This window comes from Furipterus horrens, unplaced genomic scaffold, assembly GCF_987537825.1.
Source record: "Furipterus horrens unplaced genomic scaffold, mFurHor1.1.pri manual_scaffold_6, whole genome shotgun sequence".
In the NCBI taxonomy this organism is placed as follows: Eukaryota; Metazoa; Chordata; class Mammalia; order Chiroptera; family Furipteridae; genus Furipterus; species Furipterus horrens.
Genome location: NW_028327176.1, coordinates 69977939 through 70122117, shown reverse-complemented (window position 1 = coordinate 70122117; position 144179 = coordinate 69977939). Strand labels below are relative to the sequence as shown.

General features: G+C 40.4%; 1 protein-coding gene across 4 annotated transcripts; it reads right to left on the bottom strand.

The window, feature by feature from the left end:
* Positions 1-35360: 35360 nt before the first annotated feature.
* ANAPC1 (anaphase promoting complex subunit 1) lies at positions 35361-134307 on the bottom strand. Of its 4 annotated transcripts, none has more exons than XM_090281740.1 (48): positions 134077-134307; positions 131201-131466; positions 128022-128180; positions 123664-123715; positions 123369-123469; positions 122703-122785; positions 121490-121563; positions 119458-119603; positions 118794-119014; positions 117655-117864; positions 114886-114981; positions 112441-112531; positions 112285-112350; positions 105766-105900; positions 102809-102949; positions 102201-102261; positions 100718-100905; positions 96339-96413; positions 95320-95588; positions 93936-94027; positions 92517-92665; positions 90508-90586; positions 90087-90123; positions 89923-89993; positions 84807-84985; positions 82399-82625; positions 78666-78784; positions 74192-74463; positions 71609-71843; positions 70401-70492; positions 69069-69203; positions 68843-68925; positions 67865-67943; positions 67094-67168; positions 61609-61685; positions 60981-61071; positions 60824-60877; positions 59489-59682; positions 55701-55787; positions 52633-52750; positions 49974-50051; positions 48794-48861; positions 47662-47800; positions 45701-45787; positions 44242-44337; positions 42677-42875; positions 36312-36446; positions 35361-35726 (listed from the first exon to the last, which is right to left on the bottom strand). In XM_090281740.1, exons 2-48 carry the CDS (start codon positions 131411-131413, stop codon positions 35611-35613), a joined length of 5844 nt encoding a protein of 1947 aa, XP_090137866.1. In that variant the 5' UTR covers positions 131414-131466; positions 134077-134307; the 3' UTR covers positions 35361-35610. The 4 variants fall into 4 exon arrangements, with proteins under 4 accessions (XP_090137866.1, XP_090137865.1, XP_090137868.1 ...); XM_090281739.1 differs by having other exon boundaries at positions 131201-131437; XM_090281742.1 differs by having other exon boundaries at positions 82399-82613; positions 131201-131437.
* Positions 134308-144179: the final 9872 nt, after the last annotated feature.

The following is a 144179-nucleotide window of genomic DNA, read 5'->3' as shown; positions in this document are numbered from 1 at the left end:
TCACAATGGTGTTTGGTGGCAATACGCCTGCCTCCTGCAAGGTCACCTAGCACTCCACCTTCAGTGCTGGAGGAGAGGGATACAGTCCATTTCCAGATGGCTCACTGATAGCCTGTGAGTCACACTTCGTCCAGATGGAGGCGCAGGGTCTTCTTCACTTTCTTCCATACCATATATTCCAACCCTCAAAGAATCCAGAGAGAGAGCGGCTTGGAACCAGTCACCGCACCTGAAGCCAGGCTCCTGTGCCCTCCCCCTGCAGTAAGGAGGAAAGCTCTTCTTTTTGAGCCCTTCAGCCCCCTTCCCTGACTTTGGTGTGGTCAGTGGGGAAGGGGAGGCCTCTCTGTGGTCTGGCCTCAGGGTAGAGTAACCATAAGACAACCAAGCTGCTGAGATTCATCTTGCCAGAGAAGAGTTCCTGTGTGCTCTTATGCTAAAAGGACCTCTTGACCTGACTGGTGTGGCTCAGTAGGTTGGACAGCATCCTGCAAAGTGAAAGGTCATGGGTTCAATTCCCAGTCAGGACACATGCCTGGGTTTTAGGCCAGGTACTCCATTGGGGACATGGAAGAGGCAACTGATCGATGTTGCTCTCACGTGTCAATGTTTCTCTCCCTCTTTTTCTCCCTCCCCCACCCCACCCCAAAAAATAAAATCTTAAAAAAAAAACTTTATAAAATAAAAGTAAAAATAAATAAAAGGGCCTCTTCATGGTGTTGCCTATTTCAAAAACACATTCACAATAGATAGACACATGTGTCAGCTCCAGGAAGGAGTGTGGAAGGGGAGATAAACTGGTTCCCTTTCATTTATCCCATTACCTATAAGTTTTCAAAACCCAGCTGTGGTTAATATGAGACGCTGTGTTCTACCTGAACAAGTAGACCCACATACTTATTTCAAAATGGCAGCCCCTCCCGTCCCCACCAGGGCAATATTTCCCACTAAGCTGAGCCAATGATATAGAGCAAGCCCACTTTTCCACGAAGTAGAAAACACAACAGGTGAGGAACACAGCACCCATGGAGACTGCTCCCAGGAGAGGAGCATTTTAAATGAGACCCAGGAGACAAGACCTTCCGGAGTTGCAACACTGAGAGAGAGAAGGCAGGTGCACAAAGCGGCATGCTCCTGATTCAGGCCAGCCTGCTCCCGGGTCAGTGCTCCTGTGAATCCACAGAGCAGCCCGGTCCCTAGCCTGGTCCAGCTCCGTCTGGTCCAGCTGCTGCCTCCCCTTCAGGAACCCACTCACTCCTCCTTGAACAACCTTTTCTTGGGGGCAGAGCTTCTGCTCCAGCGCCACACCATCCTCGGGCCCAGCCGCACACATTAGAGCCACAGAAACTGGGGGCCCAGTGCCCTCAGTTCAATTTTTTTTTTTACAGGTGATTTTTTTAAATGTTTGGTTAAGTTTTAGAAAAACAAGACCCTCTTCCAAAGTTTCTTAGTACAGAAAGCTGTTTCAATTTTGGACCCGAGGAAATGCCAACAAGGCGGTTTCTGCAATGCTGCAGCCCCAGGCCCCCGGCCACACCCAGGATGGAGCCCACTCTACAGCACCATCCAGAGTGATGGCGCTGCACAAAGCAGGGTCTTCCTATAGGACCCCGAAAGGACATGGAGTCATTCTTTATCTTCATATCTGAGTCTTGGATCTTTTTCTTAACATCTCCTAGGCTCCCTACTGGCAGTTTCAGCAACTTCAGTCAGTCAGAGGGTGATGCCTCAGTTACAGCTTCGTGACCAAACCACAGGTTAGCAGACAACAGCACACCTGCATGGAAATTAACCACATAGTGAAGACTAAACATAATATTCAATTGCCAATTTCAAATGGCCATATATGACTGAGAGGAAATTTTAAAGAAATCCAAATGCCCAGGTGCCACTCAATACCTTTACACATCTTTATATTTTATCATATCCCAGGTCATTTTAGTTGGTCTTTCCCACTTGGCTTTAAAGAGATTCTAACTTCTCCTCTAAAGGTCAGTCTGCAACCTCAGGCTCAGCCACTTGGGCTAAGGTTACAGAGAACTGAGGAATCAGGGTTTGGATCACGGGCCAAGGGAGTGGACCAGGTACCAGCTGACATGGGAAAACCAATGATTAAATCATATTTTATATCTGAAATACAACCTGTATAGAGTCATCCTCAGTTTGGCAAACACCCTGCCCCCGAAATCTAACCCTCACACATATTCATCCTCTCCTTCATATACCGTAGACACCCCCAGTTCCATGCCTTTATCATGCTTGCCTAGATTACCACAACAGTACTCCGTGTCTGCCCAATCCAGACCCCCATACCACTGACAGATTAATTCATTCACTTCATTCAGCAAATACTTACCAAAGAGCTTCCAAATGCCAGCACTGTTCTAGGTAGATCCTGGTGATAATCAGAAAATAAGATACAGTTCTTTGCTCTCATATGTTTCTTTAAGAGCAAGGAAGCAGACAACTAACAAAAGGAACTTCATATGATGATAAGTAGCAAACAGGCAGGATTAGTTAAGGGATAACAGAAGGACAGAGGGTTAATTTATTGCAAAAGTTCACCAAAGTTCTTGGGTAATGGCTGGTCCTTTGGCATCCCCAGTGAATCTGCAATGAAATTCTTCCATAAAATCAAGTGAACTAGAAATTTTTTGAAATGCATGGGCAAGTCTCTGAAATAGAAATGTTATGTTAAAAGTTTTCCTGTGTTTTAGTATTTTAATGAAGACCACATAATATGAGGCTTATTTCTTGGTTATTTTTTTTAAAAAAGAAGAATGGAGGGAGAAACTACTATTTTACACAGAACTCCCAGCAAAGTCTGTTTGGTAAGGGACCTGAAAGGAATGAAAGGGCTAGTTATGCAGCTATCAGGAGGAAAGTGCTCCAGGTAGAGAAAGCAGCAGGTGCAAAGGTCCCGGGGCAGGTGCGTGCTTGCCTTGAAGGAATGTCATGGAGTCAGATAAACGGGGAGAGTGTGGATGGAGTGGACTGAGTCAGAGGTGAAGACCCAGGGGCACCACAGACCAGACCGTGAAGAGCCTTGTGCTGTGGAAAGACTTGAAATGTTATTCTGCGGGAAACAGGGAACCATTTAAATATTTTGAGCAGGGGAGTGAAATAAACTGACTTGTTTTTAGAGGATGCACAGAATAGCCTGCATGGGAAGAAGCAGGGAGTGGAGTGGTCCAGACAGGGTGGGTGTGATGGTGGCTCTGAGTGCTGGAGGGGGAAGTGGGTGGGTTCTGGGTATGTCAAAGGGAGCCCCAATCTGAGGGACCCAGCTGTCAGGTGTGAGAGAAAAAGAAGTCAAAGGTGATGCCAGGAAGATGGAATGGCCTCTTCCTGAGTTGGGAGGGTGGGACCGGGAGGAAGAAAGGCTGGAAGGGAGCGTGAATAAAGGGTTCAGAGCAGGACGCATTGAATTCAAGATGCCTACGAGAGGTCCAGGTGGAGGTGTGCAGCAGGCGGCTAGCAGTCCGCATCTGAAGCTGGAGCAGATTCCAGACTGGAGGCTTCACTGAATGAGGGAGAGCACACAGCTGGTGTCTCCATGTTTGCATGTGAGCAGCACACACATGCACACACACACTCCTGCTAGCAGCATACATGTTTGCCATTCAGAGAGCTGGCACAGGACATGGGTATCTGTTGGCAGCTGAGCGGATGCTGACAGCACTCGGAGGCATCTACAGTCAGACGCAGCTCCTGGCTCACAGGAAGCAGAGCGAGCAAGAGAAAGGCTTCAAGTGCGCCTGGGCTCTCCAGTCTGTCGGTCTAAGACAAGCCTTCACCCATGAAGCCTCCAGAATCACTCAAGATGCTGTGTCCCAACACTTTGGGCTGACGTCCATGGGGTGAAGTCAGGTCATTTTCCTGTCACCCCCGCCTACATGTCCCTACTCTTCCAGAGCCTTCAGCAGGGCCACACCACACTGAGCGCCTGGGTCACACCGCTTGCCTCTGTAGGGGGTGTCCCAGCTCTCCGTTTGCTGGACCCATTCCTGCTGTGCTGCCCGAGGCTGTCTGAGCCCCCTCCATCCAGGAAGTGGTACTGTGACCATGCTCCCTGGAGCCCCCGTGACATCCCCCCTCAGCTCAGCCAGGGCTCCTACCCTGGACCACAACCAGGCACATCACAAGTTGTCCTGTAATGTGGGCTCCGCTCTCTCCTGCAAATCTGCATCCTAGCTTCCCCTGTGGTCAGCACCATGCCCGGCAGGCAGTGGGCATTTGGAAGACATCTGCCCACAGTATTGATGAGAGTGTGAGCAGAGAAGGGCCACCAACATGGTGCCTGAAGTGACCAGTGCCTCGTGTAGCCTTGCAAAGCCCACCAGCAGCCCTTCATCGGGAGGCAGCTGCCACTGAGTCATAGGCAGAGAAAAATTTCTCCCATTAGTTCTCTTGTACCCTGTGCTCAGCCCAGCTTCCTCCTGCTTCTTGTGAGAGGAAAAAATAGCACCTTTCCTTCCACACAGTGACTCTCCCATCTGTTTGTCTGCATGGACGTTGGGAGAGGACAAGATAGGGATCCCCAGGTCACCTCATAAGCCCGGGACCACCTTTCAACCAGGAGAATGCCCGCACCCCATCCTGATAAAAGAGCCTCCTCTAACTGTAAATTATTCCAAATTGTGTACCCTGTGTGATCATCTTCAGAATGGAAAGAAAATGCATCTTCCACAATTATAGCCATTTTGTAACTAAACCCCAGAGTTCCCCAGTTCCTTCCAAACCTACTTATTTTGAAACAGAAAAATCCTGCTGTTTGCCACGTGTTCTCTGTTGACAGCCAGGGTGTGGGCAGGAAGCTGCCTTCGTCCCTGGGATCACCCAGGACTACTGGATTCAAGATAAATTAGGTGACATTGCACCCTGCTCCCTTTTAGGAAGATTTTAAAAGTGGGTTTGAAAGGAGGTGGGGCACACCAGAGCAACACCAAGGTGGGGGCGCCTTACAACTGAGACCCACACAGGTGACAGGGGAAGCTGACGTCCAGCGAAGATGTGGTGCCTGCCGGTCAGAGGGCTATGGGCTGGAAACGGCCTCCCACCACCTGCCCACTGGTTGCAGGGGGGCTCACAGGTCCTCCAGCACTGGGACAGGATCCCCACACCTTTGCAAAGATGGAGCTGTTGTCCAGACATCCCTAGCGTCTAGTCACTGTTCTCAGTAAAAATATAGACACCCCCCAGGTGTCAGATGGGGTGACCTCACCTACTCAGGGTCACCTGACCTGGGGTCTTATCCTCCAGGTGTGTCCCCAGCCGAGGCCTGGATTCCTACTGCTAAGCCATAAATAAACTGGGGGTCCCATAGCCACCTCAGCCTCAGAAACTGGTGGAAACCAATGAGGCAGCACCTAAGAATTTAGGACAGCATGAGAGAGCCAAATTTTGCCTAGTGGTAAATACGCAACACAGTCTAAGTGCCACAAAGCATGACCTGAGGATACCACAAGGCCCACAGACACAGTGCATGCCCACCATGACATACACAAGCTCACACTGACAAACTGTCCCCTAGGAAGAAGGGTGAAGGACTCCAGGAGAAGCACCCAGGTCTCCCTTGGAAAGGTGCAGAGGCTTGGTGAGCAGTGAGCAAGAATCTTCCCAGGTAACCCACAGTGACTCAGAGGCCACAACCTCCAAAGGTCGTCGGTTCTGAAAACCTTGTAGAAAGTTCTAGTCCAAAGCCAGGGCTTCCACCCCCATAATTCTTCTTTTAATTGGGAGTCAGTGTCATCAGGTATGAGACACAGAGCCATGGGCCCCAAGCCAAACATTCAACAGCAACCTTCCTTGACCCAGACATTCGTCATCTGGGATTTAAGCTTGGCCCTGCCAGCCCCTGCCGCACGCGGGATAAAGAGCAAGACACAACACAGGTCAGCATGCCACAAAGTCTCCATGAGTAGTTACTTCCCCTGATTTGACAGCCACAGACATTTCTGTATCACTTTCAGGCATTATCTCAACACAGGATGAACCCGAAACACATTTTGAGGCACACATGCAAAGCTAACACATGAGGGCTGCAGGGACGCTCGGGGGACTTGACTCATGTTGGCTGTGGCGGGATGTGTTTGGTCTCCTCAGGAGAACAACATGAACCTTGCGCAGCACCCAGAGTTCAAAACTGGGGTCATCTCACCCATAGACAGGTAATCGCCTTCTGCCTAAGAGCCACATACCTGATTCCACGTGGGATCCAATAAAAATTCTCGAAAACGATTAAACGGAGAGATGCCTGTGGATGTCAGGAAATCCAGTTACATGTCCTGGACTAAAAGTGCCCATTTTGGAAACAAATTGCTACAGCAACCTTGGAAAACAGTTGGACAGTATCTTACAAAGTTAACATACATCTACCCTATGACCCTAGGTATTTGCCTAAGAGAAACGAAGACAGACGTCCACACAAAGACCTGTCCATGACAGCAGCTTCATTCATCATCACCGGACACTAGAAACAGCTCGAATGTCCACCAGCAGGTGAACAGGAGGTCAAACGGTGGTGCGTCCCTGTGGTGCAAACCACTCAGCAAGGGAAAGGTCTGACCGCTGACAGACAGTGACATGGACAAGTCTACATACTGCTCCATTCCATTTATATGAAATTCTAGAAAAGGCAATACTAGGGATAGAAAACAGGTCACTGGCTGCTGGGCCAAAGGTGAGGGGTGACTCCAAAACTTAAAGGGAACTTCTTGGGGGCAATGAGTGTCTGTGTCTTGAGTGTAGTGATGGTTACTTACATGGCTATCTGTAAATATCAGAATATATTCAGAGTATGCTTGAAATGGGTTGGTTGTATTTTATGTTCACTATATCCAATATTTTTTAAGAGTCCCACCTTTATCCTCCCCCACCTCCAGAAAAAATTATTCTGCAAACTTTGTGCCTCTGCCCCTTTAATGTTCTCGCTGCGGCAGGTCAGTCCCTGCAGAAAGCATGGTTCCATGGAATGAAAGGCTGGGAGGGAATCTTGGTGACCTGTCCCTTCTAGAACAGGGTGATCTACCCCAGGACAATGATGCACCTTCAGAAAGCCAGATCAGAATCCACAGCCTGGCCACTGAAGAAGCACGCTGCCCGCCCCCCCCCCCCCCAACAGAAGAGAGGCACGTTCTGGGAGGCTACATGGTCAGCACCAGCATCAGCGGCAGCGTGGTGGAGACAGAGCAGGTGTTCCAGGTTCCCAGAGGGGAGCACTATCCTCATCGATCAACCCCATGAGCTCCTGGGACACAAGAGAAAGGCCAGACCAATCCTTATAAGTCCGCTGGAACTAACATGAAGGACACCGAGGAGTATGAGCCATGAACGTCTGTAATTCAAAAGAATAGGACAAAGTCTGTGGAAGTCAAGAGGTACAGGAACACAGCAAATATAAGGACTGAGACATGCCACCCTTAGACGTTCCAGCCAGGTATTAGAGGACCAGAACCTCTTTCTTCTTCTCCAGAAAACAAACCATGAAGTTTCTTATTTAGGGAACCAAGGATGAAAGCTGACTGTATTGTTTCTGCAAAAGTACACAAGCCCCAAACCTGGGAAAATTCTTGAGCAAGAACATGAGGTGCCCATGGTTGGTGTTTGCAGGTCAGCAAAGTGACCACACTCCCTTCCCACTGCCTCGCCCTCCTGGAAAGCTGTTGGGCAAACACAGCAGAACCAATGCTACCACATTATATGCCAACCACTGGTACCGATTTCTGTGAAATCACAAAGGAATCATCACAGACTTTTCTGACACCAAACCCCCAAATGACACCAACAATACCACAATAGTTCCCAAATTAAAGGTTGCTACTGCCAGGCAGGGAGGACTGTGCCCCTACCCCAAACCGTGGCCCCTAGTCTCTGCTGAACGCCACCCACATTCCCAATTTCAAAAGCCACAGGAAGGGCCTGGGACTGCTGCAACCAAACTCCAGTGAATCTGCAAAAAATGTCCTACTCAGCAAAGAACATCCAACCTTCTTACTTCCCAGGGCTCCTTGTCAAGTGATCTGGCCTTGCTTTCTGCGTTTCTTCCTCCCCTGGGCCTCGCGTTCCTTAGCCCTTGGTTAGCTAGCAGAAGAGAGCTGTGAGAGGGGAAAAGATCTAAACCATGGAGTAGAATGTGAGGATCATGTAGCAGGACCTGCATTTGGTTGGCCCTCTTCCTGTGTTCCACCCTGCAGATAGAAGGAGGTTGTATTTTCAATCTCTTGCCTCAAAGCTGAGATACAAACTCTGCTTCTCCTGGAAAGAGAGCTTCTCACATTCCAGCAAGTGCATCTCAGAAACACAGCCAAAGACAGAGGTCAAGCAACCGAGTTGGGGACGGTGTGCTGTGGAGGCTGTGCCCAGATGAACACGTCCTTTAGACCCAGGCCTGTCCCAACAGCCCTTTGAGCCTTCCTGCATCCATAGTCTCAGCCTCAGTTTCCCCATCTGTAAAACAGGGTGCTCTGCTGTCACATGGGTATGTCATAGAGAATGAGATGACACCAGGGAGGGAAATCAAGACTGTTACTGAAACAACCTTACTAACTTCCATTTAATAAAGCCATTAACGCAAATAGCCCAATATTACTAGCCAATTAACATCTCAATGCTTACAATGTTCAACAAATTATGTAATTATTTTAATAAAACAGTATTCCCTCACTTATCGCGGGTATTATGTTCTAGATACCACCACCCCCTGTGAAGTAGGAACCTTATATTTATTCTACACTCTTAAACCTACGTAACTTTAACAACATACATATACAGTACCGCAAAATCCCGCGATACAGCGAAAAATCTGCATACAACTGGAATTCTCCTGCCCTTGAATGAGTTCTAACTGCCCTGGGCAACTGATCCATTGGCCAATCTCAGGAATAGAGTCAGGGTGGGATCTTCACTGCGAAAGCTGAATCCTTCCCAAGTCCAAATCCCAGGGTAGCCTGGAAGTAGCAGCTCCTATGTAGGGACTTCCCCTCCCCCGGGAGGGGGTCAGGGGCAGAGTCTCCACCTGAGCTGGAGCCCAGGGCTCATTGCCTCCCTCTCCCACTGCGGGGAGCACATCCACCTGTCCACCTGCCAGTAGTGGTCACGTTGGCTCTCACCCGAATACACGTAGGTGAACAAGACTAAGTTTTACAACCCACCTCCCTCCTCTCTCAGCCCAGCAGGTTCAACAGCACTCTGTGCCCATCTTGGGCCGAGCACATGCTTGGAGGACAAAGAGAGGACACTAACAGCACCTGTGATGTTGCAGACATGTCCACATCAGCTCACTTAAACCTCTTGATGTCTCTGACAGTCACCATTACCCCTCACGGTAGATGGGGGAGCTGAGACACAGAGAAGGGGAGGAACTTGCCAAAGACCCAGAACAGGGCCCAGGGGAAGGCCTGCCAAGGGACCTCCACCAGCTGTCCCCCAACAACCCGGCATCTGGCCATTCCCTGAGGAACTTGACAGCAAGCCTGTGTCCACCTCCTCCCTCTGCCTTGGCTGACTTGCATCTACCACAGGGTGTCTCCTCTTGGAGATGCTCAAGAACATTTTTAAATAAATGAATCTAGAGATAAGAGGCAAACCCACAACAATAATGGCAGGTGACTCAAAGAGATTTGGGAGCTACCACACTCCAGGGAGGCGGCTCCCGGGACCCACATCAGCCTGACTTCTCTCCTCAAAGGATCTGAAGCCACATTCTCTTCAAAGCAGTCGCCTGGTGAATTCTCAGGAAATGCCAGTGACCTAAGATTGTTCCAAATGAAGCCGCCCTAAAGTGTGTCTGGGTGGAGGAGCCAGATGTGCCCCATACAAGGGCTCTGTGTGAGGAGGTTCTGAGGAGAGGGCGGGAGGGAGGCAACGTCTTCTGTACCGGCACAACACCGCCATAGAAACATCAGGGAGCCTAGCCCACTCAAGAGAAAGTCCTAGAAAAAACAAACTTAGTGCCCTCACACCATCACACACCCCTGAGGGTGACTACGATAAAATAAAACAAAACAGAAAATAGCCGTTGGTGAGGATGTACAGAAATCAGAACACCTGTGCGCTGTTTGTAGGAATGTAAAATGGTGCAACTGCTATGAAAACAATATGGCAGTTCCTTAAAAAAAATAAAATAGAATTAGCACAAGATCCAGCAATCCCACTTCTAGGTATACACCCAGAGCTGAAGGCAAGACCGCAAAGAGATATTTGTACACCCGTGTCCATAGCAACACTATTCACCAGAACTAAAACATGACAGCAACCCAAGTGTCCATGGACAGATGAATGGATAAACAAAACGTGGCATATACATGCAATGGAACATTATTCAGGCTTAAGAAGGAAGGAAACTCTGACATGTGCTACAACATGGGTAAACCTTAAGGACATTGTGCTTAGTGAAATAAGCCAGTCACAAAAAGACGAATTCTATATGGTTCCACTTACATGAAGTATTTAAAATAGTCAAATTCACACAGACAGGAAGTGGAATGGTGGTGCCAGGGGCTGAAGGGCTGAAGGGCGGCAAATAGGAAGTTTATGTTTAGCGGGCACAGAGTTTGAGTTTTACAAGAAGAAAAGTTCTGGAGACGGACGGTATAATGGTTGCACAACAATGTGAATGTACCTAATGCCACTGAACTGCACACTTAAAGATGGTTAAGGTGTTCAGTCTCATGTTATGTGCACTCACCACAAGTTTTTAGCATCCATACATATTAAAAATACAAGCAGCCTGTCCTCACTGCTCCACTTTTGTTTGCCCTGGCACATCTCCCCTTCAGCTTCCTGTCCATCTGGCAACAATTCAATTAATGGCAGAATGAGATTCAAGAACACTTTTCTCCCGAGAAAGGGCAAATCCCAGAAGCAAGCAACTTGCCAGGAGCAAAGATAGGAAAATAAGCTGAGGCCAGTTCAGAAGGTACAGCCAGACGCAGGGCTGGGATGCGGGCACCCTGCCCTAATGAGGAAATCTCATCGCCCCTGAAACTTGCCATTAGGGGGAGGTGGAGGGGAGGGCAGACTGAGGACCAGGCTACAACCCACAACATGCATTATCATTGTCCTTCCAGGTTCTGAATGTTTCCGTGGATGAATCACAAAGGTTAACTGCAGGCTCTTAAATTAAAAAGCCACAGGGTGTTCCTTTTATAGCCTGTCCTCAGGAGACCTCTCACTGTGTTCCCTCTGTCCTCATCCCCACTGGCAGCTGCTCCTAGCACGCATGTTTACAGGAATACCAGTAGTTATTGCATGTTCCTTCCATGTGATTAAGCATTGCCAGAGCGCACCCGGTTAGAATAGACCTTCCCTCTGAGAAAGCCTGAAGGCAGCACAGCGGGTGTGTGACTTGTGCCACCTACTGGCCAGTGTCAGGATCACACACCCGGTGCCAAAGGGCTTAAATGCTTGGAACCACGATCCCTTCAGCCCTGCAGGGCAGGGGTTTACTAGGAAATGACCCCAACCAACTGCCCCACACTAAACCAGGTCTCCATACCCGTGCTCCAGTCACCTGAGCTATTACCCAAGTAAACAGCCTCTTGGGTCTCCTGCTCTCAGGAGAAGGGCACTCCAGGACAAGGAGACCTTGCATCGCGGCATTATTCTTCTACATGTGTTCTGACTTGGCGATGAGGGGAGTGCACCCCACTATGGTCTGTAACTGTAACATTGGCCACGTGGCACTTGACAAATACTATCCAAACCTGGGTGTGACAACATAAGGAACTGCACCAGTAGCCCCTAAGGGTCAGGGTTCTGAGGGGCCTCCACCAAAGCTGGAAAACACCGCACATGACCAAGTAGAAACAAGGAAAGTGCTGTCAAGCCCCCAATGACAGAGACCTGCAAAGCAGGCCACAGAGATGACAGCAAAAGCAGCCTCTGAGCCGTGGCCAGTGCAAGGATGAGGAAGAGGGTTGGGCTTCTTGCAGCCTAAGCAGGAGTATTGGCATGAAACAGAAAAGGAGAAACCCCTCCGATTCTAATTCTCCTTCTGGTTGTTTTTCGTGGCTGTGAAAAATCCACTTCCAAGAACTGTGGCACCTGTGGCTGGACACGTGTCTCCAGGCCAACACCAGAGGCGCCCTCTTGGACCTGTTGGGCACCACAGGGGTAAGGTGAGATGTCAGACTGGGGATGAACTGGACTTCAAGGCTGCAAAAGGGAAGAAGGTGTAGAATAAGGAGTGACAGAAGGAATTGGCTTCTTCCTGATGTTGAACTGCTGAGTCCAGCCCTGGGCCACTTCCTCAGGGTCTCTGCTTCAGCAGCTCAGGCCTGAGTTAGAGCTAAGAGCTAAAAGCCTATGCACTGCTCACTGTTCCTGGTTCTACACACCAATCCCCTCTGGCTGGTTTAAGCAGTAAACTGCTTATTACAGGATAAAGATAGCATAGCAAATCACTGAGTGCTGGAGAAAGAGGCCAGCCAGGGCCACCCTGTGGAACCGACGCGACAGGACCAGCCATCTGACCCTGTCCTGAATCAGAAGACCACCACCAGAGCGGGTGGCCCAGCCCTTGCCCCTCCACCACGGGCCACACCAGCAATGCTGCCTGCTCGGATGCATCACCTTGAGTAGGCACACATGACCACTGGCCCCTATATCATGTCTGCACCTTAAAAGCAAGGAAGGCTGTGAATGTGTTCTTTTCGGATTCCACACTGGAAGGCAGGATTTACACTGCGGGGAGCTATCAGACTGTGAAGAGCCATATTGAAAAGATTGGGCGCGGGGGGCTACCAACACCAGAGGTGCACCACCGCCCACCCATTCACCAGCCCAACACATCACAGAAGGAAAGGGGAGACAGCTACACTGTCTGAGCTTATTCCAGAAGAATGGAGCTCAGAATCCCTGCCACCTTTTGGATGATGGAGGAAAACGGTGCTTGACTTCAGAAAAATCAGGAAGAATATTGCTGTTCAGCAATCAAGTCTTTTCCACGAAGGGACTCCACATCAGCAGCCACATCTCTGATCACTGTCCAGGCAGTAATCTGGGTGATGTTGGGGCTCACCTCATTTGCCCCCTTCTCAGGGGCCACTGTTCTGCATAGCCAATGAGCAATGCCTTGAAAACTGGTTTTATTTCATTTTTCTGTATACTTTGTTCTCTGTTTAGTTATTTCAGTGGGAGAGTAAATTCAATCCCTATCACTCCATCTTTCGTGGACGCAGAGTGCAGAGCGATGTTTCTTGAGGTTTGAGAATTGAATAAACATTGTAGACTATCTGTCAGCCCCAGAGGAGGTGACTCCCAGTCAGGTGAACTTGCAAGCCCTCCAATACATCGTTTTTGTTTTTTCGGTTGTTTTTTTAGAGAGGGGGGAGGGAGAGAGCAAGATAGAGAAACATCAATTTGTTGTTCCACTTATTTATGCATTCATTGGTTGATTCTTGTATATGCCCTGACCAGGTATCAAACCCAAATCTTGGCTTATTGGGATGATGCTCTAACCACCTGAGTTACCCAGCCAGGGCCCAACACATGGTTTGTTTTTAAGATTTTATTTTAGAGAGAGGGGAAGGGAGGGAGAAAGAAAGGGACAGAATTATCACTGTGTGGTTGCCCCTCATGCACCCCCAACTGGGGACCTGACCTGACTGGGAATTAACTGGCGACCCTTTGGTTCGCAGGCCTGCGGGCCGGCACTCAATTCCCTGAGCTACACCAGCCAGGGCTGGTTATTTTTAATATGTGTGATAGATTGTATGATAGTTTATTTCTTCAGACACAGGAGTTACATATCCACATTCTTGTCGTGGCCTCACAGTGGACAAAGAATATAGTTAACCGTTGAACAACGTAGGGGTTAGGGGGACTGACCTATGTATGCACTATTGAAAATCTGGGTATAACTTCTAATTCCCCCAAAACATAACTACAGTTGTGCCTTTGTATCCACAGGGGACTGGTTCCAGGATCCCCAGTGGATACCAAAATCTGAGTGAGTGTGTGTGTGTGTGTGTGTATACACACACGCACATATATATATATGCCCTTACATAAATCGGCATAGATCAATGCAGAGTCAACCTTCTGCATCCATAGAGTCCCAACTGTGGATCAAAAGCACTGTTTTCTACCTGCAGTGAGTTGAATCCATAAATGTGAAACCTAGGGATATGGAGGGCTTATTGGAAAAAATCTATATATAAGTGGACCCTTGCCTTTCAATCCCAGTGCTGTTCCAGGGTCACCTGTATTTCAGTAGTTCCCACTGGGGAAGTGGTACACTGATGTGTTGCTATATGGTCCATGAAGGCATCTCCATGTTTATTATTTTACCACACCATCAGGATCAGAGGCATTACTTACTTTGCCCAAAGTGACTCAGACTGGTCAGAATGACTTGACCCAGGACACGTGATTTACGGTCTAACGCTCATGGGTTCTGCCATGCTGCCCCTCAGTGCAGGACAGTGCAGAATTCACTCTGGGGAAACAGCAAGTCCTGTGGGACTGGCGCCCGCTCATCCTCTGCTGTGCCTATGCGAGGTCTTTGTTCTTTTCCTGCTGTGAGTGGTGTAACTGTGACAAGGCCTTCACCTTCCCTAATTTCAGTAACCAAACATGACCTGGTCAGCAGAGAGCAGAGGGAAGTCTTCATGACCCCGATCAGAGAGGTGTTCCAGGCAATTTGATTGCCTTCTCCACATGCAACCGGAGCAGCAGTGGCAGCTACCTCACATGCATGCAGGCATGCATCTCTCCCTCCATTCTGTAACAGCTGTACAGTCCCCACTGAGGTCTTCAAAGGGCCATGCAACAGTCACCCTCCTTACCCCTTCTGGACTCACAGCAGCAACCTCCCAACAGAAAGAATGGGGTATGGAAGTCACCATCCTACCACCAGCACCCACACAGGCAGACAGTACATGGGGTAGCAGCAGATACCAAGTGCAGATAGAACTGGATGCGGAGGAACATGGGGACAGAGGGCACACTTATCAGCTCCCACACACCCTATCAAGATAGAAGTCAGCCAAAAACAGAGCCCAGCTACACCCTGCCACCAGCAAAGTCACAAAGAAGAGGGATGCAGAGCCCCACACCAGGGCTACCATGACTGACTGTTACCACCACTACCCCTACCACAGGCAAAGAACTGAGCTCAGCCACGCCACCTTCACAGAGTGGAAATGGAGCTGAGAGCTGAAGTGATGGACCAGACACCCTCCTGCCCTTCTTGCAGAGGAGGGCCTGGTGCAGAGGAGAAACCAGGGAGAGCACGATTCGCCCAAGTCCCCCAGCACATGCTGCCCTCGGCTCCCCTGCAGTGGTTCTCAGAGCCCCAACTGGGCTCCATGGAGGATGTGTCCTCCGCGTGCTCCATAGAGCACTCCTCCATTTTTTAAAAATTGTTGCTATTGTTTAAAGTTTGGAGATTTCACCTAGAAGCTGGGATTTCTGGCTTCTTTAGGAGTATCATGAGGCCCTGACCCCCTAGAGTATGGACTCCGCCACCTAAGCCAGCATGCAGAACTGGGGCAGGGGGTGGCAACAGAAATTCCCCTGGACTCAGCTGCCCCTTGTCCAGCCCTCCAGCCTCCAGCTCTGTGCTGGGCTCCCTACGGGTGGTGTAGTCCAAGTAGTGGTGATGCCAAGCTGTCGTCTCTCCCCCCATTTATGCAAGAGATTTCAAGGAAATAAAAATTTCCAGAATATAGAGACTCCATCAAGAAGCCCCTGCTCCCCTTCTATTCCCTCATCACAAAAAAAAAAATTAAAAAATAAACAATAATTGCCATCCGACGGTCATACATATCTCACTAGGAGAAACATATATGGTGTGAAATCCAAAGAATACAGGAGGCAGGCATCTAGCCATCATGCTGAAGGGCAGCCTGGCTCCAGATAACCTCTCAGTGGGTGGAAATGGGGGTGAACACCACAGACCCAAGCAGGATCAGGAACAGTATTGGGAAGAGAAGAGGGCTGTGCCCATCTCCCTCAGCCTTGGACCCCACAGGGCAGTTCTCATAGGGCACCATTTAAAGGAAACCATGGCAGAACCTGTGGCTCGCTCCACACCAAAGATTGGCACCCAGGTCCAAGGGGCTCTTCAAAGGACCTGGCTCTTGCATGTCATGCTTGTGTGTGGTCTTGGGCTGAACCCTGGTACTCTCAGGACCACTGGTTTTTGTTTTGTTTTGTTTTTCCATTTTTTATTGTTGGTCTATTACAGTTGTCCTATCTTTCCCCCATTGCTGTCCCCCGCCCCGCCCACTTTCCCCCTCTCCCACAGTCAATCCTCACCCTGCTGTCCATGTCCATGGGTCATTTACATTAGTTCCTTGACTAGACCCTTCCACTTCTTTTCCTCCTTCTCCCCCTCCCCCTTCCCCTCTGGTCACTGTTGGTTCCTTGTTTCCAGGCCTCATTCTATTTTGTTCATTTGTTTTGTTCATTAGGTTCCTGTACTAGGTGAGATCATACGGTATTTTTCTTCCACCACCTGACATTTCATTATGCATAATACTCTCCAGTTCCAACCATGTTGTCACGAAAGGCAGGAGTTACTTCTTTCTTTCTGCTGCATAGAATTCCATCATGTAATTGTACCACAGTTTTTTGATCCATTCATCCACTGATAGGCACTTAGGCTGTTTCCAGCACTCGGCTATTGTAAATAGTGCTATGAACATATGGATGCATAGGTTCTTCTGAACTGGTGTTTCAGAATTCTTTGGGTATAATCCTGCAGTGGAACCACTGGATCAAAAGGCAGTTCCATTTTTAGTTTTTTGAGGAAATTCCATACTGTTTTCCACAGTGGCTGCACCAGTCTGCACTCCCACCAACAATGCACTAGGGTTCCCTTTTCTCCATATCCTTACCAACATTTGTTGTTTGCTGATTTGTTGATAATGGCTATTCTGACTGGTGTGAGGTGGTATCTCATTGTGGTTTTTATTTGCATCTCTCTGATGGCTAGTGATGTTGAGCATACTTTCATATGCCTATGGGCCCTCTCTATGTCCTCCTTGGAAAAGTGTCTGTTCAGGTCCTCTGCCCATTTTTTAATTGGATTGTCTGTCTTCTTGATGTTGAATCGTATAAGTTCTTTATATGTTTTGGAGGTCAAACCCTTGTCCAAGGTATCATTGCCAAATATGTTTTTCCATACGATTGGTTCCCTTTTCATTTTGCTGATTTTTTTTTTTTTTTTTTTTTTTTTTTAGCAGAGCAGAAACTCTTTAGTTTGATGTAGACCCACTGGTTTATTCTTTCCTTTATTTCCCTTACCCTGCGAGATATATCAGCAAAAATATTGCTGCATGGAATATCTAAAATTTTCCTGCCTATGTTTTCCTCTATGACTTTTATGGTGTCACAGCTTAGATTTAAGTCTTTCATCCATCATGAGTTTATGCTGGTGTATGATGTAAGTTGGTGGTCTAGTTTCATATTTTTCCATGTCCCTGTCCAGTTCATCCAACACTATTTGTTGAAGAGGCTATTTTCACTCCATTTTATGCTCCTTCCCCCTTTGTCAAATATTAATTGACCATAGAGACCTGGGTTTATTTTGGGGCTCTCTATTCTGTCCCATTGATCTATATGTCTGTTCTTATGCCAGTACCATACTGTTTTGATTACCATGGCCTTGTAATATAATTTGATATCAAGTATTGTGAGTCCTCCTACTTTGTTCCTCTTTCTCAAGATTGCTGAGGCTATTCAGGGTTGTTTTTGGTTCCATATAAATTTTTGAAGTATTTGTTCTATGTCTGTGAAATATGTAATAGGTATTTTAATAGGGATTGCATTGAATCTATAAATTGTTTTGCGTAGTACAGACATTTTAATGATATTGATTCTTCCCATCCAAGAACATGATATATGCTTCCATTTATTTGTATCTTCCTTAATTTTTTTCTTCAGTGTTCTGCAGTTTTCCGAGTATACGTCTTTTACCTCCTTGGTTACCTTTATTCATAAGTACTTTATTTTTCTTGTTGCTATAGCAAACGGGATTTTTTTCCAGTTTCTATCCCCAATATTTCATTGTTAGTGTACAGAAATGCTTTCAATTTCTGAATATTGACTTTGTATCTGGCTACTTTGCCAAATTCACTAATTAGGTTGAGTAGTTTTTTTGGTGGAGTCTATAGGGTTTTCTGCGTACACTATCATGTCATCTGCAACTAACAACAGTTTTACTTTCTCCGTTCCAATTTGGATGCCTTTTATTTCTTTTTCTTGTCTCATCGCTGTGGCTAGAACTCCCAAAAGTATGTTGAATAGAAATGAAGAGAGTGGAAATCCTTGTCTTGTTCCTGATCTTAGGTGGAAAGCTTTTAGTTTTTGCCCATTGATGTTGGTGGCAGGTTTCTCGTATATGGCTTTTTTTGTTGTTGTTGAGGTATGCTCCCTCTATTCCAAGTTTGCTGAGCATTTTTATCACAAATGGGTGCTGAACTTTATCAAATGCTTTTTCAGCATTTATTGATATGGTCATGTGATTTTTGTCTTTCATTTTGTTTATGTGGTGTATTATGTTTATTGATTTGCAAATATTAAACCATCACTGCATCCCTGGGATGAATCCCACTTGATCCTGCTGTATGGACTTTTAACGTACTGCTGGATCCGGTTTGCCAATATTTTGTTGAGGATTTTAGCATCTATGTTCATCAGTGATATTGGCCTGTAGTTTTCTTTCTTTGTTGTGTCTTGACCTAGTTTTGGGATTAGGGTAATACTGGCTTCATAGAAAGAGTTGGGGAGTCTTCCCTCCTCTTGGATTTTTTGGAATAGTTTGAGAAAGATAGGAGTTAGTTCTTCCCTAAATGTTTGGTAAAATTCACCTGTGAAGCCATACAGTCCAGGGCTTTTGTGTGCCGGAAGTTTTTTGATTACTGCTTCAATTTCACTAGTTGTTATCGGTTTATTCAGGTTTTCTGCCTCTTCTTGATTCAGTTTTGGAAGATTATATGTTTCCAGAAATTTGTCCATTTCACCAAGGTTGTCAAATTTCTTGTCATATAGTTGTTTGTAGTAATTTCTTAAAATCTTTTGTATTTCTGTGGTATCAGTTGTGATTTCTTTTTTGTTTCTGGTTTTATTTATTTGGATCTTCTCTTTTTTTCTTGATGAATCTGGTTAAAAGCTTGTCGATTTTATCTTTTCAAAGAACCAGATCCTGGTTTTATCGATCCTTTGAATTGTTCTTTTAGTATCTATGTCATTTAATTCTGCTCTGATCTTGATTATTTCCTTCCTTGTACTTGCTCTGGGCTATTTTGTTGTTGTCCTTCTAGTTCTTGTAGATGTAGGTTTAAGCTGTTTATGTGAGATTCTTCTATCCTTTTTAGGTAGGCCTGTATTGCCATTAACTTCCCTCTTGGACTGCTTTTGCTGTGCCCACAGGTTTGGGGCTATTGTGTGTTTGTTTTCATTTGTTTCCAGAAACTTGATTTCTTCCTTGATGTCATTGTTAACCCATTCATTATTTAATAGCATGTTATTCAGTCTCCATGAATTTGAATGTTTGAGTATTTTTTCTTGAGGTTGGTTTCTAGTTTCAAGCCATTGTGATCTGAGAAGATGTTTGATATAATTTCAATTTTCTTGAATTTCTTTAGGCTTGTTTTGTGTCCTACCAAGTGCTCTATCTTTGAAAATGTTCCATGTGCATTTGAAAAGAATGTATATTTTGCTTCTTTGGGGTGAAAGGTTCTGTATATATCAATTAAGTCCACTTAATCTAGAGTGTTGTTCAGTGCCACAATATCCTTGGTGTTCCTTTGCTTGGAACATCTGTCCATTGTTGACAATGGGGTGTTAAAGGTCCCTACTATGAGTGTGTTGCTGTCAATATCCTTCCTGAAGTCTTCCAAGATTTTCCTTATATATTTGGGTGCTCCTATGTTGGGTGTATATATGTTTACAAGGGTTATATCTTCTTGATGGATTGTTCCCTTAAGTGTTATGAAATGTCCTTCTTTGTCTCTTTTTATGGCCTTTGTTGTGAAATCTGTTTTGCCTGACATAAGTATCGCTACTCTAGCTTTCTTTTTCTTTCATGTCCATTTGCTTGGAATTTTTTTCCATCCCTTCACTTTTAGCCTGCGTAGCTCTCTTATTCTGAGGTGGGTCTCTTGTATACAGCATATATGTGGGTCATGCTTTCTAATCCATTCACCTACCCTATGTCTTTTGATTGGTACATTTAATCCATTTCCATTTAAGGTTATTATTGATAGGTACTTATTCATTGTCATACTTCCCCTTTGTACCTGTGTTCCTCTCTTGTCTCTCTCTGTTTCTTCATCTTCTTAAAGCGGACCCTTTAGCATCTCTTGCAATGCTGGTTTGGTGAAGATGTATTCTTTTAACCTTCTTTTGTCTGGGAAAATCCTTATTTCACCTTTCATATTGAATAAGAGCCTTCCTGGATAGAGTAGTCTTGGTTATAGGCCTTTGTTTTTCATTGCTTGGAATATTTTTTGCCATTCCCTTCTGGCTTGTAGTGTTTCTGTTGAGAAATCTGATGATAGCCTTATCAGAACTCCCTTGTATGTGATTAGCTGTTTCTCTCTTGCTGTTTTTAAAATTTTCTCTTTGTCTTTTGAGTTTTGCCATATTAATTATGACATGCCTTGGAGTGGGCCTGTTTGGGTTCATCTTCATTGGGACCCTCTGTGCTTCCTGGACTTGCATGACTTTTCTCTCATCAAGTTAGGGAAGTTATCTGTCATTACTTTTTCAAACAGGTTTTCTATCCCTTGTTCCACTTCTTCTCCTGGTATTCCTGTGATAGGGATATTATGTTTCATGTTGTCTTGCAGCTCTCTTAAAACCTCTTCATTCTTTTTCAGTCTTTTTTCATTTTTTGCACTGTCTGGGAATTTTTTTCTACATTGTCCTCCAGCTCAGTGATATGATCTTCTAATTCCTCTAGCCTGCTTTTGATTCCTTCTACCATGTTCTTCAATTCATAAATTGTATTCTTCATTTCCTCCTGGATCTTATTGATAGTTTCTATGTCCTTTTTAATGCTGATGTGTAGTTTTCAGTAAGTTCCTTTTAGCTTCCCTGGAGTTCTACATAGTTCCCCTGGAGTTCTTTATAGTTTTCTTTGAGCTGCTGAGCTGATTGAACTTCCCTATAATCATTATTTTGAATTGCATGTCTGATAGTTTGCTTACCTCTATTCCATTTAGCTCTCTTTCTGGGGATTCCTCCTTTCCTTTGGATGGGGGGCTGTTTCTTTATCTCCCCATTTTTTGACTCTTCTTGTTTTTTTCTGATTCTTAGATTGATCTGCTTTGACTTCCTGTCTTCGCGTTGTGACCTACTGTGGTAGGAGACCTGTGGGATTCAGTGGTGTAACTCCTTGATCTCCTGAACTTGGTGCTCTTGGGATGCTCTTTATGCTGTTTATTTGGGCTGTCTGGTTGTACCTGGGTTTTGGTTGTTGTTGTGTTGTTCTTTGGTGGGTCCTTCCCTCCAGCTAGCCAACTGAAAATCACTCTTCCCACCAGGTCTTGTTTACTGTTACAGAGGTGCTCTTTCTTTACTTCCTAGATCTGCCCCTGGTGGTGTCAGATTAGGTCCCAGTTTGGGCCTAGGCAGCCTGTTCCATATTTCCAGGGATCCACTATCTTTGTCTCCTTTAATTGTTAATCTATTCAATCTATGATCAGCTGTCAGGCTTAAGCACTGAGGGCAGGGCAGATTAATTCCTGTGGGCAGGACTACTGCTTCCCCTCAGGCTGATACCACTTGGAGGGGAATGGTCTGCCTGCAGTATGGGGAATGAGGCAGAAACTGCCAGTCTCTCAGCAGAGTCTGCTTGTTTAAAGGGCCCCTACGGTCCTAGAATGTCTGCAGACCCACCCACACTGGGAATGACAGCAAGGGCAACAACTAGAGGGGTGCCAGTCCCATACGGAAGTGGGAGAAGTGCCTGGGAAAGGGGAAAGTGCTGGGCAAGCGGCATTGTTCCCTCTCAGACCCCTCCCCAACATACAGCGCCACAACGTGGTGAAAGAGGTCACCCTCCACTGACAAGAAAACCTAAGGTTCCACTTCTTACAATGTAACAGGAGTGACAGCTCTACTTAAGACACAGAGGCAAATAAACACAGGAGCATGTCAAACTGAGGAGACACAGAAGTATGGTTCAAAAAAGGGAACAGATCAGGGTTCCAGTGGGAGAACTAAGTGACGAGAAGATAGCCAACCTAACAGACACAGAATTCCAAACACTGGTAATACAGATGCTCACAGGCTTGACAGATATGCTTGAGTACAGCAAACACATAAGAGAAGTGAAGACTATGCTGAGTGAAATGAAGGAAAATCTACACAAAACCAATGGTGAAAGGAAGGAAACCAGGGTTCAAATCAATGATTTGGAACATAAGGAAGAAAAAAACAGACAACCAATACAGAATGAGGAAACAAGAGTTGAAAAAAAATGAGAAGTTTGGGAACCTCTGGGACAACCTTACACATGCCAACATCCGAATCATGGGGGTGCCAGAATGAAAAGAGGAAGAGCAAGATATTGAAAACTTATGTGAAAAAATAATGAAGAAAAACTTCCAATTTTAAAAAGGAAATAGACATATACGTCCAGGAAGCATGGAAAGTCCCGGGCGAGCTGGACCCAGAGGGGACCACACCAAGACACATCATAATTAAAATGCCAAAGGTGAAAGATAAAGAGAGAGTCCTAAAAGCAGCAAGAGAGAAGTGGAGAGTTGCCTACAACGCGGTGCCTATAAGATTATCAGTTGATTTCTCAAAAGACACTTTGCAGGCAAGAAGGGACTGGCAAGCAGTATTCAATGTGATGAAAAGCAAGGACCTACAACCAAGATTACTCTATCCAGCAAAGCTATCATTTGGAATGGAAGGGCAGAGGAAGTGCTTCCCAGACAAGGTAAAGCTAAAAGAGTTCATCATCACCAAACCGTTATTATATGAAATGTCAAAGGGATTTACTTAAGAAAAAGATCAAAACTATGAACACTAAAATGAAAACAAAGTCACAACTATCAACAACTGAATCTAAAAAATAAAAACAAAACCCAACTAAGCAAACCAGAATAGGAAAAGAATCATAGGTATGGGGATCATTTGGTGGGTTATCAGCTGGGAGGGGGAAGGGGAAGAAATGGGGAAATGGTGCAGGTATTAAGCATAATTGGTTGGTACAAAATAGGCAGGGGGAAGTTAAGAATAATATAGGAAAGGGTGAAGCCAAATAACTTATATGCATGACCCATGGACATGAACTAAGGGGGATGGGATTGCTGGAGGGAAGTGGGGTACTGGGCAGAGGGGAGCAAAGGGGAAAAAAAATTGGTACTACTATAATATAATAAAATACACTTTAAAAAAAAAGGCATTGCCCCAAATTCTCCTTAAGCATCTCTAGTCCACTCTGCCGTCCCTCTGCTGGAGCCCAGGGTAAGTGAGTGCCAATATATTTTTGTATGTGGTCCCTTTAAGATCTCTTTGTCTCCAGCTATTTCTCCCAGGCCAGCAAAAAACGCCATGGCTTTTTGCTTTTCATAGCTGGATGCTATTTTACTTTCTGCTCTGTTGCTGTTGGCTGGGAAGCCCAGCTGGGGACTTAGATCTCACCCTTCTCAGGGGAAACCCCCAGCTGCTGAGATTTTTCTCCATCCCTGCAGCTGCCACCCATCGGAGCCCAGCCAGCCCTTCCGCATCTCTGCATTTCCTACCAGTCACGTTGTGATGTAGCGGCCTTTTCTGTCTGCCTGTGGTTATAAGGCTTCCCTCCAGCTAGTGTTCAGTTGGTTATTCCAGATGATTTCTCCACATTTAAGTTGTAATTCCAGATTGATCCTAGGAAGAGGTTAGTGTAGCTTCCACTTACTCCTCCACCATCTTGGATTCTAGGATCTCTGTTTTCTTATTCATCAATAATAAATAAGTTTCAAATGACTTTCAATAATGAAATGTAATTTTTCAAATTAATCTTTCAAACTAATTTCCCCCACTGATTTCCAGGAAACAAAACAGACACAAATGAAACTAGGCTTACTTAAAGAAACCAGACCCAAAAGAACATAATTGCATGATTACATTTACATGAAATTTCCAAAGGCAAATCTGTAGAGAAATAAAGTAGATTAATGGTTGCCTGAGGCTGGAGGTGGGAATGGGGAGTGATTACAAGTGAGTGGAAGGGGTCTCTGGGAGTGACAGAAATGTTCTAAAATTAGGTGTAAATAACACTAACATTTGTTGAATAGTATACTTAAAATTAGTGCATTTTATGATATACAAGTTACATATCAATAAAGTTGTTTAAAAATCAGTGGGTTGAAGAATGAAGAGGAATAGAAAGATATGTGTGAGAAAGCATTTATAGTAAAGTGTTCATTGTAGAGTCTAGGTCATATGTATGCAGGTGCTTATTGTACAATTATTTCAATTTTGCTGGATATTTGTAAGTTCTTATAATACAATAGAAAAAAATTTTTAATGTCTCTACCAAGCTACAAAATCAGATCCTCATACCACCCTCCCACCAAGTTTGATTTCTTCTCCATGTGACTGATCTTCAAATATTTCATAAAGTACTTCTTTAATCTCCCCAAAATCTTGTCTTTACCAGGCTAAATATATTTCATTAGCATAAATGACCACACTCCCCAAATTAATCTAAAGACTTAACGAAATTTCTTTCAGAATCCAAGAAAATATTTTTATATACAGAGATAAATTTATTGTTAAATTTATAAGGAAAGACATTGGACCTAGAATAGCTTAAGCAATTCTGAAAGAAGAAAGTAAGAGAAATAGCCTACCCCATTTTAAGGCTTACTCTATAGCTGCAGTCATTGGACACCGTGGTCGTGGTGGACGGGTAAACATGTAGATCAATGGCACATAGTAGAAAACCTAGAAATAGAATATGACTTCTGACAAAGATGCAGAAACAAGTCAACAGAGAAAAGACTACCTTTTCAACAAATGGTGCTGAAGCAATAGAACATCCAAGTCAAATTTGAACCTTGAGCTAAACCTCACACCCTGAACATTTAGAAAACAAACACAGAACAAAACTTTGGAACCTAGGGGTTAAGTGAAGTGCTCTTAGACTGACACCAAAAACACAGGCTAAAGAAAAAATGATAAATGTCTGCTCTGTGATAGACCCTGTTAAGAGGATGAAAGACTAACTACAGAGGTAGAAAATATTTGCAATCACATATCTCCAAAAGCACTTGTATTTAAATATGTAAAAAACTCTCAAAACCCAAAAATAAAAAAGGAAACAATTCAATTAGAAAACGCATGAACAGACACCAAAGAGGATATATAAACACATATAAAAGTGTTCAACATCATTATCTATTAGGGAAATGCCAATTAGAACCACAATAGCACATGGTTAAAATAAAAACTAGTGAGAACACAAATGCTGGTAATGATGTGGAGAAACTGAATAGCTCATTATCGCTGGTAGAAATGTAAAAGAATAGGGTCACTCTAGAAGAGTATGATGGATTCTTACAAAACTAAAAATGCATTTTGCCATAGGGCCATTGAGTATTACAAAGCAATAAGAATGATGTTAATTTCTACAACAACTGAGTGATTCTCAAGAGAATTATGCTACGTATGAAAAGCCAACTTCAGAAGACTATATACTATCTGATTCTGTTTATACAATATATTTTTTAAATCTTCACCTGAGGATATGCTTATTGATTTGACAGAGAGAGAAAGAGAGAAAGAGAGACAGAGAGACAGAAATGGGGGGGAGGGGATGATGTGAGAGAAACATCAATCAGTTGCCTTCTGTACTGACCCTGACCAGGGATCAAACCCACCACCTAGGTATGTATCCTCAGCAGGGATTGAACCCACAAACTTTGGTGTATGTGATGACTCACCAACCAACCAAGCCAACAGGCCAGGACTATATAATTTTTGAAATTACAGAATGATAGAGATGGAGAAGAGATTAGTGGTTCCCAGGGGTTGAGGGGAAACTATGAAAGAGTAGCATGGAGGATGCTTGTTCTGCATCTTGGTGCTGGTCACATGGGTGGTACACATGTAATACAATCACACAGAACTAAGTACACACATATGCAAGTGAATATAAAACTGGTAATACCTGAATAAAGTCAATGGATTGTACAGGGTCAATTTCCTGTGGTGACATTGTGCTATAGTTACGCAAATTAATACCATTGGGGGAAATTTGGTGTAAATCATAGGTGATCTCTCTGTATTATTTCTTAAAACTGCATGTGAATCTCCAATTGTCTCAAAATATAAAAGTTAAAAATGTTTTAATCTTAATATGCTCATAGCTAAACACAAATAAGACACTAAAACCATCTTAGTAATTTATTATGAAGAATTAATCAACTTTTATTTTTGTATTTTCTCCATTTTTGGTCCATGGATATATCACTTTCATTTAGAGTCACTGATTAATTTGATTTAACACAAGATGAGTTTCAAAGTGGAGGTAATACTGGGATAATAGGAGGTGACCCAGGTGTTCAGGCCCACGGCCTTTTCCTTAAGTGACTTACATTCCAGAGCACTTCCTAGTGGAATGATCTGAGGTCATCATGACTTCAAACAAGGCTCCGGAATCTTGGGAGTCAGTTAATCCTGAAGACTTGACTACGGCCAGCACTCTTTCTACAATGTTCTGAGGCTATGTTCTGGGTAAGTGTGAGGGCCTAGATCTTGAGAGAGCCACACAGTGTTCACACAAGTTGGGCAGCATTCATTCCTGTTCAAGACGGAGTGTGGATGCTCAACTAACTCCTCCAAGGAATCCCAAGAGAGGTGGGTGGGATTACCTGTGAGCCTCTAGCTGAGTGACTGAGGAGTGCAGTAGGAATAACAATAGGTCTCAGATTTCGGGGGAGAGAGTAGGAGGGGAGGTAGGCAAAAGGGAGAAGGAAGAGAAAATGGGAGCGAGCAAAGTGGACACTCCCAGAACACTCAGTAGCCAAGGCTGCCTTAAGAGCCTCAGGAGCCAGGACAGTGGGAGGAGTGAAAAGAGGAAGCCCTCTACCAGTCAGGGGGAGCATTGTCCTCAGGTAGGGTAAGTGGCACTGGCCTTCTTGAGGGGGTCAGGAGGCACTGCCTCAATCACCTCAAGGGTCGTTCAGACAGGCATGACCACTCTGTCTTCTTTTAGCCAAGCTTGATTGCCCATGATTTTATAGTGGTTCACAGTGATATTTAGGCAGAACTGATGACAGAAATATAAGTAAGGAAGGCCATCCAGCTCGACCCTAATGGAAATGTGACTGAAACTCAGCTGTCCCTGCCACAGCCATTTTTCCCTTGAGCACTGGTCAGACACAAGTTCTAATCCCAAATTCAAAGTGCTCTCGCCACAGTGAAGGAGCAATCCTAGCCAAGTCATGGTTCCTCATCTGTAAATCAGGTAAGTCACATATCTTACTTCACAGCTCGTTACAAGGAACAAATGAGGTAATTCTTTGTACACTTATCAATATCTGAATCTAGTAAGCAATCAGTAACTTAGCTACTTGTATTGCCATTTTAATTATTATTAGGTTTCACAAGGAGCAGGATAAGCAGAAAGAAACAGCCTGGTCAGAAACAGACTGAGAACCTTCCATTTTTTCTGTAACAGAGAAGACAGGATCCCTCCAAGCTCCACATTCACTGTCACATAGACTCTCCAAGCCAAGAAGAGTCAGAAGAAAGGGGTGTGGATGGAAGGGCAGGCAGGTGTGTGGTCATCTGCCTGCCCTGAACCCTAGTCTCTGAATGAAGGTGTAGGAACATCATCCCTGACTCCGATGAGGATCGGTCTGCCGGGTGAGACAGGGAGGTCACAGTTTTGTTCACTTGGGTCACTATTAAAGACATTTATGAGTTAGAGAATCTCACATTCACCTCCACAGAGGTGTCCTCTGAACAGATGGATCCATGGAAAGAGGCAGAGGACAGCAGCTGTTCCTTGGCAGAGAAAGGTAAACAATAACTCAATTCCCATGCTCCCCTAAAGACACTGCAAAGGAAAGGATGGTTATTCTCACCCTTTTAGATGTCAAAGGCAGTCCTCAAAATGAGTGGGAAGGAAAGAGCCCAGTTTCCCAGCTGGGTCCCTTCTCTCTCCCTGCAGCTCTGGAGAATAGGAGCCCTTGGGCCTCCAGTTCTGCCTCTCCAGAGGCCGTCCCTGAGCACAGAATCAGGGGGATGAGGGGCCAGATGAGGGGGAGGATACTGGAGGTCAAGGCAGGTATGCATCCTTAGGTGTCCCTCTGCTTCTTCAGCCTTGCATGGATCATCAGTTACTGCTGAGTGACCTCATCATATGTCCTCCACAGGTTGGGTCCAGTCTTCAGGATGAGCTGCAACAGGGCACAGGACCTCAGGTGGGTCAGGTCCATGCTCACAGGGAGTCTTTTGTTCCTGCAGCTGCCCAGGAGAGCAGCGGTTCAGCCTCCAATTCAACCTCCTCAGAAACCATCTCCAAGTTGATGTCCTGGGAAAAGAGGGGGCATCAGAGGACCATATGGACTGTTGATCACATAGAGGGAACAAAACTCAGGATGAACAGGAGGAGAAAACCCAGTTACCGTCCTGAGGACCTAGAAGCATTCTATCGACTTCTGGGTGTGTACTCGGAGCTGTAGAGCACTCAGGGCCCTTCTACACTGACTATGGGGGGACAGTAACTCTGGGTCACGCTCAATACCCCCCACCCACCCACCCACCAGGCTCTCAGCTGTGCAGCTCAAGGTGGCGCCAAAGTGGAGCAACCCTGGTTTTCCTACGGTGCTGACAGGTTTCCTCTGAGACACATTCTTAGAGGGAGGGGTAAGAGGCTCCCAGCTGAGTGTTCAACCATCAAGACATTTCAGGACAAACCGCACTGCCCACTGAGACATCTATCCCCCTAGTTAAGATTTCAGACTAGTGATGAAAGGACAAACTAGGACTTCTTGGCTTTATGCTCAAAGAGGGCAAAGACAAAAGACAAACCACAAGGGCAGAAATAAGACGCTCTCAGCCAGTGACACACAAGAGCAGGACATTTGTGAAAGGCAATGACGCCTGGAGATGGGGCAGATGGGAGAGCTTTGTGAACGGCATACTCACCTCAGAAGGCCTGTCTGAAGGTGACATCAGGACCAGCGGCATGGCCTAAGAGACTTACTGAGCACACTGTTCAATACAACATCCAAGAACCACAGGTAGCTATTTCAGTGAAATTTTATATGAATTAAGTAAACTTTTAAAGTTCAGTCCCCCAATCTCACTTGCCACACACAGCAAATGGCTGCCATAATGGACCGCAGAGAGAGAACATTTGTACCTCTACAGGAAGAGCTATGAGACAGTGCTCTTCTGAGGCCAGGCTGAACTGGAGAAGGGATAGGGAGGGCAAATGACCAATTACCCGCCCATCCTCCCTGCTGTGCATATGTCCTAGTCCTGGGCAAGGAGTGAAGGACAGCTATGATCTACCTTGCTCAGGTCTACACTGGAAAATAGCTCCTCCAGGAAACACGTCTAATCCCAGGTGAGCCTGCTGGGCGAGGGCAGGTCAGGTCATTGCCCACAGTGGGTGAGGGAGACTAGGAAAGGGTGGGTGGTGCCTTGAACTCGCCACCACCACATGGGTGCTCTGGTATCAGACAGGGCAGGGAGACCTTACAGTCGCAGCATGATGTGTAACAAGGGTGTGGTGTCACAGGGGCCCAAAGCCACAACCAAACTTTGGACTTCAGGCAAATTTGTTAACTTTGGGATCTGGGCCACATATCTGCAGCAAACACCTCCCATGTGTTGAAGATTGAATACCAATGGCAAAACCCATGCCCCACAGTTATACGCACGCTGCATGTGTCCATGGAAGGAATAGCAGCTGTTTCTTCTGTTAAGGCTCACAGCCCTCCACTGCCCAGAGGACCCAGAGAAGGTTCTGGTTCTCCTTCCCTCTGAAATGTCCCAGAGCCCCAGGTTCACTGCTACCAGAAGGGTGCTCCAAGCCCTCATCCCTCTACCTTCCTTTGCAGAGGATCCTGTTATTCAGAACTTCCTGGAAGCTGACACCTTCCTCAAAGTGTCTGATAAGGTATCTGCAGCACAAAATGATGTGGGACTGAGGGGTCTGCAGGTACCAGCCAATGGGGGGCAGGTACAGAGTAAGATCCCTCCCTGGGCAGGTGCATCCCTGGGAAGACTTGCTTCTGGTGCCATATCCCCACTCCATCGGCCGCTGCCATCCCTAGCTCATCCCCACTCACCCAAGGGCCCAAGACTCTCAGGCAGTCCCACCCACAGCATTCTCTGGGCTCTCCCTTACCACATTGTGCCTCAGTACCTGCTGTCCATGGTGGTGGAATACTTCGGCCGCGTCAGGCTGCCTGGACATCTCTACAACAGGATCCACTTCTTCCTGGCCCTGTGAGTGCCTCCTTGGAACCTACTCCCAGTTCTGCCCAATACCCCCACCCCAGAGCCTCCACCAGTCCCACTGCCCAGACCCCAAGGATCTCAAGTCGGGGTTCCCCTTGGCCACAGAGAGAGGACAAGGCTGGCAGGAGCCACATGGTCATGGGCAGGCCATGAGTAAGATCCTGAGATAAGGAAAGTAGCCATGAAACCCCCCTAGCTGCCCAGAGGGGAGTGACAGGAAGGTCAGCAGGGAAACTGGGAGCCAGCAGCCTGGTCTGGGCTATGCACAGCACAGCCCCAGCAGGCTCAGCACTGAGGACAGTCCCACTGCCCCCGGACCCGAGTCCCCTGCGGATACGGCTTCCCCAGATCCTTTCTCCTGGACATGCTGCCCCTGGCACCGCATGTGCCCGAGGCTGGGAGTCATCACTGGGCCTAGACAGGCTCCCCTCTTTTCCTGAGGCAGCTACATCGCCTCTGACATGGAGGAGGACAACCCCACATCCAAACGCAGCATATTTCAGTTCCTGCTGGGTGAGGAGCACTGGCCACAGCTCTACAAGGAGTTCCTGAAGCTGAAAATGGAGTTCTTCGAAGCGATGGAATACCAAGCCTGGGTCACCCAAGAGCTGTGCGAGGAGGTGTGTCAGGACAAGGCCAGGGCCACCCAGGGGTGGTGGGCCGGGCCCTTCCTCCAAGTGCTCACTCCCTTTGCTTGCCTTTCAGATCCAGGCCCAGAACCCACATCACTGGGCCTGGAATCGGGAGCGCCAGTGCGCTCCCTAGGCTCCCAGGAAGAGAGCTGGGCTGCAGGTGGTCCAGGTGAGTGCAGGTATGGGGCAGGGGCTCTGCAGAGTCAGACAGCTCCACCTCTGGGCCCCATAGTCACCTCAGCTGGGCTGGCAGCTTGAGGAGGAAGCTACTGCAGCCCAGGGTGCAGGTTAGCACAGCAAGGGCTCTGAGAACTCCTGTGACAGGGAAAGTATCTATGTTTAGTTCAAAATTCTCCCAATTAATTTGACTATGGAATCATGTGCTATGCAACACAAGTCCCAATTAATATATCCATTTTTTTTCTTTTAGGAAGTGTCATACAAATGCTGATCTAAGTAATGAAAACCTCTGCAGGGTTTTGGTCTGAGTTGAAAACTTTAAACATAAAAACATGAAAAACACTGAGGTCATTCTTTGTTGAAAAGGGACTGTGACCATAAAGGCTCTTGGGAGGAAAGAGGAAGGCAGACTCCCACCTCATCACATCTGTGTGCTCCTCCCACATGAAGCGAGCCACACTGAGCAGGGCTCTTGAAGGGTGTGTCAGGGGCAGAGAGCTCCCAGGGTTCTCTGGTCCCTGGGAAAAATAAGATCGCTAGGGGGAAAGGAAGCAAGTGCATAACAGAACTGTGAAGGTGTACACAAGACGATACATTCACAGAGAAAGACCACCTCTCTAGACTCACACCCTTTAGAGTGTGTCTTTTCCTTGGTTTAAATTTGGGTTTTATATTTGGATTTACTTGAAGTGGCGGAGACTGTAGGTGAAATGCACAGAAACCCTTTCCCTGGGCAGAGGTCTTGCTAGAATAATCCTGTGCGTGGAGCAGCCCACCACACTATATATATGGTGTGCTGGAGCCTCACTGGCCCTGGGAGAGGAAGGCAGGCCAGGTGCACTCTCACCTAAACCATGAAGTTTAATTCATTCTGAGGACCAAGAACTACTGTATGTTATCAGATATCTCAAAATCTCAAGAAAACAGCTTTTTTAGCACCATTTTAAAAATATTGCAGGGGGTCTGGTCACTTATAAGAGCATGAAGGTGACAACTGATTTTCTCTGAGCTCCTTTCCAATGTGCACCATGTGGCAGGGTTTGCCTTCCCCTCTGCTCTGATCCCATTGTCTTGCTTTCTTGTAGCTCCAGCCCCCCCCGCCACACACACACCTCCCCCTCCCAGACATGGAAGCTGCTGCCTCCTTCCCAGGCTCCAGGCAGCACCAGCACAGGGCATCCAGCTTCCTCAGACCTGCAGGTTGGACAATGCAGGGACTCCCCAAACCACAACAGCCCCCAATCTTCCAGTAGTCAGCCAACAAAGACCTCTGACCCCTGGATATCCTGGAGAGTCCAGCAGAAATGTGGAGAGGCACCCAAGGGAACCAAGAGACGGAAGCAGGAGCCTCTGTGAGACTAAGCACAGGCAGAGCAAGAAGGGGTCGACAGTCTGGGAAAAGCAAAGGAGAAGGAAGCCAAAGGGAAAGGCAGAAAAATGACTGGAAGATGGCAAGGAAAAAAAGAAGTCAGAAGGGGAGAAACACAGAAAGAGAGCGGAAGAAACCTGCCTGTTCTAGACAGTCAGCATCTGGGGACAACTGTGCTTGGAGTGCCTCCTGAAGAACAGGCTTATCCAATGGAGAGACAGTGGGAATTTCAACCACAGGACTAACGGAGGCTGGAACCTACCGGTGTGTCCATCTGAGGCTGATGAAAGGGTGGGAATAAAAGAGAAATTGTGCACCATTGTATGCTCTAAGACATTGTAGAAATAGCCCAATTTTCAAAGACAGAGAAAAAAGGAGGGACTCATGAATGGGTGATGAGGAGATGTGGGGTGGTCCCAGGGAGCCATCAACCCAGAAACAAGATTAAAGGTTAAAAAGGTTAACCTTTTAGCCAAGGTTAAAAAAAAAAAAAAAAGTCTCGAGGGGTTCTATAAAGATATTAGTGTTAAATGTATTCAAAAAACACAAACCATCCTAAATGCTGAGTAATGAATTCAACAAGTGTTTAAAAGCAAAGAAAACAGACCACATAAAGACACAGTAAATATAGAAAATACACAAAATAGCATATAAAAACTGATAGACTAACAAAGCACAACCCAGCTCTATGTGGTTTGTCAGAGATTATCCTTAAATCATCCAGAGGTGCTAACAAAAGGGGAGTGGGGGAGCTGGGCCACACAAAGAAGAGGCCTCAAATAGAAGTAGGAATTGTGATCTTGACACAATTCAGGCTTAAAGTCCTTCAGGGAGACTGGAAAGGACACCGGGTGGGGTGGGTGGGCAGTCCACTGCAGCTCGATTTGCTCATTTGTGTATAGGTTTGATACATACAGGAACTGGGACATGGCCCTCACCATAAGCTATGAAGTCAGGGGTTTCTACACAAAGGGTAGAAAGCGGCCTATTCAAGTAAGATCAGGCAGTACCAAGGGAAGTTCTGTGGGCTGAACCCAATGGTCTCCTGCTGAGGCCTGGCCTCTAAGCCTCAGAGTTGCCACAAGTTCATGTCTTCACACAGATGTCAGCATCCACAGGAAAATAATAATCTCTCTGAGTGTATGAGTGTGTAACTGTGCTGCATCATTAGTTACGTTCATCTACGGAGGCAATTATGTGCATTTCTATCTGTGTAAGCAGCAAAAATGGATGTGAGGAATTATTAAGTTAGGAGCCATACTGTGACAGACCAGCATCTGATCCTCCTCCCTTTTGCAGACAAGGGGAAGAATAGTCACATGAGGTGGAGCAACGTTACTACTTCCTGCCAACAGGCTGTGACTGGAAGTGACATGTCCACTTCTGCGCCAAAACACTTGAGAGCCAGGGGTGTTCCCCATTCTTCCCTTGCATAGCTCCGAAAAGGCTGGGATGGTGAGAGCTACACTCAAGATTTTCTGAGAACCCATAAGTAGCTGAAATTGATTCTGATGATCCTAACATGCCTGCCCAAGAGCACACTGCCCAGAATATTCTCTTTGCTCCTTGCCAACTAATCACTCAGCCCAACATACAAAGACAAGGCTGTCTCCAGACTGTGTGCAATGTTTTACTTTGCTCCCTCTTATAAAGCCCGATTTTTGCTTTTGATTGACAATATTCTAATGGCCGTTCTCCTCCACACATTAAAGTTCATATGTGTTCAAGTAACTGTCTCTCAGTCATTCCTCAATCAGAGCATACAAATTTTGAACAACTAAGAGTGAAAGCAGAGTAACAGCTGCCAAAATACTGAGTTCTTTAAATCTAGATTCAAATGGAGTATCTATAATCTACCATTTTAACTTTGATTTTTAGTTACAGAAGGAAAACCATGTAAGTGTGGAGGGAAGCACATTTCCCGTCCTGACCAGCCACCTCTCACCCATGCTCCCCACGCAGGAGCAAGGCCTTGGGGCAGTTGAGCCAATGGAACACTGAGAATCTAAAGGACCAGAACCACTCTGCCGGCCTCCAGATGCGTGTCTCAGAAATGCCAACCCTGCTGCAAAAGCAAAAGCCATATGGGTTTTTGCCAAAATCTCTATGGAAAGGTTTATATTTGCTCTAATTTTTACTTTTAAAGCTAAGCATCACAATTCGGGATGAGAACATGTGAAATGACTGCAGCTTCTACCAGTTTGTGGTCGAGGGGCCGTTGGGAACGCATAGAACACAAGTCACGGTCTGCACAGCAGGGAGCTTTCTTCTTCTGCATTGTAAACCTGCAGCTGGGGATGCCTTCATGAGTACTTTTCATCATCATCATCTGGTCCAGGGACCCCCTGATACAGATGTACACTCTCTACATTTTGGGCAGAAATAGACAATTTCTGAAGCCCTGTCTGTAGTGGAATTTTCTCATTTTCTCTATTTAGAGCAGGCTTCACGTTAGGTAATTCTTCCTTAGGTTATGAGTCTCCCAGTTAAGGTAATCAATCATATCCTGAGGATGCCTGGCACTGGCACAGGAAGTACAAACTAATTTTAAACAGGACAACTGTGACATTTTAGAAAATGCTGAAGGCCTTTTGTTGATACAGAAAATTTTAAGAGCTTCTTTTAAAATTGTATTTTTGAGCATAAAGCCACTTCACTGGAACCACCACAGGTGAAAGACTTTAAAAACCAATGTCCACCCCAGCCCCTTGGGCTCTATTCTATGGAATCCCAAACTAAATCATCAAGAGTTCTGAAAACAAACCAAAAGACTTTATTTAAAAAAGTAAAATTTAACTCACTTTTATAGATCATGTCTTAGTGCTGATAGCAATAGTCTGGAACATTTAAAATGCTCCAATTTTAAAATACATTGAGGTCTGTGCAGCTCCTTTCCCCCTAATTCTGTTATAAAACTTACAAATGTTTCTTTAGCTTTGTTGTTTGCTCATGTTTTTATGCAGAAGTCACATTTCAGGGCAGGTTTTCCACCAGACATGATCACATAACCATTGGCTGTGGGTTTCCAAGAAGCAAAGGAGCTAATCGCAGCAAAGCTCGAACTGGCATTTTCAGCTGTTTAAATTTGAAGAGGAGTTCCGCAAAGCTTGTGCTCCCTAAAGAAATGCAAATGATAGGAACAGTCACCACTAAATAGATTCAGCCCCACACCCTCTTGCAAGGGAACTTCAGCCACAATCAGATTAAAGCTGGCATTCTTCCCTTTAAAAACAATTAGTCAAACACAAAATTTAAATTATGAATTTCCTTAGAGCACTGTAAAATATAATTTGATATAAAAATTTAAATTCACCGACTCTGTACTTCAGAAAGTGATTTATAACTATATGTGAAACTACTCTTAATGATATATATTATTTAAATATAAATAATACAAAAACTAGAAATTACATTAAAAAAATCAATTAAGAGAGAAGAATAATATAACCACTTAGTTTACTAGTATATATAGGTGTGTGGGCTCTGCGAAGAAGAATCCATCTTTTCCTGAATGTAAAAATAAGTTTATACATGTATAAAGTTCAGAGCTTTTTTCAGAAAAGATTCCAAAAAAGTAACAACCACACATGAAGACAAAAATACCCTAGAGAAAATAACCCACTAGAAATGTCTCCTACTAAGAAACTAAAAAAATAAGTGCTACTACCATGTACTGAAAAGAAACGGTTGGTCTGCAATACCTTCCAGTCCTACAGAGGGCAGGTGTCGTGGAGCCGGGACGGAGTGGTAGACGAGGAAGCAGGCCAGCATGCCCAGCTGAGACTCCTCGCAGGGTTGCCCACTGAGATAGGCATGCACACACACATCACCCCCAGCTGTGGGAGAAACACATGAAATTACATACTTACCATATCCTGGGCAGGTAGTAGGCTGAGCATTAAGGCTACTGTGGTCAGCCAGACAGAGTGCCTGTCACTACAGTTTACAGTTGGGGGAACAGAGAGACTAATTACACAAACAAATGCATAACTGCAAATTGTGATGAGTGCTGTAAAAGTACACTGGCATGCTGTGGCTGTCTCCCCAAACACCCTCTTTACCACCTTTCCCTCCACTGGAGGGGACTGACTTCAGCTCCCAGACTAGATTCTGATTAGTCTTGGCGAGAGGTTCTCAAACTTGAACCTGGAGGGCCGATTAAAACAAACCCAGAATTTCCTGAATGGGGCCGGAAAACTTGCATTTGAACAAGTTCCCAGGAGATGCTACTGCTGCTCCAGGGACCACACTTACAGAACCAGTGGTCTGGAATATCAGACAATCCTATTCTCCCAACAGTGACTATCTCAGGGCCAGGTAAACCTGAGCCACTCAGAGAAGGACATTCGCTGCCATGGGGACTGGCTGTGGATCGCCCAGGAGCTCCAATTCAAGTGCAAGATGGGAGGAGATGCCAGGCAAGTCGTTTGCTGGAGGCTCCAGGGGAAAAAATGTCCTGATAAGGTATCAGGACATAGCTCAAAAAAGCCATTCTGTTCTTCCTCTGGGCAAAATGCTAAGCTTGAGGCAAGAACCTGTTACAGTCACTAATCTAAGTTCTTGCTGAAGAAACTAGAAAAAGAAAAGCTTGCTTTCGGTTTATTTTGCTTTTCTTTTTCCAGTTTCTTGAAGCAAGAACTTAAAGATTACTGACTTGAGACCGTTCCTCTTTCATCTTGTAAGCATTTGGTTCTATAAATTTTCTTCTCAACACAATGACTCCCACTACCAGATTTCAGAATTTACTCTGAACCTGCAGTAATTAAGACAGTGTAGTCCTGGCATAAAGGCAGACAGACTGACCAATGATACAGAACTGAGTCCAGAAACAGATTCACACTTATTCAGGCAACTGCTTTCAACAATGCCCCAAAACAATTCTATTACAAAGGAAAGTCTTTACCACAAATGGTCCCAGAAAAACTGGACATCTGTATTTTTTAAAAAATAACAAACATCAACCCCTACCTCATACTACATAAAAAAGTATTTTGAGATGAATCATAGACCTAAATATAAAAGATGAAACTGTAATGCTTACAGTAGAAAACTTTTTAAAAATTTATGACCTGCAAGAGGAAAGAGTTCTAGGACAACACGCAGAAAGCAATAACACTAAAATAAATTGATAAACTGAACTTCATCAAAACTTAAAACTTCTGTTCATCAAAAATCACCCTTAAGATAAAAAAAAAGCAGGACTTCCAGTCAAGATGGAGGTGTAGGTAGACATGCTTCACCTCCTTGCACTACCGTAAGAAGCACCACAGCTAACCTCAAAACAAAAAACATCCAGAACTGCCAGAAAATCAAACTGTATGGAAATCTGACAACCAAGGATTTAAAGAAGCCACTTACATACAGATGGGTAGGAGGGGCAGAGATAAGGAGCCAGGGCAGAGAGGATGCGTTGGGGTGGAGGCAGGCAGAACAGGCAGCCCCACATTCACATATGATGGCTAAAAACTAGAAGAGATACCTTGGGAGCAAGCGATCCCAGCCCCAGGCCAGACCACACAGCCCAGGGTTCCAGCCCTGGGAAGATAGATCCCCTTCACCTCTGGCTGTAAAAACCAGTAGGCGTTGAGACAGCAAAATAAACTGCCAGTCTTTCAGGAAAGTCCATTTAAAGGGCCCGCATGGTCCTAGATTGTAAACAAATCCACCCACTCTGGGAACCATCACCAGGGCAACAGCTAGAAGGGTGCCAGACGCATACGGGAAGGAAGTGAAATGACTGGAAACTGAGTGCCTAGAAAGCCTCCAGCAGCCAGGCAGCTGCACTGTCCCCACTTCAACCTCTTCCCCACATAGAGCCACAATGTGGTGAAGCGAGCTGCCCTGCCCTGGCGAAAACCTAAGACTCCACCTCATACAACTTAACAGGTATGCTAAGGCTGGGAGTCAAAGCACCTCTACCTACTACACAGAAACAAACACAGGGAGGCTGCCAAATTGGATAGAAAGAAGTATGGCCCAAATGAAAGAACAGAACAAAACCCCAGAAAAAGAACTAAGCTAAGTGGAGTTACCCATCCTATGAGATGCAGAATTTAAAACACTGGTGATCAGGATGCTCAGAGAACTCACTGAGTATGGCAAAAGCATAAAGGAAGAATGAAGGCTACACAAAGTAAAATAAAGAAAAATCCACAGGGAACCAATAGTGAAGGGAAGGAAGCCAGGATTGAAATCAATGATTTGGAACATAAGGAAGAAATAAATATTCAACCAGAACAGAATGAAAAAAACAAGAATTCAAAAAAAATGAGGAGATTAAGAAGACTCTGGGACATCTCCAAAAGTGCCAACATATGAATCACAGGGGTGCCAGGAAGAAAAGAGGAAGAGTAAGAAATAGAAAACTTGTCTGAAAAAAGAATTAAAGAAAACTTCCCTAATTTGGCAAAGGAAATAGACATGCAAGTCCAGGAAGCACAGAGAGTCCCAAACAAGTTGGATCCAAGATACATCATAATTAAAATGTCAAAGGTTAAAGACAAAGAGAGAATCTTAAAAGCAGCAAGAGAAAAGAAGAGCGTTACCTACAAGGAGTTCCCATAAGACTATCAGCTTATTTCTGAAAAGAAACTTTGCAGGGTACTGGCAAGAAGTATTTAAAGTGATGAAAAACAAGGACCCACAACCAAGATTATTCTATCCAGCAAAGCTATCATTTAGAATGGAAGGGCAGATAAAGTGCTTTCCCAGACAAGGTAAAGCTAAAGGAGTTCATCATCACCAAGCCATTATTACTGTATATGACATGTTAAAGGGACTTTTTTAAGAAAAAAGATCAAAACTATGAACATTAAAATGACAACAAACACAACTATCAACAACTGAATCTAAAAAACAAAAACTAAGCAAACAACTAGAACAGGAACAGAATCATAGATGTGGAGATCATTTGGAGGGTTATCAGCTGGGAGGGGAAAGGGGGAGAAATGGGGAAAAAGTACAGGGATCAAGAAGCATAATTGGTAGGTACAAAATAGGGGGATGTTAAGAACAGCATAGGAAATGGAGAAGCCAAAGAACTTATATGCATGACCCATGGATATGAACTAAGGGGCGGGGGGTGACTGCTGGAGGGAAGAGGGGTACCAGGTAGAGGGGGACAAAGGGAGAAAAACTGGGACAACTGTAATAGCATAATCAATAAAATACTTAAACAAAACAAAACAGGATGCCCTGACCAGTGTGGCTTGGTTGGTCGAATGTTGTCCCACAAACCAGTAAGTCACCAGTTCGATTCCTGGGTCAGGGCACATGCCTGGATTGTGCATTCAGTCCCCAATCTGGGCGTATTTCTCTCTCACATTGATGTGTCTTTCCCTCTCTTTTGCCCTCCCTTCCCCTCTCTCTAAAAAATAAATAAAAATCTTTTAAAAAATAGGGAAAAAGTAGGAGAAATTATCTACAAACCATCTCACAAAAAACTTGTAGCCAGAATTTGTAGAAGTTCCTACAACTCAATAATCAAAAGACAGCTCATTTAAAATAGGTAAAGGTTAAATAAGTATTTCACAAAGGGTATATGAATAACAAAAAAAAAAGCACATGAAAAAGTATTTAACACCATGAGTCACCAGGGAGATGCAAATGAAAACTAAATGAGATACCGCTAAATATTCACCAGCCTGTCTAAAATTAAACTGACAACGCCAAAAACAATACTGCAGGCCACTGTGGTGGGGACAGAAAATGGCACAATTTGAAAAATAACTGAACGTGGCAATGGGTGCAGGTACAGATGACAGAAGGATGGCCAAAGGCTGGTAACGGCTGAGACCGGTGATGGGGCTTATTAAACCATTCTGCTTACTTTGTATTATGCTTTAACTTTTCTATAATAAGATATTTAAAACTTAATAAAACTTAAGTTCTTAACTTAAAACCCCTTTTACTGTGCTCAAGATTAAAGTCTAACTGAGGAGAAATACACACAGAACATATAGACAATGTGATAAATCCAATGCATTTTGGGATGAATGACTGGTCTGGATTATTACTGAGTGACCCTAAAAGTCCACATATGCATTTGTGATTTTAAGGCACAAACATAAATGACATTTACGTGCTGAGGCATACACAGATTCTACATCTTTACTGAACTTATTGTTCTCCATCCTGTGGAAGTAAAGCAGCCACATGCAAAACCTGACAAGCTCAGGGAAGCCCTGTGTGGCATCTTACAGACTCAGCCCTAAAGTAGCCACATAGTTTATAGCAGTAGTCATGTCCTAGGTCAGTATTTTTCCCTAACAAAAGTCAGTCTTCAACTTAACTGAGGCTGGCTGTTGTCTTTTCACATCTATGATAACATACCTTTGGCATGTCAGATTTCCTTTCTCCGGACCCCTCAAAGCATGGGCACCACACCAGGGGGAGATGACAGATCCCCTCATTGTTATTGTTATTGTGTTAATTGTTGCCTGTTAACCCTCACGTATTCATCCGTGTAGAAGTGTCTATCATTTTACTTTCTAGCCAATCGCAAGTTTCCCCACTTTGCTTTCTTCCACCTCCCTAATCTATCACCAATGGATTTCATGTGATCTTCTTAGGGCTCCTCCTTTGATTCTAATGTATAAAATAAGGCGCTAAACTGCTATGCTCTGGAGCATTTCTCAATCTGTTGAGATTTTGCTTCCCCATAATTGTCATCAGTTTGGCTCAAACAAACTCAAAATTCTCTACAGATTTGAATGTTTCTTAAGATGACAATCCCAAAGCCAAGAGCTAGTTCTTCTGAGTGGAGACTATTATTTAAAAGTATTAAAAAGTGATGGTGCCTCACTGGAAAATAAATACCCATTTTTGGTAATCAGGGCAGTAAATCTGGTGGAGGCTCAAAGCAATGCTGTAACCACCAAATGCCCTAAAGAGCAACAGAAAGAAAGCAATTCAGCATTGTTTTAGAGAATGCTCTAGCCACTGCCAGTTTCATTGTGTTTTATGAAATCTGCAAATCAGAGATTTAAGGATGTATTTCCTAACAATAGCAAAGGTCTGCTGTAGGTCATCAGATGCTAAATTGAACAGAAACAAAACAGAGAATCTATAAAATAACACATTTTTCCCCAAAGTGAGAACAAAAATTATACTTAAAAAAAAAATTAAGTTGCACGAGCTTTAGAATCCCAAGAGGAAATGATAGATGGGATACACGTGTTAAATATAAACACTGGAAGTTTGAAATTGCTGTTTTCTAGGCATATCCCTCAAATCTAGTTTATAATTTAATTTTTCCCAGAAATGTATTTCACAGTACTATAGGTAGACAATTTTTAACTTACTTAACTCTTAGGTGCTTGATTACTAGTACGTTAAAGAACCAAGAATTGTTACTGCCAGTGTCACTAGAGTTAGTGTTTACCCACAGCAGGTTGCTGTCAGGTATGTATCAGAAACATCTGAATGAACTGAAAAGAATAAAATCAAGGAGTTGACTACCAAAAACCAATTTCAGCCATATGTCACAGATCAGACAGCTTTCCATAAATCAAAAGTACCCATCATTTGTCTCAGGTGAAGAAGACCCACTTCAACACTGTTATGAGTAATGTCACAATTTCCCTGAGATCACAAGTCAGTACTCCCACGGACAGAAAGCCACCGTTACATGATGTCCCAGGTTCCCGTGAACTCAGAGCTGGTAAAACAAATATTCGTTCGATAAGCACACAGGTAGGGGGAGTACAGAAAAGGGAAGAAGATGGCCGCAGGTCTCAGGGAGGTGAAACACCCCTCAGAAACACAAGATAGAAGCCAGAGAGGAGACATGATCTGAAGCTAGAGGAAGTAGAACAGGTTCTTAAGTACCGAGTGGTATTTAAAATGCTATGTATATGCTCTCCATGGTTTACAAAATAGAGTTAAATATATTTATAATGAAGGTGAAGTAGATGATCAGTCTAATTCAACTAACTGGAGACATTAAATCCACAGGCATTCTAGTTTATCCTCAGATTTGTCTTGCTTTCCAATGAGAACATGTTAGAACATTAAAGCTGAGTCACAGCATTACTTTTAAAGCACAAGGGGCACAGGCTCTTATTACCTTGTAGCCACTGATCCAGGGTGTTATCAACAGAGCATTTTACGACAGGGAGGAACTCAGAGTTCATAAAGAGCCCCCGCTTTGGGTGGTTCTGCAGGCGCTCCTGATGGCTTCTGGAGCTGAAAAACTCTAACACCAACTTGATCTGCCAAAGTTCAGATGTCTCAGACATTTCTCTTCTTCCCAGTCTTCTTACAGCCTTGAGGAGAGAAAAGGACAGCTCTTAGGTAAAAGCCACAAGAGCAAATGAGGTCACTCTTGGTTCAATGGCTCTGAAAAGATGAAAACCCAGCAGTTCTAAAGCCAGTCGCCTCTGAGAACCCCTGGTGGGTATCATGACATGGCTGGGGTAAGGCCAGGGATCCCAGGATCAGAAGGCTAAAGCAATACTTCTGATAATACTGCTCTTGGGACCCATCTGCAAAGCCACCATGGTAACCAGACAGGATATTCTTCCAGAGACACCTGCCCGTGACGGCAACAGGGTGAAGTTTCAAGAGTGTAAGAGGAAAATGCACTCCCAGCCAGCAATGGGAAACAGCTTGTGGGATGGCTACTGCAGAGAGAGGCACTGTGGAAAGCAGTGCCATTGTGAATGTCACACATTGACACTTTATAATCAATATTTTTGGACACCAGCCAGTGATGGCATTCTGGGCCTATGTGATTATACTGGACATTGGAATGTTACTTAGCATGGTGTGATTGTCAGGTATAGGGGATTGTCCCCTGCCTAAATGTATTTCCCACTCAGCTTGTTAGTAAGTATGGATAACTGTGCCATTAGATAATTTCCCTTCCCTTTAGATACCGAACTCACTGTATCATCTTCACCTGAAGATCCATTTAAATCTATAGATTCTAGACCTCATCCCAGAAATTCTGATCCAGTACCTACGGAATGAGCTTTGAGGATCTGTATTTTTAAGATTTCCCAGGTAAATTTTAGCCAAGTTAGAAACTAATTAGCTTAACTGCAAATTTGGGTCTGAAAGAGATACTATTAAATAGCCTTATGTGTTGCTAATAACCCAGAGTGAATAAACTGACCTGATTCTTTAGGAAAGCTATCAAGCATCATTTCCTGCATTGTTAGGCTCTTTTAAAACAGCAATAACACACACACACACAAATCAAAAACTAATTCCAGCTCCCTATACTACAAACTGGTCCTGTACCCTCTTGTAAGCTGCACCACACAGGTGTGCACTGGACTGCCATCAGCAGGATGCACTCTGTCCGCCCCCTACTCATCTGTGCAGTCTCCTCCATGGAGAGGCTCTCCAGTGGGAGGCCAGAGGCCACACAAAGTGGAGAAAGGGAAAAAATGTTCTCTCCCTGGCCAGGGAGAGTGGGAACCCTAGTGTAAGGATGCCCACAAAGGGCACTGCTGTCATCATCAATGCTAAGCTTCTTTGATATGCATAGAGCTTTCCACTTTGATAAAGCTTCCTTTTGAAAATGTCTAAATGCAGAGGAGAAACTAAAAAGATGAACACCTGGGAACCTTATCTTACTGTTCAGGATAAGTCTCAACAGAGCTGAAATAGGTTTCTGTACCATACCTGATCCATTGCTATGTATGCAGGCAACATCTCCGGGGTCTCCTGAGTAACACATTCATAGAGTACTGAAGAAAAGAGATCCAGAATTTCCTGTTTCTGTGAAAAATCAGAAGCTGTTTGTAGCATATCAGTGTACATTCCAAAATCAATTCAAGAAACAACTGTATAGCAACTACATGGCCCATTCTTAAGCTCTGCTGTGATTAACAGAAAAGGGTAAAACAACTGACTCTTTATAAAATCACAGTGCATGCAAAATGAAACCAATAAAATACAACCAAAATTAAGTCCCAAGGTACAGGTAAGGACGTAAATGCCATGGAGGAGAAAACTGGATCAATCAAGCACTGGGTTGTGCTGTCAGGGGCAGGATCCAGCAAGGAGACCCAGCTCCCACAGATACAGTAGAAACACTGAGCAGAACAAGTCTGGGGGAGGCAGGAACGCCAGGTCCCACTGGGGTGAAGGGCAGGCACAAAACTTTATCAGAGACCCATGGCTTTGGACGCAGTGCCCAGTCTTTTAACAACTGTGATCTTGGGCACATGACATCTCTGAGTGGCAGTTTCCTCATCTGTAAACCCTCAATGATATCGAGTATCTACCCTCAGGGCACAAATTAAATGAGGAAGTTACATAAAGTACTGAGCAGAGTGTCTAATACAGGCATCCCTCATTTTACTGCATTTCACTTTATTGCTCTTCACAGGTGTTGCATTTTTATGAACTGAAGATAAGACCCTCCTCCAGCAAAAATACGACGACTCCTGTCACCACAAGACCCATGTTACCATGGTGGTCTGGAACCCAACCCACAAAACCTCTGAGGTATGCCTGTACATAGTAAAGTGTCAATAAATAGGAAGAGACAGGTTATTCCACTTTACCCTCTAAACAAGAACATATGGTAGTTTGTTATAATCCCACTTCTAAAAATGAGGAAACTGCCTCTTGGAGAGGTTAAAATTTTCACAAGGCCACACACACTTGTAGGCAACAAGCTATCAATCCCAGATCATCTGATTCCTACATCCAGGCTTTGCCATCTGCAATGATGGATTAAATCAGAGATCTGGGAAACCCCTGAATCCTGAAGAAAAAGAATTTTATAACCAAAACAGAAAGAAGGGTTACAAAATACAGAGGAAACAAAATTAATAAAATTACATAAAAACGAGAGAAGGGAGGTAAACACTGAAAACATAAATCAGTACAAGAATGGATATAAGAAAGTTATTACCTATTAAAATTAGTGTCTCAGAAATTTTAAATTGCTTCTTCTACCAAGGTAGGAAGTTCCTGAGTTTAATAGTTTTAGACTATGGAAAAATCTATTATTTGCCATGCAAAAATCATCTAATGTGCCTGAGGCATGTCAACAATGTCAAAGATAGATGGGGTACTGTAGACATAATAACAAATTCTACTCTTGGAGCTGAGCAAACCATATAATATATACCTGACCCATGTTCACAGCTGGTTTGCAGAAATACTCAGCAAATGACAGAAGTGCTGGATCAGAAGTGAATGCTGAAATCGTTTCAGGCTAAAAAATAAACAAACAAACAAAAAACAAATATAAGATATAAGGGTTATTTTCTTTACACTTCAAAGAGTAATGTATGCAGTTGTAAGAAATCTACCTTATTTTCCTCACACAATGATCCCACAAAACTCAAGGTGGAACACACTTGCTAGAGACTCATTAACCTGTTCTCAGAAGTGTAAGAAGCTTTTTGCACAAGCTAATATGAACTAATAGCAAAAGGCCAAAAACAGACAGGTCTTTCTTACACAGCTCACACCCCACTCCCTGCCGCCACAAAAGGCTTTCCCCCTCATTCACTGACTGACTAAAAAGCAAACCAGAATGTTACTAAAAAGGTAAGGAAAAAAGAATGCCACTCAAATAAACCACCGCAAAAAGACAAATACTGGATGATTCAACTTACATGAGACACCTGAGTCATCAAAATCACAGAGACAGAAAGTAGAACGGAGCTTGCCAAGGGTTGGGGAAGGGGTGGAGAGTGGGGAGTTATTGTTTAATGGAGACAAAGTTTCCGTTTTGCAAGATGAAAAGAGTTTTAGAGATGATGGCAGTGATACCTACACAATATGAATGTACTTACACCACTGACCTGTACAATTAAAAAGGGTTTTAACATAATAAATTTTATGATTTTACCACAATTAAAAAAAATTAGGGGGAAAAAATAAAAGACTGTCACCCAAGGTTCAATACTGAAAACAGAATACGAATATATATTACCATTTTCCACTAAGGTTTACATTTTACTTCTGAACTCCCAGCAGGCAGAAAACTGAGATATCTTTTAATTTTTATGAAAAAAATAATATATTTTCCCCATTCCAACTCAAGTCTAAACTTGCCTATTTTCTTTACAAACTGGGGTCTTTGAGATGGGCTCTAATTTATATAAGAAGCAACACTGCTAATATAAATTAAACTTTGTCGAAAAATCCTGCAGAAGTATTTCTTAGCCTATCGAATACTGCCAAACAACATTCACTGATGTTAAATAATTACATCTCTTTAAACCCTGGGAACATAAGTGACTGACCTAAAATGAAATGTGAGTTGAATTAAAATAAACTGTTGTCCCCTTACTTGGAAAAACAAACTGTCACTTTGTCCTCTGCTGCCACTGAGCTAGTCCATGTGCCATGTTTTGGCTCTATGTAATTATCTTTAGGGATCTGCGTACTGTACACTGTTTCTAATGAATGTCCAGTAGGAATACTTTTGCTCATGAAATTAGTAAAAACAAGGGCTAAGTTCTGACATTCTGATGGTAGATCATGGAATACATTTCTAGTGTTGGAAGCTTATTTGAGTTCTGGAATGTAGAGCAAAATACATACTGGACCCCTGGGAATGAGATTCCTTCATACACTCTTCAACTATTTATTCATTCCAAATACTCCTGTTATTAGCATTCAGCTACTTGGGCGGATAAAGCCAATAAAACCTGTCGTCACTTTTATCTTCACCAAGATTTAAGCAACAAATGGAAGTTTAAAAATGAAATTAACTGCTACCTTGCAAAAATGTTTTTCTATTTTGCCATGAATTAAGTACATCTTGACAGAGTTGAGGATTAATAACTAAAATTATTAAACTAAATATTTTATAGCACTTAAGATATATTGTGACTATCCCTGTTGTTAGATATGAATTATCCTTAAGAGCCCTGGCAGATGGCCCATATTTTATTATGACTGCCACTTAAAGCAACAAACAGACCCAGCGTTACTCAGTCTTTACAGCTGCAGTGATGAGAAGGAGCGAAGTCATCTAAACCACACCATAAACACTACCACAGAAGTATGTCTTTAGGTGGGTGAATGGGATGTGGAGCTCTTCCCTCTTCTCCAGTTTTTACCAATCCACGCTACCTTGAAAGCCCGAGCTTCTGAGTTCCTGTTAGCAACAGTCTGGGCCAACAAACTCTGCCATCCCATCGGATCTTCCTTGTAGGAGAGCTGGCCTGCTCTAAGCTTAACATATAAAACCCCATCCTTGGAAAGGATTGACCTGAAAGAAAACAAGAATGAATTTAATATGAGAGATATTATTGGCAGTTCTTGGTCAGAAATATCATGTTTCCCTACACCGTGTTCTTATGAGATAAAGTCTTAACCATTTTCCACTAAAGTATATGATTATTTACTGTGTCTATTAAATTGACCCTACAAGAAAGCCCAAATAAAGTTCTGTTTTTCTTTGGTGTCTAGATTCATGGAACTTGTTAAATAAGAAGGCATTCTGACTGTCTACTCGTGTGAGCTTCAAAGGCACTATTTTATCTGACACAGCTTCATGTTCCCTGTATCCCTGAGTGCTATGCGTGGGTCCCAGATGTACCAAGGGCTGTGATTGGTGTGCAGAAGAAAGAAAATTATGCTGCAAGTCTAAAGACAGAACAATACAGAATACAGCCATTATATAGATAGTTTGGAGGAAAAGGAAAGTGGAACTAAACTATAAAAACTTTTGTAAGCTTGTTAAATTGTCTGGAAATTTAAAGATTTAATTTACATATTACCTCAGGTATAAAATTATTAACATTCTCTGTCCATTAAAGAAATTACTTACATATGACGATTTCTATCCAAAACCAATCTACCATAATATTAATTTTATGACAACAGTCTAACAAGAGAATGGTAAAGGGACACAACTGAAGATGTCATCCCACAAACATCAACTCGATTGTCATAAAGTTTCCTTTGTGGGCATATACATCACTCTTATTTTCTTAAGCTAAATTGTTCATCATTGCTCCAACATACAATTCCACTACAGCCCCAACTTAAGTCACTTCAAGTTTCTCAATGAATAAACAAATATTTAGGGTTTTATTTCTAAATTAAAATTTTCATTTTCTAACACAACTGTTTCAAAGATATTGTCCTGGATAAGATCTAAGGGCGATAAGAACCATTCTAGATAATAATCTGCAATTTATGCCTTCGCATATACTTCTATTCACTTCACAGATACATCTGAGAAATTCAATATACTTACTTCAAGTGCTGCGTTCCCTTGCTTAAGTCTATGAGCAGTTCCCAGTATCGTGGGCCTTTAACTTTAATCTGCCAAGATAAACGTAAATACAGTCAACCCAATGCTGAAAAAGAGCTAGTCTGACAAAGTGAAACCCTATGCTTCACAGAGGAAATTAAAACTGGGCTAGAAAGGGATATCAAGAGGTTAACAAGCTCCATTTCCAGGCAAAGATGCATGTGAGTCATGTTCTGAGGCCATCTAAGCTATCAGGAAAGAACTTCCCTACTCCCCATGACAACTCCTTCTGGGGCTGCTTTCCTATTTTCTGCAAACACTAAGAAAGCAGGAAAGGGGTGGTAGGGACCATATCCAGCCTGAAGGTGGCAAGAAAAAGTCCCTGAAGCAGCCCAAGAGGCAGGCCAAGAAGACAGATGAAGAAGGTAAGGCATTCAAGCAGAAGCAAAAAGAGAAGGCGCTAAAAGCAAAGGTCATGAGTGGGGCAGCAGTCCCCAGCCATTTTGGTATTAGGGACCAGTTTCATTCAATTCTTCCATGGACAAGGAGTGAGGGGTGGGGGGAATGGAGCTCAGGTGGTAATATGGGGATCAGGGGAGCAGGATGAAGCTTCACTTGCTCACCCCTCCTATTATGCAGCAAAGCTGGGGACCTCTGCCATGGGAAAAGGGCCCCTAGCCACAGGTGGAATTAAGAAATCTGGCAAAAAGTGGGCTGTTCTTTGTGCCTGGGGCAAAAATGATCCCTAATTCTATTCCTGTTTTAACATCTGGATTCTCCATCATAAAATCTGTTGCCACCTACAAGAATGAAGAGTTGTCTTAGAGCCTACTGCACATTTAAACATAAGCTTCTGCAAAAATATTAATCATCATCATCATCATCATCATCATCATCATCATCATCATCTTGCAATGGCTCCTCTCTCTAGTTCTTTTCATTCTGCCATTTCAATCTTAGCTGCGAGGTCACAGTAAACCCAACCCAGAATCCTGCCAAAGTGTGTTCTTCAGGCTTTGCTCCATCCCAAATTCTATACTGCCTGGAATTAAACCAACTCATTTAAAGAACAAAAAACAAAACACTGTGAAAGCATAGGCTTTTGTTTAGCTATCTTTTGTACTAAGCTGCTGTGGCTGAATTTATCCCTTGGATAGATCTCCCTAAATTATATCCAACTCACCTGCTTTAAAAGGTGAAGTTCTGGAAGAAGGGTGGGAGCCATCAGTTCTTCTTTGGTTTGCTCATACCACTGAGTGCCCTTCATAAATATAAGAGAACAGCCACATTCACATGGAGTTAGGGCAGCAATTTTCAACCTTTTTCATCTCATGGCACATATAAACTAATTACTAAACTTCTGCAGCACACCAAAAAAAGAAAGAAAACCCCGGAATTATCTCTGGAGGGTGGGCCCCTTGTAGTACAGGCTTCCCCCACCAGGTGAGTGTTCTAGGAGCCCATCTGTATCAGTGTGCCAACTGGTGGTGTTGTGAGGCTACAATGGGCTTCAGGGAATTTTTTTTGAAGACTCTTTCAGCACATTTGCCCGTTTCATGATGGGCGATTTACGAGTGTACCTGCCCGCACTGCGCTGAGTGTTCAGTTTTTGACCAAAAATGGCATGATGACCCCCATGCCCCACCCTCCCTATTCACCCAATCTCGTCCAAGTGACTTTTTTGTTTACCAGATGAAAAAGTCCTCAAAGGGAAACATTTTGCCAATGTAGAAGAGGTGAAACAAAAAATGGCAGCAGCACTAAAAGGCATCAAAATAAAGTTCAAAAACTACTCTGAGCAGGGGGAAAAAGTCTCAATTGGTGTATTGCATCAAATGGAGTACTTTGAAGGTTACTGAATTTTAACCCTTTGAGTGCCATGCGTAATTGCTAAAATTCTTGTGAGAAATGCCAGGCTACTTTGCTGAGAAATGCAGTTTATGAAAAATGTCTATAAAAACATTATTATCCATAATAATTTGCTAAAAGTTTCACAGCATACAGTAAATACACTCTTCTTTTGTAAGCAGTGTTCTTTGATGCAACTTATCAAAAAATTTATTGCATTAAAATTATTTTATTATAATTATTTTAGAAAAAATAAATTCTTTCCTTCAATATGGCTTTTGAAGTATAATATATGGCATAATATAAAATCTATGATTATAATTTGAAAAAACACATAGCAACATAGCAACATGGATAACAAGGAGGAAGTATGCCAAATATTGCATAAATTTTTGAGAAAAAAAATAACTTTATAACATACCAAAAAAATGAACACAAACAGCATTCACACTAGACATATATCAATAGATATCAACAGTGAAAAAGTTTATAAACAAAAATGAAATGCAAAAACAATACAATAGCAAAAGCTTCCTTATCATGCACACTGCATAGTTTCAATGATTATTGCAAAAATAAATGAAATTAAAAATTCTGTAAAAATTATAACAGAATTAATATGTCAGTACTTGAACAAGCGTAAAAATTCGAAATTTGGATCAACATGAGAAAAACTTATATCAATATATAACCTGAGGTACAGAAAAAGGGAACAAAACAAAATACGAATTATTCCACTGTTATTTACATTTATAGCCATCGAAAAAAGAGTCACTGGGAGCGATGCTGGCACTTTTGGGAATATTTGTCAGTGTCACAGACAGCGACGTTGGCACTCAAAGGGTTAAACATGTAAGAATAAATACACAATTTTTTATAAGTAAATTCTGAGATCTTTGGGTCCCCCCTCATATTTTTTGCCAATATGACCCCCCCCCCAAAAAAAAATAGGTGCAATTTTGATTCATTCACCCTGGACAGCTATTGTTGTGTTGGCTGTTGTCATTTTTTATTTGATAATCTAAGGGAAAAGAGTAAGGTATTGCATGTTTTAAAAATTCTTGTGGCACACTAGTTGAAAATCACTGAGTTAGGGGAAGCTATAAAGAAGAAACATCTCTACTCTGCACTTCTCCTTCCCCACAGTTTGTACACAGAGTACCAAATAGCATAAGATCTCTGATACTCAGTCTCAAAGGCTTCAAGCCTACAACTCTTGGGGTGGGTCCACATCAGCTTCTATCTCTTTGAGCCCCTCGCTCCAATGCCAGCAGTACTGCTGCCAATCTGCACTTGCCAGGCCTCATGCTGCCTTCTCTGCTGGGACTGTGCCCCTGCAGTTGGCATACCCTCAGCCCAAACACAGTGGCTGCCTTGCCTTCCCCACACCCCACCACCCACACATACACATAGCAGGATGGAGCACTTCCCTGCATTCTGCACATACCTCTGATTACCACTCTATTCTTACGGCACCCATGCCTGGCTCCCCAATAGACAGACAAGGAATATGACAATATCATATTCTGTATCCCAGAGTCTAGCACAATTTTGATACACAGAAGGTACTTAATCATTTTCTGAATAAAGGCAGTCTACTTTAGGTGTAATCTCCTCCTGCATCTAAATCAAAGATCTCTCATCAAACACAGGACCAAGGGCTTTAAAGCACTCTGCTAACAAATCTCAGAACAGTTCCAATTCAGTTCATTTTTTAGAACACTACCATCTGCCACATAAAGTTAAGAGGGACACTTTCAAACAAGCTCTAAGAATGAAAGAGCGGCTGTTCATCTCTAAGATCTTAGACCCACAGACCGGTAATGAGCCTGACTGGCCGGCAGGATGTGCAAGAACTTCAGAGGCTTCAGTTTTCTTAAGGGTTCAACTCATTACTGTCACCTTTTAAAGGACAATACTTTAAAAATATTTTGACCTGCAAAGATAGATGAGTGATAATAAAATTACAAATAAAAGACGGGGGAAAGAGTTACCTTGTAGGTAACTTCTAAGAGGGCATAGCAGGGCATGTTTGTGTCCACATCCACAGGCACCAGCAGCCGTGGCTCTGCAGCCAGCACGTACAGGTGCCGCAGAGCCTGGAGGTGATACCTATTCACAGAAAACAGGAGGTAATCAGCAGGTGACTCCACTTGAGCTCTACACTCTGCTGTGGCCAACAAGCTTAACCAAACAGGTGCTAGCATGCTATCTTGTAGCAACAGCTATCCTGAAACAAAATAAGGCAATCCAATTAAAAAGTCACAGAGATTGCGTTGAATCTATACGTTGCTTTGGGTAGTGTGGACATTTAAATGTTGTTAATTCTCTCCAACCCATGAATACAATATATGCTTCCATTTATTTGTGTCTTCCTTAATTTCTTTCTTCAGTGTTCTGAGTACAGGTCTTTTACCTCCTTGGTTAAGTTCATTCCTATGTACTTTATTTTTCTTATTGTTATAGTAAATGGGATTTTTTTCCCCTAGTATCTATTTCTGCTATCTCATTGTATAAAGGAACCATGGACATGGGCAAGAGGGTGGGGACTGACTGTGGGAGCAGGAGGTAGGAGCAGAGGCAGACCATGGGAGAGCAACGGGGGAAAAACTGGGACAACCGTAACTGAACAATAGTAAAATAAAATAAACTGAAGGGAAAAAAAGAATTCATTTTGAATATATATTACAAAATGATACAGAATAGTGACTTGTAATATGAAGTGTATTAGATGTATCCTCAATTTTCTGAAACACATCCTACCTTATATAACCTCACTTCTTCAGTTGTTTTAGTATATCTTGGGCTGCTTTTTATTTTTCACTTACTCATTCTGTTTTCTAACTACACTACAAGCTCTCAATGGCAGTGCCTACTACAGGGCACTGTTAACAATAGGTTCTTGTTAGTTCACCTGCTGCTCTGGTAGGGCACTCTACTTCCACCAACCATATTTATAGATGAGTGCTTCCGGAGCCACTGGTATAACACCTTCCCTTTCACTTACCATGGAAACCAATTTAGGAAAAAAACTAATCAGGACTCCCACCAAAAATAATCATTCATCAATGTTATGATTATAGAATATTTTAGCACTATGGTTATAAGAAAATAGCAAGGAAAAGGGTTTACAGTATCCTGTCATATTGAAGCTGCAATTTTATTCATAAAACAATTCCTAATGCACTGACTTTTCTATGGAGTTCACAAAGAACCTGTGACGGGCACTGAGTTTCTTGGAAAACAGAATGTTTCATTTTGCTCTAATTCATCCTATTACTGAATTAAACTTTGATGTATTGGTCTTGAAAAAAAAGTCATGGAGAAATTCTCCTTTAAAATTTATAGACATTTGATTCTTTACCAAATAATTCTTAAAAAAATAAAAAAGGATTTTATTTATTTATTTTTAGAGATGGGGAAGTGAGGGAGAAAGAAAGGGAGAGAACACTGAAACATCAATAGGCTACCTCTCACACAGCCCCAATCAGGGAGCTGGCCCACAACCCAGGCATGTGCCCCAACCGGGAATCGAACCAACAACCTTTTGATTTGCAGGATGACACTGAGTTACACCAGTCAGGGCTACACAAGAATTCTTGAATTTTCAGTTACAAAGTTTTATAGGGTGGTAAAAATCTAACTGAAAATACATAATAATAAATTTATCACTTATAAAATCAGTTTTCAAATTTCCTTTTCTGCTCAACATGGGCACCTCTTTTCACTTTCTAAGGGATTTATCTCTAGTTCTTTTTTGTTTTTCTTTAAAGCATTGGTAGAGAAGAAAGGGGAAAAACAGTGCCAACTTTACTCAGATAGGAAAGCTCTTCTACAAGGATGTACACACACACAAACACACAAACATGGAATACAATGCACCAAAAACTAATGCTTTAAGTTTTCAAAAAAATCTTTTTTAACTTTAAAATTTGTTTTAGAATTTAAACACAATAAAATGATTTTACATTTTAAGATCCCAGAAGAATGAAATGAGACTTCACATTATTTTTTGAATTTAGTTATAGCAATACCCTCCTTATTCCCACCAAAATCTACTCACCCCTACAAATCTATTAGAAATAAAATCAATCATGGCCAGAAAAAAACTGGTATTTATCAGTTACATAAAGGTTCTTAGTGCTTAACACCAAATTGCTTTATTTAAAATAGCTAAACCAACTAATACTATGACCAACAATATAGCTAACCATAATAACCCAAAAATGTTTCCTAACAATAATGTTCTCATGTGTCACCTATCGTTAAAGCTCGGGCTTCGGGTCGGGGTACTTTTGTAAAAGAACTTTCACTATGGGTTACAATGCCGTTTAAAATGATGGCCTTGTTACCACAACGAAGCTTCATCCCTAGGCAGCTGTTGGGGTGCTTCAGGTGCTTACATTCTGACGTCACTGAGATGTAAGCAGCTATTTCCTTCCCTTACTCATGTGCAGGAGATCTGCTGCACCTGACCGTCTAGGGAAACGGAAGTGTGGGCGGTTCTTTATGTTCTGAAGGCACAGCTTTTGTATTGTCAGACTGGTCCTATGTGTCTGATGTTCTATGGCTCACTGCCACTTCTAAATTGACTCTGACTTTCTACCGCATTTTTCTTTTCTTGTCCTTTCCACGTCATTTATATAAAATTTCTTGGCATTCATGTAAAAGAAAAAAAAAATTCATATAGACATTGCCTCTAAATCAGACAAATTTCTCTCTTAGGATTAATTATAGCACAAAACGTATCATATTCAGCTCCTCTTGGCTACTATCTCTTGCTTCACGAATTTTTCCCTAAAGATAACCCTGTTGATCTACTTCTGGGTTTAGAGCTGTTCTGATCAGAGTACAGTGGAAGACCAACCAGTCATCAGATGTCCAAAGTTCTCTTCTGGTCTAATACTTTGTGAGAAAAGCTTTTTAAAATATTTAGTCAGAAAGATAACTAAGTTCAAGAACACAATAAAGTTAATTTGGAAATGAAGCCATGGAACCAAAAAATGATCACCCTTAGAAAGCTTTAGAAAGGTCACATTGAGAACAGAATCACTAGACTCACCGATTGTCAGTGCTGTGAGCTGGGAAATGTGGATAAAGGGCACAGAGGAGAGCAGCGATGGAGGAGTTTGAGGTGCTCAAAGAGTACCTGCAAGATAAATTCAGGAGGTACAGATGGAAGTAATGAAACTGTCAAACTTTCAAGGCATTCTTAAAAACTAAGCAATTGGGGTACTTGTGGTAAGGCACTGGCAAGGCCTTGAAAGTATCTTTCAATGCTACAAACATTTCATTTCTCAGTCCACAGACCATTTCAAGATCATGTACTACTTAAAGCAAAAGCAACATCCCACGAATGTTAAATTGCAAAATTTTCAACTAATAAGCAAAGTTTTAACCTAAAATAAGCACAGTACTGAGGACCATGAATGTAATCCTAGAGATTATAGACATTTAAAAAGTCATGTATTAAGTATGCTTTTTTTCCTCCAGTTTTTATGTGCCTATTTATAAAATTATGAACATTATTTTTAAAAACACAAGGTTTTTTTTTATTGAGTATCCCAAAAGTTCTATTTCTATAAAGCATAAGCATTTCCTTAGAATGATAAACTAAGTGAAAAAGGCAAAGTCATCATTAAAAAGTTGCAGAGATTGTATAACTATTTCTCAAAATACAAACAGCTTTTTTGTTATTAATGACAAACTTATTTTATAAAAGCTATAAACTCTTAGTAAAATCTTTTAAAATCTTCCTTAAATTATTTTAACGTTGCTCAAATTCAGCATGACAAACAGGCAGATTAGTCTAAAGTTCCAGACTTTATCTTACAAATATTTTGAAATAAAGATGGTACAGGACATCTCATAAAACCACTATTCAAGCTACTCAATATATATATACATATATATATATTTTTTAATTCTACACACACACACACACACACACATATATCCCCCAACCTCTTTCCCTGTCTGTATTTTCTTTCTTTTAAAAAATTTTTTTTATTTATTGTTTTTCTATATTTTCAAATAGGGCAAGAATTTAGGATTTATCAAACACACATATTTAAATTTAGTTAATTTAAGAAGAAAAGATTTCAAACTTCAAGGAACTATTTTGACAAGTGCATTTTCTCTACCATTTTGATAAAACCAAAATCAAAGACAAACATTAAATATTAATGTTAGGAATTTTGAGATTAAATATAAGGGTGTAGCTATGCTATCAGAAATGTAAATGGTGTCACAGAGTACATATAACCATTAAACGACCAGGAATCACTAGAAAAGCAGATGTGACGTGGGAGAAAACCTACTCAACATGGAAGAGCAAGTAGGATCATATAATATGTAATGATGAAAGATGGAGTTGAATAAGAGAATAAAATTAATGTAAGGGCTTATTTTGAAAGAAAAAATGGAATTTCAAAAATCATAAAATATAAGAATTTTTATAGTAACATTTCTTCAGCCATTCTTAATTCTAAATAACTAAAGAAAGAACAGTGTACAAAACCTGTTAAAAGGGCATGCAACCTTACCAACAACGTCTGCTTTCTATGCTCTAGAAAGGCAAGTTCCAACATTCATTTTAGTTCAGTCTTAAAGAGGACAAATAAACCTACATCACTTGTAGAAATGGTGTCTGTGGAACAAGGTCACACACACTAGAGCTAAGTAAATGCAGGAGAGCACCACATCCACAGACTGGAAGACTAAATACTACAGCAGATTTCAATTACTCCCAAACCCACGTACAGACTCAGCATAATTCTGATCAACGTTTTAGCAAGTTTTTTGGTTAACTACCACAAAGGAATTCCAATACTAATACAGTATGGAACTACAAAGTGCAAAGAAAAGAAAAAGGCACTATTGAAAAAGAAATCCCAGTTTGGAGTATATCAAGACTTCCAATAATTAAGAAAGTGTGCTATTGGTGCAGGTTTAGAAACATAGACCAACTGAACATAAGAGCCCAGAAATAAACATTTATATGAACACTTAATTTGTAACAAATGTGTTTCCACAGAACAGTGGAGAAAAGATAAACTTCTCAATAACAGTGGGCCAGAAAAATCAGTTCCAGGTAGGTTTTAAATCCTAATGAATGGAGAAGCTAAAAAACTTCTGGAATACAAATAGAATATCTTCATTTGGTGGGGAAAGGCAGGATAGAAAAATATTTTATCAGAAGGACAAAGAAGTACATAACCATACAAAAAAAGTAATATATCTGCTCATCAAAGGGCATCATGAAGAGAGTTTAAAGGCAAGCCACAGAGAAGGAGATAACTACAACACACAAAACTGATGAAGGCCTCAGGATGACAGGAGTAGACAAATTAATAGAAACAAAAAGGAGAACAGAGGACGACAGGGGCTGGGGGAAGGAAAAATAGAGGAGTTGTTCAACCTGTGGGTCGCGGCCCCTTTGGGGGTCGAACGACCATTTCACAGGGGTCGCCTAAGACCATCGGAAAACACATATATAATTACATATTGTTTTTGTGATTAATCACTATGCTTTAGTTATGGATGGTGGTCACCACAACATGAGGAACTGTATTAAAGGGTCGCAGCATTAGGAAGGTTGAGAACCACTGATTTAAAGTGTATGTGAGTTTCAGTTTTGTGACAAAAACGTGAATATATTTAATACTATTGAACTGTACATTTAAAAATATTTAAGATGGTAAATTTTATGGCATTTTACCACAAATAAAATTTAAAACATAAATAAACCAATATGAAAATAGGTAGCAAGAGATCTGGACAGCATGCAAGGATTTCTAGCTGGTAATTATCACTATTCATGGAAATGGAAATTAAAACCACAATGAAACACTGTTTCCAGATGGCTAAACTTAAGACAACTAACAAGTATTGACAAGGATGGGGAGCAACTAGAATGTCATATGGTACTGATGTACATGTAAAATGGTATGACCACTTGGGAGAACTGATGGCACTCTCTACAGAAATTGAACATAAATATACACCGTAAGACCCAATTCCACTGAATGCATAGATCTACATACAACAAATCAAAGACATGAACAAGAATATTCTTAATAGCATTATTCATAATAGCCCCAAACTAGAAAGAACACAACATATCCATCAACAGCAGAGTAAATCAATAACTGTGGCTACTGATTCCTATCACACAATGTAACTCAACAGCACTCTCACAAACAAAATACTGAGCAAAAGAAGTTACAAAAGAATGTATAATGTAGGATTCCATTTGAATTTCAAAAACAGGCAAAACCAATCTAAAGTGTTAGAAAACTGGCAATAATTAGTGGTTATCTTTAGGCAAACGTAAAGTACCATTGATTGGGACAGGCAATGCCAGAGTAGAGACAGGTGTTCTGAGCTATGTCTTGATGTACATAATACTATTGCAGGTAGTTCACTGAGCTGAGCTACTATAATTTGTACAATTTTTTAGTATGTGTATTTATATTCAAGACAGATCATTAAAAGCAGGGAAGTCTTATAAAAATAGAAGGTGGTTAGAATAACAGATAATGGAAAGAGAGCAAGAACTTGAAAACTAAGAAAATCTCATAGGATTTGTCGGCTGTAGTGTTCGTGACCTTTATTAAGAAATCTAGTTACAAGGGTAAAATCCTTAAACAGTGGGGAACAAGAGGCATAGCAATGAAGTGCTGAGTTCATACTGTGCTGAGAAATGCAGGGATGCTATAAGTATGTTAAGGAGAGGATGGTAACTCTACTAAGTAGGGCATAAACTGATGGTTAAACCATAAAAAGACCTTTTAAAGTGTAATAATGCCTCCATTTACTGTGATCTCATCGAAGAAATTATTCATTTACCTTCCTCCTCCCAAAAATAGAATTCCAAGGGCCATATGATGGGCTAAGTGGAAACCATAGTTCATTTCACCACCTGTTTTCATGTGCAAGAAACGACAAAGCTGCAAAATCTTTAGGTTCCCTGATCCAGCCATGACCATAGCCAGAGAGAGCAGCACCACACTCAGGCATGTTTCCAGGTTGTAAGGACCTGTCTGGAAATACAAAAAGAAGGCTGTTTTATTTCTTTATTATCAACTGTCATGTTACATTTCTTTTTTTTTTAATTTTTATTTATTGATTTTTAGAGAGAGAGGAAGGGATCATTATCTAATGAGAGAGAGAAACATCAATTTGTTGTTCCTCTTATTTATGCATTCATTGGTTGATTCTTGTATGTGCCCTGACTGGGGAATCAAACCTGCAACCTTGGTGTGTCAGAACAATGCTCTAACCAAATAAGCTACCTGGTCAGGGCCAACATTACTTTATTATCAGCTGTTGTGTTACATTTCTTCATTATCAAAACTAATTGGCCATCATTAGATTACAAATGTTTATAACTATAAAAAAATCTATAAAAAAACAAACATTTTCTGATTATGAAATTTAAATTCAATGTAGAAGAAACAAAAAATAAAATATCAAAAAGGTATACCTATCACTTGGAATAGAAACACCCAAAGAGAAATACTGTAAACATTTTGCCTTTCTTTTTCTCCAAGTCTTTTCCTGTATTTATACATATATTTTTTCCAAATAAAATTGAGATGTTACTATACACAGTATTTTTAACCTTTTTAATCTATTATAAACAATCTGACTCACAATAAATTCTTCTAAAACACTATTTTGTCAGCCCCATTGCATAACAATGTACAGATATACCATAATTAAACTTATTTAACTACTTTTAGACTTTTTGATATCTTCTATTTTCTCATATTATAAACAATGTTATATAAATCTGTGAGGTTTTTACCAGGAAATAAAATACTGCAGTCTTCCTATCATCAGAGCAGCAACGCCTTAAAAACAATTTCATTTTTACTATATACTAATTTTTTAAAGGCAATTATCAACATTCAGTACTGAGACAGAATGGCAGATGGTATGACAATGCTTGAAGGATATGCCTTTTCTTATTTATTTTCTTGTCACAACATTTAGAGACTTGTGCACCCTTCAAGGGTAATCATACTCTCACCTGAATAATATCCCAGAACAAAAATAAAAGGATAAGCCAAAATTTCAAATCTCCCATTCTAAATTCAAACAAACTGCAGAGATTGACAATATATAAGCAATTGATTAGTGAATTTTCTTTGAGTTTAAGACTCACATTAAAAGACTTACCACAGAAGCATTAGGTGCAGACAAATAAGTCATAAAATCTTTTGCAAATTTATGCTGCAAAAACAAAAGAAAAAATTTGAAGTCAGGAGGAAGCGGAAGCATATTAAGACTTTGTGAAAAAAGAAAACAGAACAGAGTAAACTAAGATACTTCTTACCAAACAGTTAAATGCTGATAAGTTTTCTGAGCCAGCAAATCGAAAACCCAGAGACAAGCAGGCTCCTGCAATTATGTAGACATGTGCTTGCCTAGAGAGGGATTACAAGAAATTTACTGTCGTTATCATTCTGCCTTAAAATTCATTATAAGTATTATCTTTGGGTAAAAATAACCCTTCCTATCTCTAAACAAGTTTCTATTCTTTTGGAAATGTGCAATTGTGCCTCTATTCAATCGGCAGGTTCCTGTGCCATTTTCTTCAGTAGAAACACCATGTGGCCCCTACTGATACAGTGCACCTCTTGCCTGCATGTCTCATATGCAGGGGGCAGGGAGCTGGGGGCGGGGCGGGGAAGTATCACTGCCATTTTTTTAATGGAAAGGATAAAATGGGAATATGTACAAGTTAAATCTCCAATACTGGTTTCTGAGGGCAAGAACACTACACTTCAGAGACCTAAACAAAAAAATCATCTTTCTGAACATCTGATCAACAATTGTTAGAAACACAGGGATTCAGAATTACTCAAAAGTCAAGGGCAGCACTGCTCTTACAGAGTACATTCCTATTATTTATCTGACAGATGCTAGAACAGCTCGTTTGTATTCCACATTTCATAACTTACGACAAAGTTTCCAGATTCAAATCCTCTGAGCAAGGCAATTCAATTTCACTGAGAGAGATACTATTTTCTCTTATAATCTGTCAAGATACAAACCAAGAATACCTAAACATTAATATTCGTTATAAATATTTAATGATCTGAAAAATAACACACTGCTTATCATAGCCATGTTTATATAAAACAAGCTCTGCCAAACCATTTCATTGACATCCACGCAACCCAATTTCAAATCTAAGATAGCCCAAATGAGAACAATAACTGAACAGGACTAAATGAAGATAAACTACAGAACTTAAGTATATTCTGAATCAATAGCAAAGTAATAATATTTCACAACAATGAGCTGAAGGAAAGATGATGGCTGTAGAGGAAAGATGGGGAAGGAGTGCAGGGAAGCAGTCGGAAAAAGGAAAACGCAGCTGGAAAGAACTTAACTCAGAGACATACACTTCTTAGTTGCAGGACATTTCTAGCATTAAGGTCACCAAACGCGAGGTTAGTCACTAGATTAATTACCCAAGATAAACTGAAATGTCAATGTGTTCATCTGTGACTACTATTAGAAACCCAATCCCTTTCCTTTTAGTACAGGTAGTGAACAAGAATTTTTTTTAAAAAAACCAGAATATCTAACTTTAATAACTAAGAAGGGATTTGATCTGCTTCATTAAAAAATTACAAATAAAAAAGAAAAAGCTATGTATCACCTAAACATATGAAAGAAGAACACAGAACAGAAGAACTCTTAAGATTTATTACGATCATTCTTTTCAGAAGACTGCTTAGGAGAATAACATTTCAGGATGTTTTCTATGATAAAACAATAAATATTCAGAAATCACTTATAATACAATTTTCTTATAAATATCACCAAATCAAAAACTTGAAATACCTTTTCTCTTGATAATCTCAATGAGGTAAGTGATTACACTGGCTGTGTACATAAGCTGATAACTACTTCCATCATTCTTCCTCTCCAGTTTTTACTTGCAATTTTGAATACTACTTAACCCAGAAATTGAATGATATTCTGAAAAACTAATATAACTCCAAAGTGAGTAATATATATACATATATATGTGTATATATGTGCATATATTGGTTTGGCGAAGAAACTTCATTATGTTTTTTGTGTAAAAGAAACATTTTTCATTTTCATCAATAACTTTACTGATTTGGATATTTTGAGTATGTGGGCTATATCCTGATACTGGCTTTTAGTGGGTAGAGGCCAGCAGTGATGCTAAACACCTTCTAATGCATAAGACAGCATCGCAAATAATTATTTGGCCAAAATGTCAACAGTACCAAGAAACTTTGCAAACCATGTTTGACACGTTCACACATTCACAGCACCTTCTCCATACACTGAATAAATCTATTTTTGCATTTCAGTTGCGTTTTTACCTTCCTGAAATAATAAAGCATAATCCCCTGAAAATGCTGCATATCTTCTTCCCCTTTCAATATTTAAATGGCTGGACAAACTTTCACCAATTTTGATGTATTTTTTAAATGCATGCTGATATGACAGCTATCACAATACAATCTAACCAAATTGTTTTGAATGAAGTTAAAGACAACAAAGCACTGCTAGAGACATCATATGGAAAAAATGTAATGAACTTTTTGGCCAAGCATGTGCGTGCATGTGTGTGTGTGTCTGTGTGTAACCTGATGATAGCATTTGTAAACTCTTTTTTGATCTTCAAAAGTTTGAAGGCCTGTACTTGAATCCTATGCCTCCCCTGTAAAATGAGAATAGGGTTTCCTACCTTCTAGGTTTCTGTGAGAATTAGAAGACTTAATCCACTCAAAGCTCTTAAAATTAATATCTGGCACTTAGTAATTCCTTTACAAGTGTTTGCTGCTATTATTATTATTATTGACCTGCACCACTCCTATCACAACACCATGTAGATCATAAACCATTTAAAAGCATCACTAAGAATCTGGGTTATAAATAACTGTATGGGGGGGACAGGGGGAACCCTCTTCAATCTGGTCCTTTTTACCTTTTCTATGGTCTCCTAATGTTTAAAAAAAAATCAACAAAATAAAGAATAATCAAGGGAGAAATGTAATCCTGCAAGGGCAAGTTGATGCAGACAGAAAATGAATATGAAAAGACCACTGGGGATTGCCTATGAAAGTAGGGGGTGGGCTGGGCGAAGGGGGGAAAAAGGGAAAAATTGGGACAACTGAAACAGCATAAACAATAAAACATTATTTTAAAAAAACAAAAGAAATAAAAAATGTTGAGATGTGTCATAATTCACCAAACTCCTCTGTCCAAAGCAAAAATCTCAGGATCTAAAATCCCAAAGCTAGTTTTATTTTGACTCCACCCCTTACTAGCTGGATGATTTTGGACAAGTCTACCCTCTCTCAATGTAACAGTAAAGTACTGAGCTCTAGCCACTGCGTGCTAGTAGCTAGGAAAAAAAAAAGATGGAAAAGAAACGGTAACTGTCTTTGAGAAGTTAATAGTACTGTATAAGGATCCACAGACATTTAAAAAAGAGTTCCTCGTTCCTACCCAAACACAGGGGGCAATACCTAAGCAACTCACAGCATAGCACTGCATCAGACAGTCAGGATGGAGTCTTTTTGAAAAAATGACAATAAGATATACCTAACATAATACTTATTTTTATAATGATTTATTTAACTAATATATGCATTTAAATGCCACAGGTTAAAAAGTTGATACACAAATAATCAATTTCATATTTTATATCACTTGTATAGCAGCAATCAGAAAAAAATTCGAAAAAAGATTCCAATAATAATAATAATAATATACTCTTTATAATAATAAAAGAATGTAAAATATTTAGGAATAAACTTATTAAAAAATTGTTCAAGGCCCTTACCATTCTGAAAGAAAATTTAAAAGGTCTAAATAAATGGAGAATCTATATTCTTAGACTAGAAGACTCAATATTTAGTTATCTATTCTTCACACACTTATCTATAGAGTTACATAATTTCAATTATAATCTACCAGACTTTTATATCAATACTTCTAAGCTGACTCTAAATTTTATATGGAAAAGCAAAGGACCTAGAGAAATCAAAGAAACCTTGAAAAAAAACAAAAATGGTAGACATGCATTACTTGACTTCAGGACTTACTACAGTAATCATGAGTATCATATTAGCAAAAGGACAGACGAACAGATTGAAGAAACAGAATACAGAGCACAGAAATAAACTCACACTTGTATGCTCATCTGACTTTGACAAAAGTCACAGGAATTCAATAGGGAAAAGTAGGTGTTTCCAACAATAGTGTCAGTATAATTCAATATCCATACTTTTCAAAAACTGAAACCTTAAAGCCTACCTTATGTCAAAAACAAAATTACTTTGAGATGGATGACATGACTATATACAAAAGCTAAAACATTGGAGGTTTTAGAGAAAAGAACAAGAAAATATCTCCAATACTTAAGAGTGAGGCAAATGTTTTTTTCATAGGACACAAAACACAACACCCATAAAATAAAAAACTGATAAACTAATCATTATCAGACTTTGAAAGTCTTCTGCTCAGCAAAAATATTACTAAAAAAGTGAACATGCAAACCAGACTGCGAGGAATATTTCCAAAACATATATCAGAGAAAGAACAGGCTTCCCAGATATATTAAAAATTCTAGCAACTTGATAATAAAAGGACAAAAATACATTTTTTAAAATTCTCACCCAAGGATATGTTTAGTGATTTTAGAGAGAAGACTTGGGGGTGGCAGGGAGAAAGAAACATCAATGGGTTGCCTCCCGTATATACCTCAACCGCGGATTGATCCCACAAACTAGTATGTGCCCTGACCAGGAATCAAACCCGCAAACTTTAGATAATGGGACAAAACGCTAACCAACTGAGCCACCCAGCCAGGGCAAAAATACATTTTTTTTTTAATAGGCAAGACGCAGGAACTGAGGCTTCACACAAAAGGATATGAAGGAACAATTAGCAAAAGAAAAGGTTCCCTCATCATTGGTCAGCAGGGAAATACAAATGGAAAGTACATATCATTACAAATTTACCAGCAGAACTAAAAAAGACTAACACCACCAAATATGGACGAGATGTACTGTATCAGCATTTTCAAACACTGCTGGCCAAAGTGTAAAATGGTACAAACTCTGGGAGAAGATTCAACAATTCTTATAAAACCAAATACACCATCTACTCCACGCCTCAGTAATTCTAATCTTACATATTTACTAAAAAAAAAAAAAAATTAAAACCTAAGTACACAAAAATATTTATATAGGATTTATTTATGGTAGCTTAATTCATAATGGCTAAAACCTGGAACCAGGTATTCAACAAAGGAAAATGGAAAAAGAAACTGTAGTATGCTCATACAGTGTAATAATACTTAACAATAAACAGGATGAACCATTACTGTCTCACAATCATGAAAAGAGTCTTACACAAAGGGTTTACACTATATGTGATTCCACTAATATAAAGTTCTATACCAGGCAAACTAATTTATTTTGGAAAAGCATCAGAAAACTGGCTGCCTTAGAGGAGGGGGTAAGTGAACAAACTGGGTAGGGGAGGACGGAACTTCTGGCCATTTTGATAAAGGTTTGTTTCCACGAGCATGTATATTAGTCAAATCTTATCAAATAGTATACTTAAGATCTGTGCATTTTACTGTATATAAACTTTATCCTAAAATGGAACGAATGTAAATAAATACTGAATTCTAGTTATTGATACACATCCTGAAATATTTAGGGAGAAGTATAGTACTGTCTGCAACTAACTGAAATACAACCTCATATATCAAAAATGATGGATTGGATAAAGGATAAACAGTTATGTGGTTAAACAAGTTTATAAAGTAAAATACTAACTGTAGAGTCTAACTGGTGATATGGATGTTTCTATAAAGTTCTTTCAGCCTTTCTTTATTTTGAACTTTTTCTTACGCAAATATTGGGGGAAATACTTTCAAGCATTCTCAAGGATAAATAGATTTATTTTATAAATAAAATGGAACAGACACCACTAGAAATGGACTGTTGATTAAAGGGCAATATTTATTCATAGTATTTGATTCAGAGTTTTTATGGAGTCTGCTTATTTGTAACAATTTGACTTATTGGATAAATATGCCATAAAGTAATTAAAGTAAGTTATTATATAAGAGATTTAAATTATCACAAAGTAAAATATCATCTTAGATAAATATGTACCTAATTAGGATAAAAATGACAAAAATAACTTTTAGAAATAATTTTTAAAAGCTACAATTTGTTGGGATCTGGGGCCAGAAAGAAAGGTTGATCTATGATGAGCACACAAACTTCAAATGAAAGTTCCTATGTTTTCAAGAGATACCATAATCATCAATATTGCCTTCTTAAATAGTTTTTATGGGTTTTGAAATAGCCCAGAAGAAATCATAATTTTATGCCACTAAAGAAAGACATAACAATATTTATTATATGTACTTACTTGAGGAACATTGCTATCAACCCACTTGGAACTTGGTAAAATATCATCCCACAAAATCAGGCATCGAGCAAGTGTCTTCAAAATGTAATACAGAAATATTAATTAGAGCAGGCAAAGTTCAAAGATTTTGTAACAATGATAATGTTAAATAAGAGTAATTTAAGAATCAGTTCCCAATTTTGAAAAATAAAATAAGTTTAGAGTATGAAACCTAAACCATTATTAAAATAAATTAAAGATATAGATTTTAATATCAAAAAAAACCCTAAAATTGAGTTGACTGTCATCAAAATTTGGAGAAGCCAGAGAGGATGTTTTTTAACTTGTTCCATAAAAGAAAAACACCATAGCCCTGTCTACATAATTTCAAGGCTTTCATAGGCTGAAAACATGCAAGTTCAAACATTATAGAGGGAATAATTTAGGCAATTATGTCAAACAGTTATTGTCATTAATTATACCCTTAACAGTAATATTGCATCCTTACTAATAATGAAAGCAGTAGTGAAGCCTCAGTCACTTGCTGCTTGGTAGGACTTTTGAATGATGTGAGAATCTGAAATGTCAGTTCCAAGTATGATATGTCAATGTGGCTGCCTTTCCAGCATTCCTACAGCTAAATGTTGGAAACTTCCAAAGAACACTACCAATTACATGTACATGACAAAATTATAAAAGGTTCCCTTGAAGAAACATGTATATTTGCATGCTAAAGCTGAGAACCACAGACTCCTCATGTTAACAGTAATGAAAAAGTGCCAAGTACCATACCCTGAGCAAGAGAAACTCCGGTTTCACAAAGTCCAGCAAATACATGGTGTCAGGAGCTCGGAGCCAATCAGCAATGGACCTGTTAGTTGAAGATATCAATAAGTACACTGTTCAGGAAGAGGCAAAATAATCAAGAAGCCCAAAAAGAATTTCACAACATTTCTCCCAACTCCAACCACTGTCCTATTTTCTTTGCATACATAGTACTTTACACCCTCTAACATAACAATTATTATATATCTGTATACGTCTTATAATAACATAAGCTCCATAAGGGCGGATATGTTTAGTTTTGTCTTGCTCCAGTGCCAAGAAAGCATTAACATACAAATTCATCGAAATAGTAGACAAACAAATGCCTGTTCTTACCCACTTTGTTAAATTTGCATACATTCACTTTTTCTAAGAGGAGGCATTTACAACACTGAAAACTTCCTTGAAGCTTAGGATATTTTTTAAATTAAAAAACTTAAACAGGGTTTAATATCTCTTACCCAACGTACATTCCTATGCAAAAGGTAAAAGAATAAATGCCAAAGATCTACTTTCAAATGTCAGCACTAATCATGATGGTTGGGAAGGTAGACAGTGTAGTCACTAGGAAAACTTGAACTAAGCAGAAACCATTTTTATAAATAAGAACAAAGAACAAAATAATGCTAAATATTTCGGGTTTCACCTGTCCTCACAATGACATACAAAATTAATGAAAAGCAATTGGGGCATTTTTTGGACTGTCAGTGACAATTATAAAACAGAAATGAATAAAACTTGGCAATTATATTGTCAAATGTCATTAAAGTAGCAAAATATATTATTTCTAGATAAAAATCCATGTAATCTGTAGTATGTGAGAGACTTATAATCAGGTTGATCTAGCAGAGGGGAAACAAACATATCAGGATACTTTAGTTTTCCTACTGAGATCAGAAAGGAAGCCACACTGTCTGGCCAGGGGTGGGGTCAGAGATGCAGTACCTGTTATTGGTTTTTAAGTAGATCATAGCCAAAGCAAGAGTGGCACCTGGACAAGTTACATCCACATTTATGGTATCTCCTTCCTATCAAAAGAAAATTCATTCATTTAAAAGAGTTGTAAATTATTATAAAATTCTTCTGAATACTAGCTTATGCTTAAAACTAACATATTTATAAAGGTTGGTATAAAAACTATTTTCAAATTATTGCTCTGATTTAGACTTACTTTGATTTGATAACTTGGAGATTTATGTTTCTCCCTGTGCATTCCTGCTTGGAAGCGCCTATGACCTCCAACCATGTACTGATAAAGCTGCTCAGGCACATTGAGGTCAGACATACCTATCAAATTACTGCCATGCTGGAAAATTAAATAACAAAGATGTGAAAAGAAATCTTAAAAAATAAAGTCTATAACACCAGTGAAAAGGAAGAGAATGAACTAATTTCAAAGCAGGTATTATGGGGTTTTTTTCCAAATAAAATAACTATTATTCATGAGTTAATACTCAAGCTATTAATAATTCACATTAAAATTACAATATTTATATGTTCAAATTAATACTTTCATGTCACAAATACATAAAAGCTTCAAAATACAGTTAATTGCACTATCAGTCAAAGAAAATATTAAGAATGTAAATGAAAACTAAACCACGAACATCTGAATTGTTTCATTATTGTGGCTATGAACCATCTGAGCAACTATAATAATAATAATAACTATTGAACACTCTGTTTCAGGTACTATTCTGTGTGTTTACCATAGATTAACTTACTTAATTTGAAAATGCTATCAAATAGCTACTATTTCATAGGTGAGAAAAGTGAGGCACAAAGAGTGAAACCCAAAGCAACACAGCTAGCAGGTGGCAGGGCTGGATAGCACTCAGGCAGCTTGACTCCACAATCTATGGAGCTGCTTAACCACCACTAGACAATATAGTAGTTAAATGACGGGACTCACCACTCAGGACCAGAATTCAGGTCCAATTCCCATTATGAAGCCTTTCCATTGAATCATTTGCCTCTTTAGTTAATGTGTAAACGTGAAGAGTCAAACACCTAACAGCCATCTCATTTTGTATAATCTCAGTTTAACAATGTATTGGTGGTTCTTCAGGGAACCCACATTCCAGCTGACACAGTCACTGAATGAAATGTTTTTGATAACTCTCTATCATATCTCATGGATGAAGTTAAAAATCGGTCAACATGGTACTGTATTCTGTCACAAAGCAAACGTTACTGTGGCAACATTCTGCCAGGTCTAGTGAATACCTGGGGACCAAGAAAAAGCTATGGTTTCTCTCTAGCAACTACTACAGACCCTTAAAGTTCCCCATCATATACACATTTTCCACTATTTTCTGTTTGCTGTCTGATTAGACTGTCACTTCATCTTATATCTTACAAATACCCAGAAAGACACAGCTAACAATGAGTTTAAATCAAGTCACAGTACAGCACAGGAATACTCAGAGTAAAGTGTCAAGGTTATTCATCTCCGCGAGCAGGAGTCATCACTGAGGCCTCAGGAGGCACAGATTGTGCTTACCCCCAAGCAGACCATGCCCAGGGCCAAGCCAGCAGCTAAAGAGTAGGACTCTCTGTCAGTGCAGTATTCCATTTCAGGACCAGGGGGCCGTCCTATGAAACAAGAAATAATGTGATTTAAGCTGGCCTCCCAAAATCTTCATTCATAAGAGTTTTAGAGTTAACTTTCTAGTAAACTGCATAAGAACTATGGATTCACTATAACCCCACCCAGAAAGACACAACGTTATCACAAATGGTGTCCACAACTGTCAGTTTACTACAAAAGAAACCCCAAAATGATTCCTTTAACTTTCTAATTTGAAAGCAGTAACTCTAAAACACTGAAACTTTAGGTTCGATTTTTTTTTTTAATTATTAAGAAGTAGGAAAAGAATTTTAAAGGGAGGAGTGTTCAAAGAGTTTTAATTTTTAATGTCTGGCATTTTGTATTTGCTTTTTATTTTCAAATCCATTCATTAGATGTGATCAAACCACATTCAAACACTGATGATGGACAGGAGGACATGTCCTACAAGTTTTTAAGCATATTATATACTCTGTATCTAGACACTTACTTGAAATCTATGTATTAGTGAGCTGCTCTACTATAGCAGAATCTCTGTGTATTGATCCTAAAAGCTTGGCTAGATGCAAAATTTGTACTTTTAAAAAGAGCCACATAACGCTAACTCTACCCTTTATGGCAGCAAAATGTATTGTATATGATCCCCAAAAAAAGTTCACTTTCTTAGGATTTTATCTTTGGGAAAATGCAATTAAAAAAATATTACATGGAAAGGAGGAAAGCATGAATCTATCACTTCCATTCTCTTGGAGGTGCTTTTGTCCAACAGAATAAAACTGTGTTTTGGGGACCAAAGTAATCAACTTTGAGTTTTAAGTGCAGAACACTGCTAGACACTGCCCGGCAGAGATCCGGCATAATAAAAGCTGGCTCATGTGTGATTGAGATTACCTCATTAATGAGACCACTGGAGGCTAAATACTGAGCTGGCCAAACAAAAATGCAGATCGATAACCTGCACAGTAATACCAGTCTTGAAAAATGTTACTTCTAGTTTCCTTTTTATTAGTATCAGATCATCCTATCTTCACATCAGCTACTATTTTTTCCTTAATTTTAATAATAGTACTATCATTCTTACTTTGGTTCCTGTGGAATGGGAAATGTATGCTAGTGAAGACATAGCACTATTAATGCCATACCTATTTCAGCCAACAGGACCTCCGCAGTATGCCTGTGAGCTGTCCCTTGGTATACGAGGCCAATGCCAACCACTGCAGCCACCTGGACATTGTGAGGAACATCAAGCTCCGTGGACGTTGGGGGTAAGAGAGCAGGAATGTGGATGCTAAGCAGCCGAGTAATGGACATATCCATGGTGCCCAGCTTAGCGGCAGAAACACCAAGGAGCAGTCCAATGCTTGTCATTTCATGACCCTATGATAGAGAGGAAATAGAAACTTACATTACTACCAAAACATATATGAAGTTTTAAATAAAATACTGCCTGCCGGTACTTTCAATAAGTACTTCTATGTGACAGGCACAGTGATAGGCACCAAGAATACAAAAGCAAACTACACAGACATGGTCCTTGTCCTCATGAAGCTAGTGCCCTAACGGGAAAAAGTGTTAAACTAGGTAAGTAGGGGAAGGCTTTAGCAAAGGAGCAACATGGACAACGGGGTCGGGATGAACTGTGGGAGAAGGGGTAGGCTGGTTGGGGTTAGCAATAAGGGAAAAGTGGGACAATTGTAATAGAAAAACAACAAAAATAAAATTTTTTTTAAAAGTGTTAAACTAAAAACATACAAATATATTATTAAAAAGTAAGACACTGAAAAAGTACAAATTAATATAAAAGAGTATTTTAAAGGTGTCTAATTTAGATTAGGAGAGGCTGAGAAATTATTAGAAATCTCTAAAAAAAATAAAATTCACAATAGGACATGAAGGATGAGTACAAATTAGCCAGGTAAGTGGCAGAAAGGGGGACAGTCAACTTTAGAAAGGGAGAAAGAATGATGTCAAAAGAGAGAACATGTAAGTATGGCTCTGAGGTGACCCAGAAATAAACCCTCACTCACACTGATGGTTCACTGACAAGGGTGCCAAGACAATCCAATGGGAAAAGAATAGCCTTATCAAAGCACAGTGCTGTCATATCCGGAGACATATGCCAAAGTATGGAGTGGACCCCTTCCTTATACACAAAAATTACTATAAATGGATCACAGAACTCAATGTAAGAGCTAAGACCACAAAATTCTTAGAAGAAAACATAGTGTAAATCTTCATGACCTTGGATTAGGCAATGACTTGGATACAACAGCCAAAGCACAGCAACCAAAGAAAACGGATGAACTGGACTTCATCAAAATTAAGAACTTCTGTGTTTCAAAGATGACATCAGAAAGTGAAAAAACTGGAAGAATGAGAGAAAAATCTGCCATCTTTTACCTGTTAATGGACTACTATCCAGAATATATAAAGACTACAACTCAGTAAGATAACCCAATTAAAAAATAAGCAAATAATTTGAATAGATATTTCTCCAGAGACAACTTATAAACAGCCTATGAGCACAGGTAAAGATGTGGAACACCATTAGCCATCAGGGAAATGCAAACCAAAACCACAATGAGATATTATTTCACACCTACTAGAATGACTAATTAAAAAAACAGATGTTGGTAAGAATGTGGAGAAACTGGAATTCCTTGGTACTGCTGATAGAATTGTAAAATGGTGCAGTCACTCTGAAAAACAGTTTGGTAGTTCCCCAAAAATTTAAACAAAGAATTACCATATGATGCAGCAATTCCACTTTCAGAAATATACCCAAGAGAAATGAAAATATAAGTCCACTCAAAAACATGTGCATGTTTATATCAGTCGTCATCGGCAGCCGTCCGTCTCGAGAGACGATGGTGTAGCTTCCCAAGAGTCCATCTGCACCGCCGAGAATGGTTGTGCAGTCCGACTCGGGAGTGACACGGTATCTGTCTCCTCCCAAAAGTAGAAATAACCCAAATATCAATCAACTAATGAATGGATAAATAAAATACAGTATATCCATACAATAGAGTTTCTATTCAGCTATAAAAAGAAATGAAGTGCTGACACACAAAAAAATAACATGGTTGAACCTTGAAAACATTCTGCTAAGAGAAAGAAGCCAGTAATAAAAGGCCATGTATTGTATGATTCCATTCAAGTGAAAGATCCAGAATCAGCAAATACACAGACAGGAAGCAGATCAGTGGTTGCCAGGGGCTGGAGGGAGAGAGGAATGAAGTGCAACTGCTACTGGTTATGAGGTTCGTTTACAAGGTAGTGAAAATGTTCTAAAGTTATCGGTGATAACAATGCACAAATCTGTGAATATACTAAAAACCACTAAATTGTATAAAGATGTGAATTTTAATGGCATAAAAATGGAAGAGTTTAGGTTAAGAGGAAGGGTTTATGCCAAGGAGCTAAAGTGGCCAGTCCCATGGCTGGACGGAGGGGAGCAAGTGGAAAGTGGTACGAAGTACGGCTGGAGAAGTAAGCAGGATCACTTAGGCTCCTAAACGTACATTCAGAGCAATGGGTAACCATTCACTACACAGTTTTGACCAGGAAAGTGATATATTCCAACTTACACTTTAGAACGATTACTGTGCCTACTATAAGAAGAATGGTTTAGAGGTATAAAATAAAGAAGAACAAACAGAACATTAGGAGCTACTGCAACAGCCCAGGTGAGGCACCATCCCATGAGTTGGAGCATGAGTCCTCACCTTGGTCAAGTAGTCATGGATGTTGAGAGTGGCCAGCTTGGTGAGGTGCCCATTCAGGCCCAGGGCCATGAGGAAGCCAGCATACTCATTGGCTAACTCAGCATGTTTGGGCTTATTGTAAACAATCCAGGCCGAGTCGATCTGAGAGGCCGGGGCTATCTTCAGGCCAGCAGCCACACCATTATGAAAACTGGCCCAGCTTGTCATGTTGGGAGGCACATCAATGTTCCCACTGTTAAGGTCCACTGTTGTGTTCCGAGGAGGAGCACGCCCTATTCAGGCAAACAAATGTAAAACTGAGAGAACAGAAATTTACAAAACCAAAACCATTAAATTAGGTTTTTAAGAACAGAGATTGCTTTCGCTACATTTGAAACCCTTAATATTAGGTTGAGTACTGAAACTTTTAATGCGAGTCAAACTTGATGTAAGGTGGAAAAACTTTAATTGCTTAAAATAATTCATTGTCCTTTTTGCTAAAATACATGGGACTATAATAAGATAACTGAAACCAACTTAACTTTATACAAATCTGATTAGGCTACCCACTGCTTTAAAATCTGTCTTTCAAACAGCAGGAAGCTTAAAAATAAAATTTAAGACTAATATCACAGTTAAGCTGTATTAACAATAAATTCCAACATGAGGTTTGGTGACACTGATGTTAATTTTAAATATGCCACACCATATTTTTCTCAGGACATTAAGGGAAAAGAACCAAGATCTGGAAGCAGCCCAAGTGTCCATTAGTAGATGAGTGGATAAAATAGTTATGGTCTACACAATGGAATACCACTCAGCTGTAAAAAAAGAAGAAAATTTTACCCTTTGAGACAGCGTGGATGAACCTGGAAAACATTATGCTGAGTGAAATAAGCCAGTCAGAGAAAGACAAATACCATGTCAGTTCACTCACATGTGGAATCTAACGAACAAACTGAACTAACAAACAAAACAGAGACAGACTCACAGACAGAGAGCAGGATGACAGCTCTGGGCGGGAGCTGGTGAGTGAAGGGATAAAGCAAAAAAGAAAAGGAACTCATGGACACGGACAACAGTGTGGTGACTGAGGGGGAGGGGGTAGGTGGAAGAAGGTATAGGGTGGATAAATGGTAATGGAAAAAATACAATAAAAAATAAACTATTAAATAAATAAACAAATAATAAAGAGAGAGAAGGACCGTTTTAAATTTACTCTATCTCTTATTTATGTCTTTCTTTATATATATTATGTTAATTATATGCTATTGTTAACAACATCAAAATCATTCATAGATAGTGCTATAAACAGCATCATTTTATAGACTTGAGTTACCCAATGAACCATAAAGAGTACTCACTACATTTAATATATCTGTGATCAATTTAAGAGCAATGTAAATTAAATGGTCATGATGGTATGCTCTCTTTGAATTCCCTGAGTCTGGTTTTGATCTACCTTGTGTATAAGCAATACTGAATTCTTTATATTTTTAATATTCTACATTGGCTCAAGTCATGAATATATAAAATAAATATGCTAAAAACTGCATAAAGTTATGCAGTTCACTAGAGGTTTAAAAATATGGTTTTAAAGGAGTTCTGAAAGTTATGTAAAATAAGGTTTTAAATAGATGCACAATGTCTTACTTGGAGTATGTAAACACATACACACACACATACACACACACACACACAGATATAAGCACAAAGTAAAATACAATAGTCCCTCTCTATATCACGGTTCACTTATCGCGGCCTCACTGTATCGCGGAATTTTTTAAAATATTATATTTAATTATTTATCGCAGATTTTTCACTATATCGCAGAATTTTGAGGTACTGTATACTATGTTGTTAAAGTAACGTAGGTTTAAGAGGCTAAAATATGTTTAAGAACTTAAGTAGTGTTTATAAAAGTGTGGGAAAGGTTAATAAGGGACTGGGAATGGTTTATAAGTGTGTGGGATGGGTTTATAAAGCCTTAAAATATATATAAATACTAAAATAAATGTAAGGTTCCTACTTCACAGATTTTCACCTATCGCGGGGGGAGGGGTGGTCTAGAATGTAATACCCGCAATAAGTGAGGGAATACTGTATATGACTTTACCATTTGCCTTTTGTACCTAAGAGCTAATTCAGATGTTGGGGTATGACCCTGGCTGGCATGGATCGGTGGATTGAGCACCGGCCTGCAAACCAAAAGGTTGCCAGTTCAATTCCTGGACAGGGCATATGCCTGGGTTGCAGGCCAGGTCCCTGGTTGGGGATATGCGAGAGGCAACTGAATCAAATCACTCTCACACATCAATGTTTCTTTCTCTTTCTCCCTCCCTTCCGCTCTAAAAATAAATATATAAAATCTTTTTTTAAAAATGTTGGTGTATGATGACACTACACTGAGTAGCAAGTTCATGAGTTAAACTCTTTCTCAAAAGAGGCACAGAGATTAATAATGAAAAACAAGTAAACCTGGCAAAACAGCAATTCATCGTACACATAACACATAATATTTGCACACAAACTAAAATGAAAGGCAAAGAGTAAAGTAATAACAATTTAATATATTCTTCCATAAGAACAACAACATACAAAAAGTACAGCAGGCCTATCAGTGTGAGAGTTAAGAAACTATTTTAAGAAAATATTTTTTCCTAAATTAATTTATTATTAAGTCAAGATAATTTTTTCTTAGGGGATGCCTACCAGAATGGCTAAAAGAATAAAATTTTGGATCAATGTCATAAATACATTTTAAATCATGCAAGTTTAAGTAAATTATTTTTTAACAGGAAGACAATAATTCATATATTTATTTAGCACTCATCTAAGCATTGCCACCCAGATTTAATATATTTTAACATTTACCAATTTTGCATGAGATTCTTTTCTAATCCAAGTCTTTTCTATGAAAACCTTTAATCAGTTCAAAAACTAATAAACTCCTATATACCATGCCTTCCATCAAGATTCAGCAACTGTTCATATTTTGCCATTGATGCTTTATCTCTAAGAGAGAGGACAATTAAAATAGTGACAGTCACTCTGTTTGCTTGTGCCTGTCACTAAGATGAGGAGTCCAGACTAGGTGTGATACTAGAGATGGAAGGGGGTTTCTCACTCAGCTGGTCTCATTTTTCACACACTGCTGAAAGCACAGCTCTTTACAAGTGAGAGAAACCCTGGATTTTAAAATTATGCAACTTGAAATACACATTACATTTTGTACAAGTCTCATAGAACCACATGTACTACAGTTCAAGGGATTTTCATAATTTTGACTATACACGACTGTCACCTGCAGAACACATTCAAACTAGTATCAGGTGAATGGGCAATATAAAACCCATAATATTGGGAAAACAGCACTCTCCTATCTGGCAGAAGTAAAAGTTCACACATTCAATCAAAAAGGCTATTTGACTATCTGCTGCAGCAAAGCCTTAAAATCTTGCTGTCCTAGGAGTTCTTCTACTTCTAAGCAATTATCCAAAATAAGATGAATATACCTCCAAAATATATTTATAATGGCAAAAAAACAATAATTCCCAATAATAGCAGGCTATTTATATGAAATATATTTAAGTAAAATACTCTAGAATAAAGTTACTGATTAAAAGTACGTCTATACAATACATACATACATATACATTGTAACTGTATACATAGATATGCAAGATATGGACAGATGTTAACTCTACAGTAAATTTTTTAAAATAATTTCTAAAACATTTAATTTTTTTTTTATGATAATTTTTTTTTTTTTTTTTGGTTTTTCAATTACAGTTGTCCCCTTTTCCCCTAATTTCTCTCCCCCACCCAACATTTAATTTTTTTGATAATTAAATATAAAATTATAAAGTGTAAAAATAAAACTCGAGAACTTATACATCAAAATGTTAACACTAGTGGGATTACTTTAATAAGTAAGTATATTTTCATGTTTTTGTATAAGGATCATATATTCATAATAAGACATAAGACATTTTAAGACTAAATATTTTTACCTGCTATGTTTTAAGATCTTTCAATTATCAATAATATCTTTCTAAACTTTCCCAAGTACCTTTCTATATCTGGTCTCATTAAAAACAAAAATTAGCCCTAGCTGGCATGGCTCAGTGGATTGAGTGCTGGCCTGCAAACCAAAGGGTCGCTGGTTCGATTCCTGGTCAGAGCACATGCCTGGGATGTGGGCCAGGTCTCCAGTTGGGGGCATGAAAGAGGCAACCACACATTAATGTTTCTCTCCCTTTCTCTCTCCCTCCCTTCTCCTCTCTCTAAAAATAAATAAATAAAATCTTTAAAAATAAATCTGAGTTATTAAAAATAAAATTAGTAATGAGCTAGTCTACTTCCCTCAATGTTAAGTATGATTTGCTATTTGAGCAGCAATAACCATGAAAGCAGCTATTAACAATATGCAAAATCACTAGGGATAAAAAGAGCATTTCATTTCCTTGATCATCGAACCCAGACTTTAACATACCAGTCAAATTCAACTTAGGAATAGGCAACGGTTCCGTTGGCACAGGATAGTATGAAAACAAGGTAAACATCCCTCGTCCTACGGGAAGGGCCATAGTTCGTTGGCACAACTGGAGCAATCTATAATTAAAATTAAAACCAAGATGTGAAAAATTTTTAAGTAAAAAAATTGAAATGCGATCTGTGAGCAAGTATTTCAAAAGGTATGCTGTGTAAAATGAAGTTACATCTAGGAAATCCATACAAAGATGTGGCTGAATCATCCAAACATGGTCATTCTCACTTTAATATTCTTGCACCACCCCCCTTAGAAACCCTAAGTGGAGACTCAATTCCTTTCTTTCATTTCGTATTTGCTGTAAATGAAAACCAGCTGGTCCATAAACCAAGCCAACTCTCCCCACATATCCAAAAAGAGAAACCTAAAGTTCTACTCTAATTGTTGCTAACCCTCTCACAGGAAAACAGTACACTCTGGCTTTACTCATTGTGTTATTTTCAGTCTAGCTGCCCTCAATACATCTGGGATCCTCCTCCCACCCTTTCTGCCAAGAGACACTCAGAAGTGGCCTGTACACAAGGAAGGAGAAGAAGTCCCTACATTGAAGGTCAGTGGATTTCATGTCGTCACCAGGGAAAACACAGAATCAGTTTCCTTTATAAGACAGATAAGATTTACAGGACTGATAGACAGCACCATGTTATCAGTGATGTCCAAGGTTAAAATGGCTCACATGGGCTACTTGTTCCTATGTTAAAATAAGTCATGTTCTGTAAAGCCCCTCAAAATAAAACAAATTGTGAAAGTAGGGGCATTATAACCAGGAAACACTTAACACAAGTTGTATCTGAAGACACAGAGGCTATATCCCTTCAGAGGCTAACATTTTCTCTGCAGACAAAGCCATTCACAAGCATGCTTTCTCCCTAACTGAACACACTCATAGCTGCCTTTCTAGTTCACTGGTGAGGAAAATTTTGCTGTTCTAAGATTCTTTAGAAACAGTGCCTCACATTAATTTAGAATATGGAAATTCAATCCCAGGAAGCAATATCCCATAACATGTTTTAGCAGAAATCTTATACATAACCCATATTATCATAATGAAGACAATAATACTGCATCCCCTCCATTTATAATGCCATTGATTATAAGATGCATCACTATTTCTCAAGGGGCCAGGAAAGAAAAAACATTGCCAATTCAATTGTAATACCTACTGACTGAAAGACATATTCTGACGTCAGAGACAGTAAAAAGTATAAAAATAAAATCAGCATCACAGAATTAACTCTGTTCATAATGACTGACTACACTGAGTTTTGCCATGTATTGAGCAGTGTTCCCAGCATTGAGTAGCAATAACTCACTTGATAGACAGAACAACCTTGTAAGGTATGAATGCTACAATCATGCCTATTCTTACAGAGGTGGCAACTGAGACAGCAAGAGATTAAGTAATTTATCCAAAGTCACTCAAGAGATATCAGCTGAACTCTCACAGAACTTCTCTGTCACTCCATCTCCTCATTTACAGTGACTAATACTTGGATACATATGGGAAGGAAACAGAGATAGGAAGATTATGACTGACTCAGACCTCCGATAGCCACAGGCTAAATGTGGATGGTCCTTCCCTAGAAGTAGTAAGTACCACAGTAGGTAAAGAAAGGAAGAGGATAGAGTGGCAGAAATGACAGGTAATAGAGACCAGGCAGGTAAAAAGACTGGAGAGAATTTTTCAATCTAAATTGAAATACCAACAAAACAAAAAGACAACCTACTGAATGGAAGAAAATATTCACCAATGATATACTACTGAGGGGTTAATATCCAAAATGTACAAAGAACTCATACAACACCAGAAAAAAACCAAACAATCCAATTAAAAAATGGGCAGAGGAGCTGATCAGACACTTCTCCAAAGAGGACATACAGATGTCCAAAAGAAACATGAAAAGATGATCAACATCACTAATCGTCAGAGAAATGCAAATTAAAGCCACAATGAAGTATCACCTCATACCTGCCAGAATGGCTATACAGCAGTCCCTCTCTATATTGCAGTTCACTTATCGTGGCCTCACTGTATTGCGGGATTTTTAAAAATATTATATTTAATTATTTATCGCGGATTTTTTATTATATTGTGGGATTTTGCAGTACTGTACACATATGTTGTTAAAAGTTACGTAGGTTTAAGAGGGTAGAATATGTTTAAGAACATAAGTAGTGTTTATAAAAGTGTGGGAAAGATTAATAAGGGACTGGGAATGGTTTATAAGTGTGTGGGAAGGGTTTATATAAAGCCTTAAGTATATATAAATACTAAAATAAACGTAAGGTTCCTACTTCGCAGATTTTCACCTATCATGGGGGTTCTAGAATGTAATACCCGCGATAAGTGAGGGAATACTGTAGTCAATAAATCAACAAACAAGTGTTGGCAAGAATGTGGAGAAAAGGGGACCCTTGTGCACTATTGGTGGGAATGCAGGTTGATGTAGCCACTATGGAAAATAGTATGAAGGTTCCTCAAAAAATTAAAAATAGAACTACCTTATGACTTAGCAATTCCACATCTGGGTGTATATCCAAAGAAATCCAAAACACTACTTTGAAAAGATATATGCACCCCTATGTTCATTGCAGCATTATTTACAACAGCTAAGATGTGGAAGCAACCTAAGTGTGTATCAATAGATGACTGGATAAAGAAGATGTGGTATACAATGGAATAAAAAAAGAATAAAATCTTGCCATTTGCAACAACATGGATGGACCTAGAGGATATTATGGTAATTGAAATAAGTCAAATAGAGAAAGACAAATACCATATCATTTCACTTAACTGTGGAATCTGAAGAACAAAATAAACAAACAAACAAAATAGAAACAGACTCATAGACACAGAAAACAAACTAATGGATGCCACAGGGAGAGGGGGTACGGGTTTGGGTGAAAATGGTGAAGGGATTAAGAAGTACAAATTGGTAGTTACAAAATGGTCACAGGAATGTAAAGTAGAGCATAGGGAATATAGTCAATAAGATTCTATGTATGGTGCCAGGAGGGTGCTGGAATTATTGGGGGGATTACTTCATAAATTATATAGATGTCTAACTACTATGATATGCATTTGAAACTAATATAAAATAATATTGCATGTCGACTGTAATTGAAAAAAAAATTAAGTTGAATGGTACCAAGGCAACAACTCTGGAATGTCAGCCATGTGATACTGATAACTACTGAATCGTATAATTTATCAAGGTATAAACTAGTGTTAGTGATGTAATAAGGAACGTAAGTGTTAGAATGGCAAGAGAAGGCTTCTACAATATTGCCTATCATTATAGAGTTTCTAATGGGAGGAAGAAAAAAAACTGGTGTAAGTTTAAACTACACTGAAAACAATACAAAAAAAACATTCAAAATATTTTTGCTGATCAAGAAACACAAGAATAAATTCAATGTTCTCCTTTGTAAATTCTTAAAGTAACTAAGAGCAAAATGGTCTTAGATTCACCTTTTCTAAATAGCAGATAGCTGTATTTCAGGAGGAGGGTCTGAAATACAACACATCATTAAATGCCAAAATATTTTGAAAATGTATAGATTATTAAGGTTGGATAAAAACTTAAAATACATGGTGATTTTAACTTTAAAATATCTTTTTCAGGGTTTAGTATTAAAAAACAAAACAAAACTCTGAAGAGAGGTAGTTCAATACCTGTTTTCCTTTTCCTCAATGAACTCATGGTCACTGAGCTCTGGGTACTGCACTACGTTGACACGGACGGGATGCGCACTTTGAAGAAGCCTCCGCACATCCTGCACTCTTAAATCTTCACTCCATATGAGTGACATGACCTCCTGATTCATGTCGTTCATGCCATCATCTTCCTCCTCAGTCTCTGTTCCTGAAGGAACATCTGATGAGAGCACCTGAGTAACAGACTTGATTGTAACAACAATTTACAAACCAGTCAGCATGCACGAACTGAATGTGAGGAGGCCCAGGATGATATATCGTGACTATCAACACAGAGAAACTATGCATTCAAAAGCAGGCTGGCCTAGATTCCCAATTCGCATTGAGGCTCTAACCTAGAACTCTCTTTTATAGTAAAATTAGATTTTCTACTTGGAAAATTCTTTATTAAGCTTAGAGAAAAGTTTAAATTTAAGACAAGAGTCAGGAGGAGGGTGCCTTTGACAGAAAGGGTCTGAATAAATTGTAAAAATCTAACTATATCCTAAACATATTAAAAAGGAAACAAATTACTGTAAGTGGAATATAAGCCCCATATTATTACTTAAGAACTCACACTAATTTAAATATTACCTTTGATTAATATAGGCAGGAAAGAAAAACATGAGAAATATAAGCCAGTATTGGAAAAATGCTGAGCAATACTTTCTTCCTTCAGTACTTTAAATACAATGGATCATGGCTAGTTTTCACTTTTGTTTATAAATGTTCCAAATACAAATTTCTTAATATGGAAGAGATTAAATGTAGAAAAACAAAAGAAAAAGGTTCATTCTTTGATTATCATTCCTTCCTCATTAGCTTAGGAAGTACTTCAACATGAGCCTTCCCAGTCCAAGTAATTCAGACTTCAACATAGATGTAAACAGCATGAATCTTCTCTCTATGTTTTATACTCTTTTAACAAAAGATTAACTTGTAGTTGAAATGCTAGTTTTACAACATTTAATAAGGAAACAATATTAACATGAAAAAAAATAATGGCAGATGTGGCTAAACAATCATTTTTATTTAGTTTATAAAAACTCATTATAATTCCTATAAAATGACTAATTAAAAAAAAAAACAACTATATTCTAATGGGTGAGTTAGCTATAAAATATAGACCAAAATAACTGATAAACTTGGATGAGTTATAAAATATAGTCTCAACTGAACAAACTAAATTTAGACAAAATTACTTAAAATGACAATTAAATACAGGTGAATGATTATCAATACCATGTGGTATTGTTAGCATTTGCTAACAATTATACTGCTCACTCTAGTAAGTTAAAGAGGTGTAAATGCTAACACTTATCTTGGTCAAGGAGAGGATAACCATATTATTAACAACAACAAAATTCTTTTTGGTTTTCTGTTTAAAAAAAATTCAACTAGGACTTGTTTTGTACATGCAACACTGAAGAGCAGTATCTGGTCAGACCCTGATGGAGACTGGATCCCCATGGAAACCGCTTCTGTCACAGATCCAGGAGGCAATACTAATATCAGGAATAAATGTGATATAGGTTCTGAAGTATCAGTAGCCTAAGACCTGATGTGGCTTATAAACAGTTACAATGTGTTGACTATTATCTGTTGGTTCAAAGGCTAGTGAGAGACGAGTCAAATTTGCACTAACACCAGGAGTGGAGTTATCATCTCTGAACCCTCCTTGATACTCACAGTGAGGCAGCACTACCATTTGTGTTTTTAAAGTTAATTCAGGCTCTAGAAAAGGTTTTAAAGGTGGCTGACTTTAAAAGAAGTTATTGGAGGTAATGACATAGTTCACTTTCTACTTACAGGTTCTTAGAACCCATTCTTAAAAAAACAAACTTGAAGACTAATGGACAGTATTCAGAAGCGGTAACATCAACACATCTTTTAAGCAACCTTAGCACCCCTTGCTCCCTCCACAAAAATCCTTTTCCTGGGTTTTCAATTCATATGATTAAACAGATATATTTACACCTATTTAAAAGGTTAAATTCAAGAAACGCATGAAAAAGGAAATAGTTATATATTAACTACTCAAATTCAGGATCTATGTGCTCTGCATTTTCCCACACATTACAAAGTAAACTACCAATACGGTATACAAATAGGGAATCAGTCATGGTAGTTGCCCTACTGATTAGTACTTGTCCTGACTCAGGGTGAAGAAGGCCAGGCCACAGGAAGCATTCCAAAATCACCTGTTCCCACGTTTAATTTACAATTAATAACATCTGTCCAGTTATAAACGCCACCTGGCACATAATGCAAAAAAAAAAAACGTGATATATACACTTGAAGAAAGACTTAAAGGAAATGTAGAACATTTCTACTTTGATGTTAATAGCGCTAAAACAGAATCTTGAACCTTCTGTGTTGACACTCACAGATTTCCCTTTGGGTAAGTTTCCTTCACAGGCCTGCTTGGACAGGTCCTGACGTCCAATCAAGAGACACACAGCCTCTGGCCAGTCTGCAGCAGGCTGCTCACGACAATGATAAATTGCGTCCCTGATGGGAAGAGCAATTCCAAAAGGAAGAGTTTCCAAGTCTCTTAAAGTGAAACCTAATGGTGAAAGGAAGGGAGAACATTTTTCAATCAGGTTTGCCACTCTCCTGGTTACCCTCTGACTAAAGTTAGCAAACATCTATCCTTCAAGTAAGAAATTAATTCATTTTATTCATCTCACTACCAGGCTAGTGTCTTGACATTCAGAAATTAGTAGTAAAGGTCTCTTTACAAAACTTATAAAAAACCTTAAGAAAAATAAAAATATAATAGGAAAATCACAAAGATGAAACAGTCAATAAATATATGAAGATTGTCTACCCAATGAGAGTGATCAGGGATATGCAAACTAAAACCACTAGAAAATAGGAGTTCACACTCACTTAACAGACAAATATTAAAGTCAATCAATACCAAGTGTTGGCAACTATGCAGAGCAACAATGATTCTTGACCACAGTTGACGGTGATATGTACCATACAACCTGGCATGTATAGACAGGTCCAACCCTATGGTCCAACAATAGCCATACAGAAACTTGTACACATGCGTTCCAATGCATGAACATTAAAATATTCATTAGCAATATCGTTTCACTATGGCAAAAAAGGGAAGGAAATAGTCCAAATGCTATCATCAACAGAATGAATAAATAAGTTTTAATATATTCAAATAATAAAGTATGTAACAATGAAAACCAATGGTCTACTGCTACATGAGTCAACATGGATGAACCTTTAAATAATAATATTGAGCAAAGAAAATAAAATAGAAACGTATTTATATTTATGTCTGTTTATACACCAAGTTCAAAAACATAAAACACTGGTACTGGACAGGTAGCTCAGTTAGTTAAGAGCGCTGTCCTGAGATACCAAGGTTGCGGGGCTGAACCGGGTCTGGGCACATTTAATAATCAACATTTGAATACATACATAAGTGGAACAACAAATCAACATCTGTCTGTGTGTGTCTCTTTCAAAAAATCAATAAATTACATTCTTTAATATATATGCCACATTTCATTCAAAAAATCTTTTAAATCTTAATGTTAATTAAAATTTTATTTTCCTGAAATAATTTTCTAAATTTTCTAAATTATACATTACTTATGAATATAGAAAGTTGATTAAAGGTAAAAATGTTTCCTTAAATGAGAATAATACTTCCATTAAATATATAAATAGAACTCTTCCAGTATTTTTCAGCATAGGTATGCTATCTGAAATACTAATGACAGCTATTGTAATTTTCAAGGGGGCATATAAAAAAGGACAATAAAAAACTAAGTTATTTAGAACAGTCTTTAAGAATTCAGAAACATCTTGTAATTTTCATTAGAGCATTATTTTCTAACAGAAACATCCTCATTTTTTTATATGTTCAGATCAGTAATTTGATTTTTTTAGTTCTTTATTTTTCTGAAGATTTTCTTTAGTACTTAACTCAGTTTGAAGCCTAGGAACACAGGATTAGGATTAGAGAATAGAATACTTTTTCCCCCCTTGATCCATGAATCTTCATCTCAGTGCCTAAAATCCCTGGCATACCATATTTTTCGCACTATAACCCTTTGAGTGCCAATGTCGTTGTGAGCGACAAATATTCCCAAAAGTGCCAGCGTTGCTCCCAGCAACTCTTTTCCTGATGGCTATAAATGTAAATAACAATGGAATAATTCGTATTTTATGTTTTATTCTCTTTTTTTGTACCTCTTGTTATACATTGATAAAACATTTTCTCATGTTGATTCAAATTTCCAATTTTTATGCTTGTTCAAATACTGACATTATTAATTCTGTTATAATTTTTACTTAAATTTTAAACAGTCTTTTTAATTGCATTTATCTTTGCAATAATTGTCGAAACTCTATAAAGTTTTGCTAATGGACATTTTCATTGCTTCACAGTATAGTGTTAGCATTTTGTTTATAAACTGTTTTTAACTGTTGATATCTACTGATATATGTCTCTAGTGTGAATGCCATTTGTGTTAATTTTTTTGTACATTATGAAGTTTTTTTTCAAAAATATATGCACTATTTGGCATACTTTTTGCTTGTTATCCATGTTGCTATGTGTTTCTTCAAATTATAATCATAGGTTTTATGATTATAAATGCCATATATTATACTTCAAAAGCCATATTGAAGGAGAGAATTTATTTTTTCTAAAGTGTTATAATAAAATAATTTTAATGCAATAAACTTTTTGCTAAATTGCATCAAAGAACACTGCTTACAAAAGAAGAGTGTATTTATTATATGTCGTGAAATTTTCAGCAAATTATTATGAATAATAATGTTTTTATAGACATTTTTCATAAACTCTGCATTTGTCAGCAAAATAGCCTGGCATTTCTTACACGAATTTTAGCTATTACGCATGGTACTCAAAGGGATGACACACCTGACCATAAGACATACCTAGGTTTAGAGGAGGAAAACAAGAAAAAAATATTCTGAACCAAACAGTGTACTAAAATATTTAATAAAATATAACAGAATAATATTTAAACCATGTAAAGTGAACAGCAGTCAACAGCGGTATTAAGAACCAACATCACTGTCATTAACAAATGAGAGACTTTAAGGTTCGAGTACTCTTCTAGTTTTCTGGGAACCTCAAGAACTCATCAGGACTTCCGGCCAAGATGGAGGCTTAGACGGACACGCTAGGTCTCCCTCTACAACTAGAGAGGAATACAACTACTTCAAAACAAAGGATAACTAGAAATTCCAGAAAATAAAACTACACGGAAGCCCAACATATGAAGTTATAAACCAGCGGTGCCATTTGGGCAGGTAAGAGTTAAAGAGGGCAGCGCTGTTTGCGGAGGCGGGCAGCGAAAAATCCCGGCAGTCAAGCCCCTGGCAGTGCACGACCCCAGCGCTGGGGAAAGCAGCCACCGCATCGCCTTGAACAGTGAGGCCCAGGGGGGCGGGAGGACGGATCCCGGTCTCCTAGCTGAATAACTGTGTGAATCCATCTTGGACCCCCGCCCCCACAGAAAGCACCACAGGGCTGCGAAATAGGTCGCGGACAGGCAGGCGCCGGTCGCTGATTTGTGACGCGTACACAGGCACTGCCCCCGACAGCCAGCCCAAGAAAACAAAACGCATCTGTCAAAATGAGGCAGACAACTATAGAAATCCCGGTGGCACAACTCACCAGGCAACAGATGGAGAACTTGACAGATGAACAGATAAGAAACCTGTCAGAGGCTCAGTTCTGGGCCATTGTTATCAGGTGGCTTACAGAATTCACAAAAGAGCAGGAAAAAGATAAGAAAGAAGCGAAAAACACTCATAACGAAAGGAACAAAACCACATACGAGACAGATGGTAAGGAAAAAAAATCCAGAGTTCATTTCAACAAACTGGAATATGGAGAAGGAACAAGCAGTCAACCAATGCAGCGAGAGGAAATGGGAAGCAACAATGAGAGGATCAGAAACCTCTGGGACAGCTATAAAAGGCCCAACATAAGAATCATTGGTTTGCCAGAGAGTGAGGAAGATGAACTAGAACTTGAAAAATTGAGTGAAAATATAATAAAGGAGAACTTCCCAGACTTGGGGAAGGGAATAGACTTGCAGGTCCAGGAAGCAAGGAGAGTTCCCAAGACACTGGACCCAGGGAGAACCACTCCAAGACACATTATAATCAAAATGTCAAAAATTAAAGATAAAGAGAGAATCTTAAAAGCAGCAAGAGAGAAGAAAAGAATTATGTACAAAGGGGTCCCAATTAGACTATCAGCTGACTTCTCAAGGGAGACCCTAGAGGCAAGAAGGGAATGGCAAGAAATATTCAAAGTAATGAAAATCCAAAACCTACAACCACGAATACTCTATCCAGCGAAATTGTCATTCAGAATAGAAGGACAGAGAAAGTGTTTCCAGGACAAAATAAAACTGAAAGAGTTCATTAGATCCAAACCACTGTTATATGAGATGTTAAAGGGACTGGTTTAAAAAACAGAAGCTAGGGAGATGAAACAAAGGCAAACTAAACAGGCAACGAGAGTGGAAAAGGAACTGTGGGTACGGGAAGCATATTGGGGGGAGGTCAACAGGGAGGGGGAGTGGGGAGAGGGAGGGAGATGATATAGGAATTGGGGATCATGGTAGGAGGGAATGGAATAGACGGAGAGAGGTTGGGAGGAACTGTATGCACAACTAATGGACATAATCTAAAAGGGGGGGACAACTGGAGGGAGGGGGGCCACCGGGTGGAGGGGAGCAGAGGGAAGGGAAATTGGCACAAATGTAATATTTTAATCAATAAAACACATTAAATCAAAAAAAAAAAAAAAAAAAGAACTCATCATTGCTAGTATCAGAATTTATGAAGCTCAATTGCTCAATCACTGATATCACTTCCTTCGCTATCTTCATACTGACCAGACACCCTGAGATGGAGCAGTAAAGTGGGACATTTAAGCGTCCCCAGGGGTTCTGCTTCCTCTTCTAACAGCTATCGTCACTGCTGACAGGTCCAGTAATACACATCATGGTCTGTGACACAATATTTGTGCCATAAGACACACAGACATTTCCCCCACTTTGAGGGGGGAAACAGTGAGTCTTATGGAGCAAAAAATACGATATACTCTTCCAAAGCACACCTGAAATGTTTATACGATTATTTTCAGGTTTTGCCAGAAACACTCCCTTCTGATATCTGACTGTGACAATAGCTTCAGGTTTGGTATGCAGTGATTGGTGCTCTCCATTCTGAGGCTGTGAGATAAAAAGCAGGTTTTGGTAATGCCATATGGAAGTTGTGAGACTGTCAGGGAAAGGAACTGTGGCTTGATGGGCCATAATCTTGACCCTGTGGGTCCCTCTCCTAGAGCAAGAGACCTCTCTTCCCATGTCTCCCAGGTCCAGCTAGCTCTGAGGAAGCTGGGCTTTGTGAGGAGTATCCAGGGAAAGCAGGGGGTTCTCACTGGCATTTTAATAACACATAAAAAGTAAAAGACAACCTTACCTACATTAGCCATCCAGACAACTAATCTTTCAGCTAGACTAGAAACTGATGTTGAATGACTAAAACTAAACCTGTAAGAAAACAAAACTCAGTTATTAAACAGAAGAGTGATACAGAAGTGTTTTATATTTTAATATTAAAAGCGCAATCTGAATAAAAGTCACCTGTTTTCCTCTTGCTCTGCTTGTGACTTCTGGGGGGCTACAAGGTAACAAAATGAAACTTTATTTTGATAGTCTTCCTGGTTAAGAAAATACATAACATGCATAAGAAATCTGGAAATAAAATTTTGTTAATAACTGCTAGAAAATAATAAAATAAGCAGGTTGTAAATTATTTCACTGAAGCTAAGATAGTCCTTCTTAGGTACAGTGAATATGTAAAGTTTCTTAGATTTTAAGTCATCCTGGTCTTTGAAAATCAGTTGCAGACTTAGACCAGAACAGTGTAAGATGTAACCTCTAGAATGAGGCAAGATGCAGTCTCTAAAGCAAACACTTAGGAAACATTTAATTTTTAAATTTCAACTTTGATATCAGCATTCATTAAATTTCGTTTGGGAAACCTAACATCACACTGACTTACCTGGAATTATTCTTGATAAATAGTGTGAGGATTCATCAGACACAGAGCTTTCATCACCAAGAATGTAGAGTGCAATACTCTGTAGGAGAAAATTAACAATGTTTTAATGACTGGGGTATCATTACACATAGGAAAGTTCATCCAATTTAGGTGTACATCTCTGTGTTTGACCAACATTACACAATCGTTAAACTACTATCATAATCATGATACAGAACACTTCCCTCACCCCAGAGAGGTCCTCAGTGTCCTTCGTGCTCCATCTGCTTCTCCTACACAAGCACCAAAGACACTCATCTGTGTTCTTTCCCTGTAGTCTGCCTCTTCTACAGTCATGTAAATGGAACCACAAATGTGTGGTCTTCTGTGTCCTATTTCATGAGTATGCCTTTGAAAATCATCACGTTAACTGCACCAATCAGGAGTTTCTTTCTTTCCACTGCTGAGCAGTATTCTATTATACAGATGTACCAACTTTGATCATCTACTCATGAACTAAGGGAAATTTTGGGGTTGTTTTTGGTTAGGTAAACCCTAACCCTCTGACCCTAATGTTCTCCCATTTTAGCCTTTAAGTTTCTCATTTGAATACCTGCTTCCACCACCAAGATCTGTACCTGCAGCAGCATTTTTTTTTTTTTTGAAAGAAAGAAGTAGCACGATTTTACTGAAATTTTAGTACAAGGCTGGAGAATTTTAAAATGCTATATTCAAAAACCAATATAAGCACATCAAATGATATATTCCTGAATCTGGTTGACATCGTATTTAATAAAGGAATGTTATAATGTAAGTATCTGAAAGGTGACTAATATGATTTAGGTTGGAGGCTAAAGAACTCTGGTATATCCATATTTCTCTGGCTTCCCTTTTTGGCTAGATATACACTGGGTTTACTGCATTGGGCAAGACCAATGTATTTGGTGGGTTCACTTAATTACTTCCATGCAAGCTGCAAGGAATGAAAAATTTCTTGGATTAAGCTGCTCTGAATACACTGAATGTATTTAATGCTACTGAGTTACATAGTGAAAATAACAGATTTTTGATAAAACTGTAAAAGAAACAATAATCTTTTCCACAAGTGGTGTTAAAAGATTTGGATATACAAATTGAATAAGGACCTCGACCTAAACCTCACATCTTATAAAAAATTAACAAAATGGATCATAGAGCTACATGTAAAACATACAATGTAAAACTTCTATAAGGAAACAGGGATAAAATCTTTGGGTCCTAAAGTTAAATAATGTATTCTTAGACGTGATACCAAAAGTACTATCCACAAAAGAAAAAAATTGGATAAACTGGCTTCATCAAAATTAAACATTTTTGCTCTGCAAAATAAACATTAAGAGAATGATGAGACATGACAAGCACCAAACCTGGAGAACATGTTCCAATATGGCAACCCACATGTCTGACAAAGCCTCATATCTAGAACACTTAAATATCAGTACCTATTAAGGACATGCAAATTAAAACTAATCGAGATATCGTTACACATTCTATCAGAATGGCAAAAATTAAAAATCATGACAATATCAAACACTGACAAAAATTCAGGGAAACTGGAATGCTCACACATTTTTAGGGGAATGTAAAAACGGTACAGTCACTCTGAAAAACAGTTTACAGTTTCTTAAAAAACTAAATATATACTTACTACATGACCATCAATCCCACCTCTGGGTATCTACCCTAGAGAAATGAAAACTTATGTTCACACAAAAACCTCCACTTGAATGTTTATAGCAGCTGTATTCACAACTGCTGATACAGGGAACACGTGCATGAATCTCAAAAGCATAAGGGAAATTTTGGCTGGGAGGGAGGGGGTCTGCTCTGTATCCTAATTATGGTGGTGATTACATAATTCTGCACTTTTGTTGGGATTCACAGAACTGCACACAAAACTATTTTTAAGTATATTTAATGTATGATAATTTTAAAAATATTTTAAAAGAAAGAGAAAAATAAATAAGTTAGGCAATACTATGAGTACCTACCAAAACTACAAGTCGGCTTCTTTCACAAATGCCAGGGAGGTAAGGGTAGGGTGGCATTCCTTCACCCTTCAGACAAGAACTCACCCACTGGTAAATACTTGGTGGCTCAGAAGTAAAAAATGATGGATGATGCATAAACCCTGTTTGACCTTTAAAATTAATGTTTATAAACATAAAATAATACATTAAGACAATACCATTTTATTCTAAAGGAAAAATGTTTTCAAATGACACATACAAGGGGGAACCCCCCCCCCAAAAAAAAAAAAAAGAATTCTCTACTAGAGGGCAGGTCCCTTGGAGTATAGGCTTTTCCGCTAGGTTAGTGTTCTGGGAACCCAGCTGACATTGTTGTGAGAGACTACATTAGGCTAAAGGGAATTCTTTTTGAAAACTCAACACATTTGCGCATTTCATAATGGGTAACTTACAGGTGCACCTGCGCACACCACGCCAAGTGTTCAGCAGTTTTTGACCAAAAACAGCAAAACCCCATGCCGCACCCTCCCTATTTACCCAAGAGTGGCTTTTATTGATTTCCCTGGATGAAAGAGTCCTCAAAGGGAAATGTTTTGCTGATGCAAAATAGGTGAAACAAAAAATGGCAGAAGCGCTAAAAAGACATTAAAATCAAGTTCAAACACTGTTTTGAGCAGTGGAAAAAAATGTCTCAAAAGGTGCTGCATCAAATAGAGAGTACTTTGAAGGTGACTGAAGTTTAAACATGCAAGAATACACAATTTTTAATAAATAATTTCTGGGGAGGGGTTGGGTACCCCTTGTACTACTGATCAGAATAACATTTTCCATATTTTCCAAAATGCTCCATGTTTTCTGCCACAGTAAACAAACTCACTATGTTATATGTAAAATTTAAATGACTACTATTTTATCACATACTACATGGAAAGATAGCAAATTTTTATGTTCAAGGCATATAAAGATGTATCCAAAATTTTCTACTCTTACCAGAAAGGCATAGAAGAGACAGCCAGGATTCCTCTGTGTTCTAACAATTGGGCCCCAATCCTGACTCTTTAGCTCAGGCAGTGGTTATGAACATGTTCCAATATGGAAACCACTAGCCCCGCACAGCTACTGAGCTCTTAAAATGTGGCCAGTACAACTGAAGAACTAAATTTTTAATACCATTAACTTGGATGACAAGCACAGGTCTTGGGGACAGCATCCTTGGCACTAGAAGCCCTCTAAGCTTTTGCAACTCAGAACCTTAGGGATGGGTATAATTTTCCCCACACACTAAGAAAGTTACGGCTTACTACAAATCAGAGATCAAGTACAAACTAAAATCTGCCTGGTGGAAAGGTTCTGCCCCCTGACTTAGAGACTAATGGTAAGAAAAATATAAGCAAATGTCATTGCGCTGTTCACAAAATCGTTAATGACACAAGTGCTCACCTTGATCAATTGTGCACACTTGTCCAGTAGTTCTGACAAGCACTGGGTAATCTCTGTAGTAATACTCTAAGTAAGGCTCCAATTTTAAGTCCCTAAAACAATAGGAACATATAAAATAGAAACAACAAGGAAGGCATTACAGTATATTCCCCCCGGAGTTAGAAAAATTCATGAGCTGAACTTTTCAACTCAGAAACCTCCTTAGAAAAGGGAAGATAATTAAATCTAGACTCTATTTATTCTATTTATAGACCTTCCACTGCCCAATATGATAAATGCAACCCAAATTCCTTTCGCTAGGCACATCTTATGAAGGTAAAACTACTGTAAACTACTGTGGACTAGTTCTTCCTCTGTTACTTCTTAGCTGTGTAATCTTTGGTAAATCATGTCCAGTACCTCAATATTTTCTTCTAGAAAGTGGGGAAACACCAGTTTACTCACTGTGACGTTTTAAGATTAAATAAGATGTGTGAAAACCTTATAAAAATGTAAAACATTATACAAATGTTGCTAATTTCAGAAAGCCCATGATTAGAGTTTGGAAATCATTTCATGACAAAAGAATTTTCACGATAATAATGATCTGTCCTAAGGAAAACTGACCATCAGTTAAAACTGCTATGTCTCAGATAACAATTTCAGTATCAGGAAGATCAAGGAAATTAGAAAATATGCTGCAAACTTAACTCAGACTTGACATTTTGATTCAATTCAACTCTCTTTATCATCAAGGGTCACAAAGGAATAAATGACACCAAAGTGTGTTTAGAATCCAGTGCCAAACACAGGGTGCTAGCAAGGCTGTTAAAGTGCATTATTAGAACAATCTGACTGTAGATCCACTAGGAACCTGAAAGACAGGGATGGCCAAACAGCGACAACACAGCACAGCAGAGAGCCCACAGCTAGCTAGCCGAGAGTCATGTTCCTAGAAACACTCTCAAACAGGTATTCCCCTCACTAAATGGGGACAGTGAGGCCTACCCTGCTTGACAATTTATGTAGCTAAACTATCATTCCATGACGTGTAAGCACTATTTGAACACAGGTATTGTACAGAACAGCAGGTGTTGTTATAGAATTTCCACCATAGCGCAGCCAGTCATCCTGTCAACATGAAATGCTCAGCAGGTCATCCCCACTGTTCAACACACTTTCGTGATTTCCCACTAGTCTTAGGACAAAAGTAGCAACCCTAGCATCACCCATAGGCCCTTACATAGCCAATATCTTCAAATAGTTCTGTGGTTTATTAAAAATGCTCTGGTTTTTAAGAGGGCCAATTTCAGAATCTACGTACAAGCTGCCTCTATGACATTCATGGTTCAGATCGAGTCACCTAAGCACTCCTGGAAGTTTCCACTTTATAGACAGCATTTACCTTGCCAACTGAACGAGGAGATCAACAAGTGAACCAATTCCTTCCCCCATCAGAGTATTCAACTTAAGATCCTCATAGACAAGGTGAAGAACAAAAAAAATTGCAGGTATGTGAGAGAAGAGAAGTGTAGAAGAATCCAGACTGAGATTCTGTGACAAGTCCTCATCCTTCATCGGAGATACTTCCAAAGGACTCAGACATAAAGATTTATTCAAAAGGTGAGACTCAACCTTCTGATGGTAGTCTGAATTCAGTAAATATTCCCAATCCTGAGAAGAAAAAAGGGATATTAATTTTAAAATCAGGCTTCCTTGTAATGTTGTCATTAACAAATTCAATTAAAGCAATTTAAGTTTCATTTTCACATTAAATTGATCTAAGAATATGGAAGAAAATCACAATGGTGAAAAATAAGAGGAATACCAAAAGAGCTAAAAAACTTCAGTAACATTCTAAATCCTTTGTTGTCATTTCAACAATTTTCACAGCATCTTCACCAGGAGGAGATGTGTACCTCTTCTTTTCACTTGGAGGCCATTGCAGGGTTATTAGTTGTGTCTCAGGGAAAAGGGAGGCCCAAGGAGAGGGAGTCACAGGGAATGGGGAATGACCAGTCTATGGAGGAGTCAGAACACACACAGCATTTATCAATTAAGTTCACCATCTCACTTATATGGGTGCATTATTGGTGCCTCAAAACAATTACAAGAGTAACATCAAACATCACCTATCACAGATCACCACAACAAATGTAACAATGAAAAGTTTTGAAATACTGCAAGATTTATCAAAATGTAACACAAAGACACAAAGTGAGCAGAGCTGTTAGAAAAATTGTGCCAAAAAACTTGCTTGATGAAGGGTTGCCACAAACCTTCAATTCTGAAAAAAAACGAGCATCTATGAAGCACAATAAAACAAGGTATGCCTGTATACACAAATCAGTAGGACTACCACAGAAATGGGAGACTTATAAAAATATCTAAAGTCAATTAATATTAGCAAGAAATAATACTTACTTCATCAGATCCCGTGTCAGAAGGCCTTGCTTTTTTGGGTGCAATTACTGGGGAAAGTGATCCTTCAAAGTCAAACTGGAAAATAACCCCAAAAGAGAAGACACAATCATATAAAGCTGTCACTGTCAACTGATCAGCTAAAAGGATTCAGAAATTAGTTCCATCAGCTATGGAAACTGAGTGATCAAAAATTCTTTTGCCTGAAAAAACATGGTACAAATACCTTCCTTCTAGGATCACTGTGAAGATTAAATGAAATTATGTATGTAAAGCACCTAGAATAGTGCCTGGGCTCAAAGGCACTGCAAAGGAAGTTTCCTTTCTTCCTCTACTTCTGTGATGATGTGTACCCCCACTCCTTTAGAAGAACAAGGACCATGAGCCATTAACTAAATATGCCATGTCTTAAGAATCAACCCAATGGTAGCCACAGGTCAGAATGAAGCAGACATTTATTTAGAGTCTATCTACAGTGGACAGTCTAACAATTCTATGGCAGAGACAGGGAGTTCCTTTCCAAATCTGTGTTCTCCTCCTCCTGGACCTACAGCCAGGCTCTATCTCCCTGCAGCCCTCAGAGCTAGGTGGGGCCTTGTGACAGTGTGACTCTGATGAAAGTGGATATCACCACATCCAGGCCAAGCTCCTGGATAAAACCACCCATGACTGCTCCTCGAGGCACTTGAAACTTGAACCTTGAACCTGACTAGATGGAGTCAACCCTCAAGCTGGAGCTGGCATATGCTTCATCAGCCTGAGTCCCTAATATCTGTGTGGCCTGTTTACCTGCAAAGTACTGTCATATGAACAAGACACACATTGTTATTGTGTGTGAGCCATCATATCTTTTGAGGACTTCCTGTTACAGTAGGCTATCCTAACTAATATGATTACATAAAAGCCATTTTCTGAGAGCTCCCTCTTACTCAATTCCCTCTGGCATAACCTTTGCCAACCTCTGCTACTGCTCATGGCCGCCTCATCAACCATAACTCTAAAAACAGCAATGGTTATTTCTTATGCTCTATAAAACTTACATATATTTATATTTCAACTAATCCCATTCCTCTAAAAGTTGATGTCTATATAAAAACTAAATTTAGTGGAAATAATTTTAAAAACTAAATATTTATATTTAAATATAAAAATATAAATATAAAACTAAATATCTAAATAAAGTAATTTTTAAAGCTGATTAAGAGGAAAGGTTTTCTTTCTTGTTAAGCATTTAAATAAAACACAGCCCAACTCACACACAATATTATCAAAAAACGAAAAAAGGAAGACTAAAATCAAAGCAACAGATGACATGATAGTTATCTTCCCTAAAAGTTCAGCCAAAATACGGGGTAGGGCAAAAGTAGGTTTACAGTTGTTCATAATAAATAAATAATAATATAAGAATGACCTTTTTCCCCACCCTGTACACGTACAGTGCACAAACACAATGTCTAAGTCCCACAGAGAGAAATGTCCCCTCTATTGTTCCCAGATTCATAAGGACCTGAAATTATGGGGATGAGTAGCAGAAATTGTCTGTGGCATACATAGATCTGTTTTATTTTCATTATTCAATAATACTCAGGTTGGCCAGCCCAGTTCTATGCTGCTGTGCATCCCAGAACTCAATCTATCATCACCTGTATGTAAAACATTTACTTCCTTCCCCTGAGACAGGCAATCCCGTGAGGAACTATATGTCTGTCTTACCTAATGTGTATCTGAAAACCTGGCATCATGCCTGGCCCACAGCAGGGGCTCAGTATCTATCTAACAAAAACATAAGCATCTCAAAAGACACCAGAGGGAAACATCACCTGGTCCAGTGCTCTCATTTACATCAGTAAATTAAGGAAGGTACAAAGAAATGCCAAAATCACATAGTCACTGGCAGAAATTCTGTATTGCCTACTCTCCACCCCCTTCTTTAAGTATAGGGGGTGGGGAGGAGGACAAAGCTCGACAAAACACATAAAAACAATCTTACAATGAAGACTCTTCCATCCCACCCTCTGACTGGAAGGACAAAAGATAGCAAGGGCTGAACTATGGCCTCTTATAAAATGAATGTCAAAGTAACCTGGGCTCAAATCTGACTCCCTTGTTCCCTCCTTTAAGACTATCACGCAATAAAAGTCGGGGACCATGTCACTTTTTACGAAAGAAATCACAGTGGGTGCTCAGTCCTCCCACAATACGGAAACATGAGGGTGTACGGGTTCTCTGTCGGAGAACAGAGCACAACAATCTGTATTTGTCAACAAGTCCCACAGGACAGAAACACACAAAAACTACAAAAAGCTGAAGTGGACTTGATTTTTCTCAAGAAAATCAGAGGGCAATTCTCTCACATGCTACAACAGACATAAACTCTTAAAGCTATCTCATTCAAATGGAAAGGGCATTTCTTCAACAAATGTTCACTGAGCATCTATGCCAGCCAGGCACTGCTGCAGGTCCTAGAGTGAAGAAAACTAAAAAAACTCTTCCTACATAGAACTGACATTCCAACAGGAGGAGGGCACACAAAGTAAGTAAAATATGTAGCATATTATATTTAATTAGTGCTAAGAGAAAAATAAAACAGGGAAAGGGGATAAAGTGCAGGGGAGAAAGTTCTACACAGAATAGACAGGGCAGTCTGCACTCAGGTGACATGTGAAAATGACCTAAGCTTATCTCATCTGCGGGAAGGCATCTGGTCGCCACTCGGAGCAGAATGGGAAGGCACTAGAGGGTTCCCAGCAGGAGTGACATAACCTGACTTTATCCAACAGGATTACTTTGGCTGCTGGGCTAAGAAGAGAATGAAACACAGACAAGGACATGTTATGCAACTCAAAAAATAAAAACTATAAATGACTAATGAAAACTGGAAAAACTATTCCCACTTACGTATACAGAAATAAGATAAAATTTCTCACTAAGTTGGCAAAGGTTCACCACACTACCCATTATCAATGTGGTCAAAGGAGCACTTTTAATTGATGCCAGTGAGAATGACAATTGGAAAGCCCTTTCTGAACATTATTTGACCTAGTAATCCCTCTTTTAAGGTTCAAGTCTTGAGAAATGACTATAAATATATATAAAAATCTGTGTGTAAAAGAATGTTGGCAAATTACTCATAATAAGAAAAAAACGGGATTAAACAATGTTCAAGTACTAGATATTGGTGAGGTATGATAAAACCATATGGTACCCTTTTATGAGGATAATAAAAATAGGGGTTTTATCTGAAGAATATTTTTAAATATAGGACGTTTTCATTGATATCGTCTCCTAAAAGGGAATACCAGAAAAGTGTAGTATTGTTTTCCACTCCTGAATTTCTCCATTTTCAAGTTTCTTGAATAAGAATGTATCCTTTCATAATGAAGAAAAGATTAATGATTTTTAAAATGGATTTGCCAGGCCCTGCCCAATGGCTCAGTTGGCTGAAGCATCATCCTATGCACCAAAAGGTTGCAGGTTTGATTCCCAGTGAGGGCACACACCCAGGTTGTGGTACGCGAGGTAATCGATCAATGTTTCTCTCTCACATCGATGTTTCTCTCTCACATCGATGTTTCTATCTCTCTTGCTCTCTCGCTCTCTCTCCTCTCCCACCCAAAATCAATAAAAAACATATTTGCAAGTGAGGATTTAAAAAAAAAAAAAGGATTTGCCACTACAAATCTAAAATGATCTAAAATGTACAGATAGAAACAGCTGAGTTTCCTGGACAAAAGAGTGATTTCTGCAGTCACCCAGGCAAGGCTGTCCTGCGAGTGATCTCCACAGCCAATAGGAAATCCTGATTTTGTACATAGTTGTGAAGGACCTTCTAAGGAAGCCTCTGGAGCAGGAGATGAGGGACACAGCTTTCTACAGATACCCAGGCTTAAGCACTTTCAATCCCTCTTGAATCAAACATTCCTTTTCACAGACCAAGTAATTTGTGAGGAGTCTAGGCTTCAGAAAGAAACACTGAGCCATGAGTCAGCAGACACAGTCTAGGCCTAGTTTTAAGCAAATATCCAGTCTGTGACCTCTTTGTAACTCAGTTTCTTCATCAATAAAACCAAGACAATTACTACTAACCCCACATAAATTGCAGTCATTTTACAAAGATGAAATGATGGATAATAGTCAAACATGCTCTGCCATGTTATAAAAATGCAATAATTATAATTACTAGTAAAACATTAAATATAAAACAATATTCAATTTACAATACAGATACAATACACCTTAATATAACTCCATTTTGTTGACTAAAGTACGCTTATTACAAAACTGATCTGCTATATATTCTGAACATTGTATTACTACTAATGCAAACATTACACTGATAATAACAAAATAACTCAGGAAGAAAAACAACTGGATATACTTACATTTCTTGTCCACACTAAGCGGTCTGTGTTATAACCCATCAAGTTCATGAGACAAGTCACAAATAAATTCCACTCTGAATGATAGCTGGGTCCACCTGGAGCACTGTGGACACTGTACCACTTGACAAGCATCTGAACAGCTATTTCTTTTGGCAAGATAAACTTAATTGCTTTCAAACATGTTTGTACTGTTAAAAGCAAAGATTAATTTTAGTATGCTTCCTATGCATGCATTTCCCTCCCCATTTTAATGTGAACGTTTTTAAACTACCACTACTATTATATAAAGGCCAGCTACTATAAAGAGAGAACTATCATAAAAGAGCCAATAGGATGCTGCATTACCTGGCCCATCATTGGAAATCTAAATCAACCACTTCTATTTGGCTGTCAGGGAGTAGGATTTCATTTTTGTTTTACTTATTTTATTTAACCTGCTATTAGTTTCTACATATTTTACTCAGACTTATACTTGTAGGTACAAGGCCTTGTAATTACTGGATAAATACCTCTCAGAAAACAAGGTTATTTCTATATCAACTCAGAATACCATTTATCACACCAACTTCCTACACTGAAAAAGTCATTCTAGCCTATTTACTGAATTCCAGAAATCACACATTCTGCCAGTGCTTTGCTTTGGCAGTTAGATTTTGAAACTAATCGATGTCATACATTTTCTTATGTCATACAGGCATTCTTTTTCTAAACTTATGTTTGTTGGGAAATTCTTTCAATTCTAGTTTTCTTTACTATTCTATGTTGATAAATATCCTCCACCTAGTATTTTCCAAACTGCATTTCAATAATAATTCAAGGAGGCTCCAATTGTATTAAAAACACTTCTGATTGTATTTTTACTATCATATTTTTATTCGATTAAGGCAATTATGCTCAATTACTCTAACAGTTGAAAGATTTAGGATTAAAACCATTGAAGTATGCCAAAAGCTACTTTAGTTGCTTAGGCTTCCTTGTTTCTCAAGGGTTGCTTGCAGGAGGCATGTGCCTATACTGTAACATACCTGCATGGTAACTTCCACATGAGGAAAGTCAGAGAAACAGAACCAATACATCCTGCAACTCACGCTTTGCCTCACAGTACACAGGGAGAGGACAGCACAGAGTGCTCCTTGCCCTTCACAGCTCTTCTACAAAGGAAAAAATGCCATGTCATGGCTTCAAAAACAGCAAAAATCTGCCCTGGCTGGTGTGGCTCAGTGGACTCAGTGCCAGCCTGCGAACCAAAGGGTCACTGGCTCAAAGCCCAGTCAGGGCATGGGACTGAGCTGCAGGCCAGGTCCCCAGTTGGAGGTGCACAACAAGCAACCACACATTGATGTTTTCTCCCTCTCGTTCTCTCTCTCTCCCACTCTAAAAATAAATAAATAAAATCTTTATTAAAAAAAAAAACAGTAAAAGTTTAAAGACCCCAGTTACAAACTAAGAATACACGGAATTCAGGTTTGCTCCTCAGTCGTACCTAACTCAGATGTGGCAATTTCAGGAAGAGTGATCCTAACCATGGAGCCATTACTCAGCTCCTAGGAAGAGAATGGAAACAAACAAGAGCAAGTCAACATAAACTATGCATCCAAGTTTCTGAATGTCTTAAAAATAGCTGATGCTTTACAAGATATTTTGCCTGTCAAAACAAAATTCAATAAAATAAATGAAAATAAACAATATTCTTCAAACAGGAGTAAATACTTCCTCATTTCAGAAACTGTAAATGTACATAGTTGTAAAATACTTACATAAATTCTCGTTTCTAACAAAGTGTCTAATTTTCATATACACACTAAGAGTCATCATGACCAAAAAAGGAGACTAACTTTTAAGAAATTCAACTTATTTAACAAGCTGTTTTCAATAAATTTTCAATAATATAAAAACTTTTTAAAAGTTAAGCAGATTACTTTAAAGTAAAATAGTGAAAAGAAATAAAACATTATAAAAAAGTTTTAAAAGTCATGAGAAATGTTTGCTTTCATTTTTCAAAGAAAATTCTGCATTCTGATAAATTTGAAATGACAGCCACATCTCTTAAAAAGCCGCTTAATCTACCTGATGAAATGTAAATATACCTACTAGAGTCACTCTGTTACGGACAGGGTCTCTTATAGAATGAATGTACGTTCCAAGCTGTTGGAAAGTACAATCTTCATTACAGAGAGAATCGTGAAGTTTTGAAGAATCCCTTAGTTCTGGAACTGGGGACAACAGAACGACCTATAAAAGTAGAAAATACAACACATGTAAGTATGTTTTGAGAATTGAGGGAGAAACTTTATTCCTTTTGCATATAGTCTAACAACTGTACATAATGAGTTACAATCATTCTGCTGAAGGTATGATGATGAAGATTATAGCCAGACTGAGTGTGCAAGTAAGGCAGGGCTACAAGAAGAGAAGGCAACAACGCTCTTGGCAATTTCAGAGGGCTGGAGGCATACGCTCTAATGTGAGGAAGGCATGGCAGATATGACTAGAGGGTCCACAACACTGGAGAGAAGAAAGAGCTAAGAGAAAGCAAAGAACTGAGATAGCTACTTAGTGATACTTCCCCTGCAAATGTCTGTTCTAAAAATTGAGGACAACATGATTTTTTCCTCAACTGCAGATGTGCAAACAAAAAATTTAAATAATGTTAGTCACTAATTACATGCAGATGCTTTCTATTTTAAATCTAGTCCGGACCACCAACCCTTTTGGATTCCTATACAGTAGTCCCTCTCTATATCGCGGTTCACTTATCGCGGCCTTACTGTATCGCGGGATTTCTTAAAATATTATACTTAATATTTATCACAGATTTTTCGCTATATCGCAGGATTTTGCAGTACTGTATATGTATGTTGGTAAAGTTACATAGGTTTAAGAATGTAGAATATGTTTAAGAATATAAGTAGTGTTTATAGAAGTGTGGAAAAGGTTAATAAGGGAGTGGGAAAGGTTAATAAGGGACTGGGAATGATTTATAAGTGTGTGGGAAGGGTTTACAAAGCCTTAAAATATATATAAATACTAAAATAAATGTAAGGTTCCTACTTCGCGGATTTTCACCTATCGCGGGAGGTGTCTAGAATGTAATACCCACAATTAAGTGAGGGAATACTGTTAATTCAATTTACAGGAAATTTCTAAGTGACTATCTTATCAACATAAGAGCCAATCCAGCATAACATGCATTTATTATATTCCAGTTTCTACCCCAACAGCTACCCCAAAACGGAGCTACACTGGTCCTGGATCCAAGTCCAGCTGCACAATCTCGCTGAGAAGTGGGGAAGCCTTCAGCTAATGTGTTAGGCTGGACTATGATCTGACGGCTGCCTTAAAAACACTAACCATTCCTCCCTGGCTGCTGTGGCTCAGTGGATTGAGCATCAGCCGGCAAACCAAGTGTCGCTGGTTCGATTCACAGTCAGGGCACATGACTAAGGTTGCACATCAGGTCCCCAGTTGGGGGCGCGAGAGGCAACCACACAGAGATGTTTCTCGCACTTTCTCCCTTCCCCTCTAAATAAATAAACAAACAAACAAACAAACACTAACCATTCCTAGGCTTATGGAATTCCAAGAAAGCTGGTAACCATCTTATGTTATAAAAGAAATTCTACCAAATCACACACAACCCTGATATTTCTAGAGCTCCCCTTCCAAGAGTTCTGTAAGTGTCTGGCTTAAAAGGGAACAGCTCAATACTGCATATGTTTAAAAATAATATTCAGGGCCCAACATTACCCAGCACAAGTGCCAGCACCAATCTTCACTCTAAACTGCCCCTAAATATCTGCACTCAGATGTCTCTCAGATACAGACCACTTTCTCCAGCCTTCTTAACTTGATACACATGGGGATGGGCCCAGGTTCCTAGAGAACTCTGAGCCTCATTCCCCAGCACCTTACCCCAGCACAGCACAAATCCCACCATCTGACAAATGCTGTCATTTCCACCTCTGCAGGCTTCTCTTGTCACTCCCCTCCTTTCCAATGTACTGCCCTAACTCAGGCTCTCTCTTTGCAACTCTGAAATTAACACAGACACTACCACTTGGGATCTAACTGGTCCCTCTACCTTCAATCCCAAGACAAACTTACCTAAAACACAGATCCTAACACTCATATCTGCACACCCCAAAACCTGTAATGCTCTGGTATTTACATTCAGAATAAAAACCACCTTTCCATCCCTCTTCTAAGAGCATATCAGTAAGAGTGAAAATCCCAGCTCAACCATTTATTAGCTATAAGATATAAGACTCCAGAAAAGGAACCTCTTTGTACATCTGTGTAGCCATTTGTAAAAGAGAGATCAGTATCTTTCCAATAAAGCTATTCTAAGAAATTAAGTGAGTTAATACATACAAAACACTTAGAACAGTGCCTAACATAGAAAACACTCAAAAACAGGGTATCATGATGATTCCACCCCCGTGGGCCTCACCCAACATACTTCCAGTACTTGCATAAGCATTCATTCATTCCATCCCCAGGTATGCAGAGTCTTAACTTGTGCACTAGGAGATGGGAGATGTGAACATGCACACAAGTGCTCTGCACTCTCCTGCCTCTCCACCTATGCTCCTGCGAATGTTCTTTGCCCCAAATGCCCCTTCCCACCTACAGGCACCCCACTTATCATGGTCCAACCCAGGCCTCTCAAGATGTGATTCTGCCACATCGATGTATCAGGATGAATTTCCCCTGGGATAATTTATTCATCATTCATATGTCTTAATAATCTCTTAAATATAATTTCTTAGGCAGACACTACATCTGTTCAACCCAAGTAAATGCTGCGATCCCTAGATGGAAAAGGATGCCTCATTCTCATCTCTGTAGCACCTTCCACAGTACATACCTTTACATCACACCAGACATCAGTGCATGTTTACTAAATCATTTGTGCTTCGAAACAGTTATGTTCTACAAGTATTAAACTTCCAATTCTGTCATTTTTAAAACAGAAAAAAAGATAATCATGGAAAGAACCAAACTTCTTTAAAACACTATTACTTTTTGACACCTAATTCCTTGCTCACCTCATCCAAGGATCCAAGTAATTTACTCAGAGGCATAGGAGTGTTAACGTTGTCAAGTGGAGTGCTGGGCCGAGGCATCGGGTTGGATACAGTCAGGGAAGGAGCTGGCAGTCCAGGAATAAACACCTTTCCCACCTTTTAGCAATAAAAAAATGTGAAAAAAGTTTGACTTTAAAGTATCATATTCTTAAGTAAAATGTTATGGCATGTAAGAATATATTTCTTTTAATATTTCAAATTTTATGCCCATCAAACACAACTAAAAAAAATAAATAAAAATTTTAGTAATTCATCAAATTCCTCCATCTGACTTCTGGTCAAGATGGTGGCATAGGTAAACATGGCTCACCTCCTTGCAGAACCACATCAAAATTACAGCTAAACTACAGAACAACCATTATTCTGAACCACAAGAAACTGAGCTGAATGGAAGTCTGACAACTACAGAATTAAAAAAGAAACCACATCGAGACTGGGAGAAGGGGTGAACTCACAGAACAGGCTGGTCCCACTACTATGTGTGGTGGATCAAAATCAGAGGGATATCTCAGGAGTCAAGGACCCCAGCTCCACAACAGGTTCCCCAGCCCAAGGTTCCAGTACTAGGAAGGTAAGTCCCCCTAACTTCTGGGGGTTGAGTCAATGGGAGACAGAAACTGCTAGAGTCCCAGGCACTTCCTCTCAAAGGGCCTGCACACAGACTTATTCCGACTCACTCCTACTGAGCTCCAGTGCAGGGCGGCAGTCTGAAAGACATATGGGAAGGAACTGAAGTATCTGGCATCAGGGTAAGAGCTGGGGGGAGGGGCAGCTTTCTCCCAGAAAGAGGTGCTGGCAGAAGCCACTGTTCCTTTTCTGAGCACTCCCTCAACAGTATCTGCAGGCACTGTATCTGAGACTCCATCAATCTGGTTCACACTGTTTGACCCACCCTGTTGATTCCTTGAGGCTTTGAACGACCCAATTTTGGGACCACCCAAGCTATTTCCAGTATTTTTCCATACTAATGGCTTGTCTTGGCTCATGCTTGAGATTTTCTAAATTTTCTCCAACAAACAGCCTCTGGCCTCAGCAAGCCCTGAACCTCTTGCTAAGTGGCCCCAGGCCTGGACCTAGCAGGAGCTGGCCTTGGTTTACAACTTGGCCTTGCTTGGGCACCTCCAAGTCCAGCACAAGTAGCAGCCATATCACTCTGTAGCTTATGCTGGGTGTCCCTGAACAGCACACAGGCAGTGACAGCACAAGGCCGTGGCCGACCTTGGTCTGCACCCCTTGGGAGGCCCCAGAGCCTGTGCACCTAGTAGATAGCTACAGACCATGTCAGAGCACCATTACCCAACAACTTCCACAGAGACACACTCAAGGGGCAGACTCAGTGGGCATCAGAGCCCTGCTAGAGTAAGTCCTGCTCTGTCGCATGGGCCCTTGCACAGCTAATCCTCCACCGTGGTCAGAGACTGATAGTCAGTGGTCCACCAGCCCTTGCAGCTGACAGGCCTGAGTAATTCCCTACCATTGGCTCAACTACAGGAGGAGGGTGTACTCAGCCTACACGGAGGGTGCACCTCGAGTATCCAGCCTAGGTGACAAGAGAAGCTGTGTCACTGGACACTGCAGGACACCTGTGAAATAAGGCCACAGTACCAAGACAGGTAGTCATAGCAGCTCTACCTAATACATAGAAACAAACACAGGGAGGCTACCAAAATGAGGAGATAAAAACATGGCCCAAATTAAAGAACAGAATAAAATTCCAGAAAGAACTAAACAAAATGGAGACAAGCAATTTACTAGATGCAGAGTTCAAAATACTGGTTGTAAGTATGTTCAATGAACTTACAAAAAAAGCAGATGAACTCAGAGAATTTCAACAGCATAAAAAAGGACATAGAAACCATAAAAAAGAACCAGTCAGAACTGAAGGATACACTAACTGAAATAAAGAACAATTTACAGGAAATCAACAATACAGTGGATAAAGCTGAGAAGCAAATCAGCAATTTGAAACATAAGAAAGCAAAAAACACCCAATCAGAACAGCAAGAAGAAAAAGGAATTCAGAAAAATGAGGATAGTGTGAGGAGCCTCTCGGACAACTTCAAGCGTGCCAACATTCACATCATGGTGTTGCCAGAAGGAGGAGAGAGAGCGCAAGATATTGAAAACCTATTTGAAAAAATAATAACAGGAAACTTCCCTAACTTAGTGAAGGAAATAGACATACAAGTCCAGGAAGCACAAAGAGTCCCTAACAAGATGAACCCAAAGAGACCCCCACAAAGACAAATCATAATTAAAATGCAAATGGTTAAAGGCAAGGAAAGACTTCAAAGTAGCAAGAGAAAAGCAGTTAGTTGCCTACAAGGGAGCTCCTGTAAAACTGTCAGCTAAGTTCTCAAAAGAAACTTTGCAGGCAAGAAAGGACTAGCAAAAAATATTCAAAGTGATGAAAAGCAAGGACCTACAATGAAGATTACTCTACCCAGCAAAGCTATCATTTAGAATCAAAGAATAGATAAAGAACTTCCCAGACAAGAAAAAGCAAAAGGAGTTAGTTCATCACCACCAAACCAGTATTATATGAAACATTAAAGGGTCTTCTTTATAAAAAAAAAAATCAAAAATATGAACAATAAAATGGCAATAAATACATATCTATCATAACTGAATAAAAACAAGACAAAACAAACAAACAGAGCAGAAACAATCATAGAACATTTTGATGGCTGCCAGATGGGATGGGGATCTGGAGGGATGGGCAAAAAAGGTAAAGGGATTAAGAAGTACAAATTAGTAGCTGCAGAATAGTTATGGGGATGTAAAGTACAGCATAGGAAATACCGTAGCCAAAGAATATATATGCATGACCCATGGACATGCACAACGGGCATGTGGATTGCCTAAGGGAGTGGGGGGTCTGGGTGGAGGGGGGGCAAAGGGGGAAAAATTGGGACAACTGTAATAGCATATACAATAAAATATAATTTAATTTAAATTTTAAAAAAAATTCCTCCATCTAACTACAAATACCTTGATATACAGTATTCCCTCACTTATCGCGGGTATTATGTTCTAGACCCCCCCCTGTGATAGGTGAAAATCCGCCAAGTAGGAACCTTCCCTTTATTTTAGTATTTATATATATTTTAAGACTTTATAAACCCTTCCCACACACTTATAAACCGTTCCCAGTCCCTTATTAACCTTCCCACTCCCTTATTAACCTTTTCCACACTTTTATAAACACTACTTATGTTCTTAAACATGTTCTACACTCTTAAACCTACGTAACTTTAACAACATACGTATACAGTACCGCAAAATGCCGCGATATAGCGAAAAAGACGCGATACAGTGAGGCCGCGATAAATGAACTGCGATATAGAGAAGGACTACTGTAATTTCTCTTGGTCCAACCCCTCTTCATTACTGGGAATTTTTTTTTTTTTCATGAAAGGGAGTAATGTTAATATAGTCAAGACGTTATATAAAATTCCATATACAATGTATTTTACCTTATTGGTGGTAAAGGCAGCAGGAACACTAAGCTGTCGGAAACTATAAGTAGCAGACTTGCTAACTAAATCTCCAGGCAAAGAGATAACACCAATTATTTGTAAAGGGCTGAAAAAAATGAGGTTGAGTAACGCTTAAGAAATTGAATCCAATGTAATTCAAGCTGTGCTCTCTAGCCCACTATCTGTCTTCTGTCATAAACTCTCAAATACTTCTTCCTCAAAAAAGTATTTATATCAAATAAATTCTTCACTGACCACTTAAAGGGTCAGCTGACAAGCCGTGCTAACCACCCCTTGTCTCAGCCATCAACAGGGCGCTCAGGAAAACACAGCAAAAACTCACATCCATACGGCTGAGAACTCTTGATAAGACTACAAGGAAATAATCAAAATTAAAAAGAAATTCTAACAATATACATATTTATGTCAATATACTTCCCAGAAACTAATAAAATTACAAAAGTTGCCCAAATAAAACCCACAGGATTAGAAAACAAAATGAGACTGAAAATTAATGCATACAGGGTGAGGCAAAAATACATTTACAGTTATGAATATGTAAAGCAGTTTATTCTTATATTTATTATATTATTTTTCCATATGAATATCTGTAAACTTACGTTAGTCCCACCTTTTAAAAAAGCTATGAGAGATCTCCAGCTTGAAAATATGGAGAAAGCACATTTCAGACTATTCCTCCCACTAATTACTACAAAAAAAAAAAAAAAAAAGAAACTCTGTGTGAAATTTGAATGCAACAGAAGACTCTGAAAGGTGAGGAAGGAAAACTGACTGACTAGGGATCTGAGAGCCAGGAGTAACCTATGATGAAATCTCTAGGTTTCTACTTTTCTTAAACTCTTTACAAAATCAGGTTTTGGGCTCTTTAGGAGCCTTCAACCCAGAAATGCCCACAGGCGCAGACCAAAGGGGGTCCCCATGAAAACCTTAACTCTTTCTAGCCAAAGTGCTGGAAAAACAGTGACCAAGCAGGACAGAACCATTTTCCCCATACCTGCCCCATTCCAGGCAAACACTAGGAAAAAGCCATTGCACTCAGTGGCCTCCTTCTCATCAAGAACTGTGGTCTGGAGACTACCTTTCACCTGTGAGGATTAAGTTTCACCCTCCCTCAGCACAGAGGCTGTGAGCCAGGCCTACCTTACAGGCCTGCTCTGCAGTAACTTAGGTTCATGTCCCCTCCTCATCAGGCACTGCAACTGCGGACTATGGAGAGAGCCCTGCTTGTGCCATGAGACAGCCCCTCCCCCTCCCAGCACTGTGCAGCCACTATGCAGGGGCAGGAGCACTGGCTTTCATCCTTGCTCTGCAATAAGGCAATACCCTCCCTCCCCCCTCCTGCACTGTATTCTACCCCCACAGTAACAAGGCAGTAACTCCTCTCTGTCCCTACTAGGGAGTGATGGGAGATATGGGGGTGAGGGAGAATAGAGAAAAGGATTTTCTAAGTATGTGTATGAAATCCTGGGCAGGCCTGAGTGTCCCATGTGTAAAACTGACCAACAGGGACACAGTAAAAGATCTGAGAACTAAACACTGCTCTGAAACAACATTCATGTCTCAGACTGACCTCTGGGTAGCACAGAAGTTGAGGCACAATCTCATGATGGGAGCAAACAAAAAAAAAAAAAAATAGGCCCAAGAAATCCTGCTCTCCCTGAGTAAAGAATCAGGAAATGGACAGCCTAACAAGAAAGAAAGCTTTTGGACAATAACCAACCTACTCCAGACAAACACCATGGAGAACTGGGTCCCACCTCTCAGTCAGGTCAGCAAAGCCAAGTAGGGTGCTTAGACTTCGGTTCTCACCTGGCTATAAATGAGGCACCAATTCAGGGATGGGTGGTCGTGGGAGGATGGCGAGAGCAAAACCGAATAAAACTGTGGATTAGTAGGAATGCAAAAAGTATTCAGAACTCTCATACACTGTTGGAGACCAGGAGTGGGGAGAGATGTTGTAAACTGGTACAACCTATACTTTGGAAAACAATTTGGTACCACATGGCTAAGGTGAATACGCATATACTGGAAAGGCTAGGGGACATATATATAACGACTTTTTTTAAGCGTTTACTAGAACAGCAGTAACAACACAGACAACCCTAGTAACTGGTAAACTAGTATATGTTTTGGTATCATTATATAATAGGATACTATGTAACAGTAAATGAGGAAACAACAGCTACACATTGACATAGATAAATCTAAAAATAGTACAATGTTGAGCAAAATAATCAGGTCAGAAAAGAGTATATAGTATGGTTTCCTTTATATAAAAATTCAAAGAAAGGAAATTTAATTCACTCTTTAGTGACACATACATAACTGCAAAACAAGAAATAATAAAAACAAAGGACTAATTTATTGCAAAACTCAGGATAGTGTCTTATCTGGGGAAAGCGGGGAGATGAAAAAACAATCAGGAAAGAATGCCCAGAGGTTATAACGATACTGGCAGCACCCTATTTCTTAACCTGGGTCAAGCTTATATAAATGTTCACATCATTATTCTTCAAACTGTTTATATGTATTGAAATTTTATAATTTAAATTTGTAAAATTTACATTATTCATAGGTAAATTTCATAACTGATAAAGGATCCAGCATACATATTACACATCCAGTAATAATGAAACTTGACGAAAAGTTTCAGACTTAACAAAGCTACCCATATATCAATTTCAAAACTACATTCTTTGAAAAATTCCAGCTTAACTTTTTTCTAAAAATAATCTGCCTATACTCTCTAAAAAGGTTCCTATCTCTGCAAAGTTCCTAGTGCCAATTCACCTAATGGCAACGAGTCCTAGACCTCCAACTTAGGACCATCCTAAATTGGAGACTTCAACCAATTCCTAGGAAAATCTTCTGCCAAATCCTACAGACAGGAGGTAACAAATGTTAAATATCAACTAAAGTAACATTACAAAATCATACTGAGGCAGCCCTACAAAAGCACAAAAGGCTACTTATTACTTACCCGAACCACTCCTGTGTAAAGCACCAGGTTTCCACTGCTTTCCAGGACCAGCATGGTATCTATCTTCTAAAAAAGGACACGAATTTTATTTTCCAATCTGTGCAAATTACAAAGCATAATGAGTTTCAATTTCTTAAGAAAAGTGCCTGCGTTTACCTCCACTGGTGCTGCATCCTTTGCCTGTATGTTGGTGATGGAGCCGAAGATGAGTTGGGTCTTATCATTACTCTCTTGAAACTTTACACAGCTAAATATTAAATTTAAGAAAACACAAAGTATTGACACATGCAACAACCTGTACTATTCTTAAGGGGAAATGTTGACTGGAAAAAGCCCATCTCAAAAGTTTATGTACTGTATGAATCCATTTATATAACAATTTTAAATGACAAAACTGTAGAAATGGGGAATAGATTAGTGGTTGTCACAGGTTAGGGATGGGGATGGGTGGGAATGGTGTATGTGACTTCAAAGAAGCACAACAGAGATCTCTGAGATAATAAAGAAGTTCTGTACCTTGACTGTGGTGCCTGCACAAATCTACACACGTGAGAAAACTTCCTGCAATCACACATACACATACACACATCCATGTAAAACTCACGAAAACTAAATAAGGTCTGTGAATTATACTGATGCCAACTCCCTAGTTTTGATCACCGATGAGACAAAGAGAGCAGGGTACACAGGACCACTCTACTATTTTGTAACTCCCTGTGATTTACAATTATTTCAAAGTAAAATGGTAAGTAAATGGTCAAAGGACATGAATATAAATTTCACCTAAAAAGGTAAATAAATAAATGGCTATTAAGCACATGAAAAGATGCCCAAAATCATAAATCAGTAGGGAAATGCAATTAAAAACACTTCTCGCCCTGGCTGGGTAGCTCAATTGCATCATCCAGGACATCAGAAGGTCGCAGGTTTGATACTGACATTTCTCTCTCAGACTGATGTCTGTCACTCTTTCTCTCTCCCCTTTCCTCTCTCTCTAAAAATCAATCAACATATTCTCGAATGAGGAATAAAATGTTGGGTTGGTCAAAAAGTCCATTTAATTTTTGCTGTACAATGGTTCTAGTAGTGCTCAGTTACTTGTCTTTAACTTCATTCAAACAATTTTTTAGACTGTATTTCGACAGCAGTCACATCAGCATACATTTAAAGAAAACTTATCAAAATAGGTGAATTTTTGTGTAGTCATTTTAATACTAAAGACGGAAGAAAATACACAGTATGTGTGGCATATTATGCTTTATTACCTCAAGAAAGATAAAAATGCAAATGCAACGCAAAAAGTGATTTGTGCTGTGTATGGAGAAGGTGCTACAAGTATCGAATGTGTCAAAAGTGGTTTGTGAAGTTTCTTGGTACTATTGACATTTTGGCCAAATAATTCTTTGCTGTGGGATGTCTTATGCATCGGAAGATGCTTAGCAGCACCCCTAGCCTCTACTCACTAGAAGCCAATAGCAGGAGATAGCCAACATACTCAAAATAGCCAAATCAATAAGTAATTGGTGAAAAGTAAAAATGTGCCCTTTATTTTATGGAAAAAAACTAAATGAACTTTTTGGCCAACCCAATACAATTAAAAAATAGTATAAAGTAAAAACACTTTTCACTCACTAGAATCACTAAAATCAGAGACTGACAATACCCAATCTTGTCAAGGAGAAACTATAACCCTCAAACGTGGCTGGTGGCAATGTAAAATGATGCAGCCTATTTGGAAACAGTTTGGCAATTTCTTAAAAAGTTAAAATGATTTTACTATTGACCCAACAATTCCACTCCTAGGAATCTACACAAGGAAAAAGAAATCCTGTGTGTCTACACAAAGACTTTAGCTCCAATATTCATAGCACCATACCTAACAATGGTCAAAAAGTGAAAACAGACCAAATGTCCATCAACTTATGAGATAAACCATACATGGTGCATCTATACAATGGACCAAAGAACAGAATAGGAATAAAACACTCACACGTGTTATGACATGGTGGGTTCTAACAAACATTATGCTGTGAAAGAAGCTAGCCACAGAAAACTACATTTCGTAAGATTCTATAAAATGTCCTGGTAAGGCAAATCCACAAAGACCAAAAGCCTACAGAGCAGTTGCCCAAGTTTAGGAGTGTGAACGGGACTGACTGCAAATCAAGCATAAGAAGTTTTTTCAAGATGAGAGAAATACTTTAAACTGGATTGTGGTGATGGCTACACAACTCTGTAAATTTGCTAAAATTCATTTAATTGTACATTTAAACATGTTAACTTTATGGTATATAAATTATTTCAATAATGGTTTTTTTCAACTTGTAAGCGTTTAAGGGAACAACACACTGAAGGATAAAGGGAAGGAATCAGAAGGAGGAGGGGGGAGGCCTTCATACCATAATGCAAGTCTGACACCTATAAAGGGAGAGAGCGATTGGGCAAGAAGGGCCCTAGACTGCATGCAACACAGTTCTAAGAAAGTTTTGGCCAGGCTGCTGAGGAGCCCCCATGCCCAAGCTGCTCACTAGAGTCCAGCGTCACACAGGGACAGTTATTTACACAGTAACTTACACAGAATCACTAGGAATATGCACTTACCGTAACTGGAGCTGGGACTCTACTAAAAAGCACAAGAACTTCTGCCCACACAGGTCAGATGTAATGAACACTTTTGAGGCCTGTGAATTTTTCTCTCTGCAACAGATATATTAATGAAGTAACTGTCAGCATCGGTTCAAAAATATACCATGCTAACTATTAAGTCTTTGAAAATATTCTACAAATCTAAAAACTACATGGGCCAACCAATAACCTTGAAGACCCAAAACCACTTCTAGGATTTGAATTTCATGATCTCTGAGATTTCTTTCAGCTCTTTGATTGAGTCCACTCCACAGCTTTTTGGGGGAAATCACAATAAATTTAATCAACACCAATGAGGTTTTTATTTCCATATTATGCAAATCAACTACTGCTAAAGTAAATGCAAAGCTGAATTCCTATTCTTTCAATGTCTGAAGGTGTCCTACGCTTTATAACATGCCCCCTCCTATCTCTTCTCTCTCTCTCTCTCTCTCTCTCTCTCCCATTAGGTTCCATTTCCTTACTCTTTCAATCCGTACTTCTAATTCCCAAAGATTTCTTCCTAAAGTGGTGCAGAAGACCAAAAAGGCGTAAAACAGGGATCTGCAATATATGCAACTTACCAATAAGGTCATTAAAGGTAGGAATTTTTTTATTTAACATGAGGAACAAAAACAGACAAGCTACTTCAACAACCTACCCTCTAACCCCTCCTCTAAGAACAGGCATTTGCCTTCTGTCTCCCAGACAGGAGGAGGTTCAGCACCCTGTCTCTGTGTCTAATAAACACGACCTTCTTTCTCCCCAGGCTAATCTCACCGATTTTGATCCTTGCTGGTTCCTTGTCCACCATCATTTCCTCTTCTCTGTATTTTCAACACTTTCCCTCTTTTGGGTACATTCCTTAAAACCTACACTCTCACCCTGATGGCTGTGGCTCAGTTGGTTCAGGGTCATACTGCAAAGCCAAAGGTCACCAGTTTGATTCCGAGTCAGGGCATGCACCTGGGTTGTGGGTTCAGTTCCAGGTGCTGCGTGTATGAGAGGCAACTGATGAATGTTCCCTCTCCCTGTCTTTCTCCCTCCCTTTCCCTCTCTCTAAAAATAAATAAAATCTTTTTTTTTTTTTAAAGAAACCTATTCTCTCATATTAAGATGAAAGCCTGCAAATATAAAGATGGACTGAATATTAGATAATATGAAAGACTTAGTGTTAATTGGCTGGGTGTAACAAAGGTTTTGTGTTCGGGTAAGGAAATACCCTTGCTTTTTAGAGACACCCACTGAGGTATTTAGTCATGACCATGAATTTTCTTTAAACATGTCAGCATAAGCAAAACTCCCCCCTGATCCATAGCCTCCATCTGGCTAGCTGTGTATCCTCACCCCCCTTCAAAGGCAAACTCCTTGAGACAGACTATGTCCACATTCACTTCCTCAGCCCCATTTACTTCCTCTATCCCACTCCACTCCACCACTCTGCTTCCCAAGTATTCTGGCCAAGGCCACCGGTGAACTCACCGCACTCCACGTACCTCCTCTCTGAGCTCACCTCTGATGCCACACTTCACCAGCACCTGGCAATACGGGCATTTTCTTTGTGAAAGTGTCTTTTTTCCTGGGCTCCATGACATTTCTCTCCTGCTGCTTCTCCCGCTGAACCTCTCTTGCTTTGCCTCTTTGCACTTGGTCTCTTTTCTCTTTTCACCACCCAACTTTTAAGTTTCTAAGACTTCAGTCCCTAGCCCTCTTCTGATTCTACACCACCAGGTTTTAACTATGTGGAGGTCACAGACCCACTTTGAGACTCTAAGGAATGTGAAAACTCTGTCCTTAGGAAAAAGCCTCCACACTACACATACACACAATTACAATGCAGTTCCAGAGGGTTACCAGACCACCTGCCACCACAAGCTCATCCACAGGCTGTCCAAAAACCTGACCCCTACCCACTCCTTAAATTCCGACCACCTCTCTTGCTTTGATCAACATTTAAGCCCACAACTCCCATGTTTTTTGCTCTGCTCTTTTCCCTGAGTTTAGACCCGCACACAAAGCACCTACCTACAGCTCTCATCACAGGGAAGAGCCCTCCTAAAAGGCTCTCGCTCTCTCTACCCCTGGCACAAGCCAAGTGAGTGCATCTGCAGTTCCCTGAGCATAACGCAGACTCATCCTCCTGAACTTCAGCTCTGATGGTCTCTGATTACTGTACATTCTCCCATCTTCCCAAAGCCCTGCCAGCAGAACAGGCAGTGTCTCCTGTGCCACCATCCTTCCATGTTTCTCTGAGGACAGGGGAGTGACTAATTTGCCTGCTAACCTACAACCACTAGCACACACACTGGTATTGGCTGAATTAATGAATGGATAATTAAGGAGAACATAAAAAGAGAAAGATAACACAGAACAGAGTTCTGAACTGTGTTTCCCAAAAAATAAACAAAAAAACCAATACTCAAAAACCTTAATAAAACACTTTTAAAAATGCTATAAAATCCCAGTTTCCTACTCTACAGAAATGTTATTTCTCCCTATACCATCAAACACCTCAAATGTGAGCGATTATTACTATTAAAAAAAAATGAAAAAAAAATATTTTTATGATATCTTTAATATCATTAATGTCCTCTACTGAAACAAAGCTGGCGTTAATACATGTCTATGTATTTTTATAGGTATTAATAACTGAATAGACTAAAAGGAAGTTTAAGCAAAATACCAAGTATCTTCTAAGACTTCTAACAATATTTTTCTTTGAATATAAAAGTATATATTCCAAACCTTATATTAGTAATTGCTTCTGTCCATAAATGGTCAATACAAAGTTCTGGAACAATTGGCTCTGTTTCTGGTGCAAGAAAAGAGCTATTCGAATTACTTTCTGGAGAATGAGAAATACTGTGTCTCCTTGGAGATTGATTATGGCTTGAAAGGTTGAACCTCTGAGCCCCCGTGAAAGAGTGCACTCCTAGGGCAGGGGAATGAGCACGACTGCGAAATAAACAGAGGAGAGAGGGCATCACAACAACGACACAGGACGACATCGCACACTTCCCAGGAACACCTTCCACACTTCTCGGTATGGAGAGCACTCATGGCACAATCCCAGTCAGGAACACAATTTCTTAAAAGGGGATAACTACTTCTTGTTAATGTGTTTTACTATATTCTAAAGAGTTCCAATTCTTTTTAGAATTCCTCCTTTTAAAACTGAAAATTAGTTCACTTTCTGCCTCAAAATGAATTATTTGTATCATTCAAAAGGTCTAAACTAGCCCTGGCCAGGTGGCTCTGTTGGTTGCAGCATCGTCCCACACACCAAAAGGTTGGATGTTCAACCCCCCAGTTGGAGCACGTACAGCAGGCAACCAATCGATGTTTCTTTCTCACAGTATGTTTGTTTCTTTCTCTTTCTCTCTCCCTCTCCCTCCATCCCTTCCTCTCTCTCTAAATCAGTGAACATGTCCTCAGATAAAGATTTTTTTTAAAAGCCTAAACTCTTTTCCTGTATACTCACATATGCACACCAACAAAACTGTACTTCTATATCAATAGATAGATAATAGCTAGAAAGAGAGGCAACCAGAAAGAAAAAAAAAACTAATGCAAATTAAGACAAAATAATATCAAAGTATTTTTGCAACCAATATTTGTCACTGCTGCCACTTGGTAATGCAAAGGAGACAATCAATTTTATGGCAAGCACAGGCAGCCTCCAAATATGACTTATTGAAAAACGGTAACATAGCAGACCTGAAAGTCTTACAAAGAAACTAGAATAACAACTGTCTTCCCTAAAAAATAGTCAGGAGCTGGCAAAAGAAATTTTAAATCCCTCAAAACTAAGAGAAAGTTTTGAGAAAGATCTTTTTCTTGCACTATCCTGGTAAAAGAGGACACACTCCACACTCAAGTCCCACCTTAGTGCCGCCATGTTGGAGATAGAAGGAGAGCGGGAGTGTAGACTGGGCGAGGAGGCGGAACGACTCTGACTGTGGATAGAGGAGTAATTCTGGAAAGGCGAGGCCACGGGGGAATCTCCTTTTGAGAGGCTTCTGAGGTGTGCTGTCAGGGAGCTGCTAGGGGCCGCACTCTGCGGGGTTACCCCCTGGTCAGAGAATTTTAAAACAGCATTCTCTTCCTTAAGTCAAAATAAGAAAGGAAAAAGAGTAATAATTAGATGAAAACGGTAATTTCCTTGTGAGAATTCAGAGTAGATTCAAGTTATTAAAGACAAATCTTGGGCCCTGGCTGCTGTGGCTCAGTGGATTGAGCATCAGCCTGAGAGCCAAGTGCCACTGGTTCGATTCCCAGTCAGGGCACATGACTATGTTACACATCAGGTCCCCAGTTGGGGTCGCAAGTGAGAGGCAACCACACAGTGATGTTTCTCTCCCTCTCTTTCTCCTTTACCCTCTCTCTAAAAATAAAAAAATAAAACAAACAAATGAATAAATAAATTATTAAAAAAATCTATCATATAAAAAAATAAAATAAGACAAATCTTTTCATTTTTCCTAAGAAGCTCAATCTATTTCACAAAACATATGAAGGTTTTCAGTTTTAACGACCCTTTATCCTTACCTCTGCTTTGACTCTCCGGAGAACCCAAACAGAATGCAAATTCTGAACAGTGTCGTAGGTCATTACAATGGAGGGATCAGTGTTGAGAAAAACTATTTTTATCGCATGATCTACAACATATTGCACCCGTGGTGAACCAAAAAGACCTTAACAATAAAATAGAAATCATCAGGTTTTGAACAATAGACTTCACAACACTGTTCTTTATAAAAAGACTTCTTACAATTCCTACAGATCAAGAGAAACCAAGCCAATTAAGACATAAAAATCCATTAATATATTAATTAACCCTGCGTTGTTAATAAATTTACTTTGGGCATCAAATTCTTCAAAATACATTAAAGATGACCGTGTTACCAGTTTCAAATTCACAAACACACGATTAAAAGGTGAAGATTTGTGCTGATCCACCATTAAACTAATCAGCCACAGATGAAAGGTCCATGAATCCTTCAATAACGAAATTATTTATCAATTTTAATCAACTATGCTGCCACGTCTGACTTCCTTACTGGTTCTCGTCTTCTGTATGAAATCTGTCCTCTACAATAACTATTTATACAGTACTGAACAGTACACCTGTTTCTACTTTACTGATTACACATATAAAATAAGGCTTTCCTAGGGAGTTTTGTTAGGTTCTATCTCTACAGTACCATGAATTGACTTCTCTGTACCTATTTGATAATATCCTAAATGCTCCCCTCTCAGTTGAATTAGAAAATAAAAATATACATTTTATAAAAATAAGTATTTTATAAAAAATAAAATTAAAATTGCTCATAATACCATCATCTCAAAATAGCCACTATTAATACATCAAGGAGTATTCCTTCCAGTTTTTTCCCTTATACTTATACACATACTTATGTTTTTACAAAATCAAAATCAATTGCATTGTTTTATATCCTACTTAGCATTATGAATAAGCAATTCCTGAGGTCAGCAGATATTATTCAAAAGCATGATCAATAATGGCCACATACAATTCAGTCACAGGTACTAACATGTTTATTTGGGTTGTCTGTAACTACATCCAATACAGCATAGAAGTATTAACAAACTTTTTTTGTAGAAGACCAAAGAGTAACTGGTTTAGGCTTTGTGCATTACATACTGACTCTGTTGTATAACCATTTTTGTTTTTTCTATACCCTTTAAAAAGTTAAAAACTATTCTTTGCTCTTAAGCCTTATAAGGGTATGGTTTGCCAAGTTCTGACACAGAAGTTAAACACACTGATATTTCAAAATACTGTGCTTAGGATGAAGTCCTAAAGTAAGAGTAAACCATAATTTTTTTTTTAGTTTTCTATCCTTGTTAGTCACAATTACCTATCATGCTTGGACACACTGAAAATTTTTAAATATACATCCAGAAACACTTGTAGCAAATATTAAAAGTTCTGAGCCCCAAATAATCAGATTATGAGCAGGGAAAATGAAATATTAAAATTTACACAGTACAGGCCTAATAACCCATACTTTTTTCTTCAAAAAATAAAATAAAATGGCCCTGGGTGGTGTGGCTCTGTAGATTGAGCACCAGCCTGCAAACCAAAAGGCTGCCTGTCCAACTCCCTGTCAGGGCACATGACTGGATTACAGGCCAGGTCCCCAGCTGGGGATATGTGAGAGGAAATCGATTGACGTTTCTCTCCCTCTCTTTCTCCTTCCCTTCTCCTCTCTCTGAAAATAAATAAAAGGTTTTTAAATTTAATAAATAAAATAAAATAAACAGTTCATATAAGAATCACTCATTTACTTATTAATCACTCTACAGGTAGATTAGCAAACATAATATGAGTAATCCTGATCCACTTATAGACCCTGCTTTTAGGAAAGAATAACTATTAAAACAGTTAAACCCATGGTATTCAAAAAGTTCTTGCCTTAACATGAACTATTTTCATAATATAAGTTATTTTCATAAAATGCTTAACAACTCAAATTTTTATAAGCACCTTTGTTTTCTCCTCTCCCTCAAAAGCAAAAAATGAGCTATGAAAAGGAATGTATAAAAATGCACTTACTTCCAGATTTACAAACAAGTGGGGTTATTTCATCTAGTGGATGCAGCATGCTGAACATAGTGGGTAAAGGTTCTCTAGTAATAAACAAACAATCAATCGTCAACACAAGATAACTCCATTTGTACACAAATTTTGTACCTTCCTTGCAAAACAGTATCTTCTCCAGATTACACAAGCAAGTAGAAAACTACCATCTCAAAAAGAAACCCTCTACACTTTTTACATTGTGTTTTTTGCAGTATCTCCTATTTCATGCCTAGAAATCTCCTCTTATGCAGAAGATTGTATACATACACACACTGAGGAAAATCAATACAGCACAGGAATCATGTGCAAACAGCAGTCAGCCCATTACAAAACCAATGGAGTAATGGGCACAAGGTAGTCTTTTTTTGTAACCTTGGGAAAGACTTCATAATTCACTCCATTAATTTTTTTTTTTTTTAATGCAATGTGTCTTTGGAAGCTAAGAAAAAAAAATTTTGTCTCCTACACCTATTTACACAGGAATGCACTTTAAAAAAAAAAAAGGAAAGGAAAGAAAAACTTCAAGAAAATAAAGAGGCTGCATGTTTTTAAGGATTGGTTGAAAAAAGGGGGGGGAGTGGAAAAACTGGCCTTCTAGCTAAACACAGAAAGAGACTGAAATCTGTAAGCAATTTTCTAAAAACATGGTGTCTACTATTTGCACCACACTGTGATGGGCACTGCCTTTCGGTGAGCTCATAACTGATTTGAGAGACAGGTAAAGACACCATCAGTAAGCACCCACCATTTCTTGTGCTTCTAGAATGCATACTAAGCCTTGTGACAAAGGTTATATACATTAGCTCATTTAATCCTGCATAAATTCTAAGAAGCAAATGATACTACTTCTGTAACAAATAATGAAACTAAATCCAAGGAAGCTCTAAAGATTTGCCCAAAGTAGCACAATGAAAAGATGACAGAGCTAAGAACTGAGTATTGTTATCTTTAGGCTATATGCTTGTTCAATTTTACAACTTGGGAGGTAAAAGCTGTAAGTGATTCTGTATCAAGTGAGGAGTAGAACTCAGGAGTGCACAACAGTGAGATGAGAGAAAATGGCATAGATCTATGCTGTTCCCATGGAAATTATCATCATCCAAAACTCTTAGGGGAACAATTTCACCTCAGAACTAACACAAAAAAAGCACAAGTAATAATACTCAGAACTGAGTAAACTGGATACCTGGGTGGGCCTGGAGGTAGCTCATGTGAAGAACTGCTTCGTTCGAACAGTAATCCATATTTGGTGGGCCAAACATTTGCAACCTGCCAGGTAAAAGGATAGGAAAAACAGAAGTAAAAGAAGCTACTTATTATAAATGTTTTCAGGAAACAATATAGGACATTAGATGTTCTTCCAGCTTAATAAGAGCCTTACAAAATAATAGGATCATTAACTATAACATTTTTTAAAAGTAATTTTAATAAGCAAGCATAAGACAAAATCAAGCCTAAGAAAGAATTAAATCTCAATATCCTGCCAGGGGCAGCAAATATTAGCACCAAAGTGACAACGTGATAAAACTTTAACATGAGCACTAGACATAAGAAAGATGAAAAACAGGATAAAGATTAATACTGTCATGTGCTTAGCATAACCAAAATGATTTCCTATGTATCACTTCACCAGGAAAAAAAAACTCAGAGAAGACGTCATAATTCACTCCACCAATTTACTTTTTATTCAAAGAATGGAAAAATGGTAAGCCACTAAAGTTACTGAGTTTAGTTAGAGTAAAAATAACATCCTTGATTAACTATAAGGTGGAAAAGTAGCATACTTCTGAAACCAATTAATTAAAGAATAGTCCCCAAACAAACACAGAAACATAGAAATACTCAAGTTTACCTGAAAAGGTAAAGAAGCTATGTAATCCTTTCCCTCTATGCTATGCACGTTGATACATGAGCTTTGCAATATACATATACATTTTTCTACTTCAGCACTACCTGCAAGAAAGAGTATAACAAGATGTATACGGTTTTTTTTCCAAAATATATCCCAATAACACAAATTCTTTAATGAACAATATAAAAATACTTAGGCAAAACCACTATTATTAGTGGATACTTATTTTGAACAACAACAATGAGATACACATCTGGAATCAAAAAGTGCAATAAAATTTCTAAAAGAAACTTACTGTAGGCTTTTTCAGACTTATCCTGTGATATAACGAAGTCACACCACAATGCCTAAAATTAAAACAAAATGTTTACCTAAGAAGATTGTACCTAAATAATAACCTGTTAACTAATAGCAACTAAATAATAACTATGACATCTACACAACTGTCTCTTCCTCAGCTCAAGACATACACCACGGGAATTTTTTTTTTAAAGACAAAATAAAATTAGACTAATTAATGACTAATATTATAAATTAGACTAATATAATAAGAAAAGATATACTATGTTTATAAATGTTATGAAAAAACGAAAAAAAAAAAATCTACTAGATAGAAGCCTTGCAGCAAAAGTGACCTCAAACAGTGGCCCAACCTGTATTAGACCCTAAATCCTTAAAGCTAAAGATTATCAGGAGAGCTATTTTATAATCTCCGGACTTACTTAACGATCTTATCATTCTTAGAGATTCCTAGACTCACTTTAGAAAATCTTTAGAAAAACTAACTTTTCTAAACTAACTTTCACATTACAAAATATAAACTATGAAAAGCCATTCAACTTTCACTGACATGCCTGACAATCACTTACCGAAATTATTTAATGGCACTTCATGGGTTTTTTTCAATTGAGGTAAAATATACATAACATAAAATGTACCATTTTAACCATTCTGAGATGTACAAATTCAGTGCCATTAAGAACATTCACAAAGTTGTGCAACCTCACTGCTATCCATTTCCAGAACTTTTTCATTATCCCAAACACAAACTGCCAGTTCAACAATTAACTCCCCATTTCTCCCTCTACAGCTTCTCTTCTCCTTGCTGTCTTTATGAGTTTGCATCCTCAAAGTACCTCACAAAGGTAGAATCATACAGTATGTGTTACACAGCGTCTGGCATAATGTGTTCAATGTTCATCCATGTTGTAGCATGTGTAAGAATTTCCTTCCTTTTAAAGGCTGAATCATATTCCATTATAGACTTATACCACATACAGTTTATCAACTGTCCATATGTACATGGTTGTTTCCAATTTTGACTACTGTGAATAATGCTGCTATGAACACTGGTGTTCAACTATCTGTTTGAGTCCCTGCTTTCAATTTTTTTGTGCATATTTATACCTAGGAAGAGGCACTTCTGGCTCATTGATGATCCTAGGTTTAACTTTGTTAGGAACCACCAAACTGTTTCTCACGGTGGCATTTTTTACTTTGCCACCAGCAATGTACAGCATTCCAATGTTTTAACACCCTCACCAACACTTGATATTTTTTTTTCATTTTGATGTAACAGTGACATAAGTAGTATCTCATTGTGGTTTGATTTTCATTTGCCTAATGAGTAACGATGCTGAGCATTGTTTCACGTGCTCATTGGCCATGTGCGTATCTTTAGAGAAATGTCCATTCAAGTCCTCTACCTGGTTTTAAATTGAATTGCTTTGTTGTTGAGTTTAGAAAAAACCAGCATCAGAACTGCACTCCCACTGAAACCTCCAAAATCTAACCTGTACCTCTTACCTCTCAACTTCCTTTATGACATCCCCTCCTTTCACTCTCCTTTATCCCTGATGTCTAAGAGCTGGCTGGCCCTCTGCACATTTTACTCAGCTCTGTCTCTCACCTCTGTCTTCTCTCTTCATGGTGCCAATCTTTTACCCCTGACAAGTCTCTACTCTCCAGCCAATCCTACATATTGCCACGAAAGTAATGTCTTGTAGAAATACAGAACTGAAGATGTTCTTCCCATTTTAAAGTCCTTGGCAGGCTCCTTCCGCATACAGTTTAAATCCATGTTCCCAGGTACATACAAGGCCCTAGAGTTTGGATCCACTCAGCACCTAGGAACATCTCTCCACACCCACACTGTGTACATCCATTCTGAATTTAGAAAACATGATGTTTTTCCATAACTTTTGGCTGTGATTTCCTCTGCCTAGAATACCCTTCTTTTCCCAATGTCCAACTGAAACAGCAATTTGAGAAATCTTCCCTTCAGAGCTCAGTTCCCTGTGCCCTCACCACTGTGAACACACAGCTATTATAAGACACTTTACTCTATTTCAATATAGCATTTCAGTTATCTATTTATTTGTTCATCTTTCAACAGTATGAGTTCCTTGATGGCAGACACTGAATATCCATCTTTGTCGCCCCGGCACCCAGTCTTAAACAGTGACACTAAATACTTGCAGAATCAAGGAAGGGATAAACTAAATCTAAGTTACATACTCCTGTTACTGTGTCTTAACCAAAATATTAAAATATCTTTCTCCATATTACCAAGAAGACTAAATAACAGTATGTTTTTCAGACCAAAAGGACTGAAATTATAAATCTTATGATTCCACTTGCAAGTGACCTTCAGGTAAAGGAGACAATACATCTAACTGCACATCCATGGAATCTAGTAAACGGGCAATCATTCCTTAGAGAATTTAAGATGGAAACAGAAGCAAAGAACTACCTGGATATTATCAGCCACTTTTCACATCTACACCAATTATACGGTTGTGCTGGGAAAAATTATCATCAAAACAATAACTGGCTTCAACACTCCTGGACAGAAATACTTTTACACATGTCCTCAAATTCAGGAATAATTCAGTTTATCCTTCCCAATATAGTTTTAGAAGAGTACAATGTTCATCAGAAAACAGTTAATGGGGGAGAAAAAGCAAAAAAGCAGAGTCCAGGTACCAAGATTTCATTGTTTACCAATAACGGACTTAACTATCTTGTCAAGAGCCCAACAATTAATTCAATTATAAATGTATTCATCCCCCCCCCAAGTTTTTATTCTAAAAATTTTCAGTAAGAAAAGCTGAAATAGTACAGTAAACATCTGTTTCACCTAAATCTAACATTTATTAACTTTCTACCATATCTGCATATGTGTGTGCATTTGTGTGCATGTGGGGGATTAGGGTGGGGAGGTGCTCGAAAATCTCCCACATCATGACATATCACCCCTACACACTTCATCATGGACTTCCCCAAAATATAGATTTTCCTCCTATGTAACCAACCACAAAACCATAACCTTGCCTGAGGGAAAAATAAATTTCTAACATCACCTAATATTCAATCCATTTGCAACTTTGTTTCAAATTTCCCCAACAATGTTTTTAGCCAATTTTCAAGAACAAGGATTTAATCAAAGTTAATTCAACAAGGTGCAAAAACATTACATTTGATGATGTCCCTTTAGTATCTTTTAATCTAGTTTTTTTTCCCTCCCCTCCATGACTGACTCTTTAAAGAGAACAGAATGTAAACTGTCACATATTCTGGATTTGTCTCATTGTTCCTCATAATGTCTTTTTTTAAGTTTTTTTTAATTATAGAAAATTTCAAATACATATAAACAAAACAGAGTACTGTAATGAATCCCCATCAGCCAGCCTCAATAATGATCAATTTTTGGCTATTCTTTTTTCACCTATACCTCCACCCACTCATCTCATGACATTTTACAAATTCATTCTCTAATTCCCATATTTCCTAAAACTGAAAGCTAGGTTTACATACTCTTCTCAAATACTTTTTGGGAAGAACACTGAGTAGATGACATCATGTCCTCATGCTGCATTTATATAATATTCTTAGGTGCCCCATCAGTGATGGTAAATCCACTATGTTGTTGAGGTGAAGAACAACATGTAGCTTCAAAGTAGATATATGTTCCTTCACCTTGGGTGACACCTTGGTGCCATGCTAACTCCCTTTCACCCAATAGCACTACTATCCACTTTCAATCGTTGTCTGAACCAGTGATTACAGTGGAGTGTACAAAATGGTCATTTTCTAATTCTACCATTCCTTCTATATTTATAAGCTGATATTCTCCTGTAAATAAGGGTTTTCCTTAATTAGCTGGAGATGAACCTGCGTATCTTCCTAAAAAAGTTGGGCAAATAATACTTAATTCTGTCCCTTTAATTACTAATTTTTAGTACAGAGTTAGGTTTAACGGCCAAATGCAATGACATAAAATTAGTTTTTTTCCTTTCCCTTACTCTGAGTATTATAATGAACCTGATTTTTATTTATTCAACAGTTTGCAATAAAATGTAATCATATTAATATTTTTGTATCCTTAATGTCTTATAAATTTTTACTGACAATAATAAATCAAATTACTCAAATGCTCAAACACTGCCTTTAAACTAACAAAGAATATTGTAAAAATAAAGTGATGATTAGAAAATAAATGAAATTTTTATTTCCCTATCATTATATTCACTACATGTTAAACTGCACACACAATTATTGGGATCATTATGCTGTTTTTATCATTTCTGTTAAATTTCAAGCAAAAGCTTTGTTTAAAAATAAAATCAAATACTAAAATTCAAATCAACTCACCTGTTGAACAGCACTATCAACTGTAAAGGCTTTATAAACAGCCAATGCCTGGCTTTTACTTCCTTTGCTCCAGATCACCATATTTCCAGCCACATAGAGTTCTTCATCATAATCCACTTCTCCAATTTCGCTTCCACCTTTCCTTAATTGCCAGCTTTCCTTCAAAATTTACATACATAAGACCTGTTCAAGCACTGTTTTTCTTTTTCAACAGTATGGAGCAAGATTTATTAATTAATATCAAACAGCCATCCAGATACAAGCCTTCTACTCCCTCTTTGCCTATGGAGTAAAATTCAGTACAAGTCCAACTCTTAGAAGGTTTGATGCCACTGATTAACAGAGTGGGGGTGTGGGGTATATGAATTATATATCTTACAGGATTTCATTAATTTACTCAAGAATTCTCTATATTAAATATTTTATATTATACTACCATATTATGCTGCCAAAAACATAAACATGCAAAAATTATACCTTACCTATTATATATCTAAAATTTAAACTAGCATATTTGGGAGACAAAAAGACATATTAAGTGTATTGGGGAGGGTGGAGAGGGGGCAGTGAAGTGCATATAGGACACAGAGGGAGCTTATGCACCATGCGGATTTCCCTGCTTCACAACTATATATCCATTCACCATCCTTCCCTTATCCCAAATGTCAAAATGAACAAGGGAGAGAAAGGTTTAGATTTCTAACTACACAGATTTCCCCTCCTTGAGATTTTGGTATTCCAAAAAGTATGAAAATGGAATCAGATGAGAACGAATGACTTTCTGACACATACTTAACATCTCATTCCCCTATTTAAAAACGAGTACTATGAGACTCCCAGCCAAGATGGAGGCGTAGACAGACACGCTGCATCTCCCTCCACAACTAAGAAGGAATACAACTACCTCAACTAGAAACAACCAGAAGTTCCAGAAAATAAAACTGCATGGAAGTCCAACAAACAAAGATATAAAGAAGAAATACTCATCCAGACAGGTAGGAGGGGCGGAGAGGATGCAGTGTGGTGGTGGCAGCAGCGGCAGGCCGGTGGAAAGCACAGTTACACGTTTTAAAAAGTCAGGAAAGACACCTGGGAAGCATTCCCAGCTCCAGACCACACCGCACAGCTCAGGGTCCCAGCACCGGGGAAAATCAAGCCTCATAGCTGCTGACTGTGCAGACCAGTGGGTGATGGGGCAGAGGCAGAAACTGGCGGTCTCTCAGCAGAGTCCTCCTGTTTAAAGGGCCCCCACAGTCCTAGAACATCCACAGACCTATCCACTCTGGGAATGACAGCCAGGGCAACAGCTAGAGGGGTGCCAGTACCATACGGAAATGGGAGAAGTGCCTGGAAAAGGGGCAAGTGCAGGGCATTGTTCCCTCTCAGGCCCCTCCCCCACATACAGCACCACAACATGGTGAAACAGGTGGCCCTGTACTGATGAATTCCTAAGGCTCTGCCCCTTATAATGTAACAGGAATGAGCTCTACCTAAGACACAGAGGCAAACAAACACAGGAGCCTGTCAAGATGAGGCAACAGAGAAGTATGGCCCAAAAGGGGGAACGGATCAAGGTTCCAGTGGGAGAACTGACGAGGAGATAGCCAACCTAACAGACACAGAATTCCAAACACTGGTGATAAAGATGCTCACAGGCTCGACAGATATGCTTGAATACAGCAAACGTATCAGAGAAGAAGTGAAGGCTATGCTAAGTGAAATGAAGGAAAATCCACATAAAACCAATGGTGAAGGGAAGAAAACCGGGGTTCAAATCAATGATTTCGAACATAAGGAAGAAAAAAACAGTTAACCAGTACAGAATGAGGAAACGAGAATTGAAAAAAATGAGGAGCGGCTTAGGAACCTCTGGGACAACCTTAAACGTGCCAACATCCAAATCGTGGGAGTGCCAGAAGGAGAAGAGGAAGAGCAAGAATTGAAAGATTATGTGAAAAAATAATGGAGGAAAACTTCCCAAATTTGGCAAAAGAAATAGACATACAAGTCCAGAAAGCATGGAGAGTCCCAGGTGAGCTGGACTCAGAGGCGACCACACCAAGACACATCATGATTAAAATGCCATAGGTGAAGATAAAGAGAGAATCCTAAAAGCTGCAAGAGAGAAGTGGAGAGTTGCCTACAAAGGGGTGCCTATAAGATTATCAGTTGATTTCTCAAAAGACACTTTGCAGGCAAGAAGGGACCGGCAAGCAGTATTCAATGTGATGAAAAGCAAGAACCTACAACCGAGATTACTCTATCCAGCAAAGCTATCATTTAGAATGGAAGGGCAGATGAAGTGCTTCCTAACAAGGTAAAACTAAAAGAGTTCATCATCACCAAACCATTATTATATGAAATGTCAAAGGGATTTACTTAAGAAAAAGATCAAACTATGAACACTAAAATGAAAACAAAGTCACAACTATCAACAACTGAATCTAAAAAATAAAAACAAAATCCAACTAAGCAAACCAGAATAGGAACAGAATCATAGGTATGGGGATCATTTGCAAGGTCATCAGCTGGGAGGGGGAAGAGGAAGAAATGGGGAAATGGTGCAGATATTAAGAAGCATAATTGGTTGGTACAAAATAGACAGGGGGAAGTTAAGAATAATATAGGAAAGGTTGAAGCCAAAGAAATTATATGCACGACCCATGCACATGAACTAAGGGGGGTGGGATTGCTGGAAGGAAGCGGGGTACTGGGCAGAGGGGAGTAAAGGGGGGAAAAAAACTGGAACTACTTTACAACATAATCAATAAAATATATTTAAAACAAAAACAAAAACAACGAATACCGTATCTACTCATGTGGCATTTCTTTAGTCCTCTAGAAACATGTAGGTTTTTGGCAATAGGGACCATTTCTAACTCTACTATCTAACCATCAAATAACATGAAATCTGGTCCCCACATACTAAGTGAAGAAAAAAGGGTTTAAAATAGACCACAATCATAGTGATTCTCATTATAAATCCATGAGTTACATGTCTAAATAAACAGCCACAGCACTATAATACAATAAATTCATTATTTTTAAATCACCAAATCTTAACCTCTACCCTAGAAGTACCATCATACTCATTTCTCAGCTGCATCCAGATAGCCTTACATTACAAGTAGATTGGATCTTTCTACGTTACAAAAACAAACTGAGAATCTTAATGGAACCTTCTGTTTCTCGTGGATTGTAACCTCCTGAAGGGATCCCACCAAGCCAGCAGCACCATCAGAAGACCATAACTCAGAGGCTGGCTGAAGCTGACGAAGCTGAAGATTCAAAGCATTAGGGTGGTGCTTGCAGTGGTCTCGACCAAAAGGAACAAATTCCTGCAAATCCCCAGCTGCAATCATTGTTGCCCTTTCTTCATAGAAGTTCGACATGGGTTCCAGATATCAACATTATTTCTGTATGAATTCAAACACATTCTGGTCAGCTGTTGGAGTCAAAACCAGAAGAAAAATATCATAAAAGGTTACAGAAGAGTCATTAATCCTTAGATGAGTGTCACACAATACTATAATATTATAGGTATACAAGTAATCGTAACATGAAAGGGCATTCCAGAGCTGACTTTCAGGTAATTAGTTATCATTTTACAATTACATTACATTATCATTACATAATTAACATCACAGCCACACTTCAGTTGCAGACGAATCAACAGTTAACACTATAGGAAACCACTGGGTTCAGACAAGCACTTATGTCCCACAATTCTTATATTTACATTAATCTCTCATTTAAGTACTTAGACAAGTTTTACTTCGTAGTAAATGGCTCGCAACATTTTAGGGCATTTCTGTTCAGATGCTGGAACCTCATTTGAAAAGCACACCTAAAGGATCACTCACATACAGAAATGTAACAAACAACACCCATATATTCTAACTCATGAAAAGTTGAACTACTTACAGCTTTAAGAAACTATCAAATGTCATCAGTAATTTTGAGCCCCAATCCACCTGAACATATAACCGCAATCAATTCCAATTTTTGGCCCAAACCGCAAAAAAACTGAGGCATAAATAAAATAACTCTGGCAATGAAACAGTCATGCTTGTCTGCAAATTTAAGAGTCCTAGCTTTGCATTACCATAATCTATTACAGTTCAGTTTTTTACTACAAAGAAATGGATGAGCTATGGTGGAAATATGGCTTTCTACTTCCAAAACATTTTTATATACAATAACCAGCAGCCAGCCAAATTCCAACACTGCATAACGTGGCATGTAAGGAGGATGACAGTTCTGTCTCCAAGACAATACCTATATAAAAAACGGGTTTTGTGCCCTTGCCAGTGTGGCTCAGTTGGTTGGAGCATCATCCCGTACGTACATCAAAGGGTTGCGGGTTCAATCCCTGGTCAATAAGCATATGGGAGGCAATCAATCAATGTTTCTCACAAAGATGTCTCTGTCTCTACCCAACTCCACTTCAATGAACATACTTTGTTTTTTAAAAAAGGAGGGTTGTGTCATCACAGTTAAGCTGCAATTCTCAAATACAGAAATCAAAACAAATATTCTATGTCAACACTGTAGACAACCTTTAAAAACAGTGTTTGAAACAGCATTTACAATGAAAAGTTTAATTGACTAAGTCTCTCCTCTGAGGTCTTTGTGGCACCAGTAGCTTTCTTGGCTGCAATATCGCAAAGCCTCTGTCGTTCCTATGCAGCTCCTCTAGAGCTGCGTTTATTTTTGCTGTGGATTAAATGTTATTCCTAAGGTAACCGTTATGTTCCAATCATGACACTTTTTCCCTCTTCTCAGAAGTCAGTACTGAGACCACTTAAACTTGGGACACGACTGGAAGAGTGCCTAATAAAACTTACCCCCTCCCCAAAATCAGCTGCTCTTCCTAAATTCTAGTCAACAGGACAACATCTTAAAACTTTGAGAGAAAATTCCAAAATTATTAATGATAGAATTATCTTCACAGTACATCATTTCGTGCTGACTAAGGCAATATATTTAATACTTGTACAGTACCACAACCCTGGCTGGTTTGGCTCAGTGGATTGAGCGTCGGCCTGCGAGCTAAGTGTCGCTGGTTCGATCTTCCAGTCAGGGCACATCAGAGAAGGAAAACTCTGATTCCAAAAAACCTCCGCTGCCTTGCGGCATACCTCTTCAGGGAAAGGCTAGGGGAGTAAACCCCGACAGAAAATCCGGAGTCGGAGTCCCTAAGGCCGTTTGACGTTGTAGTCAACACCGGCAACTCCTGCGGCGCACCTGAAGCCAAGCTGTATTGACTCCGTCTTTCCCTTGGATCCTTCAGCTGCGAAGAGAGGGGGGGTCTGCTGCATGGGCAACAGCAGACCCTCCATATCACCCTGCCCAGGCTCTGTAGCTTCAGCTTCACTGGAGAGGACACTCCAGCGACATCGCAAGATGTCGATTCAACACGGGAGGAGACAGATACCGTGTCACTCCCGAGTCGGACTGCACAGCCATTCTCGGCGGTGCAGATAGACTCTTAAGAAGCTACGCCATCGTCTCTCGAGACGGACGGCTGCCGACGACGACGACGACGACGACGACAGTACCACAAACTTGATATGTGTACCAGGGGCAACATAATGAGCTATATATAAAAGCACTGCATTAAATTGATATGCTAAAAACAAGACACCTGTATCGCTGACTAGGAACAAAAACTACCCTGCCAGAGGTAACCACAAGCTTGTTCATGAGAAAACTCAAATGCACCCCAAAGGCACACAGACTTGAGTCTCGGCAAAAGGGCACGGCTTCCTCGGCCCGTCTAGGGGCGGGTGGAAACAACAGACTGAGAGCCTGGGCCTCAGAAAACCCTGTCCGAACGGAAGGGGCCGATCTCGGAGCTGAGGCCGCACATGGACACCGCGTTTGGATAAGGGCAGCGAGGAGAGGCGGGAAAAGGCACGCCGCAGAGCCCAGCCCACAGGCCACGCCACCCCTGGGCTCCCGGTCCTCTCTCTGGTTGCGAGACACCAGGTTCGGTCGGGTGCCAGGGTCAGGGGCACGCGGCGACCACCAGCGCCGCCAGCCGGGCCCTTACCTGAGTAACTCAGGAGGCGTCAGGCGCGGCGAGCCCTGGCTGCGCCCCCAGGGCAACAGCAGAGTCGTTCACGGGGACTCCTCCGCCGCTGCAACTTTTCATTCCCTCTTCTTCCCCAACTGCTGAGGAAGAACGAGCAGCAGCCAAGGATGGCGGGCGTAAAGTTCCCTGCTCAGGAAAGCCGCTCAAATGGAGGAACCCATCTTGGTTTCCCGTCGTGCTTCGCGCAGGGCCAGGGGGCGGGGCTTGAGAGACCAGGGCTCACCGGAGACGCAGCCGCTTGCGGTCTTGTCGTCAGCGGATTCATGTCGAAAAAGATGGTGGAGCCAACCTGGCTGGGTACCATCTCCTTCCCCAGCGGAGCATCCGGCTGGGAAGCAGGACCAACTTAGCTCGAGTCTCTATCGTGACAGGACTAGCCTCTTGTCCACACCTTCTCCAGGTCAAGTCACTAGGAGCCTGAACTGCCTAACTCTGAACTAGCTGTCCCCCATCTTAGGCATAAGACCTGGGTTCTGGGAATTCAGGTCTAATTTTAGCAAACCCCAATAAATCTGCTGCCCCCTCAGTAACTTCTGATGCTAGTGATTGCCTGTTCCTTTCAAAGATATTTTAGTTTGCTGGCAAGAATTTAGTAACTTCTCTGTTTTAGTAACTTCTCTATTCTCAGAGCCAACTCTCCCAGAGCCACCTGCAGAAAGTTCCTTCAACTCCCTCTCCCCTTATCCCCTTTAAAACCTCTTCCTTGTTGCTGTTCGGGGCTGACACCACTTTGGTCTCAGCACACCTGTTTCCAGCTGGCCAAATCTTATAAACTAGTGGTCTGTTCTGTCAATTCTCCTCTCACTCTGCCAAACCTAACACCCTGAACGGGATGTACCTGCCTCCAGGTTTGGGGGAAGAGAAGGAGCATGCTAATTTTCTTTTTTGCTAGTGCACTTTAAACCTGTAGGGCCTGACCCTTTGAAAAGGTGAGGTTAACTATGGGGGCCCTCACAAAAACACTGTGCAATTTCTGAGCTTCACAAACACACCCACAGGTAAATCCTAGACCTGGGTTAGGGACCTCAGCTTTACCCTGCCCCCTCTCTCTGTGGATTTAACTGAACAATATCGTTGGCAGCCGTCCGTCTCGAGAGACAATGGTGTAGCTTCTTAAGAGTCTATCTGCACCGCCGAGAATGGCTGTGCAGTCCGACTCGGGAGTGACACAGTATCTGTCTCCTCCCGTGTTGAATCGACATCTTGCGATGACGCTGGAGTGTCCTCTCCAGTGAAGCTGAAGCTACACAGCCTGGGCAGGGTGATATGGAGGGTCTGCTGTTGCCCATGCAGCAGACCCCCCCTCTCTTCGCAGCTGAAGGGCCCAAGGGAAAGACGGAGTCAATACAGCTTGGCTTCAGGTGCGCCGCAGGAGTTGCCGGTGTTGACTACAACGTCAAACCGCCTTAGGGACTCCGGCTCCGGATTTTCTGTCGGGGTTTACTCCCTTAGCCTTTCCCCTGAAGAGGTATGCCGCAAGGCAGCGGAGGTTTTTTGGAATCAGAGTTTTCCTTCTCTACTGAACAATATCACACTTATGGAAACTAGAAGATTTTCTTGAGCTCTAATCTCCCATTGTGTAGTATCTCTAGGTTAAAAGTATCGATGGATATTCTGTTGCCTAAAAAATAAAGTTCAAATTCTTTATCCAGAAATGTAAAATTGGCTGAAACTCTACATCTGCACTAAAATGGTCTCCTGAGAGTCCACAAACACTCCTTGCACTTTGTGGCCTTGATATCTGGGTACATCCTCATCTCTTTATTTGGAATGCCAGCCTTCACTGAAATTTTGCTGAAATGCCTCTCCTCAGAAGACTTCACTCCAAGAAGGGGACTACTGAGGACTGAATACTTTTGTCTCCCCCAAATTCCTATGTTGAAACCACATGCTGTAAGTAATGGTGTTTGGAGCTGCTACCTTCAGGAAGTGCTTAGATCATGAGGGTGGAGCATTCATGAATGGCATTAGTGCCCTTTCCACCAAGTGAGGACACAGCAAAAAATGGCTATCAATGAACCAGAAAGCACTCAGAAGACACTCTACCAGCACCATCATTTGGACTTCCCAGCCTTCAGAGCTATGAAAAATAAATTGTTATTTATAAGCCACACAGTTTATGCTATTTTTGTAATGGCAGCCCAAACAGACTAAGACCAGGTCTCTCTTTAGAACTTTAAGTAACCTGCTTTTCACTCTAGTTATCTCCCTGAAACCAAAATATTCCCAAACTGCCCTGGCTTGAGGATACAGGGGGAAATTTTTGATCTATGGGAACGTTACTGTAGGTAGCAATTAGAAACATGTGGCCTGAGGTAAAGTAAAGCAAGTCCCCTGCCATTACAATCTCACAAAGATCTTAAAACAGGAGGCTACAAACAAAAGGAAGACATGTCTCACCAATTAACTCAGCAGTCCCAAGTCTGGTCTGATAACATTGCCAGGCATTGGGAACATCACAAGCAAAGATAGCGCAGGAGGAGGGAAGTCCTGAGACTCTGTAACAATTTCATTAACTAAGACAAAGAGCCTTTACTAGCTGAGAAAGAAAGCATTTGTAGCAGTACTTTATTCCCAGGGTTTGGAAGAGGGAGGATGGGGAACCTCAAAGCTGACTAAGGTATGTAACCCCTGAACCTCAATAGTCAGCACTCAGATTAACTAAGTGCCCACTTGTAGCTTCAGCTCAAGTGTATAGAACAAACTTACTAACTTATTAACAAACTTACTAAAAACTTTATTTCCTCTATATGTGGGACATTTAGACTAGCTGGGCGCCTGCTTGCGGCTTTGTGCTCCTGTCTGTTTCATAAATAAACTTGCTATTGCATTTCCACTATACGTGTTAGTCTCTTGCTTGGATTCGTATCTTATGAGACAAGAACCAAGAAACAAGCTCCAGAGGGGCCCTGACTCAGGTCTCTCCTCAGTAACAGGAACAAGGCGGAAAGAAGCCGTTTCTTCAGTCTCCTGTCTTCTCCCTCTGGCGCACTGTTTTGAAGCACGGCTTCTCCACACAGCCAGTCAGAAGGTGCCCTGTGTGACTGAGAGGGCACACCTGCCCAGCAGCAGTCGGCTGAGGTTCTGGCAGCCTATGGTGAAGCAATGCCAGTGCGGGACTTCTCCTCTTTCCCTGCTTCCTTTGCCCTCCCCTCATTCTCTCTATCTGGGGCTCACACATCAGCATTTATCAAAGATGACCCCGCCAGAACCTGAGCAGCACAATCCACAGAGAGTATCTTTTGCTGTTCATTGTTCCATCTGTGAGGTAGTGTCACTGGCAGGGTTCGCCAGCTCTCCCTCATGGCTGTTCCTTTGTCTGCCCGTAAACCCTCTCCAGATGCCTCTCTGTGGCCTCAGCTGATGACGTCCTCTGTGAGGACACCAGGTCTATGCTGACAATTCCCCTTCAGTACTCCCAAAGACCCCCAAGTCCTCAGATCCCGGAGCAGTGCTGCATTCTGGCAGAACATGTCACTCCGCCCCCTGCAGCACTCCAGTGTCACTACAAGGAGGTCTGATGTTCCTTAGCTAAAAAAATGCCTAGAGGGTATCAATTGTATAAACACGCACACACCCCACCAAACTTAAATGGTACTTTTAAAACCTAGAACCGTTTGGCACTGGCGCCCCTGTCCCTCCTCTTTTCATGTCCCTGAGGGGCTGGATGAGCTTCAGATGGACCTCCATCCTCCTGGTGATTCATGATGATGCCACTGACTGGATGTCCCTCCTTTGTCCTGCCCAGTGTGCACCCCAGTTAAGCCCTAACCTACATGAAGCCTGCAGGATGAGGTCCCTACGGGAAGGTGCACTGGAGAAGGTGACGGCGACCATGGTACCAGTTTTCCTGGGTGGAAACACCCCCCATGTCTCCAGCTTCATGTCCATCCACCCAGCATTCTACAGAGCCCACCAGCTCCTGGACCAGCTGTTTACTAGGTGAGCCCACACTCCATCTTTGGCACAGTGGTGACTCTGCCCGTTGCTAGCTGTCTGTCCTGAAAATGTCACCACATCTGTCCGAGCCTCAATTTGTTCCTCTGAAAAGTAGAGTGGTGGAAGATAAACCTTATAAGGTTCTTATAGGGCCTACTGTGGGGACAAGCCTTCCCCTTGCTGTCAGCTGCCCTGACCTGGCTTTTCCTGACCCAGACTCCTAGGATCTGGATCCAAATCACAGCTTCACCACATACCACCCATAGGTCCTGGGCAACTTTCTCAACCCCCAAGCCTTCTCTGTCCTCCTGTGGACAGTGGAGGTGGACACTCCCAGGACATGCTGCACAGAATGTAGCACCACACGCGGGGGCGGAGGGGGGGGGCGGCCAATTAGGTGAGGAGGGGAGCTGACTGTGTGCAGCCAGGTGTGTGGGTCACCCATCCAGCTGCCCACAAGGCTCAGCAGCCTCAGCACTTATTAGGCACCTGATGCATACTTAACTCCAAGGGAGGTGAACAAACAAAGCCCATGGTTGTAGCTGCCACAGGGAATGTGCCCTGAATGGGGATGTGGCCCAGAAGGGGTGACCAGGATGCTGGAAGAGGTCCCCTTTAGGGTGAGCATGCTTGAGCTGCATCCTGGAGCTTGGAGTAGGTGAGGATGGGCTGGGGAAGATGCTCCTGTGCCCTCCCCGCCAGTCTTGGGTCTGGGTCATCCAGTGCCCTCAGTGGATAGAAAATGAATCCCAGAGACTCCCACGAGGCTCAGATCACATCCTCAGCTTGCTGATCTTTAGTGATCCCTGCAGGAGATTGGGGACACTGAGCTGGGGTGTGGCAGGCCTGGGTGACACTCCACTTTCTTCCCAGGAGCTGTTCAAGAAAGTGCTGCCCCACCAGTGCCTGGGCTCCATCTGGTCCCAGAAGGAGAAGCCCAGCAAATAACACTTGGCCTCAACTGTCTGAGCCACCATCGCCCAGTTCAACACTGTGGTCCACTATGTTATCACCACCTGCCTTGGAGACCCGAGCATGATAGCCTAGGGCAGGGCCAAACTGGTGGAGCACTGGGTCAAGGTGGCCAAGGTATTTTATGCGAGGCCTAGCAGTGTCCCTCTCCAGAGCCTTAAAAAAATGCTGCTACTGCTTTATCAGTTATTAGGTCCTTTCCGCCAAGGGCACGCTGACCTTGACTCTCAGGTCCCAGTGGTGGGAGGCTCACTTCCTACCTGGATCCTTCCTTGGGTTGAGCTAAGATCCTCCTCTCTGTGAATGTTTGTCTTTGGGTCCTAAAAGTACCCACCCAGCACAATCTGTCCCACCCAGGAGGGGTGTCAATGGGGGAGACTGAAGTTAGAGCTCCAGGTCCCTACCTCACAGCTCATCTTCTTCCCCCTCCACCCCAGGAGTACAAGACCCTGAGGAACTTCATGTCCACACACAACATCTTAACAGGTTTGCAGAGCGTGCCACTTTATCTCTTAAAAAAGATTTGTGAGAAAGTGTCCAAGTAGGTAGGCCTTTCCCTGTGAGAGGACAGACGGTGCGGGGTCTCCCATATGTGTCTCCCAATGTCCCCTCAGCATCTGGTACCTCCTGGGAGACAGCCCACCCTGGAGACAGAAACCGGGCTGGTGGGCAAGGTCTCTACACTTCCCTGAACCCTCAGGGCTCCAGCTCTGCTTCAGGAATCTGTTTCCTTAAATGCCAGAAACAGCATTGAGGCAATTGGAGATTTTCAAGTGTTTACAGAAACAGAACCCTGTGCCCAGTTGAACCCCAAACTAGTCAAAGCAGAGCTGCTCAGTAAACGTGAAAATGGAGGCCCAGATGACCACCATGAGGACCACACTCCCGTCCCACAAAGACCTTCCTGCTCAGAGGAACTCAGTGAAAACCCTCACCAGGGCAGTTAGAAACCTCAGATTGTCCAAAGGAATTTGCCCTTAACTCCCCCACCTCCATTATTCCTAACCATGTCTTTCCCTCTCCCACACCCCTCAGGAGGAGCTCAGTGACATTAAAGAAGCTGTACAAAGTGGATGGCAGAATGACCACCACACAGTTCAGGGACATGGAGCTGAAGCTGGAGGTCTGGAAAGAGGGGAAGGTGTGAGGCAGGGGGCACTGTGCAGGTTGTGGCTTTGCTAGTTTGTCACTTCAAGGTTCTCTGAAAATGTTCACTCTCTCTGTCTGATTAACAGGAAGAGGAATCTCTTTGGTCCATGGGCAGGTGGGGGCAGTTTAAGGGGCAGGAGGCCCCAGTCATGGCATAGCGTGGTGGGGGCTGGGCTGTTCTGGGACAGGGATGCGGAGCTGGCAGAGTTAGCCGGTCCCTGGCTTCCATGCTGGTCCATCCATGGCACTTAGCTTCTACCAGGCTGTTGGAAGAATGGGGAGGATGGGATGCTTCTTCCCTAAACCAGCCCAGCCAGTCTCAGGAAGCTGAACCCCTGCTGCTCCTTCTGTCTTCACCACACCTTGGGGTGGAGGGCACCCCACCAGCCCTGGGGACCGGGACGAGCACTGCAGGGGGTTCCTACCAGCCATGGGAACAAAAGGGCTGCTTGGCCTCAGGTCCCGATTGCTGGACCAGAGACATGGAAGTGCGCATTCTGTGACTTCCCACTGTGCCCCGATAGCGCTCACTGCTGGTCAGTCACAGTCAGGATTCTCCCACAGTGCCCAGTGGGCGATACCACGAGCCCGGGGGTCTTCTGAGAGATGTCTGGGGCGCTGATGGATTCTCAGTGGATCCTTCCTGAACAGAGCTCAGAAGCCTCATGTCAGTGAGGAGGCAAGGTGTCCTGTCATTCCCTACCCTGCCAGTCCCTAGGGGCACCTTGAGGGTCCCATCTTTGAGTGGATGAGGAAAGACTGCTGTGTGGGAAAAGGTCCTGGGCTTCCACGGGGAGGTGAAGGCTGGCATGGCCTCGGTTCCAGCAAGGTGGGCAGAAACTCCAGTGCAGTTGGGCAGGCAGGATCCGCTCAATGGGGCTCCCGAGATGCCTGTCCCTCAGGAAGCCTGGAGCACAAGCTGAGAGCCCTGAGGACAGGGCTCTGGTCAGTGGTGGGGCTGGGGGTGAAGTGAGGGCAGATGGTACAAAGCCTCTGGCTGGGAGGGGCAGGCAGCCTCTCCTCTGTGGGCCTCTGAGCCAGTCACTGTCCCCGGTTGGTTTCTGTGTCCTCGTGAGTGATGTAGGGGGATGACCGTCCTGTGCTGCAGGCCCCACACGTTGACCATGAGCTTCAGGGCAGGAAAGGACTGAGTAGAGCTCTCTGCCCTGTTCCACCTGGAGGGCTGAGGGCAAGAACCATGATGACAGTGATCTGACACTGAGTCCTCAAGAGAACCTGTGAGTCTGGTGGAGCTCTCACACTTGCCAGAGGACGAAAGGGGTCTGGGAGGCGAGGCCCCAGGCCCAAAGTCACAAACCGAGTGGGTGTTGTAGCTGGGAACCCAGAGCCTGTGAGTCCAAGTCCTGTGTTCGTGTTTGTCCCGCCCCTTACCAGGTTCTGACTGTAGTTTCACATGAGCAGGGGTGAACCTAACAGGCTAGTCAGGGCCATGGGGGATTCTTTCTGATGGACTTTGGTCGTCTGCCTTCCAGAAACATGTGAAAAACACAGAGCAGCTGTGGCACCTCCTGTGGGGCAGGAAGGAGAGTGGAGGTCAGAGACTCCCTGGCCAGCACACTCCTGGGCTCCATCCCCTGCATCTCACATTTACTGGGAGAGTTCGATGCCAGAAGGAGGAGACCCCTTTGGTCATTGACTGGGTGTAGGAGAATGGCATCAAGGATAAGTTCCTGCAGGAGGGGCTGGCAATGCCCATGTCTGAGCACAGGTATGGCCTGGATGGAATTAGGGGGAAGGAGAGTGCTCATGTGTGCAAAGGCCCAGGACCGGACCCCTGCCCCACCGTCACCCCCATCTCCCCCAGCGTCTGCATCCTCCCCTTCCCGAGGGCCCCAGGAACTCGAGATCATGGAGGAGACAGTGCTGCTGCATCGGGCTGCTGAACAATACCACCTTGAGCCCAAGGAGCAATTCTGGGCCTGCTTCTGGGCCCTGGAGCGGCTCAGCGAGGAGAGGTGAGGCTGGGCAGGAGTTGGGCAAAGGCAGGGGTAGACTGTCCCTGCTGGCCAGTCCGGAGAATGTATGTCCGTGGCTCCCTGGTCAGTCCTAGTCCCTGTTGTGGAGCAACTCCTGGGGCATCTGACACTGGGAAGGACACCTGAGGTGTGGCTCCTGGGAGCTCACAGGTGCCACTCTGTCCAGTAGTTATTCCCAGTCCTGCCAGCTGGAGCCCCCTGGTCCCAGTTGGCCAGCATAACACACAAGAATTCATTTAAAGGATTTTGAACTTTATTTGGAGACAAAAAGAAGTCATTGAAGGACTGACAGCAGAAGTGAAAGTGATTCTTAAAATGATCTAATTTCTGCCCCCACATGTTCATGGACTTTGTCCTCATGGAAAACATGTTTGTATACAAATCTCTCTTCATGAAAACTCTTAACTCTTAAGTAAAATTTGTTAAAATAAGACAATACAAAATAAATATATATTTTGCTGGCTATGTGTACATTTCCACAGAATGAGTAGAAACATCTTTAACACTTGTTTGAACGATGAGAAGCTAGGAAGATAACAATGACAACTGGACCAGAGGCAAGTCCTCTGAAAGACACTACATAGGAAGCAAGAATATTTTAAAAACGAGAAAGGTTGAAACACACGTGACAGTGGCAGGAAGCTGCAAAATTTGAGATGCCCAGAGCAGGCTTCTAAAAATCCCAGCACAGCGGTGGTAGTCAATGGGACACCTGTGGCACAATATTTATGTGTAGTGATTTTCACCTAATTTGATCAAATTGCTCACCTAATGCTGCTTTCTGGGCTCAGCCTATCAATAAACAATGTGTGGCTGGACCAGCCCTTGTATTTTTTATTGATTGCAAGACAGTTTTTCAGCAACAACCATCGAAAAACTTGTTGGTGGGAAGGGAAGGTTTATTACTTACAGGCCTGGGAATTACACAGCACACCTGGGGCCACACAGGGAGGTCATTGGAGTGGTGAGAGGGGAGGGGGGAGCAACAGGAGAAAGCAAAGAAATAGAGAAAAAAATTATAGTAAGGTAATAAAGGGAAGGTTGAAGACTAAAAGAAGTAAAGGTAAAACTTAAAGATAAGGAAAAGAAACTTGGAGTAAAATATTTAATACAAAAATGAAAAATTTATCAACTGAAACAATTTAGGAAGTTGTCACTTTTTATATGACATTAAAATAGATTTTTTTCTTCCACTGTGTTAGAATGAGATTTTAAAGAGAAGAAAAACATTTTTTAAAAAGGACAGGGAATAGCAAGAAGCCTAAAAATGGAGAGACTGACAATTGACAGTTCTAAAACTATACTGAGAAACAAATACACAAAGATGAATAGGCCTATATAGAAACCAGAACTGAGTGTGGGAATGAAGGAGGGAACAAAAGAAATATTTGTGCATATTCCGCTGAATTGATGTTCTAATACATATGTCCAATTAGTTGAATGTATCTGCTTCTGAATTGAGTGTCTTGCTGCAATGGAATTTGATGGATAATAATGGGATTTATTTTTTACAAGTACTATATGGTTCATAAAATATTAAAACAACTCCCAACTTTTAGGTAAAACCTAACCAGCTCTCCTTTCCAAGTGGATTATACTGGACAAACTTCTTTCTCCTGATCTTCAATACTTAAATACACACACACACACACAATTTATATCTTGAGGCCGATTTCCTCATCTTTATAATAAAGAAATTGGACTAGATCTATTTTTTCTTTTTCAAAATAAAAATAGAGTTTCAATTATAAAAATAACTCATGGTTATAGGTAGAAAAGAGAAAGGTTTAAAATAAGTGAAGATAATCCACATACTAAAGTGAAAATAATTACCCATATCTTTATATATCATTAGATATGCTAAACATGTATATAAATATATACATACACACTTTAAAATAATCCTATAGTTCATTTGGTAACATTCTACTTATAATATTAAAAATATTTCTGAAAAACAATACCTTCTGGTATCTTTTATCCTGATACACCATAAATTATATA

Bases quoted from the DNA above. Each gene is read 5' to 3' on its own strand.
- ANAPC1 (XM_090281740.1), bottom strand. From the start codon at position 131,413: ATGTCGAACTTCTATGAAGAAAGGGCAACAATGATTGCAGCTGGGGAT. The intron at 112,532-114,885 runs GTAAGTGCATAT...TTTAATATTTAG, and splicing joins GAGTCCCAGCTCCAGTTACG to CTGTGTAAAGTTTCAAGAGA. The intron at 74,464-78,665 runs GTATGTTAAAGT...TTGCCTGAATAG, and splicing joins TCCTAAGTTGAATTTGACTG to GGCGTGCTCCTCCTCGGAAC.